This window comes from Anabrus simplex, chromosome 6, assembly GCF_040414725.1.
Source record: "Anabrus simplex isolate iqAnaSimp1 chromosome 6, ASM4041472v1, whole genome shotgun sequence".
Taxonomy (NCBI): domain Eukaryota; kingdom Metazoa; phylum Arthropoda; class Insecta; order Orthoptera; family Tettigoniidae; genus Anabrus; species Anabrus simplex.
This window is the reverse complement of record NC_090270.1, coordinates 351,548,126-351,692,304: the sequence shown is the minus strand read 5'-3', so window position 1 is coordinate 351,692,304 and position 144,179 is coordinate 351,548,126.

The window sequence follows — 144,179 nt, the reverse complement described above, 5'->3', positions numbered from 1 at the left end:
ACACCAGGCCACGAAATAGTCAACCCAAAGAGTAAAATAGAAAGCATCGCCGACTTTAACATCTACGAATTTTTAGATATACCGTACCCTCACCTAATATACAATTTTCTCGAAATTGGAAATTATCAAGACGTTGAGAGTAACTGAACAAATTGGATTCATTCTACTCTGCAGCATGAAGTCAAAGATTTATTCTCTTAGGTGGAACCACATTCATTCCTGCTCTTGTCAGTTCATGAAATTTGACTCGTCCTCATCCTTGCACTGGGTAAATCTCGGCACTAGACTGGACCTCCTGGTGGTACACTCTCTGTAGAGGACCACTGCTAGTCTGTAGTTGAACCAACAGGACTCTTGGACTGGGTAACTCTCGGCCCAGCTCCTGGTGGTACACTCTCTGTAGAGGACCACTGCTAGTCTTTAGTTGAACCAACAGGACTCTTGGACTGGGTAACTCTCGGCACTAGACTGGAACTCCTGGTGGTACACTCTCTGTAGAGGACCACTGCTAGTCTCTAGTTGAACCAACAGGACTCTTGGACTGGGTAACTCTCGGCCCACCTCCTGGTGGTACACTCTCTGTAGAGGACCACTGCTAGTCTTTAGTTGAACCAACAGGACTCTTGGACTGGGTAACTCTCGGCGGTAGACTGGAACTCCTGGTGGTACACTCTCTGTAGAGGACCACTGCTAGTCTCTAGTTGAACCAACAGGACTCTTGGACTGGGTAACTCTCGGCCCACCTCCTGGTGGTACACTCTCTGTAGAGGACCACTGCTAGTCTTTAGTTGAACCAACAGGACTCTTGGACTGGGTAACTCTCGGCCCACCTCCTGCTGGTACACTCTCTGTAGAGGACCACTGCTAGTCTTTAGTTGAACCAACAGGACCCTTGGACTGGGTAACTCTCGGCACTAGACTGGACCTCCTGGTCGTACACTCTCTGTAGAGGACCACTGCTAGTCTTTAGTTGAACCAACAGGACTCTTGGACTGGGTAACTCTCGGCACTAGACTGGACCACCTGGTGGTACACTCTCTGTAGAGGACACTGCTAGTCTCTAGTTGAACCAACAGGACTCTTGGACTGGGTAACTCTCGGCACTAGACTGGACCTCCTGGTGGTACACTCTCTGTAGAGGACACTGCTAGTCTCTAGTTGAACCAACAGGACTCTTGGACTGGGTAACTCTCGGCCCACCTCCTGGTGGTACACTCTCTGTAGAGGACCACTGCTAGTCTTTAGTTGAACCAACAGGACTCTTGGACTGGGTAACTCTCGGCACTAGACTGGAACTCCTGGTGGTACACTCTCTGTAGAGGACCACTGCTAGTCTCTAGTTGAACCAACAGGACTCTTGGACTGGGTAACTCTCGGCCCACCTCCTGGTGGTACACTCTCTGTAGAGGACCACTGCTAGTCTCTAGTTGAACCAACAGGACTCTTGGACTGGGTAACTCTCGGCGGTAGACTGGAACTCCTGGTGGTACACTCTCTGTAGAGGACCACTGCTAGTCTCTAGGTGAACCAACAGGACTCTTGGACTGGGTAACTCTCGGCCCACCTCCTGGTGGTACACTCTCTGTAGAGGACCACTGCTAGTCTCTAGTTGAACCAACAGGACTCTTGGACTGGGTAACTCTCGGCACTAGACTGGACCTCCTGGTGGTACACTCTCTGTAGAGGACCACTGCTAGTCTCTAGTTGAACCAACAGGACTCTTGGACTGGGTAACTCTCGGCCCACCTCCTGGTGGTACACTCTCTGTAGAGGACCACTGCTAGTCTCTAGTTGAACCAACAGGACTCTTGGACTGGGTAACTCTCGGCCCACCTCCTGGTGGTACACTCTCTGTAGAGGACCACTGCTAGTCTCTAGTTGAACCAACAGGACTCTTGGACTGGGTAACTCTCGGCGGTAGACTGGAACTCCTGGTGGTACACTCTCTGTAGAGGACCACTGCTAGTCTCTAGGTGAACCAACAGGACTCTTGGACTGGGTAACTCTCGGCCCACCTCCTGGTGGTACACTCTCTGTAGAGGACCACTGCTAGTCTCTAGTTGAACCAACAGGACTCTTGGACTGGGTAACTCTCGGCACTAGACTGGACCTCCTGGTGGTACACTCTCTGTAGAGGACCACTGCTAGTCTTTAGTTGAACCAACAGGACTCTTGGACTGGGTAACTCTCGGCACTAGACTGGACCTCCTGGTCGTACACTCTCTGTAGAGGACCACTGCTAGTCTCTAGTTGAACCAACAGGACTCTTGGACTGGGTAACTCTCGGCACTAGACTGGACCTCCTGGTGGTACACTCTCTGTAGAGGACCACTGCTAGTCTTTAGTTGAACCAACAGGACTCTTGGACTGGGTAACTCTCGGCACTAGACTGGACCTCTTGGTCGTACACTCTCTGTAGAGGACCACTGCTAGTCTCTAGTTGAACCAACAGGACTCTTGGACTGGGTAACTCTCGGCCCACCTCCTGGTGGTACACTCTCTGTAGAGGACCACTGCTAGTCTTTAGTTGAACCAACAGGACTCTTGGACTGGGTAACTCTCGGCGGTAGACTGGAACTCCTGGTGGTACACTCTCTGTAGAGGACCACTGCTAGTCTTTAGTTGAACCAACAGGACTCTTGGACTGGGTAACTCTCGGCGTTAGACTGGAACTCCTGGTCGTACACTCTCTGCAGAAGACCACTGCTAGTCTCTAGTTGAGCCATCCGGACTCTTGGACTGGGTAACTCTCGGCCCACCTCCTGGTGGTACACTCTCTGTAGAGGACCACTGCTAGTCTCTAGTTGAACCACTCGGAATCTTCCATCTAGCCCTGGAGAGAGATGCTCAATATCCAATCCATTCTCTTTCGAATGTCCGATCCTAATATAACCACCTCACCAGCGATAGGCTTTCTAGCTTCACGCCGGTTTGTCCAACTTAACTATCCGAGATATTCTGACCGCAAACATCTTATTAGCTCTTCTATCTGTCTTTGCATGTACCGAATTGTCCGAGTGATGCTTGCAGACTTAATACAATCCAGATATCTCGCTCTTCTTGTAGTAGCATGGATGCAGTCAGTGGAACAGGATCTTTATTATCCTCCGCCGTATAAGTCAATGGACTTGCATTAATCACTGCTTCACAGTGAATAATTATAGTCTGAAGTTGATCCCAAGACATTACAGCCTTCACCAGGTTCATTATGCATTGCTAGAAGCATCCCCGCCATGACGCCGTAAGCGGATTAAACTCCAAAGTATGCGGTTCCCGGCGCTGTGAGTAACTCATCTTTCCATAGCATTCCACTCGGACAGCCAATCACAATGACTGTCGTGTAATGTGTTCCGGGCAAGGCATTGTTTGTATTAAACACTTTTTGTAAATTGGCAGGCAGTTTCCATCTTCTTATGGATTATGCTGTGGATTTCATGCTATCCAGATAGGTATTTAAATTCGTTAACTCTCGAGGTTCTGTTAGCAGCACTGTCGAACAGTATCGATTCAGTCACAAATTTAGGATGTTGCAAGGTATTTGAAGTCAGGGTTCACTGCTTGTAGTATAGTGAGTTGTTTCTGCGCATCTGTGAGGTCTTTGATATATAATCAGCAATGTATTTTCATTTATATTTTATTATATGTAATGTTTAGACGTAAATGATGCAACTGCTTTTCTCCATTCTCTGACGAATTTCTCAGGAGCACAATTGAAGAGTTATGGGTGGAGTACATCCCCTTGTGGGACTCCAGTGTTCAGCTATTGTTTGGGTGAGTGTAGTTTTGTAACATTTCCTGCTTTCTGAACTGATCTAAATTCTCTTAAGACAACGAGCAGCTACTAGCGAGCTCTGCAGTAGCTTATGTTACGGAAATGATGCCAAGAATTTGCTCTACACATTCAACAAGTCTTGGAGGAGGACATTTGTGGTCTGCAGGGAAGAGATTCCCTGATACTAGCTTCTAACTTATGTATCATAAGTGTAAGGTGATGTCATAATACTTGTGTGTTTCAGAGTACGTGTGGCACACTGGCCATGGCAAGATACTTCCTTGCGATTCACCTCTGGTGGGAGGTTGGGGTGAGATGAAGGACAACATTTTCATCGGCCGGGCTTGGTATAACGGAAACCTCCTCCCGGCAAAGGTGATGCCAACGTATGGCCTTGCCTTCGTGGGCTTGAATGGGAAAGAATTTTCGAACAGAACCTATGAGGTGAGACTTTAATGTTGTGTTTAGGAAGGGTGAACTTGGTTTCGAGCATAAAGAATGCGGTCGAGACTTGCAAAAATGCTGGCGAGTCGATAAGTGTTGACTGGATTGCCTCTCAACACAGCTTTGGTAAAATTACAAAATGTATTCCTCCAAAAATATTGAACAGAATATTTTCATCAAAAACAATAAATGTCTGTTCTGATAATCAGAATCATTTTCCTGAACACTTAAACATTAATGGTAGATATAATTTAGAAACATATTTATTTCATGAATTCAGATTATTCACTTCATGTTCCGGTGTATCTCTATTCCCAGATGAAACTTAGACTTGTAAGTGAAAATCTGTCAACACTCTATGAAAATGAGAATAGAAGGAATGAACTTCGGCCAATGGGTTTGATACACAATGTCCGTGGCAGAGTCCAACGTTCAGATTACAGCAAGACGAGTTGATAGAGCAGAGTAAACATTTAGCAACCAAGAAAGTGTGAGGCAAGGTGGCAGTTGTCCCCAACGCAGTAAAGGAAAGAAAAGAGGAATTAGTAATTTGGGAAAGGATTCCGACTCAAAGGAGGGCAAAGCACAAACCAACGATATAGCTGTATTAACCTGAATCTGAAGAAAATCTGCTCAAAAGGGGTTAATGTTTTTGGAAAATGACTACAAGAAGAAAATACAGTGAATAAATCCAAAACGGAGGCAATGGATACAGTGAAATAAAGTGAGGAGATACAGGAAATATTAGATCAGGAAATGAAATGGCAAAGGAAGTGGATGAATGTAGCATAACTAATGATGCAAGAAGTAAGCAGACTAGCACGAAACAGGAAGGAAACTTTCTGACATCGAATATTGATATAGGAATTATAAAGACTGAAGCGTGACCCGGCACTGCCTTAGGCGATATGGTGGAATATTTTATTCATCAAATTTTATATGAGAATCCAAGTAGCGTTCGACGTTTGCAGAACTAGTCACAGGGGCCCACCCGACCAGCAGAGCACGCTCTGTTGTGGCTGTTGACTAATTATATCATAAGTGTACTTGCAAGAAACTGCCACCCGGCACATCCTGGGAATAATAACTTTCCAAAACATCCCGCGGGTCTTTGTTAGACAGAGAAACCTGAGAAGTGCAAAGAGGGAAATCCTTTTACGTAGGTGTGTGATAACAATGGCACAGCAATCAAATTCTTTTCCCGGTGAGGTCGTTTAGTTTATCTCACGTCGACTCGGTGTGTATCAGAGTGCAAATGATTGTTGGTGCATAACTGTGCGGTCGCACACCACTTTTCAGATCAGTATCGTCATACCAGCTAAATTAGGAGCAATGGGCTCTCGCTAATGACGTGTCGAATTAAACAGTGACGCTCCGTAAAGTACCGGAAGTCAGACCGAAGTTTTAGAACTGCACCGCCACCTCTGGCAGTTCACCAAGTCTACGCTACGTCCTTTCGACTTTGTGTGAAAGCGGTGCAGAATATGTAGGTGAACTACTATATTCACTAACTCTAGGGAAGTACGTACCTTATAGATTTACAGTTGCACGCTTGCCATGAACAATATTCGAGTTTGTACTAACACAAGGCCGACATCGTTTGTAGCCGGTTTGTTTCGTAGACATTGCACTTGGCAAGGGTAGAGACCGGATGTAGAAATTAAATAAGATTCAGCAGTGAAACACTTTTAGCAGGTTGGTGATTAACAATCTCCAAGTTCGCTAGTCTGTACTTGAGCTCATCAACAACATTCCGTTAACCCGGCAGGTTGAGGACAATGAACGGGCGGTAGTTTACTAACAATTGCCACCTGACCTCCTACAACAGGTATCCTGACGACCAAGGCTTTAAAAATCGCACTCCTTTTCCCGCTGAGTTGACTAGCTGGTAGGAATTTGCGTATCTGCAGGAGAACTTCATACAACCATAACAGAATGCAGTGTGTTAGATTAATAATAATAATATTAATATTAGAGCATAGAATGAATTTTAAGGAGTGTTTTATGCGCGTGAAAAAGAAGTCAATTCGCGTATTACTAGTGTATAGGTAATATGTGCCAATTGGGAAATATACTGATCTTCATCATTACAACGCTCATATTTACCATGACGTAAAACCCTAGGATGTCTCAACAGAACAACATGAGGAAGCCTGACAACGCAGCTTGGATGATGTGAGTACTGGACTAATGAAATATTGTTTAAAACCATCGGTAAATAATGAACTACATGGAAAACCACCTTGTCATCCGGCAGATATAATTATGGAAACTTTTATTCTTGTTCTTTAGGAAGGACAGCTAAAGTCACCTTAATAATGAAAGTAATGCCACGTACCATAAATTACGGGCAAATCGTGAGTTAAAATTATGGACATGGCACTACATATAGCCACTGGGACGAGTGAAGACATAATTACGTTTTGTAATTTTCTGTCAATGGGATGACCGGTGCGTCAGCCTCTTATTTTGACAGTCAGATTGGTACGTGACTGTATTGCTTTGTGTAGGTTACATACGGATACTATGTCTTCTCTTTCAGGAGTGTATTTAGATTTTAAAATTAGGGTAACAGGTGATTAGCTGTTTCCTTCGCGTGTCATTAATTTGTTTTGTGGTCAACGTGGTAGGACACACCCACACTCTAACAATAATTTATGCGTTCAATAACCTTACGGAAGGTTTTAAAAACAACACTTCGCTTACAGTACCAAAGCAAATTGCAACTAAATAATTAAATCACTGAACGGACCTCTCTAAATAGAAAAGATGGACTGCAAAAGTATAGACATGTCCTTAGCAATTGGGACGCTATCGGTGTGCAGGCAGGTCTGTTCAGCTGATCCGAATAAAGAGTAAATGTCCACACGTATGGCGCAGTGCCCATCATGAAATGTATACATCTGATGTAATTTTATTTGGGTATCCAATCGATACCAGCTTATGAGAGTCCATTTGAGGCCGAATGTTTTTTGTTCTGATTGAGACAACGATAATAGGAAAGGGAGCAGATTGAGGTATGAACTATGTTTGGCAGGTGCTCTGCGGCAGAAAGGCACAGTGGGCGTTTGATACCAACGGACACGTACCAGTCAATGCATTACCTGTTGGCCAGACTGCAGAAGGGACTCTTTTGTTCTACGGTCGAGCTTTCCATAACAATGGCGTACATCCAGGCAAGGTAAGAACTTCGGCTTAAAATGATTGGATTACATGAAAAGGTAAAGGAAGTATCAAGGGCTCACTGCAGTACATTTATTTTTATTACATACGTCAGGCATAGCTGACTATGAAAATTATTACCGTGTCATGAAAAAGAATAGCCTAGCGCAGGCACAACAGTCGCAGAACAGGAGGCAACCCCGAACGTGAAACTAGCTTTCATCCACGGCTTCGCTCGGATTATGATTATTGTTCCTCGGTACTGCACTAAGACATTAAAACCTCGCCAAAAATTGCATTTCTTTTAGCCCAGAACCTGTACGTTTGTGGCCTTGCCTACCGGCATGGAACTCGACATGTGAGAAACGCTCAAGAAAGGAGTTTATGGGATATAAACTGTCTCACTCCTTCAGTGTTGAGGGTTGCGGGTTCAATTCCGCGCTGGCTCGGGGATCGGTTGTTTGTGTTTCTCCTCAAGACACCACAACACAAACAGGCAATAGTACACACGGGAAGGGCATACAGTCGTAAAATAGGGTCAAATCAACATGCGCGACACATTTCTTACCCGCAACCCCGCATCAGTAGAGAAAGAAGATATTCATTTTAAAAATTCATCCGCTTTTTTATTATTTCACCCCTTACGTGAATTTACCAAGAAACTGTGTTCATTTATTTTTTAAAATGAGATTCCAAGTACCAGTTTTAACATCTGTAACACCTTCAGTTACTGCGATATATGTATCCTCATATAAAGAATTCAACTCCTTCCTGACTTATTTTCACCCCTCACCCCTTAAGTGGATTTTCTGAAAACAAAATTTTGTGTTTTTTTTTAAGGAGATTCCAAATACCAATTTCCATGTCTGTAGCATGTTAGGTTTTTGTTATGTATTGCAAATAATCTTGCTGCTGTAAGATGCTCCTTTCTTTTATCCGATTCCTAGAGCAGGGATAGTGTGGTGCAAATATCTTCATAACAGTTGGTTTTATGGCCCGTAGGGTTTACCAAGTTTTTTAATTTGCATCTAAGAGCTTTGCCTCGTCCTTGTACGACAAGCCTAGTATTTTTATATCTCCCCCGTCTCCGCTAACTTGAATGTTTTTAAAAACATACACAGTCCATGTTACTCACTTGCAATGTAGCTTTCTATAGGTGAAGTAATTTTTAAAAACGGTTCAACAGTTTTTGATTCTTTGCGATACAGAGAAATATACAAATTTTTCCTCTTTATAATATTAGTATAGATAAATAGCTGAGAACAAGCTTTGTGTGCCATTGTGCCTGCGTTCTTGTGCGAACTGATATTACCTCTAGTGAAGAGCCAACTGGGCGACATTTGTTTGCCTGGGATTCTGTGGGTATTTCTCAATCAGACCTTTGGCAACTAAACCAGTTATGTTGTGACTTACAGTCTCAGTACAGACTGCATTGGTTTACGACAACTTCAAATCCAGCGGATATTCTTTCCCATCACAATACTCTCCTTGTTTTAAATCAGCTAACGTCATTACTGTTAGCCCATATATTTATTACGTTGTTTGTCATGTGCCTACTAGCATTTCGCCTGTGCATGCCTAGTTTCCCTCCGTCAAGCTGAAACGATCGGTGCTCTTCCCTGTCAAGGGCATGACACTGACTCATCATTGTAGCTCGAAATATTTCACATCAGAGTGAGGTCATGTTTTCGTGCGCAGGTGTGAAAGTCCCACATGCTTTCAGCTAAGTCATGTCATGAACAAATGTTTCCTGACTCGTGCACATGAGTGTTTCAACTAATGTATCTTGAATATGAGAACAGGTTCCTTGCATCACCTCACATGGTTGCCTTAACACTCGTATCAGCATCGCTATCTCCATCTCCCTGGACAGTGTTGACAGACCTACATCAACCCTGTCAGAATCTGCTCATTATCTATGTTACGGAGTTATCCGTGGAAGTCAGAGGTGAAAGAAGGTGCGGGCTTGAATAGGTCTAAACTACAAAGTAAAGTTAATTTAAAACTTTAACAAAGGTTATATATTCTTTTCAAAATCAACATATAACAACAACAGGGTAACAGGTACCAAGTAGCAGGAAAACAAGTTAAGAAATTACAATTGTTACAAGATTTGGGCTTCGAGCCCCAAGATTAATTTCTGAGCTCTCAGCTCACCACCACAATAGCTAAAGGGCAGAAAACTCCTAAGTACGAGGAGCACTTGCTCCTAATTACAATGTTAAGAGGAAAAGAGCAGACCCGCTCTCAATTTTACAAGCCTATCAAAGGCTACAACAAACTTCATTCCTAACTGCCCTTAAGGCACACATACAGTAAAACAGGGGTATCTTGTACCCAATCTACAGGGCCTTCACATGAAGAAAACAAACTCTGGGTTAATTAAATGGCCCAAAAAACCAAATTGACTGGAGGCGTAGCTTGCACTCCTCCGTGAAACTTCTTAAAAGCTAGGTGGCACTCGGCCAGTGATACAGGGGCTAATCCCAATCTATGGAGGTGACTAGTTGGCAAATAAGTTTAAGACTTTAAGAAGGAAGAGAAAAACGGTTACGAAAACATAGTCACCTCAAATTCAAAATGAAGGGGAGTTCGAGAGGGTGAAGCACTCTCTATCCTCGCTTTACAGATTTGTAATTTATAGATAGACAGAAAATAATTTACATTTTAAAAGTGTAGCTTACATACTAAAGGTTTCGAACCCTCCCCGAGAGTTAAACTGCTGAGCTAGCAAGAAATGAAGATGTTAACAGGCCATTAACTTGTAGATGAACTGCTGCTTGGAGAAAGAGGCGCTTCCCGCCCCCTCACAGTGCGTAATTTCGGGAATCTAGCCGGCCAAAAATCGCATCTCGGAAACTAATGGATCGATTTACATAAAACTTAGTATGTAACTGTTATTATTGGAGATAATTATGTGTGTGGTCAATCAAGAACAAAGAACAAATTACTACGCCAGGAATAGAATTAGTAATCTTCGTAATTTTAATCATTTTTCGTTATAGCTTTAAGAAATGAAATAGGTGTTAATAGTGGGACATGCTGTTTAGAATGTTTAAAAACAGATACATGAATACATGTACTTGCCAAACAATTTATTCATCAGATGCAGTTACATTAGAATCACTATCGTCAGTTTCATTATCTCCTTGGGCAGAACCAGATACAGGAGGCTCAGACAGCAAGTTGAGCATTTCTCGTGAAAGCGGAATCAACTACCTCCTCCTTGATTTCCCTAAGCTGGTAATATAAGGGTCCGATGATATAAGCAGCCTATGGAAAAGGTCAGTATTTGTGTCTTTCTGGAAGGTTTCCTATTATCTTTATTCCTGGTCTCCTGGGCTTCCTCGGAGAGGTGTCCAATAGGTATAATACAGTGCCATGACCCAAGAGTTTGTGCAAAGTTACAGGCATGTAGTACGATTTGTATTTTTGTAAGTACAATTGTATAGTTTCCTTTGCGTACACGCCAAATGTCACTTTATCAATGGCATACTCACACGATGGCACGTAGATAGTTTATTAAATTTATATCTACTCACGTAATAGCCTCTCTGAAGAATCTTCTAGCGGTTTCCATCATTGGTATTGCCAGCACTTTGCTTTGGATATCAACCAATAGAAGCGTTTCCTCCGTGAACTTCTGTAGCGAAGTCATCTACAGTATTTATTTATTGCGTGTGTATTTTAGGCTTTAAATCCGTGTGTAAATGTATTGTGTTGAATGAGAGTTATGCCTACGTGTGTGATTTATTTCTTTCATACTGTGATATTTTGTAGTCATCTGCAGTACTTATTCACTGCGTCTGTTTTCTAGCTTTTATTGTCTGGATAAATTTATTAAATGCAATTAAATACATCACCCGCCCCTCAAGTCCATAAAATTATTTGCCTATTTTCTCTCGCAATTTGCCTTATATTTCAGTGCTGAGGTTTCTTATGTGCCGTAGTTTACCTCTGATTCTGTACAAATCAAAAGTGGCCCCTGGAAACCCCACGTCCCCTTCAGTTCATAAAAGTAATTTGTAGCTTAGTTTCTTCAGTCTTGAACTTACATACTGAATATCATAAATTTATGTGCCGCCGTTTTCGCGAGATGGCGTTGAGCGGAGCCGTTCGATATGGCAACCCTGTTGTCATAAGAGCAATACTGTTTCCTTAACGTGGAATGAGCTATAGTAGGCTAATGGCAGGCTCATCCTGACATTGTTGTGATGCACGTCCTTCTGCAAGGCTCATTCTCTGTTCGAACCAACTTTTATTTTACTTCAGCAATTTGTCCCTTTTTCTACTATATTTTGTCCAGCGTGATCGAATTTTAGCACACAAAATACTGACAGATTTCCTTATTGACTTGGATATATCCTCTAAACAATCCTCAAAGCCTAAATGTTCAATTACAACATTCGCAATTTCATCGTTCCGCTTATATTCCCTGCTGTTCCTCAACACATCGAAAACCGACCTCCGAGTTACAGAGTACATGGCTTCTGAAAAAAATTAATTACTGTCATGGTCGCGCCTGGTCGCAGCAAAACGTCACGGTTTTCTATTCATGAAAGTATAGATAACTCATCCAAAAGACATTCACTGCGGAAATCAAAGGCAATCCATTTTGAAAGTCAGCTCAAAGTTGTATAATTAGATAGCGCTTGGACACCGTGTACCTGAATTTTAAGTGCATATTTCGAACAACAATATAGTAATTTTCATAAAATGCTGCATACTGTATAAAAATACATACCTTCATCTAATATAATCACATTGCAAGCTAAAGAAATATTTAGTTCTGACGTCTTCACTGCGCGCTCTCCTCGCCAGAATATGATGCTCTAACGGAGGAGAGCCACTTTAGATGATCAGACAGCGCGACTCTTCAATACATAATTAATGTACCCAAGAGTGTCATAAACACGACTCACAGAAAATGCGCACCAGACAAGGGTTGAAAATATTATTTTTGGCCGGCTGGATGCTAGAAATTACCCACTGTGCCCCTGCTACATAAATTCACACACTGCGAAAGATGTTACTGAAGTGGCCCGGAGAAAAGAAAATCAGCAGTTTTTATACCCTCGTGGAAAATTCGAGACCTTTCAAGAATGAATAGGCACACTCATTCAACTTTATTGGTAGACTAGGAATTACACATGGAAACCTGAGGAAGAAAGCTATGATTGGAGGAAAGTTAATTACAGAAATTACTGATTGGTTAAATTCAAAACTGGCGGAAAGAGAAGGGTTATACTGCCAACCCAAAATATGAATGAAAGAAATTTAACAAAGAACAAACATGAATACCAAATTTCTTCAAAAAACAGTTCCTTCACTTCGCACTAGGGTGCATAATTATAGTTCTTAAGTAGTGCCATCTAGAAGAGAATGTCCACACTTCTTGCTCCAGAGCAAACAAATACAAATCGAAATAGAAATAGTTCAGAACACTTCAAAATTTTCAGTAGAGACATCTTCCGAGAAACTTTTGATTTAATACAGATTTTAAAGTTCAGAGTTTCTCCTGTAGAGAGGTTTCAATTGGCGCAATATTTGAATTCGCGGCGTGGAGGTGTACCGCCCGGTACACATAACAATTGAAGAAATAAAGGAAGTAACTATGAGTAGAAACAATAACAAGCTAGATGTTCGTTACATTCATAGACACAAATGAACCGGAAACAATGATCCACTTTGTTTGAGCCTCGCATGAGCACCGACCTGTCAAAAGTGACAATACACACTATGCGGCTATCAGACTCGCATCATACCAGCGGTAGGTTACACTTTCCTCTCATAGCATCCACACCGAAAATTCTCACTGTTCATCTGAAGCATTGGGTTATTTAGCAACCACAGGATTTAGAGTGTACTCTCAAAAGAAGCCGCTCCTGTCCACCTCACCCCTTGTGTAGCATGGAATACAAGTTGAAGCTAAAGGAATGAAATCCGTCCCATGATGGCTTCAAACAACTTCGTTATGCGAAATGTTCAACCTTACGCAGCTACCGGCAGACCAAGTTTTAATTAGCTGTCATATCAAAATTTCTCAGACATTGCCAGGAGAACATTATTTTGTAAAAGAGAGCTGGATGCTGGAATGTGGGAGTATGAACTGTACAAGCTCAGGCATGGCGTAGTGTTTCATTAGCCACGCGATATGACGTATGAGTGTTCTTATGAACAACAAGGAGAAGGGAATTATCAGGAACAGCAGTAGAAGATGAATGGTGGACTGTTTAATTGGCCACGCGATATGACGTATCAGTGTTCTTATGAACACCAAGGAGGAGGGAACTGTCAGGAACAGCAGCAGAAGATGGCTGAGAATGAAGTACAAGCTGAGCAGAGCGAGACAAGGCGGAGTGTTTCCTTGGCCACGCGATATGACGTATCAGTGTCCTTATGAACACCAAGGAGGAGGGAATTGTCAGGAACAGCAGCAGAATATTTCTGAGAATGAAGTACAAGCTGAGACAAGGCGGAGTGTTTCCTTGGCCACGCGATATGACGTATCAGTGTTCTTATGAACACCAAGGAGGAGGGAATTGTCGGGAACAGCAGCAGAATATTTCTGAGAATGAAGTACAAGCTGAGACATGGCGGAGTGTTTCCTTGGCCACGCGATATGACGTATCAGTGTTCTTATGAACACCAAGGAGGAGGGAATTGTCAGGAACAGCAGCAGAAGATGGCTGAGAATGAAGTACAAGCTGAGACATGGCGGAGCGTTTAATTGGCCACGCGATATGACGTATCAGTGTTCTTATGAACACCAAGGAGGAGGGAATTGTCAGAAACAGCAGCAGAATATTTCTGAGAATGAAGTACAAGCTGAGACATGGCGGAGTGTTTCCTTGGCCACGCGATATGACGTATCAGTGTTCTTATGAACACCAAGGAGGAGGGAATTGTCAGGAACAGCAGCAGAAGATTTCTGAGAATGAAGTACAAGCTGAGACATGGCGGAGTGTTTAATTGGCCACGCGATATGACGTATCAGTGTTCTTATGAACACCAAGGAGGAGGGAATTGTCAGGAACAGCAGCAGAAGATGGCTGAGAATGAAGTACAAGCTGAGACATGGTGGAGTGTTTAATTGGCCACGCGATATGACGTATCAGTGTTCTTATGAACACCAAGGAGGAGGGAATTGTCAGGAACAGCAGTAGAAGATGGCTGAGAATGAAGTAGTGTGTAAGTGAACAGAGACCATCGTCTGATGTAGAGTAACGCGAACGAGATATTATGTAACATTTATTTCTTGTTCAGTGTGAAGACAGTGGAACAGAACTTGTGTCCTTCAATTGGAACTGCACTCTTGTCTCCTAGCGTTTGAGCCATGTACATATCAAATTCAGAAATTGAATTATTTCCAAAATCTGACTACATCTTTTCTACATATGCTTTAGGTCTTATCTGATCCTAGTTCCTCATTTGGTTGGCATTAATTGTTAGCACGCTTGACAACTCTCATGATATTTGTTTTATCTTTAGGTTCAAGGTAAGTGTACAACCTAAAATATTGCTTTCTTTGTTTTTAATATGCACTATTTATTACTACAACTCTATAGTACAAACATCGTGAAAATCTGGAAAATATTGAACAGACAACACTAGTCTAGGAATACTCCAGTGACAGCGTGGATGAATCTACTCGGGAATCGGCACGGTTGTCGCTGGACTTCAAGCCTGGGTTGCGCTGGCGTTGAGGACTTGGGTAATCCACGTTGTGGAGTAGAAAGACTGTCTGTTCACCATTTGTTGTTTCTAGAGTGAAGTTCTTTTCATAACGTTTGATTAGAACATATTGTAAATCGGTTGGAGAGATTTTCTAACTGCATCATGTATGAAAAGTTTTCATCATAAGTTCTCTGTGGATGAAGATAGATTTTGCAGAGTGATATCGAATGTTTATTGGCTTCAGTGAGGCCATGTCCTACCTCAGGTTGAAGACAAAAGGAGGAATGTCGCAGGCCAATGGAATCAGCTGGAAATTTGATTGTAACACCGAGGGTCATTTTTGCTGAAGTGACATTGTATTCAGGAATTACATATGCACGGAGGCCGATTAATATGGTAGGTAACTTGTTCGCGTGTTCTTAAGACAGTCCTGAGTTTGCGATGCCAGCGTTCGTCTTTCTCGTTGGAAGCGGGATAGTAAGCAGTAGCTATTATGTGATGTGTTTCGAAAGCTCTTGTGAGTTGAATGAACGCTTGTCAATCGAACTGTCGTCCTCTGTCAGTGATTATGATAAGAGAGTACTAGCAACAGATCCTGCATTTATGTCCTTTATTGGTATTGCTTCTGGCCAACGTGAGAATCTATCATCGTAAGTAAATATGCGAACAAGGTAGTGGTCCTCATGAATGTGAGAGAAGCGATCACTGACTTGACTGAAGATTCCGATAGCACTATTCGTGTGTTTGAAAACTTTTGCTTTTTGACAAGGAATGCGCGTTTTTGCCCACACTTTTACATCCTTTTTCCGAACAAAGCGCTGTCATATTAAATCCACTGTTCCTTTGATGGAGGGTTGAGCTAAATCATGGAAAACTTTCTGACTGTGGGATGGCGGGATATATAGTCTGAGTACGCAAACCACTTTGATCCATCAGATGGTGGTGAATGTTAATGAAATGGTTTCTGTTTTTTAAGATTTTCCAATTCCTTAACGTTCTGTTGTCACTTCTTATGAGAAATTTGTTGGCAATGTAATACCTGCAATCCTCGAGTATGTGTTAGCAGGAATATTCTCTCCGCCTGGGCGATATCTAATATCCGCAGTGAACTGTGTCGCAGTTGTCTAGGTGTTGCTTCGTCCAACCATCGTTTGAATGCAAAGGATAATGGTTTGTAGTCTGCCCTCTAGCAGACGGCTGCTAACAATTCACGATCGTAGGAATACGAGTGGATTCACTCTCAGTTGCTGCATCAACTTGGTGAGCTACGTGATTCCACGCAATTTGGTGGCTGTCTCTATTCTCAGCGCTTTTTCAAAAGTCAGATAAGGGTTGTTGAGTTTCTGCAGTGTGTAGTAAAGACCGTCGGTAGATACTCACAAGTCTCAAGAATTGTCGAATTTCTGGTATGGTGAGTCTTCTGTATGCTGTGAAACTCTTCGGTTTGAACAAGTTAACCAAGAAATAAAATTTCCTTTCCGCCTGAAATTCACTTTCCTATTTTGATATTAATATGATGTCTATCTAGGCGTTCAAAAAGTTGTTGTAGGTTGACTCATCCTGTGATGATGATGCTATCAGGATGTCATCAAGATAAGAATAAGCAAAAGGCAATTCCGACAAAAGCTATGAATATAACGCTGGAATGTTTGTGCTATGTTGCGTAGATTCCAATGACCAAATGGAGTAATGATGGCTGTCTTCTGATGTGATGATAAGCTCCAATAAGGTCGGCTTTGATTGAGAGTTGACTGTAGATGAGGAACTGGGTGCCGGTTGGCTACTGTGCACGATAATCCACAGAAGTTAGGGACTAGATGGAGACGATTGGGCCAGGAACTTTTGGAAGGTTGAGATATACCGAGGTTGATCACCCCTTGGAATTCCAGTCCTTTTGTGCCAGTTTATCCGGTAGCAGGCGTCTGGCGCGGTCATGCAGTGGAGGTCCCGTGGGGAGCTAAAATTAGGCTTCTCCATGAGGAGGTTAGGAAATTTCTTCAATAAATCCTGTTTGTTGTGCTGTGGATCTATTAAGAGGACTGAAGCCTGGGCTCGAGAGTTGAGTTTGCCTGTCAATCAATCGCTTTGATTTAAAATTAACAAGAGGCCGAAATAAAACAAAAATCAAATCCAATAAGAGGTTGGCGTACATCAGCTAGAAGAAATTCGCCATAGGTGTGTATTGTGGAAAGATTTGCCGCACTGAATGTTTAGCGCGTTTGCGGGTAGAACTGAGACATCGGCTCCAGAATCCCAGGCCTGTGAATGTATCTTACTACTCCTCGATGGTTGACGAACAAACGAGCATTATGTAGTGGTACCAACAGATGGATCTCTTAGGGATGCGCTGAGGTGATTTGGATCTATTCCGTGAAGGTGATCGGCTCCATAGGACATGGACATCGTTCATCATATGATGATTGAGCAACTACTTCTACATGAACTTGCTAGGATATGTTATTTCTACAATTGTGTTGGCCATGGAGGCCACAGCATCGAGACGTACATCTTGGCTAGCAGCTAGAACACATCGTGCATTGGTGGGAAGTCGTAAACATTGTTTTTAAAATAATAGTAGGTTATTTGAGAACCTGCCAGATCACTTTTTGCCTTGCGGGTCTCTGACTCTTCGAATTCTGTGATAAGAAGTGCTTTCAAGTCCTTATACGGTGTAGTCGACAAAAGTTTACTTATGTACTGGCATATTAAATCAGCAATTTCACTGCCGAGAGATCTTAAGATATAATGACATTTGCTTACCTCGTTTGTTGTTGTACCGGGCGGTACACCCCTACGCCGCAGTTTTAAATCTTGCGCCAATAAATCCTCCTCTACAGGAGAAACTCTGAACTTTAAAAACTTGATTAACTCCTAAGTTTCTCACAAGATGTCACTACAGTAAAATTCGGGATTACAAAGTTGTCAATACTGTGTGGATTTCAACGTGTTTTGTTTTCTATTGATCAAGAAGTGCGGACATTCTCTTATAGATGTCTCTACTAAAAAGCCTAAGATCATGCACCCTGGTGCTAAGTGAATGAACTTTCTTAAAGAAATTTTGTATTCATAAGTTTTTGTCCTTGCTAAATTTCGTTCTTTCATTGATGGGTTGGCAATATTAATCCTTTCTTTCCGCCGGTTTTGAACTTAGCCAATTCAGAATTTAATTAATTAATTTTTGACCAATCTTGTTTTTCTTCTTCGAGTTTGATGTGTAACTTTAAGCGAGCCAATAAAATCTTGTGGGTGTGTATTCATTATCCATGAAAGGTCTCGAACCTTTCCCGAGGGGATAAAAACGGCTGATTTTCTCGGCTCTTGGCCAATGTGTGCCTGGGTAAAGTTGGGCTAGTAGCTCAGGAATTGTAAAATTGGGGCTCGAAGCCCAGAACTTGTTAAGATCCCTGAACTTGTGCTTTCGCTTGTAAAAAATTATACCTTGTACCTGATTTTTCATTGTTATTTCAGCTAGTGAAAATTTGTTAAATCTTGTTGTGTATTGAAAATATAATGTTCGGTTAAATTTTAAGTTTTGGTTTCATATTGTGGATAGACCCATTCCAGCCTGTACCTTCTTTCACCTCTGCATTCCACGGGTAACCGCGTAACAAGTGGTAGCAGAGCGTGGTTGAATGGGTCTCATTTAAGCCCCTTTTGACGGCTAAACATTGCATTTAATTTGAAGTCTAACAATTTTCTCAGTTGGTGGAAATTTCTTTCCTATTTTCTAAATTTTATAAAGTTTGTGTCATCATCTCCGGCCCTCGCGATGTCCTCCATCCAGGCTATTTGCGCAAGGAGGAATTAATTTATGAATTAACTATTAGAAATGTTCAATCTGGAGACACGGTTGCGCTAGACACAAACAAGCTTAAGGATTCCCGTGATTTGCCGATTACCATCCCAACATTGGGAGAGAAAGATATTGACGACGTGTTCTCCACGATCACTGACAATACTATTGAGCTAGCATCTGTAGTTAGTTTTTTGAAGTAAGCGATCCATCTTCTAACCAACTTAAAAGAGTACAGGCTAGATTGCACCATTTTTATAATAGGGTGAGCGATCTATTGTCTCTTAAGTTAAGTGAACTTCAGGGTAAGGTGGCTAGTAATCTTGCAGAACATCTTTCTAGAATGTCCAGTAAGGTTAGTCAAGTGTTATCTGGGTCTGTTCCTCTCAAATCCGCCCAAGCCCCTGCGGTAAACATAGTAAGCGAGGAGGGTTCTTCCAAAGGGGAAGGAAGTAGTACAGCAGCGGCTACTCAACGAACATCTGCCCCATTAGAAAGCGAGTCCGGTCGTTGTACATCCATTCCACCATTTATTTTGAATAATGCAGTCTCTGAAACCGATTCTCCGCCCCCTAGGCCTTTACCTACTATGTCACCCGGGTTCAGTACTTTGTCTCATCCTTTAGCGATGTTGCTTAGGTGTACTTCTAGGTTCTTCGTTAACTCCACCAGTGACGTTATTGCATTTTTAAGATTTTTAGTCGAGTTCCAAGATCACGCTCTTGTCTCTTCTCTTTCTCCGTGTCAAATTCTTCAAATTATTTACCCCTACTCCATAGATGTCTTCTCTGAAAAGATAGTAATAGGATTTGCTGATAAATCCTCTATAGAAGAATTTTACGCCCATCTGTTAGCTAACTTCATTCCGGCTCGAGGTAGGTGCTCCCTAATCCAAAGGTATTATTACCGTGTACAGCGTCTGGATGAAAATCTTGCCGACTTCATCCAAGACATTAAATTCTACACAAGGGTATTTGCTCTGCACTTCCATCAAGACCAAATTGTACAGGCCATTGTGGAAAGAATTTCACCATCCTACAGGTCCTATTTGTGTTCGCGTTGCGTCCGCAAAGTTTTGCCGAGTTAGAGGCTCTGGCTATCTCAGCCGAATGAGTTAGATATGCCAACACATAACGTGGCGCGAAGGATCCCCCTCCATATTCAAGTAATTTTCGGCCTCCACCCCGCCGACGAACCTTCGCTACTCGCAAATGTTATGCTTGCGGGTCGACAGATCATCTCCGGAACAAATGCCTTTTGATCAAATCCAATGGGACAAAGAACGGAGCAGGGTCATCCCAGGCTGTTTCAAGTGTGGCTCATTTAATCACATTGCCAAGAATTTCCCGAATGCTAATAGCACCCCCTCCTGCACAACTTTTGGTGCAACTTCCACCAACGCCAACCAGAAAAAGTGACTAGTGGCATCGGCTGAGTCGGCGTGCTCACATTTTTCAGGCTCAGCCCCTGTTAAACCCGACGAAAGCTCAGGGAAAAGCCAGTTGTCTAATTTATCACTCGAAGGTCCAAAGAATGTCTTAGGATTGCGGCGGATCCCCCGCTCGTGCACCATTTCTCAAAATTGAGTTGAATAATGAACCTGTTACTGCACTATTAGATTCTGGCAGTGTATGTTCCATTATTTCGACTGAATGGTACTCTAAATTAAAACCTGTTTGTAAATGTCCTGATTATTGTTCGTCTTCGGTCCAATTTATTTCGGCTAACACTTCTTCATTAGAAATTTTAGGTTTCCTATATGCCAAAATTCGCATTTCGACTTTCACTTGGGAAGTTAAACTGTTCGTGGCTAAGCATTCGTCTTGCCCCATTATATTGGGAGCGGATTTCCTGTCGCACACCGGTCTAGTGCTCGACATTCAGAGCAAGTCGTGCACTTTCAAATTTGCGAGTAATTTCTAAATCCCCTTACTAAAATGTAATTCTGTGTCATGTTCATCTGTTTCGCCTACCTAGGATGAGATGTTGTTGGACCTTAGATATCTACCTGTGGAGCAGGCTGAGAGTATTCGTAAGTTGTGTCAGTCATTTCCAGATTTTTTTATAATCTTGGTGTTACTGACCTTATCGAACACAGGATCGAGGTTACGGATTCGATTCCAGTCCCTTTTCCACCTTATAGGCTATCTCCAACTAAAATGAAGGCCCAGAAAGAGATCATAGATCAAATGTTAGTTTTATTCGACCCTGTAAGTCGACGTATTCATAGCCTATTTTCTTAGTTCCGAAACCTCAAGGTGGCTTCAGGCCTGTGATTGACTATAGGGGATTAAATAGGAAGGTGGTGTTACAATCTGTACCCCTTCCCGACCTTCACTCTTGTTTTTCATGGTTTCGAAAAGCTAAGTTCTTCAGCATCTTAGACTTTAACCAGGCGTATAATCAGATCCCTCTAGCTGAAGAATCCGAACATCCTACACCTTTTGCCACGGATTGGAACTTGTACGAGTATAACCGCGTGCCTTTCGTGCTCACCACGGGAGCAGCTGTGCTTACGAGACTGCTAGAGAAGGTCTTCTCCGACATCAAATTTGATTACTTATATCATTATCTTGATGATGACGTATTTTCCGAGACCTTTGAAGAACATCTAGATCATCTGAAAGAGGTCCTTAATGGCCTCCTTAAGGCAGGGTTAACTGTAAAGATGTCCAAGATGCTTTCGCTAAGCCTTCCATGTCACTTCTAGGGCATATTGGGTCGCCCGATGGTGGCGCAGTGGACCATTCTAGAACACAGGCCATCCGTGATTTCAAACCTCCCAAAGATATCAAAGGTATTTCCAGATTCATTGGCATGGTGAATTTCTTCAGGAAATTTATTCCTAACTTCGCCAACTGAGCGGCGCCCTTGAACTTCCTTCGTAGGAAAGGAGTCAAATTCTAGTGGCGGCCTTCGCAACAAGCCACTTTCGAAGACCCCAACGCCCCTGTTCTGGCTATGCCTGATTTCTCAAAGAAATTCATTGTTCAAACCGACGCGTCGTCGGCGGCGGTGGCTGCAGTCCTTCTTCAAGAGACTGAACTAGGGAGGCGACCCATCGCCTATGCATCTAGGACGTTATCAGCTCAAGAAACCAAGTATTCCATCTATGAACTTGAAGGTTTGGCAGTCCTATTTGCGATAGAAATGTTCCGCCTCGATCTGGAACATGCCAAGTTCGACTTGGAGACAGATAACCAAGCTATACGTTGGGTCATAGCTAGGCCGCGTCGTACTGGTCGCACAGCCCGCTGGGCCATCAGAATTTCTGCCTTCCAGTTTGATGTTAGGCATATAAGAGGGTCTGAAAATGTTGTGGCGGACGGATTAAGCCGTATGTTTCTAATGATGTAAAGCCCCTTGAACACTAAGACATTTCTGCATTTCCCGAGTCCATATATCCTGGTTTAAATGCCATTCTAACTGATGCTCCCATGTTGTTTAGGGATTTTGAAAAATATCAACGTGAAGATCCAGTGCTGGCTCCTGTTATGGAAACCCTTTTTCTGGGGAACATGTGTCCGTTATGTGTTGATTAATGGGATTTTATGTTGCCCGTCGAGGCATGATCAGAAGATGAAAGTTGTGGTTCCAACTGTTCTTGTACCTGTGATATTCAAGTACTACCATGAGACCGCATTAGGGGTGGGGGGGCATTTAGGCATTTCAAAAACTCAAGAAAAGATCCGAGAAATGTTTATTTGGAAAGGTATGGACGGTGAAATTCGTGAATTGGTAAAGGCTTGTAAATATTGTTTGCTTAGTAAACCTACCATGTCCACTGAACAAGGGCTATTGTCTTCTCAACACGCGTCGCGAACCATGCAACGCCTCTATATCGATTACGTAGCACCCTTCCCCCAATCAAAGGGGAATGACAACAAATTCATCCTTGTGTGTGTGGATGACTTCACAAGATTTTCCTGGTTATTTCCGACTAAGCTGGCTACCGCTCAGTCCACTGTTGCTTGTTTAAATACCATCTTTGCCTCTTTTGGTCCGTGTCAATACATTGTTTCTGATAACGCTAAAGCTTTTACCTCTAATTTCTTGAGTAAAGTATGTTTTGATCTATCTATCTCACATTTAACAACTTCTGCATACTATCCTCAACCATCTCTGGCTGAACGGGTCAATCGTAATCCGAGATCGGCTCTTATTGCCTATCATCATGATGACCATTCCACGTGGGATATATCCCTGCATTGGTTGGTTTTCGCTTTGAATTCGGCGGTTCATGAATCACATAAGTTCACTCCAGCTTCGTTTATGTTTAAGTTCGTACCCAACACGCCGCTCTCTAACCTTTGGTCTCTTAGTGATGTTCTACCTGAGACAATAGATCCCGATAATATTAGAAGAAGGCTAAGGCCAATTTTAAAGTTTCTCATGAAAAGGTTAGGAAAAGATGTGATCGTGGACGGAGACCCACCCATTTAAAAGTAGGAGATCAAGTTATGGCTAAAAACTTTGTTCCCGCGGGCAAGCTTGCCCCAAGATTTCATGGGCCGTGCACCGTATTGGAATTCTTAACTCCAGTAACAGTATTTGTGAGCAATCCAGCCACCGAGAGGATCTTTAGAATACATATATCACAGATTAAACCTGTGTAATATCCTGGTTAACTTAGCGACAAAACCTTGCTGAAACTCTGAAGGTTATATACACTGACTGACAGAGCAAATGCAACACCAAGAAGGAGTGGTCAGAACTTTATGCCAATTGCAGGGTAGACTGACGTCACTGAGGTATGCTCATGATGTGAAATGCGCCGCTGTGCTGCGCACGTAGCGAACGATAAATGGGACACGGCTTTGGCGAATGGCCCACTTCGTACCGTGATTTCTCAGCCGACAGTTATTGTAGAACGTGTTGTCGTGTGCCACAGGACACGTGTATAGCTAAGAATGCCAGGCCGCCATCAACGGAGGCATTTCCAGCAGACAGACGACTTTACGAGGGATATGGTGATCGGGCTGAGAAGGGCAGGTTGGTCGCTTCGTCAAATCGCAGCCGATACCCATAGGGATGTGTCCACGGTGCAGCGCCTGTGGCGAAGATGGTTGGCACAGGGATATGTGGCACGTGCGAGGGGTCCAGGCGCAGCCCGAGTGACGTCAGCACGCGAGGATCGGCGCATCGGCCGCCAAGCGGTGGCAGCCCCGCACGCCACGTCAACCGCCATTCTTCAGCATGTGCAATACACCCTGGCTGTTCCAATATCGACCAGAACTATTTCCCGTCGATTGGTTGAAGGAGGCCTGCACACCCGGCGTCCGCTCAGAAGACTACCATTGACTCCACAGCATAGACGTGCACGCCTGGCATGGTGCCGGGCTAGAGCGACTTGGATGAGGGAATGGCGGAACGTCGTGTTCTCCGATGAGTCACGCTTCTGTTCTGTCAGTGATAGTCACCGCAGACGAGTGTGGCGTCGGCGTGGAGAAAGGTCAAATCCGGCAGTAACTGTGGAGCGCCCTACCGCTAGACAACGCGGCATCATGGTTTGGGGCGCTATTGCGTATGATTCCAAGTCACCTCTAGTGCATATTCAAGGCACGTTAAATGCCCACCGCTACGTGCAGCATGTGCTGCGGCCGGTGGCACTCCCGTACCTTCAGGGGCTGCCCAATGCTCTGTTTCAGCAGGATAATGCCCACCCACACACTGCTCGCATCTCCCAACAGGCTCTACGAGGTGTACAGATGCTTCCGTGGCCAGCGTACTCTCCGGATCTCTCACCAATCGAACACGTGTGGGATCTCATTGGACGCCGTTTGCAAACTTTGCCCCAGCCTCGTACGGACGACCAATTTTGGCAAATGGTTGACAGAGAATGGAGAACCATCCCTCAGGACACCATCCGCACTCTTATTGACTCTGTACCTCGACGTGTTTCTGCGTGCATCGCCGCTCGCGGTGGTCCTACATCCTACTGAGTCGATGCCGTGCGCATTGTGTAACCTGCATATCGGTTTGAATAAACATCAATTATTCGTCCGTGCCGTCTCTGTTTTTTCCCCAACTTTCATCCCTTTCGAACCACTCCTTCTTGGTGATGCATTTGCTCTGTCAGTCAGTGTATTTTAAGAGTCCTTCTGCCCCAATTTATTTTAATTGTTATAGAAATAAGTTGTTGATGTAAGACCTTCCCCTCTGGTTACTCTGCTGTCCCTTACGGCCATTACCAAGCTCTCGTCTCCTGCTAAACTATACCAGTACCAGTGGCTAACAAATCCCACGCCGCTGGCCCCTCAGCCTCACCAACAAGATCGTACCCTAAACCACAAGTTACCAACAACTCCTTTCCTGTCGCCGAGATCTTACTGTTTCAGTGCCCCGCAGCCGTTCGTCGCCTTACCTCCACCGTGGTGGGGTATGGGCCCACTCCACTCCCGTGATGTACGGCGCACCGGAGTCTATCTCCCGGCAAAGGCTGCTGTGCGGCGCGCCAACCGCCAGCTTATCTGGGGACTGTAAATACACTTCGCATCTGCGGCGTTCTTCACCACGACCACCTACCTCTCATAGTAGCGGGAGAGCTGTATCTCAGGGTACTTGAGGGGTCCGGGCGGCCTCTACTGGATATCGGCAGCGGCGGCAAGTCTTGCCGTCAAAATTAGCAGCATGTAGTTGGCATTTTACAACAACAAAGACACTCTCAAGCCGGAGTTCAACTAACTCCTACCTATCTACTTCAAACAAAAAATATTTGGGTAATATTCTTCAAAAATTCTTCTACAAGACTTTGAAAATTCTTAATGTCTCATCCATATTCTCCCACGAATCTATTTACAAGGAAACAGAAACTTTCTTCAATTGATGATTAAATTTTTGTGAAACAAAAAAATCTTGGGTGTCACCCCTTGGAAGGTCATTTGTGAGGGAGGTCTGTACTGGGCGGTACACCCCTACGTCGCAGTTTTAAATCTTGCGCGAATAAATCTCTCTCCACAGGAGAAACTCTGAACTTTAAAAACTGGATTAACAACTCATAAGTTTCTCAGAAGGTGTCACTACAGTAAAATTCGGGATTACAAAGTAGTCAGTACTGTGTGGATTTCAACGTTTTTTGTTTTTCAATTGCTCAAGAAGTGTGGACATTCTCTTATGGATATCTCTACTAAAAAACTATGATTATGCACCCTGGTGCGAAGTGAATGAACTTTCTTGAAGAAATTTTGTATTCATAAGTTTTGTCCTTGCTAAATTTCGTTCTTTCATTGATGGGTTGGCAATATTAATTCTTTCTTTCCGCCGGTTTTGAACTTAGTAAATTCAGAATTTCATTAATTAATTTTTGACCAATCTTGTCTTTCTTCTTCCAGTTTGATGTGTAACTTTAAGCGGGCCAATAAAATCTTGTGGGTGTGTATTAATTATTCATGAAAGGTCTCGAACCTTTCCCGAGGGGATAAAAACGGCTGATTTTCTCGGCTCTTGGCCAATTCATCAACATTTAGCCTAGTGTATGGACGTGTAGCAGCGGGCGGGTAGCCCCTCTTCCTTCGGGCAGCAACTCTTCAGAAAGGTAATGGCCATTTAACATCTTTATTTTCTTGGTAGCCCCGCAGTTTAACCCGCTGGGAAGGTCCGAAATCTTTACGATGTAACCTATTTTTCAAACATGTAATCTTCCGTCGTTTTGTAAAACTTCAAATATATTTACCTGTAAACCGGGGATAGAGAGTGCTTTACCCTCTTGAGCTCCCCTTTAATTTTGGATTGAGGTGACTACGCTTTGTAACTGTTTTCTTCCCTTCTGTAATGTCTTAAATTTTACTCATACGAGTCACCTCCATAGTTTGGGATTAGCCCCTGTTTCTTCGGCCAAGTGCCTCTTAGGTTTCAAAAGGGTTTCATTTAGGAGTGCAAGTACGCGCCTCCATTCATCTTTGTGTTTTGGGCCATTTACTTAACCTATTATTTTTCGACTAAGGCCCAGTAGGTTGGGTAAAAGATACCCCCGTTTCATTTGATGTAAGTTGTGCCTTGCGGGCAATTAACTGTAAAAATTTGATATGGCCTTGTAATAGGCGTGAAAAATTGAGAGCGGGTCAGCTCTTTCATATGTGGTAAAAGTGCCTCTAGGAGGCCTGATATGGTTTTTGTAGCTAATGCTCCTTGTATGAAGGGGTTTTCTGCCCTTTGAACAAATGTGTGCCTGGGTAAAGTTGGGCTAGTAGCTCAAGAATTGTAAAATTGGGGCTCGAAGCCCAGAACTTGTTAAGATCCCTGAATTTGTGCTTTCGTTTGTAAAAAATTATACTTCGTACCTGATTTTTCATTGTTATTTCACCTAGTGAAAATTTGTTAAATGTTGTTGTCTATTGAAAATATAATGTTCGGTTAAATTTTAAGTTTTGGTTTTATATTGTGGATAGACTCATTCCAGCCCGCACCTTCTTTCACCTCTGCACTCCACGGGTAACCCCGTGCGGCGATAAACTGGGATTCAACTTGTACAAACGAAAATTTGACATTTTTACGCCAAAACGGTGGTATTTTTACTGCTTCCCGCGAAACGTCCATGTTCCATTGTTTAGACATGTATGAATACAACTGCGGCCTTTGTACGCACGTCCCCCTCGTTCGATCACCAGATATAGATTAAATGTGCACTGTTTATTCCTACAGCTACATAGTGCAACGATTGAGAAAGCGCTGGCTACGTTACAACTAAATAAAAACAGAAATTAAAATTCTGAGAAAATATGGAACAAACAAAAGTAGTCAGGTATTTTAACAGCTCATGAATCAATCACTGGCAGCCAATTTGATCCTGTATTGGCCAAGGTTGACGTTACTCGATGTTCTTACAGCTACACAATCAATTAAAACGTTGGCACATATGGTATCACAACTGGAAACGCAAAAGTGAAAATTAGCTCTTATAAATAAAACCATGAGTGCAAAGTGTTCCTAGGTATCTATGGAACAGCAGAGGTGAAAGAAGGTGCTGGGTGGAACAGGTCTCAACTACGAAATTAAAGTTAATTTAAAATTTAACAAAGGTTATATTTTCTTTTCAAGATCAAGAAATAATAAGTATAACAGGTACTCAGTAGCATATCAACAAATTAAGAATGTACAATTGCAATTTGTTAATGGATTTGGGCTTCGAGCCCCCAGACACGCAATCCTTGAGCAATGAGCCCAACTTGACCTATGTACAAAGTTCAACAAAGGGGCAGAAAACCCCAATCATGCCAAGGAGCACTAGCTCCCAATTACCCAGTTCAGCCTGCTCGAGGCACACAGAAAATACATTTTTAAGAAAGAGCAACCCGCTCTCAAAGTTCAAGCCAATTCAAAGGACACACCAAACTCCACCTTCAAGCTGCCCTCCGGGCACACAAGAACAGGGGTAATGATACCCAACCTACTGAGGCCTATTCAGTAAAAAACAGGTTAATTATATGGCCCAAAATTCCAACTTGACTGGAGGCGTGACTTGCACTCCTAATACACTTTTACTATTTGGCACTAGGCCGTATACACAAGGGCTAATCCCATACTAAAGAGGTGACTTGTATAAGAAGACTTTATTATATTTAAAAAAAGAAGAAACGGTTATGAAAACAAAGTCACCTCAAAACAATAGGAGTGGGAGCTCGAGAGGGTTAGCACTCTCTATCCCAATTTATAGTTAAAGAGCCGAAGTTTTACCAAGTGTCTATTACATTTTAAAGATGGGTTACATGGGAAAAGTTTTCGAACCTGCCCCGAGGGTTAAACTGCTGAGCTAGCGAGAAATGAAGTTATGAAACGGCCATTACCTTGTGGATGAACTGCTGCCCAAAGAAAGAGGCGCTTCCCGCCCCCTGCTATATAATCACACTAGGAGAGATGTTACTGAAGTGGCCCCGAGACCTAAAAATCAGCAGTTTATATACCCTCGTGGAAAATTCGAGACGTTTCATGAATGATTACAACCCGCCCACAAAATTGTATTGGGTAACAGCAAAACTAATACACCAGATGAAGAAGAAACACCTTATTGGTGGAAAATTAATTACAGAAATTCCTCAATTGTCAAATTCAAAACTGGCAGAAAGAGAAGGGTTATACTGCCAACCGAAACAATGACTGAAAGAAATTTAACAAAGAACAAACTTATGAATACCAAATTTCTTCAAAAAAGTTCCTTCACTTCGCACTAGGGTGCACAATTGTAGTTCTTACGTTGTGCCATCTAGAAGAGAATATTCACACTTCTTACTACAGAGCAAACAAATACAAATCGAAACAGGCATATTTCAGAACACTTCAAAATTTACCGTAGAGACATCTTCTGAGAAACCTTACAATTAATATGGTTGTTAAAGTTCAGGCTTTCTCCAGTAGAGGAATTTCAACTGGCGCAATGTTTGAATTAGCGGCGTGGAGGTGTACCGCTCGGTACAGAAAGAATGAGGTTTCTCTTGTGCTAAAATACCAAAGTATCTGTCAATGCTAACCTACGTCCATGAGTAAAGCTGAAAGTGTTACCCTTGTTACTTTATATGAGTTGAAACTACTAAATACGAGTCCTGGTCTTCTTTCAACCTTAGTTAAGCTACGAGATCTACTGATTCACCTGCTACTCTTTATTTCAGATTGATCAATACGTGGGAGGCCTCTTGATTCCCTTCCGAGGCTATGAAATTCTGACCTACAGTTATCAAGTGTTGGTGGAAAGCGGAACACACTTGTCTGAGGATATGCTGTACAGAACGTAAATCAAATATAAATCACTCAAAAGTATATTTATTTATTTATTTATTTATTTATTTATTTATTTATTTATTTATTTATTTATTTATTTATTTATTTATTTATTTATTTATTTATTTACTGTACGCCCTTGGTCCGTGAGCATTCGAGGACATGTTCGGCTGGCCTGGTGACCTGATCGTCTGAGTTTGAGGTGGTGATAATGAGGTGGGGACAGGTTGGAACCTGGTATTGGCATGTATCCTACACTTGTCAAATAACACCAAGGAGTCTGTTCGCCGCTATCCGATGCCGTCACTCCACATGAGCACTGCGGAGAGGTTTGGAATTTAATCCACGCTTTTGGCTCGCAGTCTAGTGGCTAGAGATTGGTCACCACCGCCCCTCCTACCAACGTTCTGAAGGCGAGGGGACGCAAAATGGCTGTCCACGGTGTCAGGACAATGACCACCGGAGGTCATTAACCGTACACTAGTGACATCTGGAGAGCCGCAGCGCCTTCTACCTTCTTCCTCTACTTGTAAGGCAATGAGGTCACAGTCCTGGTGTATACACTTTCTAGTGCGGTGTTTTGTACAGAACTATCTGTTGACTTCACACATAGTAAGTGGTAGTGCTGCTAAGTCTTTACTCTTTATAGGTATTTCATTTAGGACTCCTTATTTATGTGAAGCTGGAATTTTGTGGTCACTCTGTTAGAGAATAAGTCCTGAATCAGTCAAAATAAATGTAAAGAAGAAAGTCAGGATGGTTGTATTCACTTTCGTTGTGACATAGACTCATCCCTCTTATTTGAATTTGTTCAATGAATGTTAATTACACTTTTTATAGCGACAATGAATTTACACTACATTCAAGTACAAGGACTAGTTACATGTTTAAGTTGTATGTCGTCTTATTTTGGATGCCTTTTCATCCTGTCACTGTTCTTTATATTTATCGATAGCAAATGAAGATAATGGAAATGCCTCGGCTCAGTCGTGCTTAAGGATATCATCAGAAATACTGACAAAGTTACAAGGTGGTTCATACTAAAGACCATCAGTGAGATACAGCAAGAGAGGTGAGAAACTTCGCTTCGAGCTGTCACACAGTGCGCACCTACACTATATCTCACCATGTTTGAGAGTCGTTCATCAGACTACTTCTCCGGAGCAAAATTACTCATTGTTATGATTTTTTTTAATCACAGAGGAGTTAGAACAATTTGATTTTCCGCTTTGAACTTGTATTAGAGAGACTGAAGGTAAGGACAACCTAACATTTAATTATATATAAAGATCATGCTAGCCCTAAAGCGCCCCTATTAAATACACAAACTCGCTGAAATAAGAGCTGCCTGTTTAAACAGAAACATACAACAATAAATCCAGAAAAGGAAATTGATTATGCATTAATGTTGCACCCCTCCAGGGCATAATTCACAGATATGATGGTTGAATGGAATCTCTTAAATGAGATCTTCTGAAAACAACCCCGGCATCGAAGGCCCATCATCCCTTCTTTCACACTATCGACGACTGAACTCGAGAGCATACGGGTCGATGGCCTGTTCGCATAAAATGGGCATTAAATGAATTGTCTAGAAAGTAGGGGAATCTACATATGAGAGGAATAGGACTTACACTACGAAATGAGAAGAATTGTCTTCCTTACTCTTTAATGAAGTGAGAAAAGCGCACACTAAAGTAAAATTTGCCATAAACTTCGATATACACAAGTATATCATTGATTTATAGATTTTGAGTTAAACGTCTTTCACTATCTATCTGATTTGCACTTTTTCATTTCACAGTCTACACGATATTGAAGAGGCGCCCCCTTCTTACAAAGAAATGATCGTTAACACTCACTGTATTATTACATAATGATTACTGAAACAATACACAATAAATGCAGCTATTCACTATTCCGCTATCATAGCTTCATAGTTTCACAATTTCATGGATCATGTTGTTTGAGGCTATATTAAGCACACTTCCTAGACACCTGGAAGTTATATCAGAGCATATTTACCAAACTGTCGCATAACGCTTGTTTCACCAGGATATTCGTAAACACTATCTGACAAAACAGATTTCATACAACGTTGTTTCCTCTAGGACAACAAACACACACAATATACAACATGAGTCAGTGGCAATTAACTGAAAGAGGAACACAAGGGATATCAAATTTATATACTGTAAGGCGTATGGAAGGTAAGATCCAATAAGGATCACAGACAGCGACCGTATTCATCACTGCCGCATGGGATCGATGCCATTGCTCTTCAGGCATCCGGGGTACATTTTCCTGAAATTCCCTACATCAATTTAATTAAATAAATAAAGAAAATGGGAGAAATTATTATATCTCGTGAAATATTGATTCTACAACGGCGGTGGTAATCTATGATTTTGCATGTGAATGTTACATCGTGGTAAGGCATAGAAACAGCTCGCATAACGGTGGCAAGCTGGTCCTTGCCTCTTCCAAACGCTCCCGGCCGGTAGGCTACTTACCGTACACCTTATCTGCCTTCTTTAATACCGCGGCTTCTGTTAGCCTCAATACATTACCTCTGGTGCGGCATGCTACTTCACACTAACTCCACGCTTCAGCCTTCCGGACAGTGAGCTCCCGCTCACATTCCGATAGATAAAACTCAGGTTCTCTCCTTCGGCAACTTCGCGTACTAAATCATTCTTCGTTCGCACTCCGCTGCTACGTCTCCACATCCCCTTGGTCACCAGACTTAAAACTGCAGATTAGGGGAGTCACCTATATTACATGTGAAGAATAAAACAAATATCTGACGACTGATAGCAATCTGTAAATTGATAGTGGCTGGAAACACCCTCGTGAACACGAACCCCTTTCATTACGATACTGCATACTTAATCGAGTCTAGGATCTTATAACTACGCCATGCACTAAATTCCCCGAGTCACCATAAATTGAACGGTTACCCAATCATGAAAACAAATTCCCTATAAAAATATAATAAACTAAGATAAAGTCATCCATTTACAGTTGTCTAATGATACAACTTCCAATTCCTAAATGTACATATCGCTTCAGCAATGTGATCAGTTGGCATCAGGCAGGTACATCCAAAGCAGCTTAAGTTCTCATCACGGCTGCTTCAGTAGTGTAGAATCCTGGGTTCGTCTGCTTCTGGCTCCCGTTCATGCTCTCTGGACCTGCAGCTGGCGTCGGACGATCTAGAAGTTCTATTGTGTACTAGCAGCTAACAAACTCGTCCTGGCTCTGACGGTCTCGTTTGTTCATATATGAAAATGAGGAAATTATCCTCTTAGTGTTATATTAATTTTATGTAACATACTTTTACTTGCGGCGACTATGATCTCTCATAGACTCAAGTGTACTAGCCTGTCACTGTATCCCGTTACCTATTTGCTATCATTCGCCTAACACAGTTAATGATAATCAGTTAACTTGAGCACTGTTTCTGGATAGAAGAACGCTTCTGATTAGTCTAACACCTTAATGCTACACTTCCCTGATTCACTATTGGTAAGACATAATACTCCTTGGGTTTTATGGTAATTAGCGACACTGTCCGCTCCGTCCGTATTATACACATAAGACGCTATTTCATCTAGCAAATTTCCACTTCCGGATACGCTGTGGTGTCGTTATCAGCATTCCTACAGCAGTTCCTTTCTCTGTCTGACTGTTGTATTAATTAAGTTACGTACACATCAGTCTGTACATAACAAAACATCGCCATCTACCACACTGTTCAATGTAAGTGAACAGCATTCATTTCACTAGATTTATGTTGTTTCTCTCATGGCACTAACTTTCACAGTAAGCGAATAGATTCATTGCTCCGTAATACTCAGGCAAGTGATTATACAGGTCATTAATTAATACCGTGCTTACATATCACTGGGTAACACAGCACATGCGAACACTCACACTGATATTGAATTACTGAGCCGACTTGGTGAATAGAATACGTGAATGAATGAATGACTGAATCTCGACTTCAAGTTGTTCTCTCTTATACAGTGGAGTTAGGTTGGCACCAATGGAAGAGGCAAGCCACGCCCACTTGCCAAACATCGGTCCGCTAATATCTGCCTCTCAGCGTTAATTGAGGTATCAAATGAAAGATCAGATGTTCTTCTTTCTACTGATCAAATTTCAGTCTGTTGGCACCATGGGTTTGCTCACAATCGCTAAAGCATCATTAGAGCATTTCCAGCTGGGCACGCCATGCCGTGGGGGTTTCAAGACACAAACATCTGTTTGTCATCAATACATACATACAGCCGATACGGCCCCAAGTTTTTAAACCCCTACAGTCATAGAATATCGTAGTGTATTTGCTTCTATATTTGTCCCCCATGTTGAGGGAATGCGCACGGTATAATTTCTCGGAATTGAATGAATAATATTTTCCTAGTTGAGGAAGAAAAAATACTTGAAAATATATATATTTAACAAATGGCAAGCCTGCACAGTATGAAAACTGCTGAGCTGAGGAAAATAGCTAGAGTGGAAGTTAAAAGTATATGCAAATTAGAGTCGGGCCAAATTAATATTAATAAGCCTTATCTATTCTAGTTTTCCTTTTCATTTCGCTAACGAAATATTTAGTGAATTGCAGTGATAGCAAATAACTTGCTCGCAATCGTTATCATATTGCAATTGCTTTTCCTGACATCTGAATGCGGCAGAGAATGAATGACGGCTGACCTAGAAATGTTATCTTGCAGTGTGTGACCTTGCGCGTTCCAGATGTTGTTCCTCAAACATCAGTAGTCTTATCATTTAGGAAGACGACTCTCTTGAAACTTAACCGCAATGCGTAGGTGAGCAAATCGGGAATGCCTTGGTGTATAAAATGGAGAAATCCGTACGGCCGTACGAGCCAACCATCCCGTCCTAGCGTTCCGTTCCAAGGTCCACGCTGCCTCTATATCTTAGTCACTGAAAGAACTATATCTGCTGAGCCTACTGAAAACAGAATTTATGTTTTAACCTAGTTTACAATAAAAGTGCCTTCTATGACGCAAGCTCGAACTGTGCTACCTAAAACAGCGTTGACTTACGTGCTGCAGCTCGTAATAGCAACTAGATGAGTGGCTCTAAGGAAAGCATGACTGTCAAGTGCATGACACCAAAGATGAAGACAGAATTGTTGTACAATTTTGAGTTTAAAACTAAGAAAACACAAAGTACACACAACAATTCGCAAAATTAGGATTATTAGAACAAGAAATCGGTAACATTCATACAATCAAGAACGTTCAGTTGAATGGTAAAGAGAAAATGGATTGAAAAAATTGGTAAGTGCAATAATGTATATATTTTTACTATGCAAATTCAATGACATGAACAAAATCATTTCTAACTTGTGATTTTCTTCGGTATACCATTTTAAACTACAAAGACACTGTAATTTATTTTCATTTTCAATAAATACCTTCGAATGCCGGTCGGGGAGGAAAGTTACTACTAGATTTTAACCGTAAACTGTTTCCAGAATTTCAGCAGATGAAATTCTGTCAGCTCTATTCATTTGCAAACGGTGTAGAACGATTCAACTTATTGAGTTCAGCTTTAAGTTGACTTGCTGTTCCATTCATGTACATAAAAAGGTGTATATTCAGTTTAGACAATAGTGACCCCAGGGAAGCATATATATTTTATTTTCTAGAATTTATCTCTTATTGTCCTGGGGTCTCAGGGCAATTTTATTCACTTCGACGGTATAAATCTAATGTTTTTCGGTTTTAATAAGAAGTTGACACATTAATAAAACTACCTTTCCAATACATAGTAATTCTTTATATTTAGGTTAAAACCATTAACAGATATTAAAACTAGGACATGTTTCGCTCATACTTTGTGAGCATCATCAGCCAGATTAACGTAATTCAAGGTAGGTCAGGGCCCTGATCCCAGTACATATAACGTAAAAACGTCTAATAATACAATGATAAAACTAATTACAATTTAAAAATGGTCAGTAAGAATATAATATGTCTATTTAAACATTTAGTGACCATTAAAATAGCTTGAAGTGCAGGTGAATGGTAAGAAATGTTATTGGCACTTTAGACTATAGTGACCACATGGAGGCGTATCTATTTTATTTTCTAGAATTTTTCTTTTGTTGTCCTGTGGAGTCAGGGCAATTTTATTCACTTCGAGGGTATATATCTCATGTTTTTCAGTTTTAAGTAAATCATGGTTCGATAAACTTCTTTGTTACCGAATAAACAATTTTTGTAATCCTCTTCTGAATTACACATTTATTTATTCCCTCATATTTTTCCCCCTTTTTCCAGAAACTTTGAAGGCATACATCTTAGAACTCAAACCAACAAATTCCTCAATGACATGCCACTACATTCATCTTAAAATTTTCGTAAAACTTTCTTACATACGCGAGGCATTTGATATATATTACTTTCGGGATAGTCACTTGTGTCAAAATGAGTGATCATACTTTTATATCTTTGTAAACATTTTTCAGTTTTTATATTTGTTACGGCGTTATCCGTGGGAGTCAGAGGTGAAAGAAGGTGCGGGCTGGAATGGGTCTAACTACAAGTCCGAAAGGTAAATTTAAAATTTAAATAAAGGTTATATTTTCAATAGACAACAAGAGTTAACAGAGGTTTACATAGAATTTGAGAACTTAACAAGTCAATCAGGTACAAGACCAGAAAAGCAAGGATTTAGAAACAAATTAGTTATATGGGCTTCAAGCCCCACCTTTTACAAACTCTGAGCTCTCAGCTCACAACCCTAAAATACCAAAGGCAGAAAACCCTTAATTACATGGAGCATTAGCTGCCAACTTTACATCTCAAGCCTCTCTAAGGCACTTTTACCACAACACCATAAAGAGCTGACCCGCTCTCGATCTTTCCAGCCTATAAAGGCAATAACAGACTTTTACACTAAACTGCCATCAAGGCATAATATAGAAGCAGGGGTATCACGTACCCAATCTACTGGGCCTTAGTGTGCAAAAACTAGGTTAATTTAAATGGCCCAAAACAAAAGGATGGAGGCGTGAATTTGCACTCCTAAATCTACATTTTAAAACCTAAGTGGCTCTAAGCCGATACACAGGGGCTAATCCCAAGCTAGGAAGGTGACTCGTATGAGAAAACTTTAATACATTAAGGAAGAGAAGAAACGGTTACGAAAACGTAGTCACCTCAATTTCAAATGAAGGGGAGCTCGAGGGGGTAAAGCACTCTCTATCCCCGAATTAAAGTTCAAGAAAACTGAAGTTTACCGGGAAAAGGGTTTACATGTTTAATAGTTTACATATTAAAGGTTTCGAACCCTCCCCGAGAGTTAAACTGCTGAGCTAGCAAGAAATAAATATGTTAAAAGGCCATTACCTTGTTGAAGAACTGCTATCAGAAGAACGAAGCGCTTCCCGCCCCCTGCTACATATTCACACACTACGCTAGATGTTACTGAAGTGGCCCGGAGACAAGAAAATCAGCAGTTTTTATACCCTCGTGGAAAATTCGAGACATTTCAGGAATGAGTAGACACACCCCCTCAATTTTTATTGGTAGACAAAGAATTACACATGGAAATTTGAAGAAGAAAGCTATGATTGGAGGAAAATTAATTACAGAAATTGCTGATTGGTTAAATTCAAAACAGGCGGAAAGAAAGGATTAATATTGCCAACCCACAAACCACAGAACAAAATTTAGTGAAGACAAAACTTATGAATACAAAATGTATTCAAGAGAGTTCATTCCATTGCACCAGAGTGTATTACCATAGTTTTTGGTAGACATCTGTTAGAGAATGTCCACACTTCTTGATCACTGAAAAACAAAAGTAAATCAAAAACACTCAGTGACATCTTCTGATAAACAGTAGAGTTAGTTCAGTAGTTAAAGTTCCGGGTTTCTCCTGTAGAGAAGTTTCAATTGGCGCAAGATTTGAACTTGCGTCGTAGAGGTGTACCGCCCGGTACATTATTGTAAAAGAGCCTGTCCGTGTCCCCATAGCATTGTCGCCGTATTTCGGTTTCATGCCATTGTAATGGAAGTGTTTCTGGAATATCCAAAATGCTCATTCCTACATAAATCAGCTTCTTGTTCATGTGAAGGGTGACCAGCTCTTCATTGAATATTGCTCTTTCTGAAATTTGGTCTTGAAACCAACTTTTCAATTTTTCTCAGTAGGCATAAAAGGGAGCCGGCCCCGTGGTATAGGGGTAGAGTGCCTGCCTCTTACCCGGAGGCCCCGGGTTCGATTCCCAGACTGGTCAGAGATTTTTACCTGTACCTGAGGGGTGGTTCGTGGTCCACTCAGCCTACATGATTAGAATTGAGTAGCTCTATGACGGTGAGATATCGGCCCCGGTCTACAAAGCCAGGAATAACTTCCGGGAGGATTCGTCGTGCTGACCACACGACACCTCGTAATCTGCAGGCCTTCGGGCTGAGCAACGGTCACTTCGTAGGAAAAGGCCCTTCAAGGGCTGTAGTGCCATGGAGTTTTGGGGGTTTAGGGATAAAAGGACAGGGCAGGCGCAGGAGATAATGGGCAGTGTACCGGGCGGTACACCTCTACGCGATGCAAGTTCAAATCTTGCGTCAATTGAAACTCCTCTACAGGAGAAGCTCGGAACTTTAAAAACTGAACTAACTCTACTGTTTATCAGAAGATGTCACTGAGTGTTTTTGATTTGCTTTTGTTTTTCATTGATCAAGAAGTGTGGACAGACTCTAACAGATGTCCCTAACAAAAACTATGATAACGAACTCTGGTGTAAGGGAATGAACCTTCTTGGAGAAATGTTGTATTCATAAGTTTTGTCTTTACTAAATTTTGTTCTGTGGTTTGTGGATTGGCAATATTAACCCTTTCTTTCCGCCTGTTTTGAATTTAAACAATCAGTAATTTCTGTAATTAATTTTCCTCCAATCATAGCTTTCTTCTTCAAATTTCCATGTGTAATTCATAGTCTACCAATAAAAGTTGAGGGGGTGTGTCTACTCATTCTTGAAAGGGCTCGAATTTTCCACGAGGGTATAAAAACTGCTGATTTTCTTGTCTCGAGGCCACTTCAGTAACATCTAGCGTAGTGTGTGAATATGTAGCGGGGGACGGGAAGCGCCTCGTTCTTCAGACAGCAGTTCTTCATCAAGGTAATGGCCTTTTAACATCTTTATTTCTTGGTAGCTCAGCAGTTTAACTCTCGGGGAGGATTCGAAACCTTTAATATGTAAACTATTAAACATGTAAACTTTTCTTCCTGCTAAATTTCAGTTTCTTGAACTTTAATTTTGGGATAGGGAGTGCTTTACCCTCTCGAGCTCCCCTTCATTTGAAATTGACGTGACTACGTTTTCATAACAGTTTCTTCTCTTCCTTAAGGTATTAAAGTTTTGTCATACGAGTCATCTCCCTAGCTTGGGGTTAGCCCCTGTGTATAGGCCTAGCGCCACTTAGGTTTTAAAATGTGTATTTAGGAGTGCAAATTCACGCCTCCAGTCCTTTCTGTATTTTGGGCCAGTAACTTAACTTGATGTGGTTTTTCTTCTCTCTTCATGCGAAGGCCCTGTAGGTTGGGTACAAATACCCCTGTTTCTTGTATGTGTGCCTTGAGGGCAGTTAGTAGTAAGGTTTGTTGTGGCCTTTGATAGGCTTGTAAAAATCGACAGCAGGTCAGCTCTTTCTGGTATTTTGGAAGGTGCCTCTAGGAGTTCTGACATTATTAATCGGGAGCAAGAACTCCATGTAATGAAGGGGTTTTCTGCCCTTTGGTAAATATTGGGGTTGTGAGCCGTGAGCTCAGAGATCGTAAAAGGTGGGGCTTGAAGCCCAGATCATCAATTTGTATCTAAATCCTTGCTTTTCTGGTCTTGTACCTGATTGACTTGTTAAGTTTTCAAATTCTATGTAAACTTTTCTTAACTCTTGTTGTCTATTGAAAATATAACCTTTATTTAAATTTTAAATTTATCTTTCGGACTTGTAGTTAGACCCATTCCAGCCCGCACCTTCTTTCACCTCTGACTACCACGGATATCTCCGTAACAAGTGGTAGTAGAGCGTGGTTGAATGGGTCTCAATTTATCCCCTCTTGACGGCTAAACATTGCTTTTGATTCGAACTCTAACAGTTTTCTCCGTCGCTGGAATATTTCGACTTTTCTAAATTTGTAAAGTGTCTGTCATTATGCCCGGCCCTCGCGATGTCATCCATCCCGGCTATTTGCGCAAGGAGGAATTGATCTATGAATTAACAATTAGAAACGTTCAATCTGGAGGCACGGTTGCGGCCGGTATCACTAAGCTTAAAGATTCTCTTGATTTGCCGATTACCACCCCAACTTTGGGAGTAAAAGAGATTGAAGACTCTCTCTCCACGGTCACCGACAATACTACTGAGCTAGCATCCTTAGTTAGTTTTTTGAAGGAGGGGATCCATCCCCAAATCAACTGAAAAGAGTACAGACCAGATTGTACCATTTTTCTAACAGAATTAATGATCTGTTGTCTCTAAAGTTGAAAGACATTCAAGGGAAGGAGGCTAGTGCTCTTCTCGAAAACCTTTCTAAATTGTACAGTAAGGTTAGCCTATTGTTAAGTGGGGCAGTCCCTCCCAAAACCGACCAACCCGCTACGGTAAACGTAGTTACCGAGGAAGAGTCTTCGAAAGGAAAAGAAAGCAGGAAATCAGTAGGAGCCCAACAAAACTCTGCCCCATTGGACAACAAATCTGAACGACGTAACTCGTTGAATAACGCACCTTCTAAATCGGCTTCTCCGCCACTTAGGCCCCTACCTACTATGTCACCTGGCTTCAGCAGTTTACCCCATCCTTTAGCTATGTTGCTCAGAGGTATTTCTAAGTTTTCTGTTAACTCTACCAGTGACGTTATTTCATTCTTAAGGTTTTTGTTGAATTCCAGGATCATGCTCTTGTTTTTCTCTTTCCTCGTGTCAAATTCTGCAGATTATTTATCCCTATTCAATTGGTGTTCTATCTGGCAAAATAGTTAGGGCAATTGCCGAACAATCAACTATTGAAGAGTTTCATGCACACCTTCTGGCAAATTTTATCCCCGCTCGAGCTAGGTCATCGCTAATTCAAAAGTACTACTACCAAGTACAGCGTCTGGACGAAAATCTTGCCGACTTTATCCAAGACATCAAATTCTACACCAGGGTATTTGCTCTTAATTTTCCTGAAGACCAGATTGTACAGGCTATTGTGGAAGGATTTTCCCCATCTTACAGGTCATATTTGTGCTTTGCGTCGCGTCTGCAAACCTTTGCCGAGTTGGAAGCTATGGCTGTTTCAGCCGAAGGTGTTAGATACGCCAACACCTTACGTGTCGCGAAAGAACCCCCTCCATCCTCTAGTAATTTTTGGCCTCCACCTCGCCGAACCTTCACCGCCCGTAAATGTTATGCTTGCGGGTCGCCTGACCATCTGAGGAACAAGTGTCCTTTAGTTAAATCTACCGGGACAAAGAATGGAGCAGGTTCATCTCAAAGATGCTTTAAATGCGGCGCTTTTTCCCATATTGCAGAGAATGGCCCGAATTCCAATAGCACTCCCTCCTGCTCAACTTGGGGTGTAACTTCCACCAACAATCATAAGTGACTAGTGGCTTCGGCTGAGTCGGCTAACCCATCTTCCCGAGGCTCATCCCGAAGTAAACCAGCCGAAATCTCAGGGAAAACTCAGTCTTCGAATTTATCACTCGAAAGTCCCAAAGAATGTCTTAAGATTGCGGCGGATTCCCCACACCTGTTCCATTTCTCAAAATTGAATTGAATAATGAGCCTGTAACTGCCCTTTTAGATTCTGGCAGTGTTTGTTCCATTATTTCGGCCGAGTGGTACTCCAAATTGAAATCTGTGTGTACATTTCCGGATTATTGTTCGTCTTTGGTTCAATGTGTTTCGGATAACTCATCCCCATCAGAAATTTTAGGGTTCCTGTATGCCAAAATTGGAATTGCCAAATTTACTTGGAAATTTAAATTGTTTGTGGCTAAGCACTTGTCTTGCAACCTTATACTAGGAGCGGATTTCATGTCAACAACCGGTCTTGTGCTCGACATTCTGAGCAAGTCGTGCACTTTCAAATTTGTCGGTAATTTCAAAATTCCTTTATTAAAATGTAATTCTGTGTCGTGTTCATCTGTTTCGCCTACCCAGGATGAGATATTGTTAGACCTTAGACATCTACCTGAGGAGCAGGCTGATAGTATTCGTAAGTTGTGTCAGTCGTTTCCAGAAGTTTTTCTGATACTCTTGGTGTTACTGACCTCATAGAATACAAGCTCGAGGTTACGGATTCGATTCCTGTCCGCTTTCCACCTTATAGGCTATCTCCACCTAAAATGAAGGCTTTGAGGGAAATAATTGATCAGTTGTTGAAGGATGGTATAATTCAGCCCTCTAAGTCGGCGTATTCATCGCCTATTTTCCTTGTTCCGAAACCCCAAGGTGGCTTCAGGCCTGTGATTGATTACAGGGCTCTCAATCGGAAGGTGGTGTTACAATCTGTGCCCCTTCCCGACCTTCATTCTTGCTTTTCATGGTTTCGTAAAGCTAAGTTCTTCACCATCTTAGATCTCAATCAGGCTTACAACCAGATTCCTCTGGCTGAAGAATCTAAACATCTGACAGCATTTGCCACTGATTGGAAACTGTACGAATACAACCGCGTGCCTTTCGGGCTCCCCACGGGACCAGCCGTGCTTACGAGACTGCTAGATAGGGTCTTCTCCGACATCAAATTTGAGTATTTATACCATTATCTTGATGATGTCGTCGTATTTTCTGAGACCTATGAAGAACATCTAGATCATCTGAAAGAGGTCCTGAGCCGCCTTCGTAAGGCAGGGTTAACGGTGAAGTTGTCCAAGGTTGCCTTCGCTAAGTCTTCTATGTCATTTCTAGGGCACATTGTGTCGCCCGATGGTGTCGCTGTAGATCATTCTAGAACACAGGCCATCCGTGATATCAAACCTCCCAAGGATATCAAAGGTATCGCCAGGTTCATAGGCATGGTGAATTTCTTCAGGAAATGTATTCCAAATTTCGCTATTAGAGTGGCGCCCTTGAACTTACTCCGCAGGAAAGGCGTCAAATTTGAGTGGGGATCTTCTCAACAAGCCGCTTTCGAAGACCTCAAATTAGCCCTTTGTAATGCCCCTGTCCTCGCTATGCCCGATTTCTCTAAGAAATTCATCGTCCAAACCGACGCGTCGACGTCGGCGGTAGCTGCAGTCCTCCTTCAAGATACTGAACTAGGGCGGCGTCCCATCGCCTATGCCTCTAGGACTCTATCGGCTCAAGAATCCAAGTATTCCATCTATGAACTCGAAGGTTTAGCACTCTTGTTTGCTCTAGAAAAGTTCCGCCTCTACCTGGAACATGTCAAGTTCGACTTGGAGACAGATAACCAAGCCTTAAGTTAGGTCTTAGGTAGGCCGCGTCGTACAGGTCGCATAGCTCGCTGGGCCATCCGAATTTCTGCCCTCCAATTTGATGTTAGGCATATTAGAGGAACTGAAAATGTTGTGGCAGATGGACTAAGCCGTATGTTCTCTAATGATATAGAGCCCTTGAACAGGAAGACTGTTCTTCACTTCCCGAGTCCACACCTACTGGCGTAAATGCCATATAACGGATGCTCCCATGTTGTTTAGGGATCTTGAAAAATATAACGTGAAGATCCGACGCTGGCCCCTATCATGGAAACCCTTTCTTCTGGGGAGCATGTAGTCCCTTACGTATTGAGGAATGGTGTTTTGTGTTGCCCGTCGAGGCATGATCAAAAGATGAAAGTTGTGGTTCCAGCTGTTCTTGTAAATATGATCTTCAAGTACTACCATGAGACCGGTCATTTAGGTATCTTCAAAACTTGAGAAAAGATCCGAGAAATATTCATTTGGAAGGGTATGGACGGAGAAATCCGTGAACTGGGAAAGGCTTGTAAATCTTGTTGGCTTAGTAAACGCACCATGTCCACTAAGCAAGGGCTCTTATCTTCTCATCAAGCGTCGCGCCCCATGGAACGTCTTTACATCGACTACGTAGGACCCTTCCCCCAGTCAAAGGGGAATGCCAACAAGTTCATCCTTGTGTGTGTAGATGGCTTCACTAGATTCTCATGGTTATTTCCGACTAAGCTGGCTACCGCTCAGTCCACCATTTCTTGATTAAATTCCATCTTCGCTTCTTTTGGTCCGTGTCAATATGTTGTTTCTGATAATGCTAAAGCTTTCACCTACAATCTCTTTCGTAAGTTCTGTTTTGATCTGTCCATCTCCCATGTGACTAATTCTGCTTACTATCCTCAACCATCTCTTGCTGAACGGGTCAATCGTAATCTGAGATCGGCTCTTATTGCCTATCATCATGAAGATCATTCTAGGTGGGGCACGCCCCTGCATTGGTTAGCTTTTGCTTTAAATTCGGTGGTTCATGAATCCCATCAGTTTACTCCAGCTTCTTTGATGTTTAAGTTTGTTCCCAACACGCCGCTCTCTAACCTTTGGTCTCTTAATGATATTCTACCTGAGACAATAGATCCTGATAATATTAAAGACCTATGTAAGAAGGCTAAGGCCAATCTTATAATTTCTCATGAAAAGGTTAGGTAAAGATATGATCGTGGACGGAGGCCCACCAATTCATAAGCAGGAGACCAAATTATGGTCAAGAATTTTGTTCCCGCGAGCAAGCTTGCCCCCAGATTTTATGGGCCGTGCACCGTCTTGGATTTTCTTACGCCGGTCACATTGTTAGTGAGCAATCCAGCCACCGAGAGAATCTTTAGGGCTCACCTGTCTCAGGTGAAACCTGTATAAAGTGCTTGCTCATTGGATCTTTAACATCTTGTAAGAAACACTAAGGTTATATTTTCTCTAAATCCTAGGCCTTCTGCCTTTTATATTTTTACATTTGGGTTTTTTCTTAATCTGCTCTGTATGAATATTGTAAAATCTTCTCTGAGGGTACTCTGCTGTCCTCTCCGTATGGCCATTACCAAGCTCCCGTCTCCTGCTAAACCACACCGGTGGCATTAACATTAAATAAAAACTTCCACGCCGCTGGCTCCTCAGACTGTACCCTAAAACCATTACGGTCCAACAAAAATTCTGCCGCCGAGATCTTACTGTTTCAGTGCCCCCGCAGCCGTGCGGCGCCGTACCGCCACTGAGGTGGGGTACGGGCCCACTCCACTCCAGTGAGGTCAACCAGTGTACGGCGAGCCGGAGCCCTCCTTCTGGCCAAGGGTGATGTGCGGCGCACCACCCGCAACCTACTCAAGGACTGTAAACAAACTTCGCATCTGCGGCGTGCTTCACCACGACTACCCCTCTCATAGTAGCGGGAGAGAGGTATCTCAGGGTACTTGAGGGGTCCGAGCGGCCTCTACTGGACACAAGCAGCGGCGGCAGGTCTTGTTGTCAAAATTAATCGGCAGCTAATGTATTTCAACAATTACATGGACACTTTAATTCTGTAATTAATAATTGCTTCAAATCAACCGTTGGTGGACTTAGAAAAATTTTACTTCCATGAATTAATGTTTCGTTTCGCAATTCTACAACAACAAAGAAATTCTAAAACTGGATTTAAACTCGTCCCACCCATCAATATCAAACAAATTAAGAGACCTCTGACTACCGAAAATTGTATTTTCTCTGCTAAATTCTTCTTCAACCAATCAGCAACAAACTTGGACCTTGTTTTGGAAAAAAAAATTGTCTTCTGTGTCACCCCTTGAAAGGACTTTTGGTGGGGGGAGGTCTGTACCGGGCGGTACACCTCTACGCGACGCAAGTTCAAATCTTGCGCCAATTGAAACTCCTCTACAGGAGAAGCTCGGAACTTTAAAAACTGAACTAACTCTACTGTTTATCAGAAGATGTCACTGTGTGTTTTTGATTGGCTTTTTTTTATTAATCAAGAGGTGTGGACAGACTCTAACAGAGGTCTCGACCAAATACACTCTGGTGCAACGGAATGAACTCTCTTGAAGAAATTTTTTATTCATTAGTTTTGTCCTTACTAAATTTTGTTCCGTGGTTTGTGGATTGGCAATATTAACCCTTTCTTTCCGCCTGTACTCTGAGAAAAATGTAGAGTCTTCAATGTCTACGCTGTCGAAAGCTTTACTGTAATCTAGTAGTACCAGAACTGTCTATTGCTTGTCTAACATCTTCAGTCACTTTAAGTAAGGCGGTAATTGTACTATGTCCTTGTCGGAAACCGGACTGGAGAGGATTAAGGAGATTGTGCGTTCGAAGGTACTCAGACATTTGTGTATGGACTACATAGACTAAGATTTTAGATAAATCTGATAAAATGCAGATTGGACGATAGTCTCCCTCGTTCGAAGGCGTTTGACTTTTCGGAAGAGGTAGCACAATAGCCTTCTTCCAGAGAGTTGGATATGTGGAGTAAAAGGAGAGAAATTGATTATATGAGTTAAGGTTGGTAATATACAATCACGAATTAGTTTGACCATGTCAGTCCCAATGTCATCAATTCCTTTTGCATTCGTGCTTATTCTGAGGACTGCTTTTCTCACGTGACTGAAATAGAATTTATCTCTGTCAGGGGTAGGGTATGTACCATAATAATTCGTAAGTCTCTGTTTGTCGTCAGGTCGTACTGCGGAGTAGTTAGCAGTAAAGTACTCGTTAAGAGTCTCGAGAGGTACTGTAATTTCTTCTCTGTTCTTGTTCTTCGTAAGTCCAAGCTTATTAATAGATTTCCAAAATTTCGTCGATGTTCTACCGTCAGGAGTAATTAAACTGTAAGCGTGCCGCAGTTTAGCATTTCGTATTTGTTTTTGTTGTCTTATTTCGTAACTCTCTATATTCGTCAAAGTTTTGTACGGTACGGTCATTTTTGTACTGTCTGTGAGCGCAGTCTCTTTGCTTCATTAATTGTCTAATTTCGTCATTTAACCACGAGGAGGGTCCTTTCGATATTCTCGCTTGCCGCTTTGGGGCATGCTTGTCAAATAGTTCCGTTACTTTGCTATTAAAAAGTCAACTTTGTCGTCTAGATTGTTATATATCGTTATGTCATGCCAGGGTATTTTGTCTGCGTCCTCTAAGAGACTATCTTTATTTATATTTTTCAGTGGTCGATAGATGATTAATTTCTGGGAGGGTTTCGGTGGCCGGAGGTTATACGAGATGTATATTGGGTCATGTGCAGATATACCAGGTACAGAGGTTTGACCTACATTGAGAACTCTGTCTCAGTTGCTGGTAACTATAAGATCTAACTGTGTGCGAATGAGATGTATGGTGAGTCGGGGAGAGAGGTAAGATTTCCATATTATAGGCTTGAAACAATGTTTTGAGTCATGTGGAATCGTAAGAAGTTGCGTCAGTTAAGTCCGTATTGAAGTCTTCCATAATTATTGTGTGAGGGTAGTCTGGCAGTAGTTCAGTTAAGTCAGCTTCAAAATCTTCTAAGTGATCTGTATTCGGAGGTTTGTAAACTACTCCTACAAGGGCTTTAATCCCGTTCGTTGTTATTTCTACCAACATGTATTCTGGTTTCCTCTCATACCTGCCTGGTGAATGACTTAACAAATTAGTTTTGAGGCTGGTTAAGAAATAGCCACATAGTCCTCCACCCCTTTTGTGGGTGCGGTCATTTCTCATAAGCGAATAGCCTTCAAGATTACACAAGGAAGAGTGGCTCAGACACTAGCAGGGCATGGAAAACAGGTGTTGTGAATATTTCTACTATCTCGTCCATTCGGTTGGCTGCTAATATACTTCGCGCGTTTACATGACAGACGATCAGGGCTCTGGGATGTTGCGAGACGAAATTCTTTAGAATACCAGCGGCACTTTGGTCAAGGTTTGCACTAGAGGGTGAGGGGAATGGGGACAGCAGAAAGACGGGAGAGGGTAGCTGGTCTGAGCCGACATAAGGTAGCTGTTAAAATTGACTAGTGACGTCAGAGGAATTTGTTTTGTCACTTGTAACTCTTGGCAACTTGGAACGATGAGAGTTAACAAAATGTACAGAAAAACACAAAGGTCTAGGAGGAATTTAACGTTAATTGAAGTAGTGGGGTGCAGGAATATAATCAACTATGCCTAGAATGACGTATTATTTTAAAGCGCGACTAAATTAAGGGTGCTGTGTCTAAATTAATAAAATAAAAATTAAAAGTAGTTAAAAATGAAAGTTGTTAAACGAATAATTAATCATAAAGAAATAAGAAAGCAAGTTCAATTATTTAGTAAAATATATAGATAAATAGTTGCTAAAAGAAATTTTAACTAAGCTAAACGAAAATAAATGATATTTCACTAAACTATTCTAAGATAACGTTAAACGATCTTGAGAGAAATAAATATGGACTAATCTAGGAAATAAACACTCAGTTCGGTGCACTCACTTCAGTGAATTGTTACATTTAGCTGCTGTCACTGTCCTCAGGAATGTCACTCAGCCGGTTAATTCTAATTATTTTACTGCCAATGGTTTCTTAATAATGATGTCTCCACTCGAGGTCCAACAATTGCTCTGATTAAAGCGGAGGATAGCTGCCTTAAGAATTGACAATCTGATGGAGGTTAGATCCTCACGAATAGTTACTGGGGTACCTTTCAGTTTTCGCTTGTTGCGAAACACTTCCTGCCTTGTTCGATAGGATGTGAATAGACTATGATTGGCCTAGGTTTCCCTGGAAATTTAGTTTCGACTCGGTGACTCCTATCAATGTCTTGCAAATTCACATTCACACCTATCTCCCTATAAACATTCACCGCAAGTTCGTCCGTATTTTCACTTGCATTTTCCTGTAACACAAAAATTCTAACGTTAGCTCTTCTGCTGTATTGTTCCAGTGAGTCACAGCTTGCAGCAAAGCCTTCCCTCATCTCGCGGATTTCCTTATCCCTGCTCTCGAGTTTTGCGTTCAATTCTGCCACAATTTCAGAATTGAACTGGAAACATTTTTCTAATTCCTTTATGACGATTTCTGTCACACGGTGTGATTTGGCGGCTACTATCTTTTCAAGGCTGCTAACACACCCTCACCACCAAAACCGCCCGCCTTCCTACACCTGCAAAAATAAATATAGTACTCCCAAGCGCCGTCAAAACAATCTGTCGACGAGATGATTATTGTTTCAGTGCCCTCTCAGCCGTCGGCGGCCGTGTCTCAACATCTGGCGAGCGATACCGGAGGGGGGTTTGGGCCCACTCCACTCTAGTGAGGCCCCCTTCCGAGCGGCGCACCGGACTCCGGTGGGGTACCTCTACCGCCAACTCGGGGGAACTGTACTTCAACATCTGATCTGTGGCGACCATCACCAGGACAATCCCTCTCATAGTAGCCGAAGAGGTGTATCTGAGGGTACTTGGGGGTTCCGGTTGACCTCGCCTGGGTATCAGCAGCGGCGGCCGTCTTGCCGTCAGACTTAATCGGCATATCCTAAACTTCTACGATGGCAAGAAGACTTCAAAACAAGTTTTCCAAATTAATTTTCTTAAAAGGACTTTCAACAAGATATTCATCATCTAAAAATTCCTTCATTTCTTTAAAATTTTATTTTTTCAAGTTCAACTGTGTCACCCCAGGGAAAGACTTTGGGAAGGGGGGAGGGCTGGACCGGGAGGTATACCTCATTCGAAAGATGCGCCTTAAAGAACCTCTCGAACAAATCGTGAAACTGTTAATACATACAAGTTGGGACATTAATCAGAAGATGTCACTACTGAATAACTGAGTAATGTGCTATTTTGAAGTCTCCTAAACTGATTGGACTTACTTGTTTTGTTTCGGTATACATCAAGAGGTTTGAACTTTTCTCCATAGATGCCCTTACGAAAAACTGATGTCATGCACTCTGGTGCAACGTGGAAGAATTAGTGATTTAAAGAAGTTTTGTGTTTGTAGGTTTTCACAAGTAAATTAACTTTCATTTATTTTGATACTACGAGGTTGGCACCACTTTCTTCTTATCCCGCCAGCTTTTGAGTGTGGGCAATCACAAATTTTCTATATTTATTATTCACCCTATCATAAGCTTCTTGTAGCTTTTTGTTTAACCAATAGAAACAGAGAGCCTTGTCGAACCCTTCCCTCGGGTATATAAGCTGGGCGTTTTTCTAGGTACCTTGTCTTATTGACCGTCGAATTACTGAGTGTGTGTGTTAAGATAGGAGGCGGGGCGCCTTTATCTTCGGCAGGCTGAACATCAGCCCAGGTAATGGCCACCAGTTTTCTATCTCTGTAGCTATCTCCGCAAACTTGCCCGAGGGGAAGGTTCTAAGTTTTAACTATGTAACCGTCCGATTTCTAAACTTTAAAATTTCTTCTTTTTCTAGTGTAAAAGTTTCATAGACTTAAACCGTAAGTCGGGGATAGAGAGTGCGTTACTCTCTCGAGTTCCCCTTGAATTTATCTTGAGGTGACTGCGATTTTGTAACTATTTGACCTCTCTTTCTTGTCACCTCCGTAGCTTGGGATAAGCCTCTGTATCATGGGGCCGCGAGCCTTTAAAACTTGGTTTTCGAGGAGCGCAAGTGAACGCCTCCATACATTTTGAGTTTGCCTGTTCTTTTCACGAAGGCCCAGTAGCATGGGTACTAGATACTCCTGTATTAACTAAATTGTAAAATTGTAGATTGTGCCTAGAGAGGCCAGAGGTTTTAAGGCTTTGTGTGAAGTTGCCTTGAGTAGGCTGTAAGAAATTGGGAGCCAACCTCCTTTGTTGATTTCGGAGAACTCTTTCTGGCTTCTGTGTAATACTGAGTGGAGCCTTTGGATGGCCGTTGGAGCAAAGTACTCTGGTAAACGCTACACGGCGTCATTGTAAACTTGTACATTTGGAGCTTGAAGCCCAAAACTGTTAAAATTCCCTATTCTGGGGTTTTCTATCCCTGTATCTTGTACCTGATAAAGTGAAGAATTTTGTTAAGTTTGAGATGTGAAAAGAAGTATAACCTTTATTTTAAAGTTTCAATTTAATATTTGATATCGTAGTGAGAACTTATTGAAGTGCTCATTTCATTAATCAGTAATTTATTCAAATGTACAGAGAATATTTCATTTTATTAAGTACTAGTAACCGGCAGGAAACATTATATTCAGCAGCACCTGTCGCAATTTCTGCAGGGAGCTTGGAGCTCGCCAGCTAAGTTTGGAAGGTGGAATTTCTACACAACGTACACGAAGCGAAACAGGGAAAGAATAGAATTTCAACGGACCACATTTCGGATGCCCGGCGAGAGGCTAGGGTCGCCTACGAGAGATGTTTGATGTAAGAGTCAGGTACGGGATGTTTTGAGCCAATGAAACGACAGATCCACCGTGGATATGGCTAGGCATTGGTCTAGGGAAGGGATGGCCCCAATCGAGGATACGACGACGTCTTCGAGAACGAGTTAATAAAAACGATGACCGCGTCAGTTAGTTACCCTATTATTAGGCGAGATGCTGTGCAGGTAACATCGTAAGAAGAAGATTTTTATTCACGAGACTGATCGTGTGGGGACTTGTAAAATTTCACTGGAAGACGTTCAGCCTGCATTTAATCTATTCAAGTTTCTAATACTGGAAGAATGGCATTTAACTTACGATTACTAAAGGGAGAGAAAAGTTCCATTTAATCATTTTAAAATGCATAGTTGCCTGCCTGTGTAAATCGTTTTCAGAGGGCATAAACTTTACAATTTCCAGTCCATCCTTTTAGGAATGGGAAATATTTGACCTAGTTACCGGAGTAGATAAGAGAAGCGGCTCCGCGACTGAATGGGAACTGGTTTCACGGTCAGAGGAAATTACGCCGGCTGTAGTACTCTAGTAACCGGCACGTTGATCTTGACCTAGTTTCAACATCGTGAACGAGGGTATGTTTTAGACGACATCCTGAAGCAGAAGCAGCAACGGAAAATATGACATGACCTTTCTACCCCTCGATGGAGACAAAAGGACTGATCCAAGTCTTTCCTGAAGGCAGCATTATCATCGATATGGCGGGCTAAATGAAGATTGGTTCCTGATGACTCTATATGTACAGTGTGGCCAAGCCATGTTTTAGCCAAGTACTCAATAAGCTGATAGATGAAGGAGAGTGATGTTATTAGTATATCAATAAAGAATATACGAGGTATAGATGTAGGCCTGTCTGTATTTGTTATATCCAGAGTCTGACTACCTGACGTAAGACTTCAAAATTTAGTTATACGGCGTATAGGCCTACAAGTGTTTATTATTGATGAGGTTAGAAATTCTGTGTTGGTAGCTAGGCCTATCATAACATTTATATTATAATACATGTATAGTATAGTCATTGTCTTGTACGTGATGACTGTAAAGTTAGCCTACATATACTTTTTTCTGTTTGCTTTACGTCGCACCGACACAGATAGGCGACGATGGGACAGGAAAGGCCTAGAAATGGGAAAGAAGTGGCCGTGGCCTTAATTAAAGCCTGGTGTGAATATGGAAAACCACGGAAAACCACCTTCAGGGCTGCCGACAGTGGGGTTCGAACCCACTATCTCCCGGATGCAAGTTCACATTTACGCCCCCTAACCGCAGGCCAACTCGCCCGGTCATTTAAATTTTAAAAATTCTAAAATTACCATATATCAGGTTACATGGTTTTACATATCAGAACATACAACGCAGTATCACAAAACTATACATAGAAATGTACTTTTTATATATGACTTGTCGGTATGTACAGTATATAGTCTGAAGAAGATAGAAACTAATATGACTAGTTAACTGATGGGTATTATCTAGCTCCATATTTATGTTAACGTACTATCTTATTCGTGGTACTAATAGAAACTGTACCGGGCGGAACAGTTCCACGCCGCTAGTTCAAATATTGCGCCAATTGAAACTCCTCCACAGGAGAAAGCCTGAACTTTAAAAAACTGTATTAACTCAACAGTTTCTCCGAAGATGGCACTGTGTGAATTTTGATGTGTTTTTGTTTGTAATTGATCAAGAAGTGTGGACGTTCTCTACCAGATGTCTCTACTAAAAACTACGAGTACGCACTCTGGTGCGAAGGAATGAACTTTCTTGAAGAATTTTTTTTATTTATAAGTTTTCTCTTTACTATATTTTGTTCTGTTATATTTGGGTTGGCAATGTGAATCCTTCTAGCAGCCTGTTTTGAATTTAGCCAATCCCGAATTTCTTTAATTAATTTTTTACCAATAGTGCCATTCTTCTTCGATGTTGATGTGTAACATTTAGCGACCCAATGAAATTGAGGGGGTGTGTCGACTCATTCCTGAACGGTCTCGAATTTTCCACGAGGGTATAAAAACTGCTGACTTTCTTGTCTCCATGCAACTAGTATAACATCTAACTCAGTGTGTGGACATGTATCAGGGGGCGGGAAGCGCCTCTTCCTTCAAGCAGCAGCTCTTCAACAAGGTAATGGCCTGTTAATATCTTTATTTCTCGCTAGCTCAGCAGTTTAACTCTCGGAGAAGGTTCGAATCCTTTAATATGTAACCCATCTTTTTAAAATGTAAATTCATTTTCTGTCTATGTAAAAACTACAAATCTCTTTCACTGTAAAGCGGGGATAGAGAGTGCTTTACCCTCTCACACTCCCTTTCATTTTGAAATTGAGGTGACCACGTTTTTATAAGTGATTCTTCTCGTCTTTAATGTATGAAAGTTTTCTCATACGAGTCACCTCCTTAGCTTGGGATTAGCCCCTGTGTTTCGGCTTAGAGCCACTTAGGTTTTTAAAGTGTATTGAGGAGTGCAAGTTCACGCCTCCAATCTCTTCTGTACTTTGGGCCAGTAACTTAACCTGATATTTTGTTTTCTTCTTGTGAAGGTCCAGTAGATTGGGTACGAGGTACCCCCGTGCCATTATATGTGTGCCTTGAGGGCAGTTAGTGTAAAGTCAGTTTATGGCCTCTTAAATAATCTTGAAGACTTTGAGAGCGCGTCTGCTGTTTCTTGTGTGTGAAAGGTACCTCTGGGAGGCTTGAGTTAAAAGTTGTGAGCAAGGGCTCCATGCATTTAGGGGTTTTCTGCTCTTTAGCAATTGTGGTTGTGAGCTGAGAGCTCAGAAATTAAATTTGGGGCTCGAAGCTCAAATTTTGTAATGAACTGTAATTTGTTAATTTGTTGATCTGCTACTTGGTACCTGTTATACTCTGTTATTCGTTGATTTTGAAAAGAAAATATAACCTATGTTAAAGTTTTAAATTAATTTTAATTTTGTAGTTGAGACGTATTCCAACCCGCACCTTCTTTCACCTCTACTGTTCCACAGATACCTCGGAAGAAGTGGTAGCAGAGCGTGGTTGAATGGGTCTCAATTTAGCCCCTTTGATGGCTAAAATTTGCTTTGTTTTGAACTCTAACAATTTTCTCAGTCGCTGGCATTTTTTTCGATATTTTCTAAATTTGTAAAATATTTTCTATCATGTCCGGCCCTCGTGAGGTCCTCCATCCCGGCTATTTGCGTAATGAGGAATTAATCTATGAATTAACAATTAGAAATGTGCAATCTGGAGGCACGGTTGCAGTAGATACCAATAAGCTTAAAGAGTCTCCGGATTTGGCTATTTCCATCCGCTCTCTCCACGATCACTGACAATACTACTGAGCTAGCATCTGTAGTTAGTTTTTTTTGAAGAAAATGATCCTTCTCCAAATCAACTTAAACGTGTGCAAGCTAGATTGTTTCATTTTTATAATAGGGTCTCTTAAGTTAAGTCAAAGGAAGGAAGCTAGTGCAGTTCTCGAAAACCTTTCTGAATTGTCCAGTAAGGTCAGCCTTTTGTTAACTGGGACAGTCCCCCCCCCAAAACCGACAATCCCACTCTGGTAAACGTTGTCAGCGAGGAGCGTTCTCCCACGGGGGAAGAAAGTACAAAATCTGTAGAAGCCCGACAAATTTCTGTTCCATTACAAACTGAGTCCGTTCGTTGCACATCCATTCCACCCTTTGTGTTGAATAATGCTCCTTCTGAATCTGCTTCTCCGCCACTTAGGCCCCTTCCTACTACGTCACCTGGTTTCAGCAGTTTGTCCCATCCTTTAGCAATGTTGCTCAGAGGGATTTCTAAGTTTTCTGTTAACTCTACCAGTGACGTTATTTCATTTCTAAGATTTTTCGATGAGTTTCAGGATCATGCACTTGTTTTCTCTCTCTCGCCGAGTCAAATCCTTCAAACTATTTACCATTATTCCATTGGTGTCCTCTCAGACAAGATAGTTAGGGCAATTGCCGAACAATCACCTATTGAAGAGTTTCATGCACACCTGTTAGCAAATTTTATTCCGGCTCGGACAAGATCATCGCTAAATCAAAAGTACTATTACAGAGTACAGCGATTAGATGAAAATCTTGCCGATTTCATACAAGACATCAAATTCTATACTAGGGTATTTGCCCTTCATTTTCCCGAAGATCAAATCGTTCAAGACATTGTGGGAGGAATTTCACCGTCGTACAGGTCCTACTTGTGTTTTGCGTAGCGTCCGCAAACTTTGGCCGAGCTAGAGGCTATGGCTGTGTCAGCCGAAGGGGTTAGGTATGCAGACACATTACGAGTTGCGAGGGAGCACCCTCCGTCTTCAAGTAACTTTCAGCCTCCGCCTCGCCGACCCCTCACCACTCGCAAATTTTATGCTTGTGGCTCAGCAGACCATCTTCGGAAAAATGTCCATTAATTAAATCTAGCGGGACAAGGAATGGAGCAGGGCCATCTCAAGGCTGTTATAAATGCGGCGCTCTCTCTCTCATATTGCCAAAAATTGCCCGAATTCGAATAGCACTCCCTCCTGCTCAACTTCGGGTGCAACTTCCACCAACAATCATAAGTGACTAGTGGCTTCGGCTGAGTCGGCAGATTCATCTTTTCAAGGCTCAGCCCAGGTTAAATCCGGCAAAAATTCAGGGAAAAGTTAGAACTGTTCTACATTACCATTTGAATGTCCCAGAGAATGTCTTAGGATTGAGGCGGATTCACCCGCACCTGTTCCATTTTTCAAAATTGAATTGAATAATGAGCCCGTAACTGCTCTTTTAGACTCAGGCAGTGTTTGTTCTATTATTTCGGCTGAATGGTATTCCAAATTAAAATCTGTGGTGTAATCTTCCGAATTATTGTTCGTCTTTGGGTCAATGCGTTTCGGCAAACTCATATCCATTAGAAATTTTAGGTTTTCTGTATGCCAAAATACGCATTTCGAAATTCACTTGGAATATAAAACTATTGGTGGCTAAGCACTTGTCCTGCCCCATTATATTGGGAGCGGACTTCATGTCTCACACTGGTCTTGTGCTCGACCTTCTGAGCAAGTCGTGCACGTTCAAATTTGCTCCTAATTGTAAAATTCCCTTATTGAAATGTAACTCTGCGTCATGCTCATCTATTTCGCCTACCCAGGATGAGATGTTGTTAGATCTTAGACATCTACCTGAGGAGCAGGCTGATAGTATTCGTAAGTTGTGTCAATCATTTGCTGATGTTTTCTCTGATACTCTTGGAGGTACTGACCTTATCGAATACAAGATTGAGGTGACGGATTCGATCCCTGTTAGATTTCCGCCTTATAGGCTATCTCCGCCTAAAATGAAGGCCCTGAAGGAGATCATTGATCAGAGGCTGAAAGATGGTATTATTCGACCCTCCTAGTCGGCACATTCTTCGCCTATTTTTCTAGTCCCGAAACCCCAAGGTGGTTTCAGGCCTGTGATTGATTATAGGGCTCTCAATCGGAAGGTGGTGTTACAATCTGTGCCACTTCCAGACCTTCACTCTTGTTTTTCATTTTTTCGAAAGGCTAAATTCTTCACCGTCTTAGACCTTAATCAGGCTTATAATCAGATACCGCTAGCAGAGGAATCTAAACACCTGATAGCGTTTGCCACGGATTGGAACTTGTATGAGTACAACCGCGTGCCTTTCGGGCTCCCCACGGGGGCAGCTGAGCTTACGAGACTGCTAGACAGGGTCTTCTCCGACATCAAATTTGAGTACTTGTATCATTATCTGGATGCTGTCGTCGTATTTCCTGAGAACTTTGAAGAACATCTAGATCATCTGAAAGAGGTCATGAGTCGCCTTCGTAAGGCAGGGTTAACGGTGAAGTTGTCCAAGGTTGCCTTCGCTAAGCCTTCTATGTCATTTCTAGGGCACATTGTGTCGTCCGATGGTGTCGCTGTAGATCATTCTAGAACACAGGCCATCCGTGATTTCAAACCTCCCAAGGATATCAAAGGTATCGCCAGGTTCATAGGCATGGTGAATTTCTTCAGGAAATGTATTCCAAATTTCGCTAATAGAGCGGCGCCCTTGAACTTACTTCGCAGGAAAGGCGTCAAAATTGAGTGGGGACCTTCTCAACAAGCCGCTTTTGAATATCTCAAATTAGCTCTGTATAATGACCCTGATCTGGCCATGCCTGATTTCTCGAAGAAATTCATCGTCCAAACCGACGCGTCGTCGTCGGGGGTGGCAGCAGTCCTTCTTCAAGAGACTGAACTAGGGAGGCGACCCATCGCCTATGCCGCTAGGACATTATCGGCCCAAGAATCCAAGTATTCCGTCTATGAACTTGAGGTTTTGGCTGTCTTGTTTGCTCTAGAAAAGTTCCGCCTCTATCCGGAACATGCCAAGTTCGACTTGGAGACTGATAACCAAGCCTTAAGCTGGGTCTTAGCTAGGCCGCGTCGTACTGGTCGCATAGTCCGCTGGGCCATCAGAATTTCTGCCTTCCAATTTGATGTCAGGCATATAAGAAGAACGGAAAATGTTGTGGCAGATGGTCTAAGCCGTATGTTTGCCAATGATATAGAGACACCTGAACAGGTTGATAGTTTTTCACCTCCCGAGTCCATACCTACTGATGTTAATGCCATTCTAACTGATGCTCCCATGCTCTTTAAGGGATATTGAAAAATATCAACGTGAAGATCCGACGTTGGTTCCTATCATGGAAACCCTTTCTTCGGGGGAACATGTACTCCCTTATGTATTGAGGAATGGTGTTTTATGTTGCCCGTCGGGGCATGATAAGAAGATGAAAGTTGTGGTTCCAGCTGTTCTCGTGCCTATGATCTTCAAGTATTACCATGAGACCCCACTAGGGGGCATTTAGGCATCCTCAAAACCCGTGAAAAGATCCGTGAAAAGTTCATCTGGAAGGGTATGGACGGTGAAATTCGTGAATTGGTAAAAGCTTGTAAAACTTGTTGGCTCTGTAAACCCACCATGTCCACTAAGCAAGGGCTCTTGTCTTCGCACCAATCATCGCGTCTGTGGCGTGCTTCACCACGACAACCCCTCTCATAGTAGCGGGAGAGGTGTATCTCAGGGTACTTGAGGGGTCCGAGCGGCCTCCACTGGATACAAGCAGCGGCGACAGTTCTTACAGTCAACATTAATCGACAGCTTATGTACTTCTTAAGCTACATGGACATTCCATATCCGCAATTACTACATTTTTGCTCCAATCAACCTTTGGTGGACTTAGAAAAATTTTACTTCCATGAATTAATTTTTGTTTCGCCATTCTACAGTTACAAAAAAATTTAAAACTGGACTTAATCTAGTCGCACCCACCTATATCAAACAACTTCTGAGAACTCCGACTACTGGAAAGTTACATTTTCTCTTCTAAATTCTTCAACTCATCAGCAAAAAACTTGGACTTTGTTTTAAAATATTTCTTTTGTTTTCTTCTGTTTCACCCCTTGGAGGGACTTTTGGGTGGGGGGAGGTCTGTACCGGGCGGTACACCTCCACGCCGCTAGTTCAAATATTGCGCCAATTGAAACTCCTCTACAGGAGAAAGCCTGAACTTTAAAAAACTGTATTAACTCAACAGTTTCTCCGAAGATGGCTCTGTGTGAATTTTGATGTGTTTTTGTTTGTAATTGATCAAGAAGTGTGGACGTTCTCTACCAGATGTCTCTAATAAAAACTACGAGTACGCACTCTGGTACGAAGGAATGAACTTTCCTGAAGAAGTTTTTTTATTTATAAGTTTTCACTTTACTATATTTTGTTCTGTTATCTTTGGGTTGGCAATGTGAATCCTTCTAGCCGCCTGTTTTGAATTTAGCCAATCCCGAATTTCTTTAATTAATTTTTTTTACCAATAGTACCTTTCTTCTTCGATGTTGATGTGTAACATTTAGCGACCCAATAAAATTGAGGGGTATGTGTACTCATTCCTGAAAGGTCTCGAATTTTCCACGAGGGTATAAAAACTGCTGACTTTCTTGTCTCCGTGCCACTAGTATAACATCTAACTCAGTGTGTGGATATGTAGCAGGGGGCGGGAAGCGCCTCTTTCTTCAAGCAGTAGCACTTCAACAAGGTAATGGCCTGTTAACATCTTTATCTCTCGCTAGCTCAGCAGTTTAACTCTCGGAGAAGGTTCGAATCCTTTAATATGTAACCCATCTTTTTAAAATGTAAATTCATTTTCTGTCTATGTAAAAACTACAAATCTCTTTCACTGTAAAGCGCGGATAGAGAGTGCTTTACCCACTCGCACTCCCTTTCATTTTGAAATTGAGGTGACCACGTTTTTATAACCGTTTCTTCTCGTCTTTAATGTATTAAAGTTTTCTCATACGGGTCACCTCCTTAACTTGGGATTAGCCCCTGTGTTTCGGCTTAGAGCCACTTAGGTTTTAAAGGTGTATTGAGGAGTGCAAGTTCACGCCTCCAATCTCTTCTGTACTTTGGGCCAGTAACTTAACCTGATATTTTGTTTTCTTCTTGTGAAGGTCCAGTAGATTGGGTACGAGGTACCCCCGTGCCATTATATGTGTGCCTTGAGGGTAGTTAGTGTAAAGTCAGTTTATGGCCTCTTAAATAGACTTGAAGACTTTGAGAGCGCGTCTGCTCTTTCTTGTGTGTGAAAGGTACCTCTGGGAGGCTTGAGTTAAAAGTTGGGAGCAAGGGCTCCATGCATTTAAGGGTTTTCTGCCCTTTAGCAATTGTGGTTGTGAGCAGAGAGCTCAGAAATTAAACTTGGGGCTCGAAGCCCGAATTTTGTAACGAACTGTAATTTGTTAATTTGTTGATCTGCTACTTGGTACCTGTTATACTCTGTTATTCGTTGATTTTGAAAGGAAAATATAACCTTTGTTAAAGTTTTAAATTAACTTTAATTTTGTAGTTGAGGCGTATTCCAGCCCGCACCTTCTTTCACCTCTGCTGTTCCACAGATACCTCGGAACAGAAACAATAGCGAAAACCTGCCGCTCTTTAGTGGCGAAAACAAGCAACTGCCATGGTCCCCGGGTTGTGTATAGTGCTCCTTTAATGATGGCTACGGTTTGATCCGCGCAACTAGTAATTAAATATTAGTATCACTTCACAACAGGCCTACCGTTTGAGAAAATACTACTTGTTGCTCGGTGAAAACAAGCAATTTTCCCGGTCCCCGTGTACTTGTATTCGGGATTCAATTATCGACCACCCGCTGTTCGATTTCCGTGATCTGCGACTAATTCTGTGCCCCGGTTGGGTTAGTACTGGTCGACATTCTATTTGCTACTATCGGTTTGCTAATGCATGGTTATAACTCTTATCATGACCGCTCTTCCCATAACTGCGAGGTTGTGTCGGGTAACTGCGTCACACATGTGGATTTGGTCCTGTTTAACGGCCGGATGCTATTCCTGACGCAAATCCTGTATGAAGGAATGTAATCACAATTGCGTGTTTCTATGGTGATTTGTAGCGTGGAATGTTGTCAGAGTATGAAGAGGAGAGTGTTGGGAAAAACGCAAACACCCACTCCCCAAGCCCGAGCTATTAAAATACCCCCACCCGGCCGGGAATCGAATCCGGGACACACTGAACCGAAGGGCAGTACGCTGACCATTCAACCACGGAGTCAGACTATTACTGTTGTTATTATTATAATGTATGGGAAAACTCAACTTGATGGTAGGCGGCACTTATAACCACGTCCTTTAATAGATGAATAGCCATAAAAGTTTGAATTCGAGAATATATCAATTATAATACCTCATACGGTGAACATGAATGAGACAGTGAATGATTGGGAGTGACCTTTCCTGTAGGTTTTGTTTCAGATAAAACAGATATTTTCGTGGATACTTGAAAATTATTGAGCAATAATATAATCGTGAAAATCACTGTTATTTTCCTTACGCGGTAAAATTGCATAAAACGTAAAATGTCGGAAATTATATTCTAAACAACTTTACTTATGTACAGGTTTTCGATACGGCGAATATTAACGGAGAAATCTGACGTGTACTGTCTTGACCTCTAACCCATTTTGTTATTATTTTAACCATTATAATGCACGAAACAACTCTGCGTCTTATAACGTGCTGAAAACAAGCAATGGCCTAATTTCATTTTAAAAACCTTTCCTGATCTGTTTCTGCAACCATAAGCATAACAGCCTGGCGTAATTTTCTTCAAAACTCAAACCTCAGAAATACGTAAATTCACACACATTTCTTAATTAATAATACTAAATAATCTACCGTGTTTAATAAGATATTTTCGGTGTTTTAAGGTTAAAACAGATGGCCTGTACTTCACTGAAATTGCATAACTTGGGATCTTACCCTGTGCTGAATACATGCGTTTAAATCAGCTGACGGGACATTTGGCTAAAACATGGCAGAGCCAATCAGAATGAAGCACTCGTTGGCCACACTGTACATATAGAGTCACTGTAGTGATGACTGGTGGCGGTAAGTCAACGAAACAGATGAGTACAGAGTTTTTAATGTAATTATGTGAGTGCGAACGTGTGTAATGTTGCAAAAGGGGTTAGGTCAGTTTTGATATTAAATTTCAGTAGATGTAGCTTTGTTTGGAAGGACTACGTCCTATTTAAAGTAAATGATAGGAATCTTGTTATTAATGTAAATATAATTGTAACGTAAATGTGGACCGTTTTTATGAGGTCGCAGTTTTCCTTCTTTCATTTTATTCTGATTTATTTAGCTAAGTAGTTACCGTCATTTCTTTTACGAGTCAGTTTCTTATTTTAGCCTCATACATATTTTGATTTGTTTTGCTTTGATGTTTGAGACGCCTTGTACGTCTCGGGGATTAATTGTAATTTTAAATAAGGATTGAAATTAAAGTCAGGAAAGACTAGATTAAAGTATTATTAATGGCAGCTCAAAGTGTACGGAAACATGCCAGTAGTATAATTGGATGGTTCTGGCGCCACCACCTCCTCCGGGCTCCCAGGGCTCCCTCCACCACCCGCGGGAAATTTGAATTTTGGCGGGAAATTTGAATTTTGGCGCGATATTTGAATTTGTAAACAAAGCCACGTGCTTTTTGACAGCTGTCATCGACAACAACGCATCGCTAACCTCACTGCTGCCATCTTGACGGGCCTAAACCTCAGTAGTGCCAACTTAACCTAACTAGCGCGAGGTAAACAAAGCCACGTGTTTTTTGACAGCCACGTGCTTTTTGACAGACAACAACGCATCGCTAACCTCAGTACTGCCATCTTGACGGGCCTAAACCTCAGTAGTACCAACTTAACCTAACTAGCGCGTGGTAAACAAAGCCACGTGCTTTTCTGACAGCTGTCATCCGCCATCTTTAAACTACAGAGCACCGTGCTGCCCTCTTTATCGCAGTAGCTGCAAATTCGTCACCTGTCATCCGCAGTGCTGCCATCTTGGCGGGCCTAAACCTTAGTGCTACCAACTTAACCTCACTAGCGTGAGATAAACAAATCCACGTGCAGCTGTCATCCGCCATCTTTAATCCATAGAGCACAGTGCTGCCATCTTTAGCTACTTACCTTTGAAATGTGGTGGCGGATAATTTGAAAAATGCTTTTTTAGAGCAGCCATCTTTGAGCACCGTGCTGCCCTCTTTAGCTACTTACCTTTGAAATGTGGTGGCGGTAAATTCCACGTGCTTTACAAACCTATATGCTTTTCTGACAGCTGTCATCCGCCATCTTTAATCCAGAGAGGACAGTGCTGCAATCTTTAGTTGAAATGTGGTGGCGGCAAATTCCACGTGCTCTTGTTTGGAAACAAAATCAACATGCTTTTTTGACAGCTGTCAACCGCTATCTTTAATCACCGTGCTGCCCTCTTTAGCTACTTACCTTTGAAATGTGGTGGCGGTAAATTCCACGTGCTTTACAAACCTATATGCTTTTCTGACAGCTGTCATCCGCCATCTTTAATCCAGAGAGAACAGTGCTGCAATCTATAGTTGAAATGTGGTGGCGGCAAATTCCACGTGCTCTTCTTTGGAAACAAATCAACATGCTTTTTGACAGCTGTCAACCGCCATCTTTAATCACCGTGCTGCCCTCTTTGTGGCGGTGGCAAATTCCACGTGCTTTACAAACTCACGTGCTTTTTTCTGACAGCTGTCATCCGCCCAGCAATTCTCTTTCTATATAATAATTTCGTGTGGCAATTTCTAGCCAAGTGCAGTCTAAAAAATAAATCCTAGTCTTGTTGTATCAGGAAGGGTAACTGGCTAAATCCCGGTCTTTCAGCGTCAGGAAGGGCAACCGGCCATACCGTGAAACAATAGTGTATGATGTAAGAGGCTAGATACTCCTTTGAGCATCTAGCTGTAAAACCCCTATTCTCTTGTTAAAAAGAGCATCTAGTTGTAAAACAGATTCTTAATCCCAGCTCTTTGACGTCAGGAAGGGCAACCGGCCGAAAACAATAGTGTATGATGTAAGAGGCTAGATACTGTCATTTTACGTCAGGAAGGGCAACCAGTCGTAAAACAGATTCTCGCGTCAGGAAGGGCAACCGGCCTTACCGTAAAACAATAGTGTATGATGTAAGAGGCTAGATACTGCTTTGAGCATCTAGCTGTAAAACCCCGATTCTCGTGTTAAAAAGAGCAACTAGTTGTAAAACAGATTCTTAATCCCAGTTCTTTGACGTCAGGAAGGGCAACCGGTAGAAAACAATAGTGTATGATGTTAGAGGCTAGATACTGCCAGTTTTGCGTCAGGAAGGGCAACTAGTCTTAAAACAAATTCTTGCGATTTAAAATCTTAATTTTGCGTCATGAAGGGCATCCGGCTGCAAAACAATAGTTCGTGATACAGCGATTTAAAATCTCATGTTATGGAAGGGGGTACTCGGCTGTAAAACATGTTTTTTAATCCGGTCCTGTTACGTTAGGAACTACATCTAGCTGTAAAACAGGAGCTGCAAACATTTACAGTGTTAAGCTTTAGTAGCATGCTATGGGTTACATTTTTGTTCTACCGCATAGAACACTATCTTTGAAGTTGTATCGGCGCAGTCATTCAGAGCGAGGTGCGGAATGCATGTGTTGGCTGAAATTGTACACGCATCTTCCGGCTGCACTAACCTTGAAACGGGGACACTGCGTGCTGATAAGTGACTTGTAACTCACAGAACGTCTTCTTAGCTGTGTGTAGCATTCAGCTGGTGTAAGCTCCTAACATAAAATATTATGGTTGTACGGTGAGGTTAAAAAACAGTGCCAGCATATAGCCTACCCCTATCGAAAGAGCCTGCACGGTGCTGACATATAGGCTACTCCTGTTGAAGGAGCCTGTACAAGGTTTAACGCCTCCATCAACAGCCCTTACTTAATGCTGGCTTTTTGCACGCCCTCGAAGCTACCTAAGAATGTAATATACAATAGTAGGGAGAGGGTAAAACCCGGTGCCGGCACATAGCCTACTCCTACCGAAGAAGCCTGCACACAGCTTAACGCCTCCATCCGACAGATGAATCACCCTCAACATCTTGTACTCACAATCATTTTCGAAGGAGTCTGCACAAGGCTTAACGCCCCCATCAACAGCCCTTACTTAATGCTGGCTTTTTGCACATCCCGCCTCTTAGATCATACACCATAGTTTTACGACCGGTTACCCTTCCTGACTAGGATTTTAAATAGCAGTATAAGCGATAAATTTGTTATAGCGGGTTTTATAACTAGATATCCCGGTACCGGCACATAGCCTACTCCTACCGAAGAAGCCTACACAAGGCTTAACGCCTCCATCCAACAGATGAATCACCATCAACGTCTTGTACTCACAATCAATTTCGAAGGAGTCTGCACAAGGTTTAACGCCCCCTATCAACAGACCTTACTTAATGCTGGCTTTTTTGCACACCCCGCCTCTTAGATCATACATCATAGTTTTACGACCGGTTACCCTTCCTGACTAGGATTTTAAATCGCAGTATACGCGACAAATCAGTTGTAGCAGGTTTTATAACTAGATGTCCCTGTACCGGCACATAGCCTACTCCTACCGAAGAAGCCTGCACAAGGCTTATCACCTCCATCCGACAAATGAATCACCCTCAACACTCTTCAATCATTCTCGCTACTTCGCAAGATAGCGGGTTCGAACTCCTACTGTTGGAAGCCGTAAAAAATAGCAAATGCTAGGCGAGGGGCCTGCGCGATCGTCATAACGTGTAATTACATGATCTAGCTAAATGTAGTTTTAGCTCAATACTTTTAAGTGCCTACAGGTAAGGAATACCGCGGATGTAGCTTAGTACCCTCCCGTTTAAGTCCAGAGGTCGAGGATCGCGCGCTAACTTTCCAAGGCTCGATCCGCTGCAGAACTCTTAAATTCTGACACCTCGGCATCAACAGCAGGTTCGATTCCGGCTTAAATACGTCAGCCTGCAGAACTCAGCGTAAGACCCTCAGGAGAGCTCTTGTTGCATAATCATTTAGTTCCGATTGTACTGCAGTTGTCAGCGACTTTCACATCCGCTTGGTAACAAGCAGCATATTTACTCGTTGCAGTCTGCGTGAAGCGCTCACAGTTCTCTGTATGCGTTTATTACGTACACATCTCCCGTCTAAGTACTGTCTGCTGTGAATATTATTCTTCAGCCTTTATCTTAAGGTAAGTCAGAACTGTTAGTTACTGTTTGCAAAGCAACTTCTACGCTAGGTAATAGACATCTACATTCATATATGTTTGTTCTTTTCTTTTTTTAGGTACCGTTCGAGTTACAGGCTTGAAAGTACGCATTTTATTCATCTGAGTAACAGTCTGCAGCACGTGCATTTTTAAGGTATGTTTCCGAACTTTGAGTTGCAAAGATAGCTAGGTTAGCTGATGTACCCTACACTACATTCATATATGTTTGTTCTTTTCTTTTAGGTACGACCAGAATATTATCATTCGAGTTTCAGGCTTGAACGTACGCATTTTATTTATCCGAGTAACAGTCTGCAGCACATGCATTTTTAAGGTATGTTTTCGAACTTTGAGTTGTAAAGATAGCTAGGTTAGCTGATGTACCCTACACTACATTCATATATGTTTCTTCTTTTTTAGGTGCGACAAGAATATTATCATTCGAGTTTCAGGCTTGAACGCACGCATTTTATTCATCCGAGTAACAGTTTGCAGCGCGAAGATTTTAAGGTATGTCTGACCTCAACAGGCTGAAACTTGGTTTCTTCTAAAACATCGTAACTTTAGTCTATTGATAAATAGTCGTTCTCTTCAATCCTCATGCTATAGACAAGGTTAATTTTATAATTTCAAACACGCACATAGCTATGTCTGACCTCAGCAGGCTGAAACTTGGTTTCTTCTAAAACATCGTAACTTTAGTCTATTGATAAATAGTCGTTCTCTTCAATCCTCATGCTATAGACGAGGTTAATTTTATAATTTCAAACACACACATAGCTATGTCTGACCTCAGCAGGCTGAAACTTGGTTTCTTCTAAAACATCGTAACTTTAGTCTATTGATAAATAGTTATTTTCTTTAATCTGCATGTCATAGAAGAGGTTAATCTTATAATTTCAAACTCACAGCAATGTCCGACCTCTATACGTTGAAACTTGGTTTCTTTCGAACATCTTAACTTTAAGCTAATCATAAATAGTTGTTCTCTTCAATCCTCATGCTATAGACGAGGATAATCTTATAATTTCAAACTCACAACAATGTCCGGCCTCTATACATTGAAACTTGGTTTCTTCCGAACATCGTAACTTTAGTCTATTGATAAATAGTCGTTCTCTTCAATCCTCATGCTATAGACCAGGTGAATTTTATAATTTCAAACACACATAGCTATGTCTGACCTCAACAGGCTGAAACTTGGTTTCTTCTAAAACATCGTAACTTTAGTCTATTCATAAAGAGTCGTTCTCTTCAATCCTCATGCTATAGAAGAGGTTAATCTTATAATTTCAAACTCACAGCCATGTCTGACCTCTATACGTTGAATCTTGGTTTCTTCCGAACATCGTAACTTTCGCCTAATCTCTATTGGTTGTTCTCTTTTCAGATGTTCCCCTGCTGTGAGCAATGTAATGTAACGTTTACAAGGCGAGATAACTTCATGCGTCATATGAAATCAAAACACCCTAGCATAACATCTGCTTTATGTAAAGTTTGTAGTGTGTATTTCGCTAACGTAGAGCGATACGAGGCTCACTTAGTAGAGGTACATCAAATATCTACTTGCCCTCAGGTAGTAGTAGGGAAAAAGCGTGCAGCTACTGATGTAGCTGTAGAAAGTACTAGTAGTAAAAAACCTAGAAAAAATCATGTACTTCAAACTATTCACTGCGAGCACTGTAACACTGATGTACCATCTTCGTATTTTCAGGGACACTTACGGAGTAATGCGCATAAAAATGATGCGTGCAGAAGTGGTAGTAACGCAAACATCGAGGAAATTAATACAGCATTTGAAAGTAGGATTGCTAGTTACAGAATTCCCACCAGTCAAAAGTTTCAGAGCACTTCAAACTTTTTAAATTGCGTTCAACCGGATGTACAACAGCTTCTTGCTAAATCTTTGTCCAATCATAACTTATTTAAAGTTAATTTTGAACTTTTCGCCTTGTACATTAAAAGCACGGATGAATCCGAAATAACGGACATTAAATCATTTAATAGGAAGAATTTTTTCATAAGTGAGTCGACTAATTTTGGTGATGTACTTAGAGATGTCTCTAACATTATTTCAACTAAGAGCGAGGAATTTCAGGAAAAGGAATCAGGGTGGGCTTTAGTTGAAATAATGTATCTAGAAGTTAACATCAATAAGTACAATCCTATGCGTGGATCTTCGCACATCGAGCTGCCGACATGGATTCAGCAAAGAAAAGCTGTTGTAAACATCCAAAACAATGACGAGGCATGTTTTGCATGGGCGGTGATGTCGGCTTTAAATCCTGTGAAACGTAATGTAGCGAATAGAACATCATCGTATCCACACTATTCAACGCAACTAAATTTCGATAGTATAGAATTTCCTGTGCAGATAAAGGATATTAAGCGCTTTGAGGAACTAAATAACATTAGCATTAATGTGTATGGTGTAGAGAAAAAGTCTGTAGTAGGTCCTCTGTATTACACATGTCATAAGAAGAGTACTCATGTTAACTTACTCTATATTGAAAACAGTGAGAATAGCCACTTTTGCTGGATTAAAAATCTGAGTAGACTTGTTGGTAGTCAGTTGTCAAACAGGTGTAACAAAAAGTGGCTATGTGATGGATGCTTGCAGTATTTAGAACTGAAGATCAGTTAACGAAGCATTCCAAGAATGACTGCAATCATGTACGTACAGAGATACCTACTACAGGCAATAATGTTTTAAAATTTACAAATTTTCACAAGCAGATGTGGGTACCGTTCGTGATTTATGCAGACTTTGAAGCCATCCTCACGCCATGCAACACATGCTTACCTAATCCTGACAACTCTTTCACTAATACTACGCACATGCATGTCCCGTATAGCTTCGCGTATTACATCAAGTGTAGTTATGATAGTACGCTTAACAAGTTAGAGCTGTATCGAGGACATGATGCTGCTAAAGTATTTTTAGAAAGACTTGAAAGTGATGCAGTTCGTCTTGGTCGTATTATAAATAGTAATATTCCTATGAAGCCACTCACCGAAATTCAGTTAAATGATCATGAACGTGCCACAAAGTGTAGCATTTGTGATGGGGAATTTTCCGAAAATGACCCTAAAGTTTTTGATCATGATCATTTAACTGGTTTCTATAGATGTGCCGCTCATTATAGCTGTAATCTTAAGTATAGAGTTCCTAAATTTATCCCTGTAATTTTTCATAACTTATCTGGTTACGACTCTCATTTCATCATTTCACAATTTGGAGCTTCAGATGAAAAAGTAGATATAATCCCTCAGAATAAAGAGCGGTACATTGCGTTTGCAAAGTCTGTAAAAGTAGATGCTGAGCATTCTATAAAACTGAGATTCCTTGACTCGTTTCGCTTTATGGCGAGTAGCCTCGATAAACTTTCTAGTCATTTACAACCTGAACAATTTACGGAAATTCGACGCGTTTTTCCCGAAGAAGCGCAGTTTAATTTATTTCGGCGTAAGGGTGTTTTTTGTTATGAATATCTTGACTGCTTAGAACGCCTCTAAGAACGTGCCTTACCATCGAAACAATCCTTTTACAGCTCGCTGAATTCAGCAGATATTAGTGATGATGACTATTTACATGCACAACATATCTGGGAGCAGTTCCACATTCAAACGCTGGGTGAATACTCCGATTTATATTTAAAGACGGATGTACTTTTGTTAGCTGATGTTTTTGAAAATTTTCGCTGTGTTTGCAAGAAAACCTACAGCCTTGACCCATGTCAGTATTTTATTGCGCCTGGGTTAAGTTGGGATGCGATGTTAAAATACACGCAGGTGAATTTGGAACTGCTAACTGATATTGATATGGTGCACTTTATAAAATCATCTATTCGAGGCGGTCTAAGTCAGTGCAGCGGGCGGTATTCCAAGGTAAATAATAAGTACATGCGAGTTTCGATTCTAGTCAGGAATCTCAGTATATTGTTTATCTCGATGCTAATAATCTGTATGGGTGGGCGATGAGTCAGCATCTACCGGTGAGTGGTTTCCGCTGGCTAACGCAGTGCGAAATTGATGCTTTACAGCTACACGCCCTAGGTGATGAAGCTGATAAAGGCTATTTCCTCGAAGTTGACTTACAGTATCCTAAAGAGTTACACACTTCTCATAATGACCTACCGTTCTGCCCTGAAAATATGAAGCCCCCGTACATCGCATCAACGACGAAAATGCTAATTGCTAATTTGTGCGATAAATCTAAGTATATCATTCATTACCGAAATTTAAAACAGTGTTTGCAGCATGGTTTGAAGTTATCCAAAATTCATCGCGTACTAGAATTTAATCAGTCACCGTGGCTAAAGCCATATATCGATCTGAACAATAATTTAAGAACGGATGCGGTTAACGAGTTTGAAAAAGATTTCTACAAGCTCATGAATAACAGTGTGTTTGGTAAGACTATGGAAAATGTTGACAAACGCGTTGATGTAAAATTGATTACAAACTGGGAGAATATTAAGAAAAGGTATGGTGCTAACTATTTAATAAGTAAACCAAATTTCCACAGCTGCACCACCATACATGAGAATTTAGTTATTATACAGATGAATCGTGTTAAGGTTAAGTATGACAAACCTACCTACGTCGGCTTTGCAGTACTTGAATTGGCTAAAACACTCATGTATGAATTCCATTACGATTATATGATGAAGAAGTACGCGCATAATGCGCAATTGGTCTACACAGATACCGATTAGTTTATTTATCAAATCAAAACTGATGACTATTACAATGATATAAAGCCAGACTTGGGTAGGTTTGATACAAGTAACTATCCTGCAAATAATCAATATCATCTACCGCTAGTGAACAAAAAGGTTCTAGGTAAAATGAAATTTTTTTGCTAGGGGCTTTACGTCGCTCCGACACAGATAGGTCTTATGGCGACGATGGCATAGGAAAGGCCTAGGAGTTGGAAGGAAGCGGCCGTGGCCTTAATTAAGGTACAGCCCCAGTATTTGCCTGGTGTGAAAATGGGAAAACACGGAAAACCATTTTCAGGGCTGCCGATAGTGGGATTCGAACCTACTATCTCCCGGATGCAAGCTCACAGCCGCGCGCCTCTACGCGCACGGCCAACTCGCCCGGTGGTAAAATGAAAGATGAATGTGCTGGGAATATTATCGATTCATTTGTAGGTAGTAAATCCAAGTCATATTGCATAAAACTCTTAAATGAATTACAAATAAAGAGATTGAAGGGGTTAAAAAGAATGTCGTTCAGAATCAGCTAAGTTTTGAAAACTATAACAATTGCATTAAAAGTAATCCACCTGTTTTGCATAAGCAAATGTCTGTCATTAGAAGCAAGAAGCACCAGTTGTACACTCATTTAATTAGTAAGGTAGCCCTTAATAGCGATGATTGCAAACGGTTTGTCATTCCAAATTCTACCAACACTCTAGCCTGGGGGCATAGTAGTATTGATAGGTACTACTTTACATAAAGCAGATGTGTGTGTAAACATTATGCTAGAGGTGTGTACTTTACGTTACGCTTTCTTACATCACAATTCACTGTACATATTGTAGGGAGAGGTACGCTGAGAGAGTAGTACGGCAAGTTTAAACTTGTACATTCAAGAATTGCGTCGAGAAGTACGTAAACATCACTAGGGTAAAATGATTCGAGATAAAACTTGTACATACAAGATGTAAATAAATAATGTAGAATTGGCATATTCTTTTATTTTAGGTTAGGTATTACCTTCCTCCCGCTCCTTATTTGCAAGATAGAGTTTTTGTTTATTACTCAAAGAAGAAAAGCAAGAAAGAAGGTGTTGAGCAGATTCGTAAGTATGTTATTGTCTAGCTCATGTTGAGAAGAGATTTTTTTCTTTTTCTAAACAGTGTTTGATTGCAATGCAGTGTTCAACAACATCGAACTATAAACGGTAGTATGTGTTCAAGTCTAAACTTGCAATACTCTTGCTTTTGCAATGCACGTTCGATAGAGATGTAGCTTGATAGAGGAAGAAGAGCAGTTAGTAAGTATGTTGAGAAGATATTTTGTTTTTCTTTCTAAACAGTGCTCGATTCTAGTTATACAATGCAGTGTTCAACAACATCGAACACTAGTATGCAGTTCAAGTTGTAATAAGTTTTGAACAGTAGTATGTGTGTGTTCAAGTCTAAACATGCATCACTGCGGGTATGCGAGCGGATGATAGCTAACGAAATTGCCCCGCATGAGGGCAGCACGGTGCTCTGTTCATTAAAGATGGCGGATGACAGCTAACGAAATTGCCGGTTTGTTTTCAAACAAGAGCGCGTACAATTTACCGCCACCACATTTCAAAGGTAAGTAGCTAAAGAGGGCAGCACGGCGCTCTGTTGATTAGAGATGGTGGATGACAGCTGTCAAAAAAGCACATGGCTTTGTTTCCAAACAAGAGCACGTGGAATTTGCAGCCACCACATTTCAACTAAAGATTGCAGCACTGTTCTCTCTGGATTAAAGATGGCGGATGACAGCTGTCAGAAAATCATATAGGTTTGTAAAGCACGTGGAATTTACCGCCACAACATTTCAAAGGTAAGTAGCTAAAGAGGGCAGCACGGTGCTCAAAGATGGCTGCTGTCAAAAAGCATTTTCAAATTATCCACCACCACATTTCAAAGGTAAGTAGCTAAAGAGGGCAGCACTGTGCTCTATGGATTAAAGATGGCAGATGTCAGCTGCACGTGGATTTGTTTATCTCACGCTATTGAGGTTAAGTTGGTAGCACTAAGGTTTAGGCCCGCCAAGATGGCAGCACTGCCGATGACAGGTGAAGAATTTACATCTACTATGATAAAGAGGGCAGCACAGTGCTCTGTGGTTTAAGGATGGCGGATGACAGCTGTCAAAAAAGCACGTGGCTGTCAAAAAGCCCGTGGCTTCGTTTACCACACGCTAGTTAGGTTAAGTTGGTACTACTGAGGTTTAGGCCCGTCAAGATGGCAGTACTGAGGTTAGCGATGCGTTGTTGTCGATGACAGCTGTCAAAAAGCACGTGGCTTTGTTTACAAATTCAAATTTCCCGCGGGTGGTGGAGGAGACCTCTGGGAGGCCTCTGGCTGTGGTGGTGGTGGAGGTGGCCTCTGGGAGCCTGCGGTAGCGGTGGCCGCCGAACCCGCTTATTATACTACTCATGCCGTCACGTTTCTTGGGATTTATTGCATGAAGTGTGAATGAGAGTGTGTGAGACGGAGGAGTGTGGATCCACGGCGTTGTTAGCGTCATCTTCATGAGTATTTTGTATATCTAGGCTGTAAATTAGTAACTGATTCACGAGTTCCACGAACGCTCTTTTGTATTTGGAGTTCCTAATATTAGAATAAAATTTCTGTAAATTTTATTATTATTAATTTGTTATCATTATTATCAATACGAGTTTCTCGCGATGTAGGATTGAGATATTTCAGTAACTTTCCAATGTTCAGACATGAGCGATTTTCAATGTGGCAATTGCTTAGTTTCAGTTTATCATATTTATTACAGAGTTGGGCCACTTTATTATGCTCGAGTGCTTTGTGACCAGCGCGGTCGTGTTTGATGCGAATGAATGTTAGACGACGTCCATCATATTTCTTCAGTTTTATGCAACTTTAGAACAAGAGATGTTATTTGTGTGATTTTGAGTAAGAGGACGCGTTCCTCACCTGAAAGGCCTGCATTTTCTTGATTGTGTGACTTGCCTCGGGTAGACTGTTGAGCAGCGTGTGTAAAGGGTTGGACCCTGTGGTTTGGGTATTGCTGCTTTATTTTGGGAGACGTGGATCTGCACTTCGAGTCATTCCGCCGTGTGTTGGCGAGGGTGATATGATTGTTTCTGCCATGTCTTTACGGTTGTTGCAGTTGACGAGAGTTTTGTCTCGGATTTTCCTTTATGATAACCGCGCTGAGGAATATTTTGTGTCATGTAATCTTTTCCAGGATACAACGTTGAATTAGGTGTTAAAAGGTAAAGCCTACTGTCATTTTTTTATGAATTTGTGTCACGTAACTTCATTTCAGGAATCCACGTTGATTTGTGCGTGATATTGTAAAGTCCACCGTTTATTGATTTTGTGTCATGTAATTATTTTTCAGGAACTTGCGTTGAATAGGAAGTGTTGCTTAAAGTGTAATTCCATTGAGGCCGCGTGCTCTTCTTAGTGATATCATGGTTTGTTTCTTTGAATGTATATGTTTTGCAATTTATTTTATTTTGATTTTTGTGTGGTTCCAATCCACGTTGTTTGTTATGCTCATGACTCCAGGATGTACATATGTTGTGCGTAGTATGTTTTACCACTCAGCGTGTTATACATATTCTACAGTTAGGTTAGTTTTGTCCCCCCTTTTTGCGCATTAAATCACGTCTTTTCTTAAGGTCAGGGACCCGACTGCAATGTCAAGTGTGCAGAAGTGGGGAACGTACTCATCTACAGTTAAAAAGTGTTCACAAAAAGTAAAAGCCAGGAGCTCGGTGCGCGCACGCAAGCCCATGTGTTAAAATTAATGAAAATTCAAGATTTGATTTGTTAGGTATGTGTGTCGGCACAAATTGTAAATTTGTAATATATTCTAATTCTCAAGATGGAGTTTATCAAGCTGAAGAAAAGTATCAATCTGAGTCATGCAAAATCTGTATCATTTGATACTTTTGCTATTTTAAAAATATTTATCTTCTTTATTTCAATAAACAGATTTACCTCAAAAACTGACGTCATGCTTCGCCTTGCTTTATTTGTAGTTTAATTGACCTCACCGTGCCCGTATTCAGTTATATGTTCCCCATCAACATCCAGGGTATGTATTTTAGGGCATTAAGTTTGGACTGAGCACGCCTGGGATCGACTGAATACTCTGCGGCAAAACGGGGACAGTAGATAGACCCAATCCTTCTTTCATCTCTCTCTGTTCCACGGAACACTTTCCTTTATTAATTGTCCAATTCGTTTATCATCTTACTTACTTAATGGTGACTTATCTTCCTCACCTTCTGCTTTCGCGAACATTAATCACAAGAATGTTTGAAGAGGAATCAATTATGCACTTCCTCATTTGAGTTGGTTTATAGTATTTATTTCAAATTTGAGAACTGAAACAAAGAGCTAATTATTGAGAGTTTCCCATGGGAAACGAGGTGTTGTTGTGGAAGTAAACACGTTGTGGCTATTAAATTCTTTCTTTATTTAATTGACGACTTGGTTTAATTGCGTTTTCAAAGATTTGTGTCCCGTACTTCTTTTTAATTACAACCACAAATTAAATTATTTATCTCAATCAATCAATCAATCAATCAATCAATCAATCAATCAATCAATCAATCAATCAATCAATCAATCAATCAATCAATCAATCAATCAATCAATCAATCAATCAATCAATCAATCAATCAATCAATCATTCAATCAATCAATCAATCAATCAATCAATCAATCCTGATCTGCATTTAGGGCAGTCACCCAGATGGCAGATTCCCTATCTGTTGTTTTCCTAATCTTTTTCTAAATGACTTCAAAGTAATTGGAAATTTATTGAACGTCTCCCTTGGTAAGTTATTCCAATCCCTAACTCCCCTTCCTATAAATGAATATTTGCCCCAATTTGTCCTCTTGAATTCCAACTTTATCTTCATATTGTGATCTTTCCTACTTTTTCTTCTACCGAGCTCGATAGCTGCAGTCGCTTAAGTGCGGCCAGTATCCAGTAATCGGGAGATCGTGGGTTCGAGCCCCACTGTCGGCAGCCCTGAAGATGATTTTCCGTGGCTTCCCATTTTCACACCAGGCAAATGCCGGCGCTGTACCTTAATTAAGGCCACGGCCGCTTCCTTCCACTTCCTAGGCCTTTCCTCTCCCATCGTCGCCATAAGACATATCTGTGTCGGTGCGACGTAAAACAAAGTAGCAAAGAAAAACATTTTCTTCTTTTATGCAGTTACTTGTTTTGGGGCTTCTTCTGGTGAGTGTAGCCACACTTCGGATGATTTTCATACTGTAGCACAGTAAGTATTTCTTTCTTTCTTTCTCATGTTGATGTTAGTAATTAATCCTCGTTGTTCTCTTTTTATTTTCTGAGTTGTCTGGCTACAAGCTTCACCGCATTGCTGTTCCACATTCAATCAGTCAATACTGATCTGCATTTAGGGCAGTCGCCCTACCTGTTGCTTTCCGAGCCTTAAACTTATTGAACATCTCCGGTGGTAACATTCTCCAATCCCTAACTTCTCTTCCTATAAAATATTTTCCCCAGTTTGTCCCCTTGAATTCTAACTTTATCTCCATACTGTGATCTTCCTACATATAAAGACATCACTCAAACGTTGACGCCATCTCTCCACTGACAGCTCGGAACATACCACTTAGTCGAGCAGCTCGTCTCCGTCCTCCCAGTTCTTCCTAGTCCAAACTTTGCAACAGTTTTGCAACGCTACTCTTTTGTTGGAAACCACCCAGAACAAATCGAGCTGCTTTTCTTTGGATTTATTCCAGTTCTTGAGTCAAGTAATCCTCGTGAGGGTCTAATACACTGGAACCATATTCTAGTTGGGGTATTACCAGAGTCTTATATCCTATACACCCTTACTAAAACGCCTAAATATCCTCATAACATGTGCGGAGATCTGTACCCTTTACTTACAATCATATTTATGTGACTTCCCCAATGAAGACCTTTCCTTATATCAACACCAAGGTACTTACAATGACACCTAAAAGAAACGTTCACACCATCAACGCAGTAATTAAAACTGAGAGGTCTTTTCCTACTTGTGAAAATCACCATCTGACTTTTAACACCGTTTATCAACATACCATTGCCTGCTGTCCATCTCACAACATTATCGAGGTCATTTTGCAATTGCTCACAATCTTGTAACTTATTAATTACTCTGTACAGAATTACATCATCAGCTAAAAGCCTTATCTCTGATTCCACTTCTTTACACATATCATTTTGGTTTATAAGAAAATATAAAGGTTCAATATTATTTGATTGAGGAATTGCCCTCTTAATTATTATGGGGTCAGATAAAGTTTCTTCTACTCTAATTTTCTGAGTTCTATTTTCTAGAAGTATAGCAACCCAACCTTTTATCTATTGCCATCGTTTTGGCCACAAGTCTCCCATGATCCACCCTACCAAATGCCTTAGATAGGTTAATCCGGAAACAGTCGATTTGACCTCTAAATCCAGGATATCTGCTATACCTTTCCCGAACCCTACAAGTTGACCTTCTGTGGAATGACTGTTCCTGAACCCGAACTGGCTTCTATCGAAGCATGTGCCAAACCCCTCCCTTACGGATAGCATATGACGAAAATGAAACAAACGTAACGGGAGAATGAGGTGCGGACCGCGATTAGGGAAGGCAGAAAACGGCCCTGAGCTCAAGATGGGCCTCGTTATTAACCAACGAGGACGATTATAGAACAGTACTATAAATGAAACGTAGAATAAACATAAGGACAAGGTTTATTAGTAAATTAATAATAGAATCCAAACACCAAAAAAGAAGCCAATCGCATAACAGAGAAAAGAAAAAACAAGACATAAACATACCTTCACAAACGTTTCAGCCGAGGTCGTGGGGTGAGCTCAACATAAATAATTATAACACACACCAAATATTTCGTTATCAGCTCACTGATACAGTAATGACCTCATTACCATTAATATTTCAATTAAATTTGCCGTGCGCACGGTAGTACAGCCAATATATATTTTTTTATTTTTTTTAAACTTCAGATTAAATTATTCACAGCGCATATCTTTCCATTCTCCATTCGCACGACAACAATAGAAACCGCCTACTACAAAAAACATTTTAACCCACGTCACCACAGAGATCAACATAATACGCAAGGAGTAAAGGAATGAACCAGCCAAAGGCGCTGAGTACAGCATCTTTGGTCCAGCAAAATAAAACAGGCATGCGCAGAGATACGAAAAATAAGAATGTCAACATGGCCGACCGGCGGTTAGGCCGAGCCCAAACAAACACATGGCCAAGTAAATGGCAAATCTGTACCAAGATAAGGAAAAGAGGTACCCAAACAAAATCCAAATGAAACCGAAATAAAACATGAATAAACCAATCGATAGCCCATCTTTTACTTGCTTCAGACACCAGCATTCACTCATAACATTCACATGAGGTACAAATACACGCCACATAACTCACCTTAACACAGTTCCAGATCTCGCATATTGAACTAATAACGTGCACTATGGGAGCACAATATAAGATTATACGTATTTTGTATAATCGGGCAAAACAGGCAGGATCGTGCACCAAATCACATTAAGCTTGAGTTTCGTACGACTTCAAATAAAACTTTGTCGACACGAAAGTCGTTGCTTCGAAGGCGGCGAGGTACAAACAAAACAAATGCACCCGAACAAGTGCACCAAAAACGTGATGGATTCGAGACCAAATTCCCAAATTAGCAGTAATCATAATATTAACCTCTCACAGTCACACACGCCATTTACACGAACCGAAATAGAAGATGCACATCGACCGGCCCATCAGGGATAGTAAAAAGGTAATGCAAACGTAGTAATAATAAAGAGACAACAGAAAGCACATACCTGTTAAATCAAGACATTAATTATGGCATGAATGGTGGTAAACCCACGTTTAAATAAGGTAAAAATCCACCTAAAGGAAAGGAAGGCGATTTCACATCGTCTAGCCTCCATTGTAAAAAAAAAATCACGAGTGAGGAAGGCAAAGATATGCGTCAAAAGATGAAAACAGTAGTCTAGTACGGCAAAAGATCGTCAATACACACCACGCAGAGTGCTGCGCTCTGTGGCCTATCAAGGGATATACTCAGGTTTTTCCTCGAACTGAGGTCAACAAAACTTGTATGAGTAGTAAACATAACATATGAGAAACATGCAAAAGGAGCATGGTTCACCATCCAGCAGCCCCACGTTTAAAATGTGTCTTATCTTGGTGATCAAGCAAGTAGACACGTTTTAAACGAGATTTCCCTTAAAATAAATGCGCGCATTTATTAAACAAAGACCTTAAAATTAAATTATGCCTATATACAAGCACAACATAAAAGATTTTAACCATATGTTTCAACAACATTCAAATAAGTCAGTTCGTTACATATTGACGTGTGTATTTTCTCACAAAGGGTTACGCTGAATCAATCAGTCTATGCCTTATTGCATTAAACGATCCACTTCATTCATAAATTCGAGACCGGGCTTGAAAGAGGAATGGTACAAACAGGTGAACCTCTCCCGTTATGCCAAGGTTTTGAAATTCATTCGGTTCATTTTCATCGAAAAATACCAGCATCCATTCTAACCATTTCATTTTGCGTCGTTATCCCTGAAACAGGAAGGACTTTAGAATGCAAATAATGGTATGACAGTTCACTCAAGTATACGATGCTACCAAACTACAAGGCAAAAACATCAAACATTACTGGCCCGTTGACGATAGGGCTTCAACAAACTCACGTGAGCTTTTGATACTCTCTTATCGGCTAAATCCATTAACTCCACTGTAACTGGTCCCAGGAATCTTACGATTTTTTTGGGGCTAGACCATTTCAGACACAATTTACCAGTAATTTGGTCAGCAGCAGAGCTTATTGGAAACATCTTCACCACGACCAAGTCTCCAATTTCAAGAGTGACTCTTTTTCTCCCTTGGTCGAATCTTTTAGCCACTCGGTTCCGGGCTCTGACCAACTGGTCCAAAGCTTCTTTCCATTTCTCCTCCACGCTCCTGTTTCTGGATGCCTCCGACAGATAGTTTATGTCCCATTTCAATTGGAGCGGGTCAGTAAGATTTCTCCCTAGAAACAGAACAGCTGGGGAATTGCGATGAGACTCATGAAGTGCATTATTAAAAGCTAAAACAAAGAAAGACAGGTTATTGTCCCAGCTACGCTGGTCCGCGCTGTGGAAGGCTGACAGACAGGCTTTCAAATTTCTATGGAAACGTTCGACATGGGAAGGCTTGGGGTAGTGGGGACTCAGAAAAACGTGTTTAACACCCCATCCGAAACACAAATGCCGAAATTGGCGACATCTGAAAGTAGAACCATTGTCAGACACTAGGACTTTCGGGGGACCATGAACACCAAATACATGTCGGGTTAAAAGCAGAACAGCGTTGCTCGAATTCATTTTACGCACGGGGAACAACCATACGAACTTGGAAAAGGCGTCGACGACGGACAGAATTCCGACGTTGCCATTCTTAGATTTTGTGAGAGGACCAAAATAATCGATAAACAGTTTTTCCCCCGGATATGTCGCAACATCGGCAGAGTGGAAACCGGTTAGGGATGATTGAGCAGGTTTAGACCGCTGACACACATCGCAGCTCCTTACATACTCAAGTACGTCCTTTTTGAGGTTGGGCCAAAAGAAATCACGAGAAACGCGGTGCAAGGTTTTGTACTGGCCAAGGTGAGCGCCTAGGTAGGAATCGTGGTAATAATGCAACATCATGGGCCTTAATTTAACCGGGACATAAACCTTGTCCTTTCCTTTTTTGCAATTACGATGAACCAACAAACCCCTTTTGACACAGAACGACTTGTCTCGCACAGACCCATCAGCGATTTCTTTTAACAATTCCTGACACTCATAATCATCCTTCTGATGCTCGGAGATGTCCGTGAAGGACCAGGGATAATTCTGCAAGATATTGATACTCTCAATACTATCAGTTTGACAATGGTCTTCCTCTAGTTCGGCTTCACTCTCCATTTCCCCGTCAAACATACGCGTCAGACAATCGGCCACGACATTTTCCTTACCACGTACTTGCACAATTGTAAATTTATAGGCCGACAGCCGGAGAATCCATCTAGCCGTGCGACCGAGCCGCTTGACATTCGCGCTCATCCACGACAGGGCTTGGTTGTCCGTATGGACGAAGAAATGACGGTGTTCCAAGTATGAGCGGAATTTTTCAACACCTAATACAACAGCCAGGCATTCCTTCTCGTAAATCGAGTACTTCAATTCAGCTCCACGTAACAGTTTGCTAAAGTATGCAATGGGGACTAGCTTCCCATCCTCATCAGACTGATTAAGCACGGCAGAAATGGCGATTTCACTAGAGTCGCACTGCAGAACAAAATCTCGTGAAAAGTCGGGGCTGTGGAGGACCGGGGCTTCACAAAGAGCTTTCTTCAGTAGCTCAAAGGCACGGGTTTGATCTTGCTCCCATACGAAACGACAATTTTTCCTTTTCAAAAAATTAAGGGGGGCCGAAATGTGAGAAAAATCCTTGATGAAACGGCTGTAGAAACCGACCATACCGAGAAATCTCCTGACGCCACGGACATTTTTGGGCTGAGGAAACTCCCTAATACATTTAACTCTGTCAGGGTTAACAGCGATTCCAGAATCGGAGATGATATGACCCAGAAAGTTCAAACGTTTGGAGCAAAGGGACACCTTTTTGGGGTTGATTGTGAATCCATGCTTTCGCAAGCGAGTCAGAACTTCACGCAGATGAGCCAGGTGCTCGTCGAAAGTGGCAGAGTAAATGAGAAGATCGTCCAGAAAATTAAACACGTAGGAAAATTTTAAATCGCCGAAGATCGTATCCATCACCCGGCTGAGCGCTTGGCCACCAATAGAGATGCCCATCGGGACTTTATTGAACTCAAATAAGCCAAAAGGGGTGGCAAAGGCAGTGCAGGGGCGGCTTTTGGGGTCCAAGGGGATTTGGAAGTAAGCAGAATTGAAATCGAAAACAGTGAAATATTTGGCCCCATGGAAATGTTGAAACGCACTCTCGATAGTGGGCAACGGGAAGATGTCGAAGACGACGTTCTTATTTATTTTTCGATAGTCGATCACCAATCTAGATTTACCGTCCTTTTTGGGGACTAGGAAGGCGGGGCTACTATAGGGCGATTTGGAGGGGGAGATGACCTTCTTCTCCAACAGGTCGTTCACACATTCACGCATGGCGCGTAACTTAGGGGGCGAGCAACTGAACGGAGGAGATCTTACAGGGGTATTTTCTTTCAGTTCAATGGTGTAGGAGAAATCTTTAGCACACCCTAACTCAATCCGTAAGGGAGGGGTTTGGCACAAGCAGTTATTAATTTTGCAAACATGTCTAATATGATCCGAAAGAATGTTTTCCCAATGCTTACATGCAACACATGTCAAACTTACTGAACTGTAATTTTCAGCTTTATGTCTATACTCCATTCTTTTATACATAGGGAGTTCTATAGCAACTCTCCATTCATTTGCTATAGCTCCTTCATTAATACAATAATCAAATAAGTACTTCAGATATCGTACTACCGTAGTCCCAAACCATTGCCTTTAGTATATCCACAGCCAGCCGCTTTTCTAGATTACAACTTCTATACCTTACTGTAAATATCATTGTTATCATAGGTAAATTTTAATACTTCATTAGTATTAGTCACCTCCTCTATCTGGACGTTATCCTTGTAACCAACAATCCTTACATACTGCTGAGTGAATACTCCTGCCTTTGGAAGATCCTCGCATAGCCACTCCCATTTTTCATTAATGTCTCTTTGAATGTCCTTTCTGGAACCTGTTTCTGCCTTGAAGTACCTATACATAGCTTTCCATTTTTCACTAAGATTTGTATGACTGCCAGTTATGCTTGCCATCGTGTTATCCTTAGTTGACTTCTTTGCTAAATTAATTTTCCAGTAAGTTCCGTCAATTTGTCCTTACTTCCACGGCCATTTCTAACTCTATTTCTTTCCTTAGTCTCTTCACTTCTCCGTTATAATATAGTGGATACTTACCATTCCTCACCACCTTTAAAGGTACAAACCTATTTTCACATACCCTACCTCAACAATTGCTTTAAACCCATCCCAGAGTGAGTTTACATTTTATTTACAATTTTCCAGCGATCAGATTTACTTTTTATAACTCCCTCATGCCTGTTCTATCAGCCGTATGGTACTGCCTAATAATCCTGATTTTAATACCTTCCTTTCTTTCACATTTATTTTGAATTACGACAAAAACAGCTTCGTGACCACTAATACCATCTATTACTTCGGTTTTAACAGCACCAAGTCCAGAATATCCTTCTCTCTAGTTGGTCCCATCACTTTCTGAGTCAGATGCCCTTACCATAATAACTTATTTAACATTTGTTAATGATGGTTCCTGTCGTTCGCATTACCTTCCCAACTGACATTTGGTAAATAGAGATCACCCGCTACAATCTCGTTGTTTTCCATATCGTTTCCCACATAGTTGTTTATCTTATGAAATAATTCTGAAATAGCGCCAGCGCTACCCTCTCCTGGTATGTACACTCCAAAGATATCAAATTGTCTATTATCTTTGGAGATGATCCTTACTCCTAGAATTTCGTGTTTGTCATTTTAACTATTTCGTAGATTACAAATTCTTCTTTCACCAGAATGCATAATCCCCCTCCTACCATTCCTATTCTATCTCTACGATACACACTCCAGTTCCGTGAAAAAAATGTCTGCATCTATTAAATCATTTCTTAGCCTTGATTCAACTCCTATTACAATATCTGGTAAATGTATATCTATTAAATTACTTTATTCTATTCGTTTCTTTACAATACTTCTACAGTTCAACATTAATTTTTTCATGTCATCCCTACTTGACTTCCAGCTCCCTGTAGCCTTATCACCGCTCCCTGGATCACTCCATTTTCCTGAATGTACCTCCCTATAACCTTTCTAAACAAATTTCGTAACTTATATATATATACCACTGCGGTTTAAGTGAAGGACATCTAAGCACAGATCCCTGTCTCCTACCCACCCATTAGGATCTAGAAATCTCACTCCCAGTTTCCCACATACCCACTCCATAGTCTCATTTAAATCCCCAATCGCCCTCCAGTTAGTATCCCTTCTACACAGTATTCCACTAATAACAATCACCGCTTCATTAATCTTCACCCGTGCTGCATTTACCAGATCCGACACATCCCGAACTCTGTTGGTACTTAGACCTGCTTGCCTTACCTTGTTCATACCAACGTGAAACACAACCACCTTCTCCTCCTCTTCTACTTTCCTCGACATCTGCCTCAACCTAATTCCTGCATAACACTCTACCCTGGTGCCGTTTCCTCCACACACTTTTCCCACATGTTTAATGATGGAACCCCCATGACCAGAGCCTCACCCTTACTCACCTCATTCGATCCCCTCCCCTCCTTATAAGCTCTATCTTTCCTGATAGCTGCAGAAGCTACTTCCATCTCCCTTTTTATCCTCCCAAGACCCCTTCCCTCCTGTCTTTTCCTATCCTCTGTTCTACATTTGCCTTTCCCACCTCTCCTTTCCTCCTACCTCCACACTTCTCAGCAACAGTTCCCTGTTCTGTCACCGTGACTCGTACCTATTTGTTACAGACACCTCTCCTGAATACTGATCCTGAATAGAGCCCTTTGCCTGCAATATCCTTCCCCTTAAAACATTAGACCATCTGTTTACTACAATTCTCCTTTCTTCCCATCCTTCTTTTACACCTACTGTATCCAGTACATTATTTGAGGGAGGCCTACAGTCTCTCCTGTCCTCTGAGAGAATCCTAATTATCTCCCTCAAGCTCTGCAACTCCTCCCTCATACTTCTTAATGCCACAGTTCCTACACTCGCACTCCTTAATCATTCTTTACTGAATAATAAAAATTAAAATATAATAATTTATTCTGAGAAAAATAAGAATGAAAGGTAGGAAATATTGTCTAGGATAGCAAACAAAGGTCACAGGGCAATAAGTAACTACTACACTACAATACTACAACACCCTAAGAGGATGAAAACTGCCGTTAATTTTCTGAATACTGAAAGCAAAACACAACAAATACACAATTCTAAACTGCAGTTAAGCCCACCCTAACTACTGCAGCAGAATTATAATAAAAGATTTACTACAGATACCTGTACTATACCACACAAATATTTCACGGTAATAACATAAGCAAGATTCTGCAATCCACTACAATAATTTTACACTTCGTTCAGACATATCCTAATTAAAAGAGGTTATTACTAAGCACAAACAGAAATAGAAATTATAATTTAGTGAGTAAGTCGAAAGAACTACCCAAAGACTACCAAAGACGCTAAACGTGTAGACAGATTATTATTACTAAGTTATTTTATCCCACTATGCTCTAATAGAAACGTAAGCTCGAATTTGGTTAAATGCTGAAGGAGCGAGAGGCAAGATTTCTTACCAACACTAGAGTTCTGAACTGAAATGGGGTTATGTGGTGGATTACTATTATTTTCCCTACTACGCGAGAAGGAATGTAAAAGTGTCCTTTAATTCTGAGAAATAAGAGGTTTACTTCAATAATTTATGTTCCGAGGTACCTGTGGAACAGCAGAGGTGAAAGAAGGTGCCGGGGTGAACGGGTCTAACTACAAAAATCAAAGTTAATTTAAGACTATAATAAAGGTTATATTTTTTCTCTCTTTTAAAAGAAACAACAAGTAACAAGGTACCAGTAACAAATTTCAGTCTAGAAAAGACAAGATTGGTGGTATAAACAGAACATAGGCTTCAAACCCTCACTTCACATTTCCTGAACTCTCAGCTACACAACACATATTTACCAAAGGGCAGAAATCCCCTCCATACAGGGAGCACTTACTCCCAACTTTTAATATCAAGCCTCTCTGAAGCACTATTACAACGCATGAAGAAGAGCTGACACGCTTTCAGTTTTTCAAGCCTCTTCAAGGCAATAGCAGATTTTACAATAGATTGCCAACAAGGCACAACTTACAAAAATGAACCGGGGGTACACCGTACCCAACCTACTGGGCCTTATTGGAAAAAGAACAGGTTAAGTAAATGGCCCGAAAAACCTAAAGGAATGGATGCATGTATTTGCACTCCTAAGCGAAACATCTTAAAACCTAAGAGGCACTAGGCCGATGAAAACAGGGGCCATTCCCAAACTACGGAGGTGACTCGTGTAAGAAAAATTTACGACATTACAGTAAGGAAGAAAATCCAGTTACGAAATGTAGTCACCTCAAACCAAAATGAAGGGGAGCTCGAGAGGGTAAATCACTCTCTATCCCCGAATTACAGTTACAGATATTATGAAGTTTTTACACAAAACGGCAAAAAGTGTACATGTTTGAAAGATAGGTTACATAGTAAAGGTTTCGGACCTTCCCCGCGGGTTAAACTGCTGAGCTAGCAAGAAATAAAAATGTTAAACGGCCATTACCTTTCTGAAGACATGCTTCCCGAAGGAAGAGGCGCTGCTACACGTCCATACACTAGGTTACATGTAGATGAAGTGGCCGAGAGAGAAGAAAATCAGCAGTTTTTATACCCTCGGGGAAAGTTCGCGACCTTTCATGAATAATTAAGACACACCCAGAGGATTTTATTGGATAGCTTAAGGTTACACATCAAAATCGAAGAAAGACACGATTGGTCAAAAATTGATTACAGAAATTCTGGATTGGCTACGTTCAAAACTGGCGGAAAGAAAGATTAATATTGCTAACCTACAAATGAAAGAACGAAATTTAGTAAGGACAAAAACTTATGAGTACAAAATTTCTTCAAATAAAGTTCTTTAACTTCGCACCAGGGTGCATGATCATAGTTTTTAGTAGAGACATCTATAAGAGAATGTCCACACTTCTTGATCAATGGAACACAAAACAAGTTGAAAACCCACACAACACTGACAACTTTGTAATCACAAAATTTACGGTAGTGACATCTTCTGAGAAAACTTATAAGTTGATCCAGTTTTTAGAGATCAGAATTTCTCCTGTAGAGGAGGATTTATTGGCGCAAGATTTAAAAGATTTAAAAATGTCCTTCCAATGGGTGAGCCAGAAGAAGTCAGAAGAATATTTTCCAAGAAAATTTCCAACTTTTTGTGTTTGATCATTTGAAATTAGTTGAATTCCTGCTTTAGAGTGTCTTTGTTGCCGTATACTTTGAAATACATGCTGCTAATTTTGATGGCAAGACCTGCCGCCGTTGCCGATGTCAAGTCGAGTCGCCCGGACTCCTCAAGTACCACCAGGTACACCTCTCCCGCTACTATGAGAGTGGTAGTCGTGGTGAAGGACGCCGCCGATGCGAAGTTCATTTACAGTCCCTAGATAGGCTGGCGGTTGGTGCGCCGCACATCAGGCTTCGCCGGGAGATGGACTCCGGCGCGCCGTGCACAAGAAGACATCACGGGAGTAGAGTGGTCCCGTACACCACCTCGGTGCCGGTACGACGCCGAACGGCTGCTGGCACTCAAACAGTAATATCTCGGCGGCAGAATTTGTTGGTGACTTATGATTTTAGGGTACGATCTTTTTGGTGAGGCTGAGGGACAAGCGGAGTATAGATTTTTAGCTACTGGTATGGTTTAGCAGGAGACGGGAGCTTGGTAATGGTCGCAAGCGATAGGACAGCAGAATAACCAGAGGGGAAGATAGTACATCAAATACCTATTTCTATGACACTTAAAATAAATTGGGGCAGAAGGCCACTTAAGAAAATATAACGTTCACACTATTGCACAACGTAGATGACTAAGTTAACATTGACATTACACAGGTTTCATCTGAGACAGGTGAACCCTAAAGATCCTCTCGGTGGCTGGATTGCTCACTAATAATGTAACAGGAGTTAGGAAATCTAAAATAATGCACGGCCCATGAAATCTGGGGGCACGCTTGCCCGCGGGAACAAAGTTTTTAACCATGACTTGATCTCTTACTTTTAAATTGGTGGGCCTCCCTCCACGATCATATCTTTCCCTAACCTTTTCATGAGAAACTTTAAGATTGGCCTGAGCCTTCTTCCAAAGATCTTTAATATTATCAGGATCTATTGTCACTAAGAGACCAAAGGTTAGAGAGCGGCGTGTTGGGAACAAACTTAAACATCAACGAAGCTGGAGTGAACTTATGAGATTCATGAACCGCCAAATTCTAAGCGAAGGCTAACCAATGCAGGGATGTATCCTACCTGGAATGATCATCATGATGAAATGCAATAAGAGCCGATCTCAGATTACGATTGACCCGCTCAGCCAGCGATGGTTGAGGATAATTCGCTGATGTTGTTACATGTGAGATGGATAGATCAAAACAGAATTTACGGAAGAGATTGGAGGTAAAAGCTTTAGCATTATCAGAAACAATATATTGACAGAGACCAAAAGAAGCAAAGATGGAATTTAAATAAGAAATGGTGGACTGAGCGGTAGCCAGCTTAGTCGGAAATAACCAGGAAAATCTAGTGAAGCCATCCACACACAGGAGAATGAATTTGTTGGTGTTCGTCTTTGACTGGGGGAAGGGTCCTACGTAGTCGATATAGAGACTTTCCATGGGGCGCGACGCTTCATGAGAAGCTAATAGTTCTAGCTTGGTGGACATGGTGGGTTTACTAAGCAAACAAGGTTTACAAGCCTTTACCAATTCACGAATTTTGCCGTCCATACCTCTCCAAATAAACATTTCTCGAGTCTTTTCTCGGGTTTTGAAAATGCCTAAATGCCCCACTAATGGGGTCTCATGGTAGTACGGTACTTGATAAGGCTCTATAAGATGGGTATGCTTAGCCGCCATTTTGGTTCATACATGAGCAATTGGCCATGTGATCAAACTCTAGTTTCTCCTGCGAGCGCTCGCTTCGTCACGTTGAACGTATTGCTTTAATCACCGCGTGCATGGACAGAATAGTGCTATATTTGTGTGGATGTTTACTACATAATGGTGGGTTGTTCTGCAGCTATTTGTAGTTATGTCTCTACTGCGGTATACAGGTTGTTTAGTTTCTATTCTGGTCTGCATTATGCCTCCACTGCCTCTTCTACACCTTCTACTTCAACTAGTGACTTAATCCTGCTTCCAGCTCCCGCTGACGTTACTACATCCCTTAATTCAGACACATTGATCATTCAATATTCAGTTCTGCCCCAAAGTCCGGCAACAGGAGTTCAACATCCAAACACCACAGTTACAGTATTTGTCAAAACTAACTTCATTGTTTAACGTTGATGGTAATACAATAAACGGATTTTTGTAAACCAAGATCTGTGGTAGATCTATATGCAGACAGCCCTGACTCAAGCTCTGAAATATTCGTATTTATTAACATTGGGGTGGTCTCAAGAAACCAAATTGTGAAGTTATGAAATTAATTTGTAATTGTGAGGTCTACTATAGGGACTATAAGCATTATATAATGCACAATGGTGGAAATCTTGTAACGGAGAAAAATTTGAATGATAAATGTAGCAGTACATATTCTCCAACATGCTGTAATTTTAAAGAAAAATGTTAGACACTTCTTCAAAATTCTATCCTGTATTGTTGTGGACAAAAAAAATGGAAACGAGGTCAAATGTCTGGAACTGCTTCGGAAAAGAAGAGAAAAATGTAAGCAAGGAACGGAGTGTTATTGTTTTGTAAATACTGTAATAAAAAGAAGACAGTAAATTTGTAAAATATTATACTACTTAAATATCTTTTTTCTGTGTGCTGCCTGAGCAAGTTTCATGAATGTTCGGTTAAACAAACAAAAATCCTCTGTTCATCACAACTGCATAAGCTGATGAGATTAATAACACTCACCAAAACCGAGCTCGATAGTTGCAGTGGCTTAAGTGCGGCCAGTATCCTATATTCGGGAGACAGTGAGTTCAAACCCCACTATCGGCAGCCCTGAATATATTCTTCCGTGGTTTCCCATTTTCACACCAGGCGAATACTGGGGCTGTACTTTAATTAAGGCCACGGCTGCTTCTTTCCCATTTTCCTACTCCTAGTCCTTTCCTGTCCCATCGTCGCCATAAGACCTATCTGTGTCGGTGCGACGTAAAGCAACTTGTAAAAAAACACTCACCAAAAATTAAATTTATTTTGCACAGAATGTTTTTAAATACTGGTAAATAAGAAAAGGGACTGAATTTTAGAATAAACTTGAAGAATCCCAGGTACTTGGGTGTGTTCGTCTTCATACATCACATTTCTGCGTTATTTTTGTTCGAAGAATATTTTTCTTATTATTTCGACAACATTGAAAATAGCGCTGAATCAATTTTACGCAAGTATGAAATACGGACTGTGATCATGTGGTACCAAATCTTCTATCACAATTTATATATCTTCAACACTGACCGATTACCACATCAAATTTCACGATTTAAGATGTCCCTCATTTGATTAGACGGTACCGTGACGCATAGCTTTCGAACAACCTATCTACTTATGAATAATATAATAATAAAAAAAAGATTTATTGTTAAGCTACTTTTTCTAATATTTCTCCGGTGAGAGTACATCCCTAGTTTGTTTGTTTATTAAAAGGAAAATTACCAACGGTGTTGCTTTTACAATCACGGTCTCGAGTAAAGTTACTCAATAAGGTACGAAATATACTAATATTTATGTTGAGTAATCGTTTGAGTAATACTGAGAATGAGTATTTTTACAGTATGTTACTTTAGCATTGTTTTCTAGCGTCGAGAACAGTAAGAAAGAGGGATATATAAGACTGGGCGGCCAATTGCCTTACTAACGTAGTGCAAGAATGAACCATAATGGCGGGCGAGCATACCTAGTCTTTAGAGAGCCCTAGTACTTGAAGATCATAGGTACAAGAACAGCTGGAATCACAACTTTCATCTTCTGGTCATGCCTCGACGGGCAACATAAAACCCCATTCCTCAATACATAAGGGACGACATGTTCCCCAGAAGAAAGGGTTTCCGTGATAGGGGCCAGCGTCGGATCTTCACCTTGATATTTTTCAATATCCCTAAACAACATGGGGGCATCAGTTAGAATAGCATTTACACCAGGAGGTATGGGCTCGGGAAGAGAACTGTCTTCCTGTTCAAAGGTTTCTACTTTATTAGAAAACATACAGCTTAGTCCGTCCGCCACAACATTTTCCGTTCCTCTTATATGCCTAACATCAAACTGGAAGGCAGAAATTCCGATGGCCCAGCGGGCTATACGACCAGTACGACGCGGCCTAGCTAAGACCCAACTTAAGGCTTGGTTACCTGTCTCCATGTCGAACTTGACATGTTCCAGATAGAGGCGGAACTTTTCTTGCGCAAATAAGACTGCCAAACCTTCAAGTTCATAGATGGATTACTTGGCTTCTTGAGCCGATAGTGTCCTAGATGCATAGGCGATGGATCGCCTTCCGAGTTCAGTCTCTTGAAGAAGGGCTGCAGCCACCGCCGCCGACGACGCGTCTGTTTGAACGATGAATTTCTTCGAGAAATCAGGCATCGCAAAGACCGGGGCATTACAAAGAGCTAGTTTCAGGTCTTCAAAAGCGGCTTCTTGAGAAGGCCCCCACTCGAATTTGACGCCTTTCCTACGAAGTAAGTTCAAGGGCGCCGCTCTGTTAGCGGAGTTGGGAATAAATTTCCTAAAGATATTCACCATACCGATGAATCTGTCAATACCTTCGATGTCCTTAGGAGGTTGGAAATCGCGGATAGCCTGTGTTTTAGAATGATCCACTGCGACACCATCGGGCGACACAATGTGCCCTAGGAATGACATAGAAGGCTTAGCGAAAACAACCTTGGACTACTTCACAGTTTACCCTGCCTTTCTAAGGCGACTGAGGACCTTTTCAGATGATCTAGATGTTCTTCAATGGTCTCAGAAAATACGACGACATCATCAAGATAATGGTATAAGAAATCGAATTTGATGTCGGAGAAGACCCTATCTAGCAGTCTCGTAAGCACAGCTGCTCCCGTGGGGAGCCCGAAAGGCACGCGGTTGTACTCTTACAAGTTCCAATCCGTGGCTAAAGCTGTAAGATGTTTGGTTTCTTCAGCTAGAGGGATCTCGTTATACGCCTGATTAAGGTCTAAGATGGTGCAGATCTTAGCTTTCCGAAACCATGAGAAACAAGAGTGAAGGTCGGGAAGGGGCACAAATTGTAACACCACCTACCGATTTAAAGCCCTATAGTCAATCACAGGCCTGAAGCCACCTTGGGGTTTCGGAACTAAGAAAATAGGAGATGAATACGCCGACTTAGGGGGTCGAATTATACCATCTTTTAGCATTTGGTCTATGATCTCCTTCAGAGCCTTCAGTTTAGGAGGAGATAGCCTATAAGGTGGAAACCTAACAGGGATTGAATCCGTAACCTCAATCTTGTATTCGGTAAGGTCAGTAACACCAAGAGTATCAGAGAAAACATCAGGAAACGACTGACACAACTTACGAATACTCTCCGCCTGCTCCTCAGGTAGATGTCTAAGGTCTAACATCATCTCATCCTGGGTAGGCGACTTGCTCTGAAGGTCGAGCACTAGCCCCGTATTAGAGATGAAATCCGCTCCTAATATAATGGGGCAAGCCAAGTGCTTGGCCACAAACAGTTTTACTTTCCAAGCGAATTTCGAAATGCGAATTTTGACATATAGGAAACGTAAGATTTCTAATGGAGAAAGGTTAGCCGAAATGCATTGAACCGAAGACGAAGAATAGTCAGGAAATTTACAAACAGATTTTAATTTGGAGTACCATTCAGCCGAAATAATGGAACACACACTCTCAGAATCTAATAGAGCAGTAATCGGTTCGTTATTCACCTCAATTTTCAGGGATGGAACAAGTGCGGGGGTATCCACCGCAATCCCAAGACATTCTTTGGGACCTTCAAATGATAAATTAGACGAGCCCTGACTTTTCCCTGAGCTTTCGTCGGGTTTAACATGGGCTGGTGGTGGTTCATTCATTCATTCATTCATTCATTCATTCATATCCTAAAGGCAAGGCCTTGTCGCTGCAACCACATTTGTCTCTCATCTGCTGAGCGTTTCAGATCAACATATTTTTTCAAATTCAGCCTGTCCATCACGGAATCCATATACTTCTTCCTCGGTCTTCCTCTTCCCTTCGTACCTAGAACTTTTCCTTCCATCAGAGTCGTGAGGAATGTGTTATGTCGAAGTGTGTGGCCAAGGAATTTGGTTTCCCTATTGTTTGATTTTTCTCTGTCCAACTAATTTTCAGCATCCTCCTCCATATCCACATTTCAATTGCTTCCAGGCGTTTTATATCCTGTTTTGCTAAGACCCATGTTTCGCAACTATACAACAAAACACTCCACACAAACATTTTGGCAAATTCTTTCGTAAATTTACGGTAGTGACATCTTCTGAGAAAACTTATAAGTTGATCCAGTTTTTAAAGTTCAGAGTTTCTCCTGTAGAGGAGGATTTATTGTCGCAAGATTTTAAAATGCGGCGTAGGGGTGTACCGCCCGGTACAATTTATGTAAAAAAACTTTTGTCGAATCTACGCCGGGGACTTGAAATTCGAATTATTTGTTTATCAGAATTTGTTTATTAACTTTTATTCCATGAAAAATCGAAGGTGCACTGTACGAATTATGCTGGGGACTGGGAACTAAAGTAATCACATGATTCTTGAATTTGTTTACTCAGCTACCCTCTACTTTTTGACTCGTCGGAATGCAGCAGACCATCATAAACAATCCAAAGACTGTTGAGTAATTCTCCACTGAAAAACCGCGTATTCTCTTCAACTTGAAGTTTACAGGCGAATCCTGTTCTTTAGTTGAATAAATTATTACCTTCGTGATAGTTTGAATGGAAATCTATATAAAATACCGTGTCTATTGTCTGCTCGAATGTAAAATCGCCAGAAGTTCGACCACTTTATGATAATCTGCCTGTGTGAGTAATATAGCAATTAACGTACATAGGCCTACATACCATTATAGACTGTTATGCCTTTCAGCGTTCAGTCTGCAAGCCTCTGTGAATTTACTAAACGTCACCACAATCCTCGATTTGCAACTAGTGTTGTGGCCTCATTGTGTTCTATACCTCTTATCTTTAAATCGTTAGAAACCGAGTCTAACCATCGTCGTCTTGGTCTCCCTCTACTTCTCTTACCCTCAATAACAGAGTCCATTATTCTCCTAGGTAGCCTATCCTCCTCTATTAACCTACAGATATTTAAATGTTAAAAGGAAAAAATATTGATATTATTACCTAAATTATTTCCTAAACCTAAATTCGAAACAAAACATACCTGGATAGCCTACTAAACCTAGAAAACTTAATCTACTGAACACCAACTGAACTACTTGATACAAAATTCCAATAAAGATCACTGCTCCCAATTTCTACCAACAAGCACCCAACACCAATATACATGGATCACGCACACACAATTTCAATAGGTTTAAGTACTTTATAACTACGATAACGCAAGAGCACTCTCAACAGCCGATTAGCATGTGGTGTAGTTATTCCATGCCATGGCGATGACGCATGGCGGTGATCATAGACTGATAGAATGTGCGATCTACTTCAGGTCGTTGTGTAGAGCCGTGTAGCATAGTGGTGAGCGCTGAAGTACCTCGGTTCGATGCCACGCGTGGTCATTGTAGCTTGTCACATGGTTTTTAAAAATTTTCTGAAGATTCTACGTTAATGTTCGAGGCGTTAGCTCGGCGTAATCCATACGTTTAAGTATTATTGATGAATTTTTGTTAACATTACGTTACGAATGGTAACACTTAGGATGGCAAGACATTTGTAGAAGCTCATGTATTCTTTCAGGAAGCTACAAACAAATGAGCATTCAATGAAGTACTAAAGGAAAACCATCGCTCTTTCCTTTGATAGTGAGGACATGCGTAGTAGTTATTAATTTATCCTGAATGACGTTGTGGAAGCCTCCGTTCCAACTTTTAATTGTTTTATTGAGTTTTATCGATGACCACCTTCTTATCATTTCTTTAATATTGCACTGTATAACTTCTTCTTGTCTTTTTGACTCCTTTGGGCATCAGCCTCAGTAACTTTAATTCAGTATTTGTGACCACGAGGGTATCGGAGTTACAACTCCCAAAGGTCCTGTACGATGGTGAAGTCAGTGAGCTGTCTTAACAAGTTTAGAGAAAGTCAGGAGGTCGAGTCTCGGGAGCTAAACTATCTACAATCCTATGGAAAAACCCTTGGTTGTCAGCGACATACTACAGACCGTGTTTGAGGCTGTTATACTGGTTATGTTTGATAAAATTACAATTATTAATGATGTTTTCCTCTTTTAACCCCTCAGGCAGCATTTTAAGACAACATGGCCATGCGAATCTGAAATATTGGACAATGACTTTGACCAGTGTGTTCATCATCCCTGACGACTTAGTGAAGTCAATTGTTCGAAATTTTATTTTAATAAATATTGCGTTAACCGTCTGCAAGCTTCTAATTTCACGGAGTTAGAATCTTAACTGCTCCGGACTTTCTGTCTGCAAGTGAGAAAGATCCAGAAGAACCCGTAGGAAGGTAAAAGAGCTCACCTACTGCAGCCAACATAGGAAACATTTCCGCCAGTGGAGTGTATCCATTGCCAATAACGAGGGGTTTGGAATGTTCACTGTTTCTATTGAACAAATTAGTAACTGCATATCAACAGGGCTAGTCAAAACGATGAGAAAACATATTAGTGGTCTGTTCAATGTTCGACTTTAGGCTGGCTTGTGGGATTGTATTCGTAGAGCGTTTAGTTCCCTAGAGGAACTGAGGCAGGCACTCTTCCCACTTAAGATTTCTGTCTGATCTCTTGATATCACGGTATTACATTTGCGAGCTGTAGGGCAATTGATTTCTTCATTCTACCTCTCTTAATGCAGTTTGAAAGCTGGAAGATTATTTGACGAGTTCGTGACACAATATTGCTAACATATTATGATGAGCAGAACCGGTTATAATAGGTGAAGTCAGCGGAGAGAGATTTTATCTGCTCATTAAATTAAATGACCGAGAACGGCGAAACCAAAACAACAAGGAAATTATTTTAATTAATTTGCTTATTTATCATCAACAGAGTTTTTACTTCTGCAATTACAGATGGTATAATAAATTCAACAACAACAAAGTGATTTGTTTATATATCATCGACAGAGTCATTACTTCTGCAATTACAGATGATATAAGAAATTAAAGTACTATCATTATTAACAGCACTAGCCGTAAGTTAGCAGGCAAAGGTCCCACTTCGAGGTAAGTTATACTTCTTCACCACGCAATGAGGAGACTTTGTGGTCCAATACACGACTTGGAGTGCACCCTGCTTTACTAACAATGCTCTGGTGTATTGTAAGTTCTCAACCTCTTGGCCTCTAAGCACACACACTGCAGTTTGCTCTGGCATTAGATGTTAAAACGTAGATCCAGTTCATCACTGGCAAAGTAAAACTACTGGTACACAGGGGCGTTCATGATATTAGTTGTTAGCATTTCTTTCCAACTTCCACCAAATACTTCGACAAGTCTACGGGAAATATGCGCGGAGCTGTTGGCACGTTGTCACGGTTACAAACTTGTTCTTGACCCAGGGAACCATAACGTCAGAGTCACGGAAGATAATGACAAACAAGGACAATAATCACTTCTCGGTCAGGCGTGTGATGACGATGTGTATCAGTCGTGCTTGTCCGGACTAGGCTCTCTTCTCTCCACTTTTCATTTCGTAATCCTCAACAAGCTTACATATGCACACCTCCCTATGTTACCGCCAGTGCGCGTCTTCTGTGTATAACGGAAAGGATGATAAACATGAAGCCAGGCCAGTCAGTTTGACATGTGTAAGAATTGGAAAAGCACTGCTTCGATAGAGGGTAGTTCGGGCTGAGGAAAGCTAAACTTGTAGGATTCCAGCAATAGATGGCAGATATTCGGGACGTCAAATGGATTGTTTCGCAATTGACCTGTCCAAGGCATTTGACAGCGTAGATCATGGGAGACTGCTGGCAAAATTGAGTGCAATTGGACTAGACTAAAAAGAGTGAGGTCTTCAAAAGGCAGAAGTATTCACTCAGCAGTATATGAAAGGATTGTTGGTTACAAGGATAATATCCGGTTAAAGGAGGTTACTATCGCTAAGAAAGTATTAAAATTTACTTGTGATAACAATGACATTTACAATAAGATATAAAAGTTGAAAACTAGAAAATTGCCTGGAATTGATAAGAAATCTGGAGATATACTACAGACGAAGGGTTGGGATATAGTACCACATCTGAAGTACTTATTTGATTATTGTTTGCATGAAGCAGCTATACCAGATGAATGGCGAGTTGCTGTATATAAAGGAAAGGGTGATAGACATACAGGCCAGTAAGTTTGAGATGCCTTGCATGTAAGGCATTCTTTCTGATTATATTAGACATACTTGCGAAATTAATAACTAGTTCGATAGCTGCAGTCGCTTAAGTGCGGCCAGTATCCAGTATTCGGGAGATAGTGGGTTCGAAACCCACTGTCAGCAGCCCTGGATATGATTTTCCATTTTTACACCAGGCAAATGCTGGGGCTGCACCTCAATTAAGGTCACGACCGCTTCCTTCCCATTCCTATGCCTTTCCTATCCCATCGTCGCCATAAGACTAATCTGTATCGCTGCGACGTAAAGCAAAAAGCAAAAAAAAAAAAAAAAGATACAAGGCAGATTGGTTTTAGGAAAGGTTGTTCCACTGAAGCTCAACTTGTAGGTTTCCAGCAAGATATAGCAGATATCTTAGATTCAGGAGGCCAAATGGACTGTATCGCGATTTAACTGTCTAAAGCATTTGATAGGGTGGATCATGGGAGACTACTGGCAAAAATGAGTGGGACTAGACAAAAGAGTGACTGAATGGGTTGCTACATTTCTAGAAAATAGATCTCAGAGAATTAGAGTAGGTGAAGCTTTATCTGACCCTGTAATAATTAAGAGGGGAATTTCTCAAGGGAATATTATCGGACCTTTATATTTTCTTATATATATAAACGATATGAGTAAAGAAGTGGTATCAGAGGTAAGGCTTTTTGTGGATGATGTTATTCTCTATACACTAATAAATAAGTACAAAATTGTGAGCAACTGCAACGTGACATCCATATTGTTGTGAGATGGACAGCAGGCAATGGTGTGTTGATAAACGGGGATAAAAGTCAGGTTGTGAGTTTTACAAATAGGAAAAGTCCTCTCAGTTTTAATGACTGCGTTGATGGGGTGAAAGTTCCCTTTCGGTATCATTGTAAGTACCTAGGTATTAATATAAGGAAAGATCTTCATTGGGGTAATCACATAAATGGGATTGTAAATAAAGGGTACAGATCTCTGCACATGGTTATGAGGGTGTTTAGGGGTTGTAGTAAGGATGTAAAGGAGAGGGCATGTAAGTCTCTGGTAAGACGTCACTAGAGTATGGTTCCAGTGTATGGGACCCTCACCAGTATTACTTGATTCAAGAACTGGAAAAAATCCAAAGAAAAGCAGCTCGATTTGTTCTGGGTGAATTCCGACAAAAGAGTAGCGTTACAAAAATGTTGCAATGTTTGGGCTGGGAGAAAGGAGACGAGCTGCTCGACTAAGTGGTATGTTCCGAGCTGTCAGCGGAGAGATGGCGTGGAATGACATTAGTAGACGAATAAGTTTGAGTGGCATCTTTAAAAGTAGGAAAGATCACAATATGAAGATAAAGTTGCAATTCAAGGGGACAATTTGGGGCAAATATTCATTTATAGGAAGGGGAGTTAGGGATTAGAATAACTTACCAAGGGAGATGTTCAAAAAATTTTCAATTTCTTTCCGATCATTTAAGAAAATCTAGGAAGAAAACAGTAGGGAATCTGTCACCTGGGCGACTGCCCTATATGCAGATCAGTATTGATTGATGGATTGATTGATTGATTGATTGATTGATTGATTGATTGATTGATTGATTGATTGATTGATTGATTGATTGATTGATTGATTGATTGATTGATTGATTGATTGATTGATTGATGGATGGATGGATGGATGGATGGATGGATGGATGGATGGATGGATGGATGGATGGATGGATGGATGGATGGATGGATGGATGGATGGATGGATGGATGGATGGATGGATGGATGGATGGATGGATGGATGGATGGATGGATGGATGGATGGATGGATTGTAGGCAAGAGCACCCCTTTCCCTCTACTCTCTACTTTATTAAATGAAATGATGTTTGAAATCGAGTTTTCACCGTTTGGAGCTACTAGTTGATAAACTTTTTTTATATCGTTTATAATGTTGTATATGAGCGACAGCTGGTAATATGTCGTCACTTATTATTCATTTCCGTCTTATTGATCAAATCCCGTCCCTTTAAAGACGCACTAACTGTGCCCTGATGTGCTACACAATTAGGGCTCGAAGTCCGTCAGGCCTGGCGAGGTTTTAATTGTCTCCGTTCTGCAGGAAGCTGTTACTGCGACGACCTCACAGTAACGCTACAAATTGAACGTTGTACTTTTTACAGATGCTGAGCTACAAACTCGGATTTGTCCTCATGGTGGCACAACAAATGTTGGCAGACGTTGTGGAGCATGACCCTGGTAAGGATCGACCAAATAACTCTCCAGGAAATTCACAACGCACATTTCGACTTCCAACCCAACGAAATACAGATTTTAAGACGTTTGCGTCATTCTTGTAACATAATACAGGGAAAGGAAAGGTGGATCTTGATCTGAATGAACCAGTAATAATAAAGCAATATAGCAAATCACATATTAAACATCTTTTTCCAACTTGTTTTTTTTACTGGCAGATTTTCTGCGTCAAATCAATGATTCCATTCATATGCGAGAAACTTGTCAGTCAGCTGTTATACACGCTTTCACTACATTCATTCAATGAGGAAAAACTTCCGGAGTTAATTTTGTTCTAATCTCTTCATTTTTAGCTCATAATACTAGTTCAGGCAAACAAATTTTACGAAAAATCACCAGCTTCATCACACACACCTTTTATTGTGAACTATTGCCGACAACTACCAATCACACGCAGCTAGTAGTTCAAAGAATAAAAAATAAGGTAGGCCTATCGACTCAATTTCTTCAAGGAATAATACACCTGAGTTGCCAACACATAACGTTAATGTAGATTTCTTATAACTAACACAAGGTATATATATGTATGATATTACTTATTTTCATGAGAAATGCACAGCATTCCAACACACACTCTTTTTCTGAAAAAAAATTTAAAGGACTACACTTATATCAATTATCCCCTCATTGCAATCGTATAAGCCTACAGAAACTCTTAAGCCTGTTGCCTGATAAATTCTTTGTGAACAACTCTGCAGCATTTTTCTCTGATGCTACATATAGAAACTCAACGAACCCTTTTTCTTCTAGTTCTGTACATACATGATACATGATGTCAATATGTTTAACCTTTCACTCGCATTGTCGTTTTTGCTTAATTTAATTGCTGCTGCATTGTCAGCAAAAACTTTACAAGGTGTATCCATAAACCTTTCCAGCCCTGCTCTGATAGCAGACATTAAGGAGTATGAGGGAGGAGTTGGAGAGCTTGAGGGAGATAATTAGGATACTCTCAGAGGACAGGAAGGAAAGTAGGCCTCCCTCAAGTAATGTACAGGATACAGAAGGTGTAACAGAGGGATTGGAAGGAAAAGGGGGAATCGTGGAAGACAGGTGGTCTAATGTTCTAAAGGGAAGGAGATTTCAGGCTAAGGGCTCCATTCAGGATCAAAATTCAGGACAGGTGTTGGTGAGAAATCCGCACGAGTCACTGCAGGTAGAACAACCGAGGGAAGATAAGGAACAGGGAACTGTTGCCGAGAAGTTTGGAAGTAGGAGAAAGGGAAGAGGTAGGAAAGGGAAATGTGAAGTAGTGGTTAGGAAAAGGCAGGTGGAACGGGGTCATTGGATGGAGAAAAGGGAGGAGGAAGTAGCTTCTGCAGCTGTCAGGAATGATAGGACTGACCAGGAGGGGAGGGAATCAAATGAGGCTGGCAGGGTTGAGGCTATGGTCATGGGGGATTCCATCGTTCGAAATGTCGAGAAAGTGTGTGGAGGAAAGGGTACCAGGGTAGAGTGTTATCCAGGAATTAGGTTAAGGCAGATGATGAGGAAAGTAGAAGAGAAGGAGGATGGAAAGGAGAAGGTGGTAGTGTTTCACGTTGGTACTAACAACGTAAGACAAGCAGGTGTAAGTACCAACATAGTTGGGGATGTATGGGATGTGGTAAATGCAGCACGGGTGAAATTTAAGGAAGCTGAGATTGTTATCAGTGGAACACTGTGTAGGAGTGATACTGACTGGAAGGTGATTGGGGATTTAAATGAGACTATGGAGTGGGTATGTGGGAAACTGGGAGTGAAATTTCTAGATCCTACTGGGTGGATAGGAGATAGGGATCAGCACTCAGATGGCCTTCACTTAAACCGCAGTGGTACATGTAAGTTAGGATATTTTTTAGAAGGGTTATAGGGAAGTACATTCAGGAAGACAGGGTGTACTAGGGAGCGGTGTAAAGGAAACAGGGAACTGGAAATCAAGTAGGGATGACATAAAACTGTAGAAGCATTGTAAAGAAAGGAATAGAATTAAGTAATTTAATAGATATATACTTACCCGGTATTGTAATAGTTGAATCAAGGCTGAGAAATGATATAATGGATGCAGAAATTTTCTCACGAAACTGGAGGGTGTATCGTAGAGATATGATAGTAATGGTAGGAGGGGGAGTATTCATTCTCGTGAAAGAAGAATTTGCAAGCTACGAAAAAGTTACAGATGACAAGCACGAAATTCTAGGGGTAAGGCTCATTTCTAAAGATAATAGGCAACTTGATGTCTTTGGAGTGTACAGACCAGGAAAGGGTAGCGCAGATGCCGATTCAGAAGTATTTGATAAGATAATCAGCTATGTGGGAAACGATAAGGAAAGGAACGTGATCGTAGCGGGTGATCTCAATTTACCAAATGTCAATTGGGAAGGTAATGCGAACGACAGGAAGCATGACCAACAAATGGCAAATAAGTTAATATGGGAAGGGCAACTGATTCAGAAAGTGATGGAGCCAGCTAGAGGGAAGAATATTCTGGATGTGGTGCTGGTAAAACAAGATGAGCTCTATAGAGACACCGAAGTAGTAGATGGTATTAGTGATCACGAAGCTGTTTTTGTGGTGATTAAAAATAAATGTGAAAGAAAGGAAGAGATTAAAATTAGGACAGTTAGGCAGTACCATATGGCTGATAAAGCAGGCATAAGGGAGTTTTTAATAAGTAACCATGATCGGTGGAAAACGGTAAATAAAAATGTAAACAGACTCTGGGACGGGTTTAAAGCAATTGTTGAGGAATGAGAAAATAGGTTTGTACCTTTAAAGGTGGTAAGGAGTAGAAAAGATTCACTATATTATAACAGGGAAGTAAAGAGACTAAGAAGGAGGTGCAGGTTGGAAAGAAATAGAGTGAGAAATGGCTGTTGTAGTGAGGAGAAATTGAAGTAACTTACTAGGAAATTGAATCTAGCAGAGAAGTCAGCTAAGGATAACATGACGGCAAGAATAATTGGTGTCCACACTCATTTTAGCCAAAATGGAAGGGTATGTATAGGTACGTTAAGGCAGAAACAGGTTCCAGGAAGGACATTCCATGAATCATTAATGAACAAGGGGAGTGTGTATGCGAGGATCTTCAAAAGGCAGAAGAATTTAGTCAGCACTATGTAAAGATTGTTAGTTACAAGGATAATTTCCAGATAGAGGACGTGACTAATACTAAAGAAGTATTAAAATTTACCTATGAAAGTAATGACTTTTACAGTAAGATTCAAAAGTTGAAAACTAGAAACGCAGCTGAAATTGATAAGGTTTTGGGGGATATACTAAAGACAATGGGTTGGGATATAGTACCGTGTCTAAAGTACTTGTTTGATTATTGTTTGCATGAAGGAACTTTACCAAATGCATGGAGAGTTGCTATACTGGCCCCCGTATATAAAGGAAAGGGTGATAGACATAAAGCTGAAAATTACAGGCCAGTCAGTTTGACAAGCATTGTATGTAAGCTTTGGGAAAGCATTATTTCTGATTATATAAGACATGTTTGCAAAATTAATAATTGGTTCGATAGAAGGTAGTTTGAGTTTAGGAAAGGTTATTCCACTGAAGCCCAACTTGTAGGATTCCAGCAAGGTATAGCAGATATCATGGATTCAGGAGGTAAATTGGACTGTATTGCGATTGACTTATCTAAGGCATTTGATAGGGTGGATCATGGGAGACTACTGGCAAAAACGAGTGCAATTGGACTTGACAAAAGAGTGACTGAATGGATGGCTCTGTGTCGAGAAAATAGAACTCAGAGAAATAGAGTAGGTGAAGCTTTATCTGTCCCGGTAAAAATTAAGATGGGAATTCCTCAAGGCAGTATTATTGGACTTTTATATTTTCTTATATATATCAATGATAATGTGTAAAGAAGTGGAATCAGAGATAAGGCTTTTTCAGATGATGTTATCCTGTAACAGAAAAATAAGTAGGTTACAAGATTGTGAGCAACTGCAAAATGACCTCGATATTGTTGTAAGATGGACAGCAGGCAATGGTATGTTGATAAACGGGGATAAAAGTCAGGTTGTGAGTTTCACAAATAGGAAAAGTCCTCTCAGTTTTAATTACTGCGTTGATGGGGTGAAAGTTCCCTTTGGGGATAATATTAATATTAATACCTAGGTATTAATATAAGGAAAGATCTTCATTGTGGTAATCACATAAATATGATTGTAAATAAAGGGTACAGATCTCTGCACATGGTTATGAGAGTATTTAGGGGTTGTAGTACGGATGTAAAGGAGAGAGCATATTTGTCTCTGGTGAGACCCCAACTAGAGTATGGTTCCAGTGTATGGGACCCATACCAGGATTACTTGATTCAAGAACTGGAAAAAATCCAGAGAAAAGCAGCTCGATTTGTTCTGGTCAATTTCCAACAAAAGAGTAGTGTTACAAAAATGTTGCGAAGTTTGGGCTGGGAAGACTTGGGAGAAAGGAGACGAGCTGCTGGACTAAGTGGTATGTTCCGAGCTGTCAGTGGAGAGATGGCGTGGGAGTACATCTGTGGACGAATAAGTTTGGATGGTGTCTTTAAAAGTAGGAAAGATCACAATATGAAGATAAAGTTGGAATTCAAGAGGACAAATTGGGGCAAATGTTCGTTTATAGGAAGGGGAGTTAGTGACTGGAATAACTTACCAAGGGAGATGTTCAATAAATTTCCAATTTGTTTGCAATAATTTAAGAAGAGGCTAAGTAAACAACAGATAGGGAATGTGCCACCTGGGCGACTGCCCTAAATGCAGATCAGTAGTGATTGATTGATTGAATGAACAAACCTTTCATCCAAATTATGTCTGAGATACCTCTGCCATTGCCACGTATTCAGCATCCATGGTAGATCTAGCAATACAACTCTGTTTCTTACTATAGTTCCGTTTTTATGTGTTTCGACTTGACAGTTAACCGGAAGTCAGAGAGTGACGGCAAACTGCACTGATTTACGATACACAACACGAACGTATACACACTTCACAAGACAATGAAACAATATGTCATTGCTCGAACAGAAAACAAAATTCAATTTCTACTCACCCTGTAGAAGAGCTCGCTTTGCTGATAGATTCAATTTCCCCTAAGGAAGGAAATAATCCTACAAAGGGAACACACCACACACTTCTGAGTTACTATCGGCATTGTCATCGTCTGTTGAGGTTTCACTCTCACTTTACTATTACGTCTTCAACATAATCGTCTATGAGACTTTTTTTGACCCAAGCTTTAATCATCTCGGATTTCGTGTGTCTCACAACGTCGCTCCAGTCCTCCAGTGTTTGTTGCATTTAGTGCTATTTGTATAGTGGTGTTTAGCGCTTGTCGGTAGAAGCTGGGACTAGTGATATTTATTTGAATTTTATAACAAGTAATTCAATTGGTGTTCAGTAGATTACGTTTTCTAGGTTAAGGTGTACTTTGTTTCGAATTTAGTTTTAGGAAATACTTTAGGTAATAATATTAACTTTGAAAACAATATTTTTGAATATCTGTAGGTTCGCTGGTATAAGACTTACAAAGGCAGATTATCTATAAGGAGATGCAACTCATTAAAATATCCGCCGCAACTTTTCCGATATTTCGTAAAGATATCCGTTCAAACTATCGCGAAGGTAATAATTTATTATATTAAATAACACGATACGCCTGTAAACTTCGATTTAAAAAGAAGTTAAAGAGAATATATGGTAATTTCACTGGATAATTACAGTACTTAAGAGTTTTTCGGATTGTGACGATTGTTGCTACATTCGCATGGTAGTTGTGTAAATAAATACAAAATCGCCTGATTCATTATTCCGATAATTTGTAGTCTTAGTTCCCTCCATACTCTGTACGTTCCACCTTCGTTTATTCATCGAGTAAAAGTTAATAATCAAATTCCTATATCCCAATAATATTGCAGTTCAAGCCCCCGGCATGGTTTTGACAGAAATTATTGTAGACAATTTCTTATGTCTCAGCACTTAAGGACACTTACTGCTCGGATATTATTCTCTGATTCTTTATTTACATAAAATCGCTCGAAACGTGAAGCAGCCGTACCTCGTAAGAAAGTATATTTGACTCTGTTACCATGAATAACTTCCCACACATCACAAAGCCTCCCTAATGCCAGGGATAGATGGTATTCACCTGTCTGATCTTTTGCATTTAATACACAGTTGAAATTGCCTCCGAGAATAATGTTATCATAATTGTGCCGCAGAAAATAAGGCAATTCCTTTTGAATCAAATCTTCCCTTTCTTGGCGTCTGTGTGTTCCTGAGTAGATATATATCTTCGGTGAGTATGGATGAGATTCTTCCACTCGGGTGACATTCACTGAGTTTGATAGTTATCCCTCCCCTATAGCAGTTCCTCTTAAATGTTCTCCTGTACTGAGATCCACGGAAAGCTAACTCTTGCAAGAGAACTACGTCTAAATCATAATCTTTAATAAATTCTGCAGTTCACATTCAGAGTACCGTAGCAGCCAACTACTGACGTCACAGCTAAGGTTACCAAGAAATATATATTAGCAGCTTCCATACTCGTTTGGCGTTACCCAAAAGCACGTAAATATTCTTCAGATTATGTTTACTTAATTTTATCACTTTCTTCCTATCATTCACTTCAAGCGGTGGATCCCTGTGACTAACTGCTCGTCACCGCCTAATTTGTTTGTGCACTGTGTGGCGGTGTCACTGTTAGGTGTTGGGAACTATTCGCTAACAGGTTCACAAAGTTGTATCTGTTTCTGTGAGGGTGGCTCTGATAGTACCGGCACATCTTCTAACTGGGTATTATTCAGGTAGGTCGATGAGCTTAGCGACTGTTCCATCGCAAACAGCTTCTGTTGTCTCCTCAAGGTGGTTGTGTGCAGGCTAGGCTACTTGTGTCTCTTCCTGGTCTGTGGTAATTTCTGCCTGTTGTGCGGACGGTGTGTTTACATATGAGTCTGGTGTATCAGCTGCTCGCGTGTCCACCTCTGGAAAATCCGAAGTGAGTTGTGTTGATGTGAGAGGTATGTGTTGCGTCGGTAACTTCCCCGAGGCTGACGTCAAGGTCGTCCAGGTTCGCTTGTCGGGTGTAGCAGGTGCTTGAACTGGTAAACGACTACGGTAATGGCCTATCTTACTGAAGCTGGCACGGGTTGGTGGTTCGTTATCATAACTTACTAAAGCCTTACTTCCTGCTATGTCTACGTAGGAAGGGATATGATTTCTAAGCATGATGCGTACTGCACGTATGCCGTTGTGCACCTTATATCGAAAATTGGAACTCCACGTTTCATCACATACTGAAAGTACAGTCCCGTACTGACGCAAAACGTCTGAAATGTGTCCGTGAGATGTTTCGGTGAAGAGCTATAAAACTCCTAAAAGCTTAACCCCTAGGCCGGCCGAATCAAAAAATATTTTGCTACGACAGCCATTGCTAGGAACATAATATTGTTCACCTGCATAATTCTTGAGTCTCATGCCTCAGGGACTTAACGAAGACTCGTCAGGAAATTCCGTTGAGCCGTAATGTTTCGATGTCGGCTGCATCAAGTCTCAATTTTTTTTAAATCCACTCGTGGATTTCGTAGGGGGCTCGTCTTGGAATATCATGTTCTGTGAATGTGATGACGATTGCAGTTTTCCTTTCAACTATCACCGATCCGCAATGCCTTTAGTTACCTAAGTGTACAAAACGCAAAACACTTAAACCAAACAGGCTTTCCTCACTTCACCTTACGGCACCACACTCGTACACACTTGCTCGAGATGCGTGTTGCTCGCGCGAAGGCTAAAGCGGAACTGTGGCTCATCGTTCGCCATTAATATTAGGTGAACTCCCTACCTCGTAGAATATGGCCTACACAAGCTGTCTACCAGCTCCCTACTCGCCTTGTAATAAGAGGTGTACTCTCTACCTCGTAGAACAAGGCCTACATAACCTGTCTACCAGCTCCACACTCGCCTAGTAATATGAGATGTACTCCCTACCTCATAGAACATGGCCTACATAACCTGTTTACCATCACATCACTCACCTTGTAATATGAGATGTACTCCCTACCTCGTAGAACATGGCCTACATAACCTGTTTACCATCACATCACTCGCCTTGTAATATGAGATGTACCCTCTACATCGTAGAACAAGGCCTACACAAGCTGTCTACCATCTCCTCACTCGCCTTGTAATATGAGATGTACCCTCTACATCGTAGAACAAGGCCTACACAAGCTGTCTACCATCTCCTCACTCACCTTGTAATACGAGATGTACTACCTACCTCGTAGAACAAGGCCTATGAGCTGTCTACTACCTCCTCATTCACCTTGTAATAAGAGATGTACTCCCTACCTCGTAGAACAAGGAATACACAAGCTGTCCACCATCTCCTCACTCACCTTGTAATAAGAGATGTACTCCCTACTTCGTAGAATAAGGCCTACAAAAGGTGTCTACCATCTCCACACTCACCTTGTAATTTGAGATGGACTCAATTCCTCGTAGAACATGGCCTATAAGCTGTCTACTAGCCCCTCACACTCGCCTTGTATATGAGGTGTATTCTCTACCTCGTAGAACAAGGCCTACACAAGCTGTCTACCATCTCCTCACTCACCTTGTAATATGAGATGTACTCCCTACCTCGTAGAACATGGCCTACATAACCTGTTTACCATCACATCACTCACCTTGTAATATGAGATGTACTCCCTACCTCGTAGAACATGGCCTACATAACCTGTTTACCATCACATCACTCGCCTTGTAATATGAGATGTACTCCCTACCTCGTAGAACATGGCCTACATAACCTGTTTACCATCACATCACTCACCTTGTAATATGAGATGTACTCCCTACCTCGTAGAACAAGGCCTATAAGCTGTCTACTATCTACTCACACTCGCCTTGTAATATGAGGTGTATTCTCTACCTCGTAGAACAAGGCCTATAAGCTGTCTACCATTTCAATATTGTCAGTCGTCTGTGAGACAGTGAGCTGAGCGGACGTGCTGAGTGGAGCGCGGAGCAATGGGTATCACGTTGACACAATATAGGATAGCGATCGGCAGATGGAACTGTAAAAAGGGAAGCAGAATGGAAACAAGAATGGAGTTAAAGGGTGAAAAAAGGAAGATGGTGGCTACGTTACTGGTGGCGGCGGTGGTGATGGTGTTGCTGATAATAGGAGGAGTAGAGATTAATCCCGGCCCAGGTCCAGTAGGTTCCATTGGATGGGAAGAGTACGAGGCGATTAGAGAGATGATAAGAGAGGCTTGTCAGACGGAGCAAATAAAAGAAATGTTCCGAGAGTTATCCAGGGAATTTATGGACCTAAAATTGAGTGTCAAAGAAGATGTAAAGAAGATTTTGGAAGAGGAAGGGTGTAATAAAGATGAATTAGACCTATTGAAGCAGAAGGTAAGAAGCCTGGAGTGGGACCTGAGAGAAACGAAGAGAGCAGTCGAGAAGAGTTTACAAGACAACGTAAGAAAAAATATCTTCATATACGGTGTTCAAGAAGAAGAAAGAGAGTCTAAAGTTGAACTAGTGTACAAAGTGGTAGAAGTTATCCAGAACAGGATGAAGATCAACTTCAGTGAAGTTGATATTGACGATGTGCAGCGTGTGGGGAGAATGAAAGGTAAGAGACCAATTAGAGTGAAATTACTATCGACACTGATGGCGGACATTGTAATAAGAAATTCGAGTAATCTGAAAGGAGAGAAAGTGTGGATAAAACGGGAGATGGACAGGGAAGCCATAGAGAAGAACAGAATTCTGAATAAACATTTAAGAGAGGCAAGAAAACAAGGTCTTAAGGCATATATTAGAGGGCAGCAGCTGGTGGTTGGAAACGGAAGGTGGAATCGAGTGTGGGGGGCGGGAAGGCTGAAAAAACTTGATGAAGAACACCAACAGCAGCAGAACGTGTCCTTGGCAACAGTGGAAGTAGCAAGGAAGGTCAGTGACGTAGAAAGGAGTGATATTACGGAAGTGAGCGTAGTCCACATCACATCAGGTGCGGGAAGTAGGGATGTGCTGAACAGCAGTGCCAGCAACCAGGCGGGCGGAAATGGAGAGTCCTTGAAGAGTCATCACAACACAGAGATGGAGGAAGCAAGTAATGTGCCACAACTGGTGAGGAGTACAGTGAGAATTGTGAACGAAGGTAACAGTAGGCAGGGTAAGAATGCATCCTCTCCGAGTAAAAGGAACACTGAAAATAAAATGGAAAAAAGACAGGTGTTAAATAAGGAAAGATCATTAAGTTTGAAAGATCTGTGGGGAAAGAAAAAAGGCGTAGGTATGGAGAAAGGGAAGGATGACGGGAGAAAAGAGAACGAGGAGAGATCTGGAGAGGACTCACAGGGAAGTGTGACAAGGAGTAGAGGTGGAAATGGAGAAGCACAGGTGCAAAGAGTGGGAGGGAATAAATAACTAAAGATGGCGATAGGGTTGTGGAATATTGAGGGGTTGATGGGGAAGATAGGGAATAAAGAATTGGAGAAAACAGTAAAGGAGTATGAGATTATTGCCCTAGTAGAGACGTGGTTAGGAAAAGGGATAGAAATTGAATGGGATTGGTATAGAGTAGTCAACGTGATAAAAGAAAAAAGGGGGAGAATGGGAAGAAATCCGGGTGGGATAACAGTTTTAATAAAAAATGAGTTAGTAGAGAGAGTAGAGAGAATACAGAATGAGGTAGAAGGGGTGGTATGGCTGAGAATTAAAATGGGAAATGATGCGAAGGAGGCAATTTGCCTGGCTCTATTATACAACCATCCTAAAGACTCAACTTATGCTAAAAAAACATTTTTTGAAGAACTGATTGAAGAAATAAACAAAATGAAAGGATTATATGTGGAAGATGGAATGATATTGTTAGGGGATTGGAATGCAAGAGTGAGTAATAGGGTACCCGATTATGGGAGAGAGGATAAGGAAGTGAGTGAGTACAGAAGAAATAGTAAAGACAAAGATATAAATAGCTATGGGGTAAGATTATTAGAGTTATGTGCTATAGAAAAATTATATATTTTAAATGGATGGATGAAGGGAGATAGTAATGGTGAACTGACATCCATCTCATCGAAGGGCGGGAGTGTAGTTGATATAGGAGTTAGCACGGAAATAGCTCTAAAGAAGATAATAAGTTTTGAGGTGACAGAATGTGTGATAACAGAACATATGCCCATCAAGATAAAATTAAGGGGGGAGTATGATGGAGTGAAGAGAAGGGTAGGATAAAGAGATAGGTATAAGGAGGGATGGAAGTACATTTGGAATGATACCACGATCGAGAGATTGAGAACAGAGTTAAAAGAGAGTGAAGAAAGTATAAGTGTTGAAAGTGAAAGGATGTTGGAAGGAGGGGATGTGGATGAAGTTTTAAAACTAATAGAACGCTCTGTATGGAAGGTGGGTAAGAAAGTGAGAATAAGGGAAGAGATAGACAGAAACATAGGCGCGGGGTGGTTTGATGAAGAGTGTAAGAGGAAACGAATGGTTGTAATGACAGCTCTAGCGGACTTCAAGAAAGGAGGGGAACAAGGGAAAAGAGAGGATTATTGTAAATTAAGAAGAGATTGCAAGAAGTTACTAAATGAGAAAAAAAGTGCTGGAAAGAGGCGGAAGCTGAGAGAGTGAACAGGTATTGCAAAGAGAAAAGATTTGATAGGGTTTGGGAAACTATAAATAAGATAAAGAGAACTAGATCGACAGGGGGAGGAACAATGATAACAGAAAATGAGTGGATAGGATATTTTGCAGAGCTTTTGGGTGGGAGGGGAGAAGGTCAGGGGGGTATGGAAAGGTCGTATATTGTAAAGGAAGTACAAACAGGAGTACAGTTACTAGATGAGGAGATAACAAGTCAGGAAATAGTTAGGGTGTTAAGTAAAGTAAAAACCAAAACAGCGGATGGGGCAAATGGTATTACTAACAGGATATGGAAGGAAGTAGGAGCAAATGAAGTAATGTTGAAAGTGATGGTAAAATTTTTTAACATGATATGGGAAACGAATAAATTACCTAGCGAGTGGAGAAAAGGAGTACTTTGTCCTATATATAAGAACAAAGGAAGTCGAAGTGATCCAAACAACTATAGAGGAATAACACTCCTGGACTCGCTGTCGAAGGTATATACAGGAATTTTAGCTAATAGGATTATAAATTGGGCAGAGAAATATGGAAGGATTTCGGACTATCAAAATGGATTTCGTAAAGTGAAAAATACTGTAGATAATATATGGATTTTGGATACTTTAATTACGAAATATGTGAAAATAGCAGGGAATAGATTATATGTAGCAGCAGTAGATTTAGAGAAAGCCTTCGATGCAGTGAATAGAGAGGCGTTATTTACTAGATTAAGAGAGGTTGGGTTATCGGAAAAAATGAGGATGGCAATAGAAGGAATATATGAGAAAGTATTGGTGATGATTAAACTAAAAGGGGGTGGGTTGAGTAAGTGTATGGAATCGAAAAGGGGTGTGAGGCAGGGTTGTAAGCTATCACCCATATTATTTCTACTGTTTATAAATAATATATTGGATAGACATGGAGGCGAGAGATGGCAATGTCCTTGGATTGGGAAGAGGGAGATACCGGGGCTGCTATTTGCAGACGATTTATTGATCTTGGCATTAACAGCAAAGGGGTTGCAGGAAGGGCTAAATGAGGTAGTGGAATATACTAGAAGATGGGCACTCAAGATAAATGTACGGAAGACGCAGATAATGATATGTAGGAAGAGGAAAGCCAAAAAAGAAAAGAAATTCTGGACAGTCGAGCAGCAAGAAATCAGGCCAGAAAAAATGGAGTATTTAGGAGTTATAATGAGTAGTAACGTCACGTGGGAAAATCAGATTAGAAGAGCCAGATATAAAAATGGTCAAAGGAAAAATGTTATATGGGGTAGAAATATGGGGATTAGAGGAAAATAGAAAAGAACTAAACCAGGTGGTGGCGAAATTTAGTAAGATTATTATGGGAGTCCCAAACTGTACTGCAAATGTGGGGGCTAGATTAGTATGTAAAGAATCGATAGACACTACTATAGCCAAGAGGGTGATGAAGTATTGGATGAGATTGGAAGAAGGGAAGGGAGGGGATTTAGTACAAGACACATATAGGTTCCAGAAAAATATGGAGAAAGAGAGGTATTGGGTAAATAAGTGCAAAAATAAATTACGAAAACTGGGGTTAGGAGATATAGGATATGAGAGGTGGAGAGAGAAGAAAGAATGGGTATGGAGAAGGGTTATAAGGAGAGTTGCCGATATAGAGAGACAGAGTTTAATAATGGAATGTAGAGAAAGAGCCTCACTATCAGTATTTAATAAATTGTTAGAAATCATGAACCCGAAAATCGAAGTGGAGGACCGGAAGGGCAAGAGAGGTCTATACTGGTGGATTTTTGGAACTCCTACAAACAGAGGGTGGATAGGTACAGAAAATGCAGGTAGATGTACTCTGTGTGGAGAAAAATGGTCGGACCTACATATATTCATCGAATGTAGGGAGTTAGAAGAGTTGAAAAAGAAAGCGTTGAGTAAAAAAGAGATAGAAAAGTAGAAAAAATTGAAAAGATGACGGTTTGGCTGGCCAGAGAATGGGGAAGAGGAACAAATATTTCGAAATATTTAAATATGGCTAGAATGAGATTTATAAAGAAATTAAGAGAATAAGGGGTAAAAGAGGGTTATAGAGGAAGGAGAGGAAGGAGGTAGACGAAACTGCTAGGTTATATAAGAATTGAAGACAATAAGAGGAGTTTGAAGTACAATCTGATTGTATGATGAAAAGAAGATTTGTATATATTTGGAGAGGATTGCATGTGTGAGAGAACGGAGGTGGTAGTTAATGTTAGAAAAAAAAGAATAATAAAGCAACGAGGGATGTGAGTAAGAGGAACTGTTGGACTGTTTAGAAACGGAAATAAGCGGAAGAAAGAGAAGGAATAAGGGAAAGCCAGGTTTGATTGTTGGCAATTCGATGGTTTAAGATGTAAGTTCAAAAAAAAATTAGAGAGTTTTTTTTAGTTTTAGTCTAAGAATCGTAGGAGCTATAGAATTGTCAACAAATACATTTGTAAACAGTGTTAGAATATGAATGATAGGGTTAGTGGACACGAAAAGGTGTTTGGATAACATAATAGTAGATAATTTTAAACTCTGGCTTAAAAAAAATTAATAAGTAATGAGTGGTCGTGAGGAAGAGGAACTGTTGGACTGTTTAGAGATGGAAAGGATTGATAAGTGATGTGAGGAAACAAGGAAAAGACAGATTTGTTTTGTGGCAATTCCGTGGTTTAATATGTAAGTTAAACTATTTTTTTTAAAAATGCAATTAGGAAGTAGCTTTAGTCTAAGAGACGCAAGAATAAGTAAGAAAAGCGATGAGCAAGGAACTGGAAATTGTCAACAAGTGCGTTTGTATATAGTGTATAAATATTAACTATACGGTATAGTGTAAAAGTAGTTAGTAGTTAGCGAATAACTATTATAAGAGAGATGGACAGAGGCAAGGAAGAGTAAGAGGGGAAGATTGGGGCTGGAAGGGGGAGGGGTATAAGAGACAGACGGGTGGGATGGTACAGTCCCATCCCTAGGTGAAAGAGGAAACATGTCGGCTCACAGAATAACAAGTGAATCAAGATGGTGGCGGTAAGACGACACGATTATAGGCGGAGCAGTAGATAAATGCGTGACGGATCGTATGATGGACCGGAAACCGCCTCTACGATTCGCCACGTAAGATGAGGAGAGAAGTACGAGTTATAGGTGGGGGTAATATCTAACCCGGGAGGAGTGGCTGATAGCGGCCAGGGTGGGATGGTTCTCTCCTCACAGTGAATGCCGCATGCAGCCGAGTTTTTTTTTTATGTTTAGTTAGCTGTAGAGAGTAGATAGGGGATGCCCTTACATGCGGAGGAGTTCCTCGCATACCAGAGGCATCTCAATAGTTTTAGACAAGTTGGTGTAGTGTTAGGCTGGATTCCGCCGATATTGACACCACTAAATAAGTAGAGTAGATAGTAATTGTATTGTTTGGTTTATATTATTTTGTGCGGTTTTTTGGGGGGTTCTAAGTTAATAGTTTTAGTGTAGATAGTTAGAGCTTTATATTATATATAATAGTATGTTAGTTTATATTGTTTTGTTTTGTTTGGTTTATATTGTTTTGTTTGGTTTTTTGGGTTCATGTGTATTTTATGCTCTTTATTGTCTGTAACCGATGGTGCAAACTAGGGTGGCAATAAAGAGTTACCTATTCTATTCCATTTCAATATTCACCTTGTAATATCAGGGGTACTCTCTACCTCTTAGAACAAGGCCAACACTAGCAGATACCAGCTCCACGCTCACCTTGTTATATGAGGTGTACTCCCTACCTCGTAGAACAAGCCCTACGCGAGCTGTATACAATCTCCTCACTCACCTTGTAATATGAGATGTACTCCCTACCTCGTAGAACTAGGCCTACACAAGCTGTCTACCATGTCCTCACTCACCTTGTAATATGAGGTGTACTCCCTACCTCGTAGAACAATGCCTATAAGCTGTCTGCCATCTCTTTTTTTTGTTGTTGTTTTTTGTTGGCCAGTGGCTGGGAGCCCCGGTGCGAAGAATATGCCCCCTACTCATCTTTTTCCTAGGTGTTGCCGATGAGGCAAAAATCACTGTTCTCGCTGCACTGGCGGGGTAAAAACAATCTGTCTGGAAGGCTATAAAGCCTACCGTCAGAAAAGAAACCCCCTCTTCGCTACTGGTTGTGTGCTGAAATAGAAAGGAGTCGGAGCAGTATAATTAAAATTTTGGCCCTTCTTAACAAACGACCCCTAACAGGGGAAGAATTTAGAGGTATTAAGTGACATTTTGGGTATACATTTTTAAAAGGCCGAAAGGGTGCTCTGGTTCGAATTTGAAACAGGTCATAAGTGATCCATGGGCCACGGTACTTCAGACGAGTCCGCGACTTCTTGGTCTTCATGACCCGTTTCAATAATAAAATACCAGCGTCCTCTGATTGGTTCGAGAGGATCCTAGCCCAGGTCGTCCTAACTATTTTATTTATCTGAGATCTAAGTGTGGGGATACGAAGTTCAGCTCGTATCCTCCTGTTAGATTTCAGATAGGGTGCTCTTGTCATCATACGTAGTGCCTTATTTTGAAAAGTTTTCAATTTTGAAAGAGGAGACTTAGCAATATAGCCCCAGGCCTCGCAGCCATACAGCAGGATGGGCCTGATACATGCTAGGTAAATATTTCTCTTAATGGTGGTACAGATATATTTATTGCCTAGCAGAGGTCTCAAAGATTTCATCCGTGCCGTGGCACGCTGACGGGCCTGTTCTATATTGTATCTCCAGGACATAGTTCTGTCCAATATTAGGCCGAGGTATTTAATTTTGTTAGTCGAAGGCTGGCGCCGGGTGTAAACAATTGCCTGTGTTTTGTACGCATTTATTTTCACCCTGTTCTGGAGACACCACTCCCGGAAGGAATCGATCCATTGCTGTAATCGCCGGACAGCATAGTCATTTCGCTTCATGCCAATGTAAATGGCTATGTCATCCGCATACTGCTGGATCTCTACACCATCCCGTGTAGGAAGATCGTTCACATATAGACCTTAGAGGGTGGGACTCAGCACTCCACCCTGTGGGACTCCAGCTCTAAGTACCCGAGGGGTGGATTGCTCCCCTTCACAGGAAACGTAGAATTTCCTGTTAGTCAAATATGACTGTGTAATTTTGACAAGATATTTAGGAACTTTATATAGTTCCAGAAGTTTTACTATTAAATTATCGTGCCAGACAGTGTCAAAGGCTTTTTCTACATCGAAAAATACTGCTGGCACGCTACGGCGCATATTGAATGACCTTGTGACATACTGTGTTACGCGCAGCACCGCAAGGGGGGCTATCATTTTAGCAGTCTTCCAAATACATATTAGCTGTAAGGCTTTTCAGGCGTTCGCTCTATTAACCAGCGTTTCGTCTTAGGTCTGACACTAGACTCGTCAGAGTGGGATGTGTCAGACCCTATGCAGGTGAGCTTATCAGAAGCCTATATATGAGGCACAGTCTGATAACTGCATTCGGGAGATAAATCTCCACAATGGAATTATTGCCCGCCTAGCAATTCCTAGCTCACCTTCACACACCCAGCGTCAGTGGGTAGGGTCTGACGAGTCTAGTATCAGACCTAAGACGAAACGCTGGTTAATAGAGCAAACGCCTGAAAAGCCTTACATCTGATATGTTTTTGACATGCTCTATTGGTGAAAAATATCTAATTCCCTCCATGGGAATTTAGAATTTTCCACTCTTCCAAATGTCAGGGAAGTATACCAATTTAATGCAGGCCGAAAAAGTGGTAGCTAAAAATATAATTGCCTTATAAAGCAGTGACTTGATTTCCTTATTAGAAACCCTGTCATCACCGGGAGACTTCTTCTGGAAGTCAGGTACGTCATAGTCTGGTGTCCATTGTCTTTCGAAAGCCAAGGCTTTTCTGCGTATCTCACGGGTCCGTCGTTCGTCATCGTCAGCTAAGTTGTGAGTTACGCACTGGCTTTCAATAGCATCCGCGAAAGCCTCAGCTTTATCATAGGGGGAGAACACCAGACCGTGCCGGCCGTGGATGGCACGCCGGGGTTCCTGGGTTCGAGTCAGACCGCGAGTGACACGCCAAAAGTCGCGTTCAGACTCTTGCTCTGAAAGATGTCGGCAGAACTCCTCCCATCTTTCAATCTTACGCTCCAGCAAGCGATTGCGGACTTCTCGGGCTAGTTCCTGATATTCCGCCCGGTCAGCTGGGTCCCAGAATCGTTGCCATCTCTTCCTGTATCTATTTTTAATTTGGATCAAATCCCTAAGAAGATCCGGCGTGGTATCGTCCTCAGAGCCAGGGCCGTGCTGAGAACGATTATTATTATTATTGTTGTTACGATGTTTTGTGGACTTGCAGAGGTGACAGAAGGTGCTGGCTGGAATAGGTCTCAACTACAGAATTAAAGTTAATTTAAAACTTTGACAAGGTTATATTTTCAACAGACAACAAGGTTTAACAATTTTCATATAGACTTTCAAAACTCAACAAATAACAAGTCAGCAACAAGTCAAAATCAGGTACAAAGAAATTACAAGATTTCGGGGGTTATTACCAAAATCTGGGCTTCAAGCCCCAATTATAATTCCTGAGCTCTCAGCTCACAACTACCATTGCTAAAGGGCATAAAACCCCTAAGTACAAGTAGCACTTGCTCTTAATTACAGTGTTAAGAAAAAGAGCAGACCCGCTCTCAATTTGACAAGCCTAACAAAGGCTACAACAAACTTCATTTCTATCTGCCCTTAAGGCACACCAAGAAACACGGGTATTTGATACCCAACCCACAGGGCCTTTACATGAGGAAAATAAAACATCAGGTTAAGTTACTGGCCCATAATACAAAATAGAATGGAGGCGCAGCTTGCACTCCTAATACACTTTTGAAACCTACTTGGCACTAATCCGCTTACGCAAGGGCTAATCCCATACTAAGGAGGTGACACGATAAGAAAACTTTATTACATTACGAAGAGAAGAAAAACGGTTATGGAAACGTAGTCACCTCAAAACAATATGAGTGGGAACTCGAGAGGGTTAGGCACTCTCTATCCCAATTTTTAGTTAAAGAGACGAAATGTTACCAAATGTCTATTACATTTTAAAGATAGGTTTCATGAGAAAAGTTTCGAACCTGCCCCGAGGGTTAAACTGCTGAGCTAGCAAGAAATAAAGTTATTAAACGGCCATTACCTTGTAGATGAACTGCTGCCCGAAGAAAGAGGAGCTTCCCGCCCCCTGCTACATAATCAAACACTAAGCAAGATGTCGATGAAGTGGCCCCAAGACAAGAAAATCAGCAGTTTATATACCCTCGTGGAACATTCGAGACCTTTCAAGAATGAGTACACACAGCCCCCTCAACTTTAGTGGATAGCTTAAAGCAACATCTCCATGTCGGAGAAGACATACGTTATTGGTCAAAAATTAATAAGAGAAATTCGGGATTGGCTAAATTCAAAACAAGCGGGTAGAAATGATTAATGTTGCCAACCCACAAACCACAGAACAAAATTTAGTAAGGTCAAAAACTTATGAACACAAAACTTATTCAAGAAGGTTCATTCCTTTGCAACAGGGTGCGTAATCCTAGTTTTTTCTCCGTAGAGACATCTAGAAGAGAATGTCCACACTTCTTGATACGGAATAAACAAACACAAATCAAAATAGACACAGTTCAGAACACTACAAGTTTACCAAATCTACAGTAGTGACCTCTTTTAAGAAATAGTAGAACTAGCTCAGTTTTCAAGGTTCCAAACTTCTCCTGGCGCAATATTTGAATTCGCGGCGTGGAGGTGTACCGCCCGGTACAATTATTATTATTATTATTATTATTATTATTATTATTATTATTATTATTAATTTTGGCTGCTCGAATGATGTATTTCCGCGCGTTGCTTACCTTGTTATTAAGGTGAGCTATCGCACGGTCAACATCATTCTTGCTGGTGACCGGAAAGGTTTTCAGATTTTTACTGACATGCCACGTGAATTTGTGGTAGTCAAGATTTAATTTAGATACAGGAAGAGACGGCTCTACGAGCCTAACCCAGGTAAGATTAAAGATGATAGGCTTATGATCTGAATTTAATTCATCAGGGACTAAGGAATCAATAGCCCTGTTGTAGTATTTTGTAACTGCGACATCTAAGACATCAGGTAGGCCACCCCCATCCGGATAGAAGGTAGGTTCCGTGGGGGCATATACACTGATGTCAGTATCTACCATGTGTTGTTGGAGTATTCTCCCCCTAGGATTTATGGTCCTGGAGTTCCAGTCGGTGTGCTTGGAATTAAAGTCGCCTCCGATGATAAAGAGTGTATGGCTTGGATTATTAAGTAAAATATCTAGCTCCGCGGTATGAAGCGGAGCTTTGGGGGGTACGATAGTGAGAGTTAAGCATGTGTAATCTCGATACCGAGAGACTCAATACCTCCGAGAGGGAGGGGGTCAATGACGTGATGAGTAAGCTTAGACTTAATCAACAGAGCCACTCCCCCGCCCTCTCTGTCAGTTCTATCTTTGAGGTTCACCGCAAAGTTCTTAATTTTGAAGGGCATATGGGGCTTCAGCCATGTTTCCCCTAGTAGGAGGATATCGATGTTATGCTCAGAGATGAACGACTCGAGTTCGTATCTCTGAGCAGAAACACCCTTGCAATTCCACGCACATATCCTAAGGTCCATCGTGAAACAATGACAGCCTCATTAGGGTTCTGAAAAGTACTGAATAGCAGCACTTAACAGTACTCCAATTTTATCAATTATTGTTTCACATGACCTTAGCTTGGTCATCGTGTCTTTAATAATTGGTAATAATTTGGAGAAATTTATCTGCCTCACGAGGTTCAAAATGTCACCCATGCCCGAGAAGTCGGATACAGGTAACGCTTCCACTGAGGGGGCACGGCTCGATGCAGGGGTGGGGGCGGCCTGGGCGCCTCCGGCAGCAGCTGCATATGAAAAGTTGGGGTCTATTGCGCGAGAGGGGGGCAGGGTTTTCCTCATCTCAGCTTTGGAGACCTCCCTGACTACCTTCTGTTCCATGATATTTCGGAACAGTTGGCATCCCCTCCAGGAGGCAGTTAGCGCACTTAGCTGATGCCTCCGGATTTAAGGGGCAGGCAGCAGCTGAGTGGTTTTCACCGCATTTAACACATCTTCTAGGCATCTTACAGTAATACCTCTGACATCGGTAACACTGAGAGGGGCCGTCGCGGCCCCTGAAAGCCTCTATTTTTACAGCTCACCCGCACAGGTGTTTCACTGAAAAGATGGCCTTCGGGAGGGTGACACTGATGACACTCAGGGGTCGTTGCATCACGCCCGGTACCCGAGTGCCAAGAGTTCGTCACGAACCCAGTCCACGCTGACTGTAGCAATTCAAGAGCCTCTTACTCGCGAACTGGTGAGTATAGAAGCTCCTGTTGTTTTCTTCAAAGTACTGCTTTATAAGCAGGTAGTTATGCTCGTTTTCCGCGTGCAATTTCAGAGCGTCCCTGGTATTAATCACTTTGATATTCCCAGTGCAGCGCGATCTCAGATAATTCTAGTGGCGCTGACAGCGACCACAATTGGGGGAACAGTGACTTTTGTAGGGGGCACGACATCCATGGCCTCCTTGAGATGAGCACTGCCCTGTCTCATTAGCAGTAGAGGTCGAACTCGCGACCAGGCTGAGAGGAGGCAGTGCTGGTGGAGGGGAGGGGGCAGCTGGCCCAGGAATAAAGTCCGCTAGTGTTAGATTCCCATCAGTGGGCAAGGAAGCCAGGACTCCATATTGATTGGAGGAAGGGACGGCTTTTGGTTGTAATTGCTTGGGGGTGTTCGCTACGGAGAAGGAGAGCGAGCTGTGGTGGGCATAAGACGGCACTACTAGCAGGGCTCCCGGTGGCGAGGGTTTAGCCATCATGCACTACGAAAGAACTAAGTAACGCAAGCGATGTAGCACTCACCAGTATTATACAAAGAAGTAGGATTGCTGTAATCCAGTTCAGCGCTTCACTTGTATATAAAACTTGTAAGCTTTGTACCTAGTATATACACAGAAGATCACTCCAATTCAGCAAGTAGGAGAATGCAGAGCAAAGCGTCCGTTCACACAAAAAGACTGTCCCCGAATGTCTACCATCTCCTCACTCGCCCTGTAATACGAGGTGTATTCTCTACCTCGTCGAACAAGGCCTACAAGTTGTCTACTAGCTCCTCAAACTCGCCCTGTAATATGAGGTGTACTCCCTACCTCGTAGAACAAGGCCTATACAAGCCGTCCACCATCTCCTCATTCACCTTGTAATATGATGTGTGTTCTCTACCTCGTAGAACAAGGCCTACACAAGCTGTCTATCATCTCCTCATTCACCTTGTAATATGAGGTGTATTCTCTACTTCGTAGAACAAGGCCTACACAAGCCGTCCACCATCTCCTCATTCACCTTGTAATATGATGTGTGTTCTCTACCTCGTAGAACAAGGCCTACACAAGCTGTCTATCATCTCCTCATTCACCTTGTAATATGAGGTGTACTCCCTACCTCGTAGAACAAGGCCTACACAAGCTGGCTACCATCTCCTCACATTCACCTTGTAATATGAGGTGTATTCTCTACTTCGTAGAACAAGGCCTACACAAGCCGTCCACCATCTCCTCATTCACCTTGTAATATAAGGTGTATTCTCTACTTCGTAGAACAAGGCCTACACAAGCTGTCTACCATCTCCTCATTCACCTTGTAATATAAGGTGTATTCTCTACCTCGTAGAACAAGGCCTACACAAGCTGTCTATCATCTCCTCATTCACCTTGTAATATGAGGTGTACTCCCTACCACATAGAACAAGGCCTACACAAGCTGTCTATCATCTCCTCATTCACCTTGTAATATGAGGTGTACTCCCTACCTCGTAGAACAAGGCCTACACAAGCTGTCTATCATCTCCTCATTCACCTTGTAATATGAGGTGTACTCCCTACCTCGTAGAACAAGGTATACACAAGCTGTCTTCCATCTCCTCATTCACATTGTAATATGATGTGTGTTCTCTACCTCGTAGAACAAGGCCTACACAAGCTGTCTACCATTTCCTCATTCACCTTGTAATATGAGGTGTACTCCCTACCTCGTAGAACAAGGCCTACACAAGCTGTTTAACATCTCCTCATTCACCTTGTAATATGAGGTGTGTTCCCTACCTCGTAGAACAAGGCTTACACAAGCTGTTTAACATCTCCTCATTCACCTTGTAATATGATGTGTGTTCTCTACCTCGTAGAACAAGGCCTACACAAGCTGTCTACCATTTCCTCATTCACCTTGTAATATGAGGTGTACTTTCTACCTCGTAGAACAAGGCTTACACAAGCTGTTTAACATCTCCTCATTCACCTTGTAATATGAGGTGTATTCTCTACCTCGTAGAACAAGGCCAACACAAGCTGTCTATCATCTCCTTATTCACCTTGTAATAACAGGTGTGTTCCCTACCTCGTAGAACAAGGCTTACACAAGCTGTTTAACATCTCCTCACACTCGCCTGGTAATATGAGGTGTACTCCCTACCTCGTAGAACAAGGCCTACACAAGCTGTCTTCCATCTCCTCACCCTCACCTTGTAATATGATGTGTGTTCTCTACCTCGTAGAACAAGGCCTACACAAGCTGTCTATTATATCCTCACTCCCATTTTAATATGAGGTGTATTCTATACCTCGTAGAACAAGGCCTACACAGGCTGTCTACCATCTCCTCACTCACCTTGTAATATCAGGTGTAACCTCTACCTCGTAGAACAAGGACTACACAAGCTGTTTAATATTTCCTCACTCGCCTTGTAATATGAGGTGGGCTCTACCCGTAGAACAAGGCCTACACAAGCTGTCTATCATCTCCTCACTCGCCCTGTAATATGAGGTGTGTTCTCTACTTCGAAGAATAAGGCCTACACAAGCTGTCTACCATCTACTCAAAATCACCTTGTAATATGAGGTGTGTTCTCTACCTCGTAGAGCAAGGCCTACACAAGCTCTCTACCATCTCCTCACACTCACCTTGATATATGAGGTGTGTTCTCTAACTCGTAGAACAAGGCCTACACAAGCTGTCTACCATCTCCTCATTCACCTTGTAGTATGAGGTGTGTTCTCTACCTCGTAGAACAAGGTCTACACAAGCTGTCTACCATCACCTCACACTCACCTTGTAATATGAGGTGTACTCTCTACCTCGTAGAACAAGGCCTACACAAGCTGTCTACCATCTCCTCACACTCACCTTGTAATATGAGGTGTACTCTCTACCTCGTAGAACAAGGCCTACACAAGCTATCTACCATCTCCTCACACTCACCTTGTAATATGCGGTGTGTCTCTACCTCGTAGAACAAGGCTTACACAAGCTGTTTAATATCTCCTCACTCACCTTGTAATATAAGGTGTATTCTCTACCTCGTAGAACAAGGCCTACACAAGCTGTCTACCATCTCCTCAAACTCACCTTCTAATGTGAGGTGTACTCTGTACCTCGTAGAACACGGCCTACCCAAGCTGTTTAATATCTCCTCACTCGCCTTGTAATATGAGGTGTGTTCTCAACCTCGTAGAACAAGGCCTACACAAGCGGTTTAATATTACCTCACTCACTTTTTAATATGAGGTGTACCCTCTACCTCGAAGAACAAGGCTTACACAAGCTGTTTAATATCTCCTCACTCACCTTGAAATACGAGGTGTATTCTATACCTCGTAGAGCAAGGCCTACACAAGCTGTCTATCATCTCCTCACTAGCCTTTTAATATCAGGTTTATTCTCAACCTCGTAGAACGAGGCCTACACAAGCTGTCTACCATCTCCTCACACTCACCTTGTAACATGAGGTGTGTTCTCTACCTCGTAGAACAAGGCCTACACAAGCTGTCTACCATCTCCTCACACTCACCTTGTAATATGAGGTTTATTCTCCACCTCGTAGAACATGGCCTACGCAAGCTGTCTACCATCTCCTCATTCACCTTGTAATATGAGGTGTATTCCCTACCTCGTAGAACAAGGCCTACACAAGCTGTCTACCATCTCCACATTCACCTTTTAATATGAGGTGTACTGCCTACCTCATAGAACGAGGCCTACACAAGCTGTCTACCATCTCCTCACACTCACCTTGTGATATGAGGGTTATTCTCTACCTCGTAGAACAAGGCCTACACAAGCTGTCTACCATCTCCTCACTCGCCTTGTAATATGAGGTGTACTCTCTACCTCATAGAACAAGCCCTACACAAGGTGCTTAATATTTCCTCACTCACCTTGTAATATGAAGTGTATTCTCTACCTCGTAGAACGAGGCCTACACAAGCTGTATACCATCTCCTCACACTCACCTTATAATATGAGGTGTGTTCTCTACCTCGTAGAACAAGGCCTACACAAGCTGTTACCAGGTCCTCACTAGCATTTTAATATGAGGTTTATTCTCAACCTCATAGAACGAGGCCTACACAAGCTGTCTACAATCTCCTCACACTCACCTTCTAATATGAGGTGTGTTCTCTACCTCGTAGAACAAGGCCAACACAAGCTGTCTACCATGTCCTCAAACTCACTTGGTAATATGAGGTGTACTGCCTACCTCGTAGAACAAGGCCTACACAAGCTGTTTATTATCTCCTCACTCGCGGTAATATGAGGTGTACTGCCTACCTCGTAGAACAAGGCCTACACAAGCTGTTTATTATCTCCTCACTCGCCTTGTAATATGAGGTGTACTTTCTACCTCGTAGAACAAGGCCTACACAAGCTGTTACCAGGTCCTCACTCACCTTGTAATATGAGGTGTGTTCTCTACCTCTTAGTACAAGGCCTACACAAGCTGTCTACCATCACCTCACACTCACCTTGTAATATGAGGTGTACTCTCTACCTCATAGAACAAGCCCTACACAAGGTGCTTAATATTTCCTCACTCACCTTGTAATATGAGGTGTATTCTCTACCTCGTAGAACGAGGCCTACACAGGCTGTATACCATCTCCCCACCCGCACCTTGTAAAATGAGGTGTGTTCTCTACCTCGTAGAACAAGGCCTACACAAGCTGTCTACCATCTCCTCACCCTCACCTTGTAATTTGAGGTGTGTTCTCTACCTCGCAGAACAAGGCCTACACAAGCTGTCTACCATCTCCTCACATTCACCATGTAAATTGAGGTGGTTCTCTACCTCGTAGAACGAGGCCTATACAAGATGTATACCATCTCCTCACAAGCTGTTACCAGGTCCTCACTCGCCTTGTAATATGAGGTGTGTTCTCTACCTCGTAGAACAAGGCCTACACAAGCTGTCTACCATCTCCTCAAACTCACCTTCTAATGTGAGGTGTACTCTGTACCTCGTAGAACACGGCCTACCCAAGCTGTTTAATATCTCCTCACTCGCCTTGTAATATGAGGTGTGTTCTCAACCTCGTAGAACAAGGCCTACACAAGCTGTTTAATATTACCTCACTCACTTTTAATATGAGGTGTACTCCCAACCTCGTAGAACAAGGCCTACACAAGCTGTTTAACATCTCCTCATTCACCTTGTAATATGAGGTGTACTCCCTACCTCGTAGAACAAGGTATACACAAGCTGTCTTCCATCTCCTCATTCACATTGTAATATGATGTGTGTTCTCTACCTCGTAGAACAAGGCCTACACAAGCTGTCTACCATTTCCTCATTCACCTTGTAATATGAGGTGTACTCCCTACCCCGTAGAACAAGGCCTACACAAGCTGTTTAACATCTCCTCATTCGCCTTGTAATATGAGGTGTGTTCCCTACCTCGTAGAGCAAGGCCTACACAAGCTGTCTATCATATCCTCATTCACCTTGTAATAAGAGGTGTATTCTCTACCTCGTAGAACAAGGCGTGCACAAGCTGTTTAACATCTCCTCACACTCGCCTGGTAATATGTGGTGTACTCCCTACCTCGTAGAACAAGGCTTACACAAGCTGTCTAAGATCTCCTCACTCACCTTGTAATATGAGGTTTACTCCCTACCTCGTAGAACAAGGCCTACACAAGCTGTCTAACATCTCCTCACACTCGCCTGGTTATATGAGGTGTACTGCCTACCTCGTAGGACAAGGCCTACACAAGCTGTCCATCATCTCCTCACGCGCCTTGTAATATGAGGTGTACTCCTTACCTCGTAGAACAAGGCCTACACAAGCTGTCTACCATCTCCTCACACTCACCTTGTAATATGAGGTGTATTCTCTACCTCGTAGAACGAGGCCTACACAAGCTGTATACCATCTCCTCACACTCACCTTATAATATGAGGTGTGTTCTCTACCTTGTAGAACAAGGCCTACACAAGCTGTCTACCATCTCCCCACCCTCACCTTGTAAAATGAGGTGTGTTCTCTACCTCGTAGAACAAGGCCTACACAAGCTGTCTACCATCTCCTCACCCTCACCTTGTAATATGAGGTGGTTCTCTAGCTCGTAGAACGAGGCCTATACAAGCTGTATACCATCTTCTCACACTCACCTTGTAATATGAGGTGTACTCTCTACCTCGTAGAACAAGGCCTACACAAGCTGTCTACCATCTCCTCACACTCACCTTGTAATATGAGGTGTACTCTCTACCTCGTAGAACAAGGCCTACACAAGCTATCTACCATCTCCTCACACTCACCTTGTAATATGCGGTGTGTCTCTACCTCGTAGAACAAGGCTTACACAAGCTGTTTAATATCTCCTCACTCACCTTGTAATATAAGGTGTATTCTCTACCTCGTAGAACATGGCCTACACAAGCTGTCTATCATCTCCCCACTAGCCTTTTAATGTGAGGTTTATTCTCAACCTCGTAGAACGAGGCCTACACAAGCTGTCTACCATCTCCTCACACTCACCTTCTAATATGAGGTGTGTTCTCTACCTCGTAGAACAAGGCCTACACAAGCTGTCTACCATGTCCTCACACTCACCTGGTAATATGAGGTGTTCTGCCTACCTCGTAGAACAAGGCCTACACAAGCTGTTTAATATCTCCTCACTCGCCTTGTAATATGAGGTGTACTTTCTACCTCGTAGAACAAGGCCTACACAAGCTGTTACCAGGTCCTCAGTCACTTTGTAATATGAGGTGTGTTCTCTACCTCTTAGTACAAGGCCTACACAAGCTGTCTACCATCACCTCACACCCACCTTGTAATATGAGGTGTACTCTCTACCTCATAGAACAAGCCCTACACAAGCTGCTTAATATTTCCTCACTCACGTTGTAATATAGGTGTATTCTCTACCTCGTAGAACGAGGCCTACACAAGCTGTATACCATCTCTTCACACTCACCTTATAATATGAGGTGTGTTCTCTACCTCGTAGAACAAGGCCTACACAAGCTGTCTACCATCTCCTCACACTCACCTTCTAATATGAGGTGTGTTCTCTACCTCGTAGAACAAGGCCTACACAAGCTGTCTGCCATCTCCTCACCCTTACCTTGTAATATGAGGTGTGTTCTCTACCTCGTAGAACAAGGCCTAAACAAACTGTCTACCATCTCCTCACACTCACCTTGTAAAATGAAGTGTGTTCTCTACCTCGTAGAACAAGGCCTACACAAGTTGTCTACCATCTCCTCACCCTCACCTTGAAATATTAGGTGTGTTCTCTACCTCGTAGAACAAGGCCTACACAAGCCGTTTAATATTACCTCACTCACTTTGTAATATGAGGTGTACTCTCTACCTCGTAGAACAAGGCTTACACAAGCTGTTTAATATCTCCTCACTCACCTTGTAATATGAGGTGTACTCTCTACCTCATAGAACAAGGCCTACACAAGCTGTCTCTCATCTCCTCACACTCACCTTTTAATATGAGGTGTATTGCCTACCTCGTAGAACAAGGCCTACACAAGGTGTCTACCATCTCCCCACACTCGCCTTGTAATATGAGATGTACCCTCTCCCTCGTAGAACAAGGCCTGCACAAGCTGTCTACCATCTCCTCATTCACTTTTTAATATGAGGTGTACTGCCTACCTCATAGAACGAGGCCTACACAAGCTGTCTACCATCTCCTCACACTCACCTTGTGATATGAGGGTTATTCTCTACCTCGTAGAACAAGGCCTACACAAGCTGTCTACCATCTCCTCACACTCACCTTGTAATATGAGGTGTGTTCTCTACCTCTTAGTACAAGGCCTACACAAGCTGTCTACCATCTCCTCACACTCACCTTCTAACATGAGGTGTGTTCTCTACCTCGTAGAGAAGGCCTACACAAGCTGTCTACCATCTCCTCACACTCACCTTTTAATATGTGGTGTGTTCTCTACCTCGTAGAACAAGGCCTACACAAGCTGTCTCTCATCTCCTCACACTCTCCTTTTAATATGAGGTGTATTGCCTACCTCGTAGAACAAGGCCTACACAAGGTGTCTACCATCTCCCCACACTCGCCTTGTAATATGAGATGTACTCTCTACCTCGTAGAACAAGGCCTACACAAGCTGTCAACCATATCCTCATTCACCTTATAATATGAGGTGTACTGCCTACCTCGTACAACATGGCATACTTAAGCTACCTACCATCTCCTCACTCGCCTGATAATATGAGGTGTACTGCCTAGCTGGGGGATCGTGGACTGCAGTAGCTGTCTAACATCTTCTCACTCTTCTAGTAATATGAGGTGCACTGCCTACCTTTTAGAGCATGGACTGCAATAGCTTTATACGAGCTCACCCTGAACTCGAGCTGTCCTCAATACTTCATTATTAGTTACATAATCTGTCCTTACTATTTTGAACATTGTCCTGTGGAACCACATTTCAAAAACCCCTAATTCCTTCACTTCTGAATCTTTGAGTGTTCTCGCCTGTACACTAAAAGACAATGCTGCCCACACGTAAGAACCTAGGTGCTTTTGGCTGATTTCGCGTTTAGATTATCATCCCAAAGGCTGACCTGATCTTTTGGAGAGATGGAGTGGCAATCTTAACACGTCATCTGATCTCATTTTCAGGGTCTATGTTTTCTGTTACGGTGCACCCAACGTGTGGCATCTGACTTGTTCATGGTTACTTGTGCTGAACTAGGTATTCGTTGAGATGACTTCTGCTCAGCAGATCTTAAAGACATTCATTTGTGTGTCATCTACATATCTAACGCCTGTATCAAGGACGATTGTGACTGCCATAGAGCTCCAAGAGGTGCAACCTTGATGTTCTTCTCTTGTGATACACATCTGTGAAGGTATTGAATGTAGCTCATTAGAATAATAAGGATTGTGTGTGATGCGGATACCTTTGTGTCTAACCGTTTCTGCTAGAGAATCTGGAGACTCCCAAAACGCCGTCTCATGATAATTTTCTGTTAATTTGTGCATATTGTTGAATATTTCTTTAAGAAATAAAATAATTATTGAGAGAGGCAAGTGAGAGGATTATGGGTGTGAAATAGCGAGTTTAAGGGAGGACAAGAATGTAGGCGAGGCGGAGGGTAAGGAAGGGGTGATGGTGGGCTAATGAGGACTAAGGGCTGCGGCTCAGGAGAGGAGTCGTCACTGCAGACTGAGGGGAGAAGATGATCAGGGAACTGTTAGAGGGAAGGGGCGAGGCAAGAGGACATGAATGTAGGCGAGGCGGAGGGTAAGGAAGGGGACAGGTGGGCTAATGAGGGCTAAGGGCTGCGGCTCAGGAGAGGAGTCGTCACTGGAGACTGAGGGAAGAAGATGATTAGGGAACTTAGAGGGAAGGGACGAGGCAAGAGGACACGAATGTAGGCGAGGCGGAGGGTAAGGAAGGGGACAGGTGGGCTAATGAGGGCTAAGGGCTGCGGCTCAGGAGAGGAGTCGTCACTGGAGACTGAGGGAAGAAGATGATTAGGAAACTGTTAGAGGGAAGGGACGTGGCAACAAGAGGACACGAATGTAGTCGTGGCGGAGGGTAAGGAAGGGGACAGGTGGGCTAATGAGGGCTAAGGGCAGCGGCTCAGGAGAGGAGTCGTCACTGCAGACTGAGGGAAGCAGATGACGAGGGAACTGTTACAGGGGAGGGGCTAGGCAAGAGGACACGAAGACGTATTCGAGGCGGAGGGTAAGGAGGGGGAGAGGTGGGCTTATGAGGGCTAAGGGCTGCGGCTCAGGAGAGGAGTCGTCTCTGGAGACTGAGGGAAGTTTATGATTAGGGAACTGTTAGAGGGGAGGGGCGAGGCAAGAGGACACGAAGACGTAGGCGAGGCGGAGGGTAAGTAAGGGGACAGGTGGGCTAATGAGGGGTAAGCGCTGTGGCTCAGGAGAGGAGTCGTCACTGGGGACTGAGGGAAGAAGATGATCAGGGAACTGTTAGAGGGGAGTGGCGAGGAAAGAGGACACGAAGACGTAGGCTAGGCGGAGGGTAAGTAAGGGGACAGGTGGGCTAATGAGGGGTAAGCGCTGTGGCTCAGGAGTGGAGTCGTCACTGGAGACTGAGGGAAGAAGATGATCAGGGAACTGTTAGAGGGGAGTGGCGAGGAAAGAGGACACGAAGACGTAGGCGAGGCGGAGGGTAAGGAAGGGGACAGGTGGGCTAATGGGGGCTAAGGGGTGCGGCTCAGGAGAGGAGTCGTCACTGCAGACTGAGGGAAGCAGATGACGAGGGAACTGTTACAGGGGAGGGGCTAGGCAAGAGGACACGAAGACGTATTCGAGGCGGAGGGTAAGGAGGGGGAGAGGTGGGCTTATGAGGGCTAAGGGCTGCGGCTCAGGAGAGGAGTCGTCTCTGGAGACTGAGGGAAGTTTATGATTAGGGAACTGTTAGAGGGGAGGGGCGAGGCAAGAGGACACGAGGACGTAGGCTAGGCGGAGGGTAAGGAACGGGACAGATGGGCTAATGAGTGCTAAGTTCTGCGGCTCAGGAGAGGAGTCGTCACTGGGGACTGAGGGAAGTATATGATCAGGGAACTGTTAGAGGGGAGGGATGAGGCAAGAGGACACGAAGACGTAGGCGTGGCGGAGGGTAAGGAAGGGACAGGTGGGCTAATGAGGGCTAAGGGCTGCGGCTCAGGAGAGGAGTCGTCTCTGGAGACTGAGGGAAGTATACGATCAGGGAACTGTTAGAGGGGAGGGGCGAGGCAAGAGGACACGAAGACGTAGACGTCGCCGAGGGTAAGGAAGGGGACAGGTGGGATAATGAGGGCTAAGGGCTGCGGCTCAGGAAAGGAGTGGTCTCTGGAGGTTGAGGGAAGTATATGATCAACGAACTGTTAGAGGGGAGGGGCGAGGCAAGAGGACACGAAGACTTAGGCTAGGCGGAGGGTAAGGAAGGGGCAGGTGGGCTAATGAGGGCTAAGGGCTGCGGCCCAGGAGAGGAGTCGTCACTGGGGACTGAGGGAAGTATACGATCAGGGAACTGTTAGAGGGGAGGGGCGAGGCAAGAGGACACGAAGACGTAGACGACGCCGAGGGTAAGGAAGGGGACAGGTGGGATAATGAGGGCTAAGCGCAGCGGCACAGGAAAGGAGTCGTCTCTGGAGGTTGAGGGAAGTATATGATCAAGGAACTGTTAGAGGGGAGGGGCGAGGCAAGAGGACACGAAGACGTAGGCTAGTCGAAGGGTAAGGAAGGGACAGGTGGGGTAATGAGGGCTAAGGGCTGCGGCTCAGGAGAGGAGTCGTCTCTGGAGACTGAGGGAAGTACATGATCAGGGAACTGTTAGAGGGGAGGGGCGAGGCAAGAGGACACGAAGACGTAGGCTAGGCGGAGGGTAAGGAAGGGGACAGGTGGGCTAATGACGGCTAAGGGCTGCGGCTCAGGAGAGGAGTCGTCACTGGGGACTGAGGGAATTATATGATCAGGGAACTGTTAGAGGGGAGGGGCGAAGCAAGAGGACACGAATGTAGGCGAGGCGGAGGGTAAGGAAGGGGACAGGTGGGATAATGAGGGCTAAGGGCTGCGGCTCAGGTGAGGAGTCGTCACTGCAGACTGAGGAAGTATATGATCATGGGACTGTTAGAGTGGAGGGGCGAGGCAAGAGGACACGAAGACGTAGGCGTGGCGGAGGGTAAGGAAGGGGACAGGTGGGCTAATGAGGGCTAAGGGCTGCGACTCAGGAGAGGAGTCGTCACTGGGGACTGAGGGAAGTATATGATCAGGGAACTGTTAGAGGGGAGGGGCGAGGCGAGAGGACACGAAGATGTAGGCGTGGCGGAGGTTAAGGAAGGGGACAGGTGGGCTAATGAGGGCTAAGGGCTGCGGCTCAGGAGAGGAGTCGTCACTGGAGACTGAGGGAAGTATATGATCAGGGAATTGTTAAAGGGGAGGGGCGAGGCAAGAGGACACGAAGACGTAGGCGTGGCAGAGGGTAAGGAAGGAGACAGGTAGGCTAATGAGGGCTAAGGGCTGCGGCTCAGGAGAGGAGTCGTCACTGCAGACTGAGGGAAGTATATGATCAGGGAACTGTTAGAGGGGAGGGGCGAGGCGAGAGGACACGAAGACGTATTCGAGGCGGAGGGTAAGGAAGGGGACAGGTGGGCTAATGAGGGTTAAGGGCTGCGGCTCAGGAGAGGAGTCGTCACTGGGGACTGAGGGAAGAAGATGATCAGGGAACTGTTAGAGTGGAGGGGCGTGGCAAGAGGACACGAAGACGTAGGCGAGGTGGAGGGTAGGGAAGGGGACAGGTGGGCTAATGAGGGCTAAGGGCTGTGGCTCAGGAGAGGAGTCGTCACTGGAGACTGAGTGAAGTATATGATCAGGGAACTGTTAGACTGGACGGGCGGGGCTTGAGGACACGAAGACGTAGGCGAGGCGGAGGGTAAGGAAGGGGACAGGTGGGCTAATGAGGGCTAAGGGCTGTGGCTCAGGAGAGGAGTCGTCACTGGGGACTGAGGGAAGTATATGGTCAGGGAACTATTAGAGGGGAGGGGCGAGGCAAGAGGACACGAAGACGTAGGCGTGGCAGAGGGTAAGGAAGGGGACAGGTGGGCTAATGAGGGCTAAGTGCTGCGGCTCAGGAGAGGAGTCGTCACTGCAGACTGAGGGAAGTATATGATCAGGGAACTGTTAGAGGGGAGGGGCGAGGCAAGAGGACACGAAGACGTAGGCGAGGCGGAGTGTAAGGAAGGGAACAGGTGGGCTAATGAGGAGTTGTTGGATGAAAATAAAGTTCAGGACGACGAATTAGGTCAAACATTGACTTTCAAGGGAAATGTTGGATAAATTTCTTTGGAAACATTTACCCACATCTTGTGAGCAGTGCTGCAACTATTGGGCTAAGGCCTTCCCGGCTAAGCCGGTGCTATTCATCGCCTCTCGCTATCAATTCCTGCTCAGCATCTCGTTGCCTTCTTCATATTCAGACGACACACCACATCTCTTGGCATCAGGAGGGTCATCCGGCCGTAAAACATGGGCATGTCCACAGTTCGCGCACAGAACAGGCTAGTCCGGGGAGGGTCGCGAATTTTAATCATAACTGGTTAATTCCGCTGGCGCGGGGGTGGATTTATGTGTCGTCTTCAAATTCGTGTCATCCTCATCACGACGCGCAGGCCACCTAGACCGTTATCTGTCGGACACTCTCGGGACACGCCGCCATAAGCTGGACTCCTTCATAGAGCTTCAGTTTATAATGAGGATGCGTAAATACTCACACGTAAAATAATTTACACGAAATATTGATCACATTGTTCAGCCGGCTGGTGACATGTGAAGTTGTACTCAGACATCGTGCATAGCTCGTTCGACTCCCGCCCCTGTATATAAAGGAAATGTTGTTAGACATAAAGCTCAAAATTACAGGCCAGTCAATTTGATATGCGTTGCATTCTTTCTTAATATATTAGACAAATTTGCGAAATTAATAACTGATTTGATAGAAGGCAGTTTGGATTTAGGAAGGTTATTCGACTGAAGCTCAACTTGTAGGATTTCAGCAAGATGCAGCAGATATCCTGGATTCAGGAGGCCAAACGGACTCTACTGCGATTGATCTGTCTAAAGCATTTGATAGGGTAGATCATGGAAGACTACTGGCAAAAATGTGTGCAAATGGACTAGAAAAAAGAGTGACTGAATGGGTGGCTATATTTCTAGAAAATAGAACTCAGAGAATTAGAGTAGGTGAAGCTTTATCTGACCCTGTAATAATTAAGAGGGGAATTTCTCAAGGCAGTATTATTGGACCTTTATGATTTCTTATATATATCAATGGTATGTGTAAAGAAGTGGAATCGCAGGTAAGGCAGTTTGCAGATGATGTTATTTTGTACAGAGTAATAAATAAGGTACAAGATTGTGAGCGGCTGCAGGGTGAGCTCGGTAGTGTTGTGAGATGGACGGTGGGCAATTGTATGATGATAAACGGGGTTAAAAGTCACGTTGTGAGTTTCGCAAATAGGAAAAGTCCTCTCAGTTTTGATTACTGCGTTGATGGGGGTGAAGGTTCCCTTTGGGAATCATTGTAAGTACCTAGATGTTAATATATGGAGAGATCTTCATTGGGGTAATCACATAAATATGATTCTAAATAAAGGGTACAGATCTATGCACATAGTTATGAGGGTGTTTAGGGGTTGTAGTAAGGATGTAAAGGAGAGGGCATAGAAGTCTCTGGTAAGACCCCAACTAGAGTATGGTTCCAGTGTATGGGACCCTCACCAGGATTACTTGATTCAGGAACTGGAAAAATCCAAATAAAAGCAGCTCGATTTGTTCTGGGCGATTTCCGACAAAAGAGTAGCGTTACAAAAATGTTGCAAATTTTGGGCTGGGAAGACTTGGGAGAAAGGAGACGAGCTGTCAGTGGAGAGATAGCGTGGGGGGACATCAGTAGACGAATACGTTTGAGTGGTGTCTTTAAAAGTAGGAAAGATCACAATATGAAGATAAAGTTGGAATTCAAGAGGACAAATTGGGGCAAATATTCGTTTATAGGAAGTTGAGTTAGGGATTGGAATAACTTACCAAGGGAGATGTTCAATCAATTTAAAGTTTCTTTGCAATCATTTAAGAAAAGGCTAGGAAAGCAACAGATAGAGAATCTGCCACCTGGGCGACTGCCCTTGATTGATTGATCCTTTCTTTCCCTACATGTCCCAGTTCGCAAATCCACCCCTTCAGATTCCATGTTCCCGCCTCCTTCAATCGAGTTTTCGTTGACTTTAGCTCATTTTCTTCATATTCCTTTTTTTCTCGTCTCATTGCTGTGCCTTCTATTGTACGCTGCATAATGTGATATGTTGTTTTTAGTCGTTTAGTCGCTTTCGACTCTCCGTGACCCCACAGACCAAAGTGCGCCATTTCTGCATGTCGTGTACTATTTTCCGAAGTCTTTCTGGATTGAGAGCCGTGGCTTCATTGATGCCATCAATCCACCTCATCCGTTGACGCCCTCTTCTGTTACCATCAGCCTTACGGTCTTTTCCAGTGAATCATATCTTATCATAATATGACCAAAGTACTTTAGTTTTTGTCTGAGTATTTGACCTTCCAGTGAACAGCCGGGGTTGATTTCCTGTAATATGGACTTATTGGATCTCTTCGCAGTCCACGGAAGTTTTCTCCAACACCATAGTTCAAATGCGTCTATTCTTCGACGCTCAGCCTTTCTTACTGTCCAGGTCTCGCTTCCGTACATTGCTACTGGGAAGACCATAGCCTTAACTGTACGAATGTTCGTTTTTAAAGTTACGTCTCTACTCTTGAAAATGCTATCAAGGTTGGCCATTGCCTTCCCCCCAAGGAGCAAGCGTCTCTTAATTTCATGGCTGGAATCGCCGTCAGCAGTTATTTTGGAGCCTAAGTAGATGAAGCTAGGAACAACCTCCACTGTTTCACCACTTATACGCCAGGAGGTGATAGGTTTAGTTCAGTCTCAATCGAGTAAGCAATGAGGACGGATGTGCTGAGTGTGTGCTGAAGTATGGTGATAGCGCTGGAGCTCTGTCGAGTGAGGATTTGGAGTTAGCAACGCAGGAGGAAGAAAACGGAATTGTGCAAGAGGATGAAGAGTGAGGAAGTAGAGGTGTTGGCAGGGCTGCCGATAGCGGTGGTGCTATCAGCGCTGCTCATAATAGGTGGAGTGGAGTAAAACCCAGGGCCAGGGCCAATTGGTGCCCTAGGTTGGGAAGAGACAGAGGCGCTAAAAGAAGTGGTGAAGGAGTCGTGTCAGATAGACCAACTGAAGGAGGTCATACGTGACCATTCCAAGGAGCTAAAGAACTTGAGGCAGTGCGTTAAAAGTGAGGTGGACGAGCTGAAGAAGAAATTGGGGAGGAATGAGGCGGAGATGAAGAAAATGCGAGTGAAAATCCAGATGCTGGCGGGGGAGGGGGAGTTGACGAAACTTAAGGGAGAAATGGTAGATGGGATCCAGGTACGAATGAAGAAAAACATTTTTATATACAGAGTTGAAGAAACAGCGAAAGAAGATAAGGTACGTTGGTTTATAAGATAGTGAACTTGATACGGGATAGAATGAAGATAAATTTTAGTGAAGTAGATATTCATGAGGCTCAGAGAGTGGGAAGAGTGAAAGGCGGAGGTGGGAGACCAATTATGCTCACGCTGATGTCTACCCTGATGGCGGACATTATTCTAAAGAATGCAGGGAATTTAAAGGAAGAGAAGGTTTGGATAAGACGGGCCGTAGGTAGTAAAGGGAGCAGAGAGTTGAAAGTGCTAAGAAGACACATGTGGCGTGCGAGGAAACAAGGACTGAGAGCGTTCATTGGGGGAGACAAGTTGGTGGTGGGAAATGGCCGCTGCGTAAGAGAAAGGCTGCAACATATGGAGCAAAATTATTTACAGACGATTACAGAAAAGAGAGCGATAAGCGTGACAAGAGGAGAGGAGAGCTCGGTGGTGGATGAGGGAGAAACGGTGTTTGGCGAGAGGAGGAGTCAAGAGTGAAGATGGCCGGGAAGAAGAAGACGACGATCAGAGAGTGGAACAAGACGTAAACAGTCGTGCAATACCGGAAAGTGCTGGAGTGGAAGAGGCGGCAAGAACCCGGAGGGAGGTAACGACCAGGACTAGAAGTGTAAGTCTGAAAGATTTGTGGGGGTAGAGAAGCACAGGACAGGAGGAGAGGGGGAACAAGCAGTCTGCAAAGGCGGTTAAAAAGGGAGAGAGCAGAGAGGAAACAGAAGGGCTTCGTAGAACTAGAAGTAAGTTAAATAACGTTGCCGAGGTAAATAAAAATAAGGGCGATTAGGAGGGGGTAGGGGAGGGTAGTAGGTAGCTAGGGTGTAAGATAGGCGTGATAAATATTGAAGGGGTGGGTAGTAAGTTGGGTAATGAAGAGGTTTGTAAGATGATGGAGAGTTTTGGTACAGTGGCCCTCCTAGAGACATGGCTAAAAGAAGGGACGAACTAACCTGGAAGGGGTTCGTGATAAGGAATAAAATGAAGAAAAAGCAGGGAAAGAAGGGGAGAACTTGGGGCGAAATTTCATTATTAGTTAAACAGGAACTAAGTGACCAAGTAATAGATATAGAAAATGAGCTAGAAGAGGTTTCATGGGTGAGGTTTAAAATGGGGGGGGGACTGAAAGAATGTGTACTTGGGTTTTATATACAACCCTCCAAGGTGGATCAATATATGCGAATGATCACTTCTTTGATGGCCTGATAGAGGAAATAAATATTATTAGTGGAAAGTACGAAGAGGATAGACTGATTTTTAGGAGACTTAAATGCAAGGATAGGATGCTCTTGTCCAGAGTATGGTAAAGAGGAAAGGAGAGTAAAGATGGGAGTTAGGAAAAGTTGTTAGAAGTGTACCGGGCGGTACACCTCCACGCCGCTAATTCAAACATTGCGCTGGTTGAAACTCCTCTATTGGAGGAAGCCTGAACTTAAACAACCACATTAATTCTAAGATTTCTCAGAAGATGTCCCAACTGTAAATTTTGAAGTGTTCTGAACTGTCAGTTTTGATTCGTTTTTGTTTTCTCTGTAGCAAGAAGTGTGAACATTCTCGTCTAGATGGCACCACTTAAGAACTACAATTGTGCACCCTAGTGCGAAGTGAAGGAACCTTTTTTTGAAGAAATTTTGTAGTCATAAGTTTGTTCTTTGTTAAATTTCTTTCTGTCATTGTTTGAGTTGGCAATGTTAATCCGTTCGTTCCGCCAGTTTTGAAATTAGCCAATCCCGAATTTCTTAAATTCATTGTCGACCAATCGGGGCTTTCTTCCCCAACCTGCTCTGTAACTGTGTTCGGTAACCAATAAAATTTTGTGGGAGGGTTGTAATCATTCATGAAACGTCTCGAATCTTCCACGAGGATATATAAACTGCTGATTTTCTGTTCTCGGGGCCACTTCAGTAACATCTTTCCTAGTGTGATTATATAGCAGGGGGCGGGAAGCGCCCCTTTCTTCAGGCGGCAGTTCATCCATCAGGTAATGGCCTTTTAATAACTTCTTTGTTTGCTAGCTCAGCAGTTTAACCCTCGGGGCAGGTTCGAAACTTTTATCATGTAACCTTCCTTTAAAATGTAAAAGACACTTGGTATAAAGTTCTGTCTCTTTAACTACAAATTGGGATAGAGAGTGCCTTACCCTCTCGAGCTCCCACTCATATTGTTTTGAGGTGACTACATTTTTATAACAGTTTCCCATCTCTTCGTAATGTAATAAAGTTTTATTCCGTGTCACCTCCGTAGTATGGGATTAGCCCTTGCATCAGCGGCCTTGGGCCAAATTAGGTTTTAATAAAGTGTATTAGGAGTGCTGAGTACGCCTCCATTCAAGTTGGTATTTTGGGGCCATGTCATTGTCCTGTTTCTTTACTGAATAGGCCTCAGTAGGTTGGGGATTTATACCCCTGTTTTTATGTGTCCGGAGGACAGCTTGAAGGTGGAGTTTGGTGTGGCCGTTGATGGGCTTGAACTTTGAGAGCGGGTTGCTCTTTCTTAAATTTGGGTTCTGTGTGCCTCGAGGAGGCTTTACTGGGTAATTGGGAGCTAGTGCTCCTTGGTATGATTAGGGTTTTCTGCCCCTTTGTTGAACCTTATACATAAGTAAAGTTGGGCTAATTGCTCAAGAATTGTGAATCTGGGGCTCGAAGCCCAGAATCCATTAATAAACTGTAATTGTACTTTCTTAACTTGTTGATATACAACTGAGTTCCTGTTATACTTGTTATTTCTTGACCTTGAAAAGAAAATATAACCTTTGTTAAATTTTAAATTTACTTTAATGTCGTAAGTTGAGACCTGTTCATCCCAGCACCTTGTTTCACCTCTAACTACCACGGATAACTCCGTAACAAGAAGTATGTTGGGCGTGTGACTGGTATATTCTAAATGGGCTATGGCAGGGCGATAGGGAAGGGAAAATGACTTATATTACATACGAAGGAGGCAGTGTTATTGATCTGGTTATGAGTTCGGTTGATATGTTGGACAGAATAAACAGGAAGGAAGTGGTTGATTGGGTGGAATCCCACCACTCTCCGGTATATATAATCGTAAATAGGGATGAGGGTGAAGAGGAGAAGGGTTCAGGAAGAGAGCGGAGTGTGAGAGGTCGCAGAGTTTCTAAGTATATCTGGTCAAAGGAGGGGAGAGCGATGTTAAGCAAATACCTGGAGGAGGAAGAATTCCAGACCATCAGGGTGGGGATTGAGGTAGCAGTTAAAGGTAATAATATCGACAGAGAGGTAGAGCTTTTGGACTATCCGGGAAGGAAAATAGCCGAGGAGAAATCATGCAGGAATAAGAATAGAGAGGTGGGGGAGGGTTGGTTCGATAAGGAATGTACGGCAAAGAAGGAAGGCAGTGTTGAGAGCGTTGGCTGAGTTCAGAAAATATGGTGAGAGGGGATTAAGGGAAAAAATGTGCAAGATGAGGAAAGAATTCAAGAAAATGACAGGAGAGATGAAGAAGGTTTGGCAGGAGGCTGAAACGGAAGCTCTAAACAGGCAGTGCAAAAACAAGGAAGGAGATAAGTTGTGGGCGAGGGTTAAAAAATTAATAGGGTGACGAGTAGTGTGACGAAACCTGAAATCGGATACGGAACATGGGTACAGTATTTCCAGGAACTATTCGGAGAACAGGAACGGTGGATAAGGGTCGACGGAGGTGATGAAGTAGATCTGCCAAGAGGTGGGAAAGAGAATAACAGGTGAAGAGGTGATGGGAGGAAGACGAGGACTGCAGCTTGGGAAAGTGGGATAACTAATGTGTATTGGAAGGAAGTATCAGAAAATAAGGAGATGATAGAGTGTCTGGCAACACTCTTCAACAAGATATTTGAAGGGGTGAAATTCCCTAAAGAATGGCAGAAGGGGATTATATGTCCTATTTATAGAAAATAAGGGGGCAGGACTAATCCCAGCAATCATAGAGGTATAACCCTGCTGGACTCCCTGAGCAAGGTGTACACGTGTATTCTAGCAAATAGATTGAGGAAGTGGCCAGAGGATTACTCAATTCTATCGTGCTTTCAAAATGGATTTAGGAAGGGGAGAATGACGGCTGATAATTTAATGATCGTGAGAACCATAATTGATAAATATGTGAGAAAAAGCAGGTGCCAAAGTATTTACCGCCACAATTGACTTCCAGAATGAGTTCGATGAAGTGAGCAGGGAGGCCCTGTTTGAAAGACTGAAGAGGGTTGGGGTGGGAGAGAAGATGAGAAAGAGTGATCAGGGATATATACGAGAAAGTCTAATGTAGCATCAGGGTGGAAGAAGGGGTGGTGAGTGGAGTGATTGAGTCGTAAGTTGGGTTGAAACAGGGATGTAAATTGTCGCTAATCCTTTTCCTATTGTTTATAAACGACCTACTAGGTGGCGATGTAGAGAGAAAATGGGCTTACCCGGTACTAGGCAAACAAGAAATTCTAGGATTAATCTTTGCCGATGATGTGTTGTTGCTGTCGTTAACAGCTGGGGGTTTGCACAAACGTTTGAATAAAGTGGGGAGTTTAGCAGAGAAATGGTCATTGAAGATGAACAAAAAGAAGTCTAAGGTGATGGTATAAAAAGAAACCGTGAGTAAAGTGGGTAATAAACGGGGAAGAGATTGAGGTGATGGAAATGATGGAGTACCTGGGGGTGATGTTGAGAAGAAATGGCAGTTGGATGGAGCAGATTAGGCGGGTCAAATGGAGAGGCCAAGCAGCACGCACAGTAAATACGATATTGGAAAATAAATTCAGGGGAGCAAGCTATGCTATACACAGTATGGTATTTAACACGGTGGTGAAGGGTAAAATGCTTTATGCTTCGGAGGTTTGGGGCGTAGAAGAAGAGTGTGTGATATTAGAGCAGGTAGAGAGATTGTTACAGGCCTACCCTTGTGCACCGCGTGTGCAGGTGTGAAGATGATCGAGTGTGGATTAAGAGAAGGGGTAGGAGGCCTGAATCTACAGTCGGCCTACCAAAAGTCAAATGAAGGATAATTATGGTGACTGCTGGGTGGACAAGGTGAAAAACACCTTAGATAGACTGGGGTTGGGCGAGTTTTATACCGTTAAATGGGGCGGGAGTAAGGACACGCATTGGAAACACGTTATTAAGAGGGCGAGATATATTGCTGAACAAGAATTGGAGGCCGAATGCCGGGAGAAGGCCATCCTAAAAATTTCTAATAGTTAATCAGATGCTAAATCTGAGAGTGGCAAATGTAAATAGGGGGGGGGGGGTGAGAAGAGGGCTAATCTGTTGTTTGTTAGGTGTATATGTTAATAAGGGCTGGACTAAGTTAAAAGTAAATACGTTGTGTGAATTGCGTGGTGAAGAAAGGAAAGACTTTCATTTGTTGACAGAGTGTAAATAAACGCTGGAAGAGGGATGGCTGTTTAATAAACAACAGTTGGACTGGATTTCTCATCCGTGCAATGAAGACAAGCTTTTGAGGTGGTTAGTAGCGAAATGGAAAAGTGCTGGAAATTTGTGTAAGTTTTTTACAAGAATCAGATCAGATGCTCAGTAGCCTTAAAGGCAAAGTCTCAGTTGTGCCATGAGAAGGAAGTTAGTGTAGTGGTTTGTCATGAGACAAGCAATGTACTGAATCAGCACAGTGGAGTTGTCGACCTTCCTAGCTGCTGAGTAGGGGGGGGGGAGGTGCTGGCGTGTGCCACCACAGAGAGACTTACTAGCATATGCAATAGATGCTAGTTCAGGCGAGTGACGTATCCAGGAAGTGAGGTGGTTTGCCGTACTTTGCCCTTTTAAATTTATTCTTAATTGCCCTTTAACTTTATTTTTAATTGCTCTTTTAATTTTATTTTTAATTGCCCTTTTAATTTTATTTTTAATTCAGCTGGCTCTTGTGTTTTTATTTTGTGCTGCTATGCCAACCAGTGTGAGGTATCATTTTATCTTTATAATGTACTGTCTAGGTTTACTGGTTTTTTGTTTTGCTGTAATTGTAGTTTTTCCCACTTGCGGATTGTTATTTTTCTCCGTTAAGGTCGATTATGTTGTGTAAAATTTAAGATCGGGAAAAAATTAAGTGATATTACTGATTACTGATAGGTTTAGTTGCCATGATCTTTGTGTTCTTGACATTCAACCTTAGTCCAGCTTTTGCACTTTCTTCCTTCACCTTCATTAGTAGATATTTAAGTTCTTCTTCACTTTCTGCCATCAGGGTGGTGTCATCAGCATATCTAAGGTGATTTATATGTCTGCCACCAATTTTAGCTCCAGTTTCTGTTTAATCTAATTTAGCATTCCTCATCACATACCCTGAATATAAGCTGAATAAATAAGGTGACTGTATGCAGCCTTGACGCACACCTTTCTCAATCTTGACCCATTCAGTTGTTCGATATAGGGTTCTCACCGCAGCTTCCTGATCAGAGTAGAGATTCCTCATAAGGCAAATAAGTTGACCTGGTACTCCCACAGTCTTGAGTACTTGCCACAGAAGTAACTTGGTTAAACATCGATACGGTCATGAAATGGACAACTTGTAATACTTGCCACAGTGTATTGTGGTCAAAACACTCAAAGGCTTGAGCATAGACATAGGTCTTTCTGGAATTCTCTTGCTTTCTCCGTAATCCAGCGAATATTAGCAGTTTGATCTCTGGTTCCTCTGCCTTTGCGAAAACCGACTTGTTGTTCTCGATCTAAATACTGGCGGAGCCTATTTTGCAGGATCTTGAGCATTACTTTGCTAGCATGCGATATAAGTGCGATTGTTCGGTATTTTTTACATTCTTTAGCACTGTCATTCTTTGGAATTGGGATGAACAATGAGTTTTTGCAATCTTTTGGCCACTGGTGGGTTTTCCATAGCACTTTTAAGCACTTTTACAGCATCCTCTCCTAGGATTTTGAACAGTTCTGCTGAGTTTCATCATTTTACTGTGCCAAGTCCTTATCTTCGTTTCACTTTCAATGTTTAATTTTACTCCTTGTTTTCCTTTTATTTTATGTTCTGTTGTGTCTCTCCATTTATTGTGTTAGTTTTCAACTCCTCCCGCTATTAGAGGATCACTTCACATGGTTTACATTGCCAAACTCTGCAAGTGTCTAAGTATAATGAGGGAGGGCTTTACACTGACGCAGCTGCTTTTCTCCATTGTCCGACCAGTTTTTCAAGAGCACAATTGAAAAGTAATGGAGAGAGTCCGTCCCGTTGTGGAACTCCAGTGTTTGTTTGAAATTCGTGACAACATTCACTCATCAAGTTCATCTTAGCTATTGTTTCGGTGAATGTATTTTCTATAATATTTCTTGTTTTTTGAGCTGGTCTAAATTCTCTAAAGACAATGAGAACTTACTAACTTTCTATACAGTAGCTTATTGAAAGCAACAAATGTTGACTGTCTTACGGAAATAAGAGAATAAGATTTAAATGTCAAGAATTTGCTCTACACATTCAACAAGTCTTGGAGGAGGACATTTGTGATCTGCAGGGATACTAGCTTCTAACTTATGTATCACAAGTGTAAGGTGATGTCATTTTTGCTTCTAGTTGGTGAATAATACTTGTGTGTTTCAGAGTACGTGTGGCACACTGGCTATGGCAAGATACTTCCTTGCGATTCACCTCTGGTGGGAGGTTGGGGTGAGATGAAGGACAACATTTTCATCGGCCGGGCTTGGTATAACGGAAACCTCCTCCCGGCAAAGGTGATGCCAACGTATGGCCTTGCCTTCGTGGGCTTGAATGGGAAAGAATTTTCGAACAGAACCTATGAGGTGAGACTTTAATGTTGTGTTTAGGTTTCGAGCATAAAGAATGCGGTCGAGACTTGGAAAAATGCTGGCGAGTCTATAAGTGTTGGCTGGATTGCCTCTCAACACAGCTTTGGTAAAATTACAAAATGTATTCCTCCAAAAATATTGAAGAGAATATTTTCATCAAAAACAATAAATGTCTGTTCTGATAATCAGAATCATTTTTCCTGAACACTTCAACATTAATGGTAGATATAATTTAGAAACATGAACTTTCCCGTCACCATTAGCGTAACTTTTTTATTCGTGTTTATCTCCAGATCATATTATATAGACTTTTAATTGAAAATCGATGGAAGAGTGTTGTAAAAGAATGAAGTTAGGCCAGAAGGGTTTGACTGACATCAAGGACCTTGTTCTGTTGCAAGGGCTGCTAACTATGTCTCCAGCAGGATCGAGGAAGCTCTGAAGGTGCTTGTGCCGTTATCAGGACAGGAAGCAGCAACCGGGCTGCA